Here is a 126,725-nt window from a genome sequence, read left to right as displayed (position 1 = left end):
AATTTAGGGCCCTGATTTTCAAATGAAAAGCAAAACTGACTATTATCTGAAAAGAGGAACGGTCCAGAACTTTGTCCAGAAAGTGAGAAGAATAAAGCTTAATTCAAACTTTGACACAGTTGCAGATTACACAGCATACATCTCTTTGAGATGGCTCTTGAAGGAGTGAATTAGTTTTTTCTGGTGGTGCAATCATTACAAGTTTTGAGAAGAAAGACATGAAGTTCTGCTCTCAAAACAAAAATCTAAGCAAAAGTATTAAAAGTTTTGAGGACAAAAGACATGAAATCCTCTTTTCAGACTGAACATGTGTGCTCTTGGCTAATGGCAGAAAAATTCCACCACGGTTTTTCCTTCCACTGAACTTTCCACTACTATGCATTCAGTGAAGAGCCTGCTGCTTTCACAGTGACTCTTTGTGGCTTCCCCTCTGTTGTGTTATTGACTGTTTTCTGGGTAGCTGTTTTGTCAGCAGTCTTCTCAAGCTGTTTTTATCGGCCACTGGTCAATTCTCTGACACACTGAATTTCAGATGTTCGTTAATTTACATGAAACCCGTTCAAACAGTTACAGATGAAACATAAGCAAGAAATTAGCCGACGTTGTCCCTTCAATGTGGAGGTTCAGGAAAGACGAGAACTGAGTCGACTGCCAATGAGCCCAGAGCCCCTCTGCGGGTTTTTGTTTTGTTTTTTTTTGTTTTGTTTTTTCCTCTTTCACACAGGCAAAATTTATGAGGCCATTACGAGTGTGGATGCAGTGTCAACATTACCCCGCTAATATCTTTATCCAGCTTGGTGAGGACGAGGAGGAGGGGGAAGAGGCGGTGGCTGTGAGACGACACACACATGCTGCCTGGAAGACAAACTGTCCCATAGTACGACACACACACACACACACCCCAACACACACACACACACACACACACACACACACCACACACACACACACACACACACACACACACACACACACACACACACTTAAATCAGCCTCAGCATCCCAAACGCATTAGCTCTTCACGTTGAGGCTGCAAGCCAGGTAATTAAGGTCAAACTATTATTTTTCACTTAAAAACATGTTTAAGGCAGAGGGGAGCTGGTGAGATTCCAAGAGAATGAAAATCAATACAGAGCTGCTCGTGGCAAAACAAATCCCCAAATAAATTCAGCCATCTGAGGCACAGCGCTTATTACGCTGCTGGTGCAATGGCTGCATTCAGAAAAATAAGTCTGGTATTACTGAACTTAATCTCTTATTGTCGGCAAATCCCACAAAACATGAGAGAGAGCGCAGGTTTTAATCCTCGCTCTCTCTTCTAATGATTTCTCTATAAATGTCACAGAATATGTTCAAATACAGATGTACTCTATTACTGCACACCTAGTAAATGAAAGATCAATTCTCAGATTTGAGTCAGTATTTTTAAGTGTAGATTAAAATTGTGATACTCATGAGAACACATCTTTTAAATCTTTATGATTAGTATTTTTTCTGCCAGTTTCTGAATCCAGTCTCTTCTTTTGCAGCCCGAATCACTTTAGCGCATCCCTTTGCTGATTATTTGGTCATTTTCTTTATCGCTCCTCCTTTGCATATTTTTTGTATCGATCCGATACAAAGTAAATACAAAATCAGAAGGCCCGATACCAATGCGGATACTTTGTTACACCTGAATTTCCAATCTGTGGGACAACAAAAGATATTTCAATTTCTATTTCTAATTTTACTTTTAGAGTTTCTATAGGGGTTTCGGGACATCTCTGATGCCACAGGGGCCAAAAATGGGACTCCATGTAACTCCAGCTTCACAGTATAATTTTGAAAGCAGTTCGTTCTACATACATAAATAAATCAGGATTTTCACCTGGAGAACTTCTGTAATTACTTCATTTATGTGCAAACCTGAAATCCAACCTTGCAGTTTAAGCACCGGGCCGAAAAGCTGTTAGATTTCACCACCACTAGTAGTTCATGGTCAAAATAAAGACAAAGAATTATCCCCAACATTAACTCAGCTGCCCTGACTTGTGATTGGATCCATTACGAACTCCACAGGCTCCTGTCCTCCTCCTTGTGATCCATCTGCTTCAGAGCCCAAACCGCACCAGGCCTGTGCTATCAGGCTCACTGCCACCAGCCTGGTTAAAACAGCAACGCAGCAGGGGGGCAACAGCACGGCCTCGTGGCGAGAGGGGTTCAATGGTCGCGATGACATTAGCTCTCATTAAGCTCAGCAACTCATTACGGCGCACCGTGGGGTGATGCTGACCGAAGGACCTGTGGCTCCTGCTGTAGCGTGTCCTCTCACAGAGTGGAGGTGCTGATGCATGCCACTGCTTGTTTATCCACTGATGAGCCACTAGAGGAACCTGCAGCAGCAAAACAAGGGCATGTGTTAAGCAGATGAGGGAGATAAAGGCAGTAATGTTGTTTAGCCTGCAGACATGATTCCTGGTTGGGTAATGAAGGCCCAGGAGTTGAAGATAAATATTCACATCCTTCATATGCTTTTCAAATGTTGCCACATTACAACCATAAACATATTTCATGTGAGAATCACTTTTTGCTGCTGATCTCTTCCAACTTTGCACATCCAGAGGCTGAAACTTTTGCCCTTTTATTTTTACTTCATTTATTTGTTTATTTCCTTAAATAGTGTCAGGCTGGATGAAAAACATTGGTGAAATTTTTCAGCTGATTCTAAGATGGACTCAACTGAATCCAAGTTCATTTAATCAAGGACAGCACAGTAAACAATGTTAGACAAACAAAGCAAACTTTTTATGAAGGCTTTGCAGCCAGAGACTGATTTGCAAATCCAGTCGGGACTATATAAGAGTCATAATGTCATTTTACAGCACAATCAAGTAACTATGTTACCTTCAGGTTATTATAAAATGCTGTATATGTCAACTATGACTTAAAAGATGTCTTGAAATTGGCCTCTGTCTCTTTGAAGCTCCTGCTCTTTTCAGCGCTCCACCTTCAGCGCATCATCACAACATTTCTCTGTTAAGCCGTTTACGGCCACATTTAGGAGCATTGGACCACGAAGTCGCTCCTTGATCTGCTCAAGCTGATGCGCACAGATAGTTTTCCTCCACACATATTCATTTAAACCAGCCAGAATGTAAAAGAATAGTTTCAACTGACTGGAACAGTTTCCAGTTTGAGTTTTGGGAGGTTTGCAGCTGAACTGTTTCCATTCTCAGAAGATGGATTGAGCAGATTTCTCTGAAATGTTTAAAAACAGGACATCCTTTAGCCTGCTATGTCCACTGCGATTACATTACACACAAGTGAACTGGTATTTACTACTTAGGTGACCTCTGAAGGGAGTGAGCCTTCAGAAGGAGTAAAAGGGAGTGAATACAAATGCATGCATAAATAGAAAATAATTTATAGTTTCTCTTCCTTTTCACTGTTCTGTGATACTTTTTGTTGGTCGAACACATTAAATTCCAAGAAAATACCTTGAAGCTTGATGTAAGGCGAGAAATTGTGAAACGTTCACAAGGTATGGATATCTTCATTCATTCTAATATAATAATTTTGCAAAAATAATTATGTATTCAACATACAAAAGTTTGATTCAGTCAGTGAATATTGTTATATATCACTGAAACTCAGCATAAGATGGAGATGAGATGACGAATTCAGAAAGTAAACAAGAGTGCAGCGATCTGTTTTAGACTGACTTGTTAGAAATTAATTTCTCCAGATATTAAAATCTTTCCCTTGGATTTCATCTGTTGCTGCCTAAAAACATGAAACTGCTGTATGTATTCTTGAGTTTACAGATGCAATTTGAAGTTACACTGTTCATTTATGGTGAGCTTTCAAAAGCTTTATTTTAGTGAACCTATGTCTGTCTCATCTACCCCAGAGTTGGAAATTTATGAGTTTGATTCACTTTCCCGGTTCACAGATTCAGTCCCCAGTTGTGTCATTGAAAGTCTGCATCATAAAACTGCCTCAAGGATTAAAAGCCTCTCATAGAGGAGCAGGTTAGGGGAACTGTGCGAGCTTGTTGTAAAAAAAAAGCAAGTGTGTTGGCTGAGGAGAGTTTAATCCGTGTGCGCTGAAAGTTGTTCATGTTTTCATGTAAATAAGTGGATTTCAGCGAAATGGTCAACATTTGCATGGGCAAAATAAAATTAGGATTAGCAGAAAACCAATTCAGGGCAGATTCAGGCAAAAACTAATAAAGTATACAAAGGACTTTTTGCACAAAGTGACCTTCAGATGGATTCTTTGACTCCCTCAATACATCCCACTGGGAGGGAAAGCAGTTTATCCAATCATGTATATATATATATATATATATATATATATATATATATATATATATATATATATATATATATATATATATATATATATATATATATATACACACACACACACACACACACACACACACACACACACACACACACACACACAAGATATCCATCACAGCTTGTTGGATCGTCTGTTCCCTGTTTACCTTTTATCTCTGTATAACTGCGTTAACACGGGACCAGACCTGGCCTGTCCCAGCCAGGAACCATCAAAGAAGGAGAAGACGCAGCTTCATGGAGAGACGGGCAAAACGTTCAGCTCAGGCTTTAAGCTAGAAAACAAAAGAAGCTTTAGAGATAAGAGGACACAATCATAGAAATAAAGCTAAATCAGGTCTGAAACATTCTCTAAATGCATTTTCTCTTCTGAAAGTATCAGGTTACAAATGTTTTTGACTACAGCAGACTTACAGTGCCGGTTTTCCTGTGGTGAACTTCAGCCAGGCTGCCTTGTGCTCAGCCTAGAGGTTCTGACAGTGTGGCTCAAAACCATGAAGGTCGAAAATCGGTTTCTGAGAATTTGACTACGACACAAGCCCAATAAAAAGGACAACCACGGGGAGAGAAAAACACAACTGGTCATTGTTAAAAATGATGCTGGCTGTCCACTGTGTCCAAACACATTCATGGAAAATTGAGTGGTAGAAAAAAGCATCAGGAAAAATGTGCTAAAGCAACAGCTGCCTATTTAAGGCCTCCTCGACTTCAATTCAATTCACATCTAGCTCTCCACTAAAAACGAGTTTTGATCCAGGCAGTTCACTGGCTGAGTGAAATGTCATTAAATGGGAAAAAAAGAAAAATATTTTTCTTTCCTTTTATTTCAATTTTAAAACATCTTTTACAGAAAAGCAGACCTGAAACCTGGTTAAACACAGGCCTTTTTTTTTACTTGCTTCTGAGGTCAGATGAGAGAAATATCCAACATCTATAGAAGCAAAGGTTTTCTCTAAATAATTATGCAAGATTATTTTATTTCTCACTAAAATAGGCCATGTGCAGCTTGTTACAAACCAGCTTAAAAAAAATTCAGACGAGTAACCAGACCCAGCAAGCAAAATGATGTTTCCTGAACATCACCATGCCGCATTGACGCAATAATTCATGATAAATGAGTCCCAATTACTTAGTAAATTTACTGCATAGAAAATGAAGATTTCTGTAATAGAATGTCTTGTACTACTCTTAGTATTCAGCTCTTTATGCGAAAAGTGCAATTGTGTTGGTTGCTGTTCTCAGCCAACACACTGCACTCACTTACACACTGTGTGATATAATGTGTCGCCGTTTTGTTATTCCAAGAACAATTATTCAAAATATTACATTTAACTGCACTTATGATACATTTCAGTCGCTATTGCTCTAGAAATGTACTTCTTTTAATTTCACATGCAAGTATAGCGCCATCTGGTGGTTATTTTAAAACTGTAACACGCAGAAAGACAATGACAATCTTCCACATTTCAGAAAGATCCAAACCACTTTGGATATTGTTTCATGAAGAATTTTACTTGAAATAGCATGAAAGACAAAACATTTTTGAATACAAGAAAAACCCCCACAAAACTAAAAGCAACAGTTTTCAACAAAAACTTGTTTATTAAATACTTTTAATTGTTAGTGAGATTCAGTTTCTATTGCCTCAGTTAAAGTATTTATGTTCATGGAGGAAGCCCTCAGCTGGAGTTCCTGTAGAAGGACAACATGGCGTCTAAACTCTGAGGCGCGCCTCCAGAAACCGGCTGAGTCTGGCTCTCTTCTCCCGGAGGCGGCGGCTCCTGGGAAGCGTACTGGGTCGGGTACTGGTACGGCGGGGGGAACGGAGGAAAGGCATGAGGCGGTCCTGCAAACGTAAAAGGAGGCGGCGGAGGAAACGGGGGATAAAAAGGAGGAGGTGGCGGATACTGAGGAATAAAAGGTGAAGCTGAAGGTAAGGAGCTGCCTGGAGGTGTGGGTTGTGGAGACAGAGAGGATGCTGGGGGATTTTCCTTCTGAGGCTCAAGTGGTGACGACACAGCAGGAGGTTCTGGTTTGGTCTCACTCTCAGAAACTTCTTCTGGAAATGTTGTTGACTTAAAGAACATGTTTGATTTATTCTGCTGAATTTTAGCCTTTCCTGGTTTTGGTCTTTTGTCATCAGCGAAGTACGCAGAGGGAGGGGCAAACTCAGAGTCTCGCTCGTCTCTAAGTCGAGTTTTCCATTCGCTAAACATGAATTCTGGGGGGAAAAAAATACAAAAGAAGCAAACAAGAAGTGTAAACTTCAGGAAATTCAGAGATCTTGAACTTTACAGCAGCACTAACATAAAAAATTAAGTTGAAGAATTTGTGAATGTCCTAAATTTTTTTAGAAATTATTTATTAATGAAGATGCCTTCTGAAGCTACTTAGTTTTTTAACCCAATTTACCCACAGAAATGTTAAATTCACATAAAAACATTTTAAGTTGTGGCCTTTTACTTAATGCACAGCTTGACATTGTTAGCTAAAAAAGGTTCAGTGCTGTTTCAGCTCCTGCTTTTCCATCGCATCACATTATTGGACAATTCTGGGTAAATATACTTTTATTAATATATTCATTATTAATAATGTAAGTGTTTTCTTACAAACATTTAAATGACGAGGTTTACCTTTGCCTCTGTCCCATTCTCTGACATGAGGGACTCCAGGTTTGGTGTCCCTCCTCTCCTGGATCTCCACCTCCACCCTCTTCAGAGTGCTGACCTCTGGCGGCACGTCCGGCTGAGGGATCGGTCCGACTGGCTCATCCTCCTCTTCCTCCGCTAGAACAAGTGATTGACAACAATCCTTCACTAACATGGTTGTGACTATTAGATATTTTACTTCCCTGTAAAATATCTAATAATTCAGTGAGTAACATATGCCAACCTTGATTTTGTTCCTCTTTCTCCTCTTCCTCGGTGCCATCCAGCTTTGCCTTCTTCATCTTCCTCTGCCTCACCTTGGCCAGTCGAGCCTGCAGGACAGCCTGCCTCTTCTCTTTGAGTCGTTCTCTTTTCGTCCTCTGATCTGTCGTCTAAAGGAGAGAACGGATGGAGCAGGAAACATTTCACATTCAACATGGAGCAGGTTAGTTGACAGGTCTGCAGAATAATCAGATAAAATAACTTCATATTCCAGTCAATTAGTGTTGATCCCGTCATGAGGCTTCAGTCCTTCCTCATTGGACAATATATTTATGCTGCTTCTTGTTTGTTTGTGTGTTTTGTTATTGTTTCCATATTGCTGTTTCTCAATGAACCTACCTGGTCTCTGAGCATGTCCAAAGTTTCTCTTTGCTTCCTGCGCTGCTCTTGGTCCTGAGAGAAAGCGAAGTAGCCCACACCAAGCTCTCGGGCCTCTGAGATGGTTGGAAAAAGCAACAAGAAAAAAACACTTTAGAGAACCCACACAATGACCATCAATAGCCATATAATTTATGGCTGATGCGTGTTTATGTTACGCCAGTTCATTTAAATGAATATGACAATAACAGCCCAGATCTTTGCGTAAAGTGTGATTCTAAAGGGACTCTAATGCACTGCATGTGGGAATGCAGATGAATCAATGCGTTTTGGACACAGGTGAAAAATATAGTTTAAAAAATTCTCTCAAAGCAAATCTCACCGGATCCCAAATTGTTCCTGTTAGCTTTATACCCTGAGAAGCATAACTTTAGTAAATCAGAATGTACTTTTTAGATGTAAGCTCATGATCTGCAAAAAAAAAAAAAAAGATTGCTTAGCTTGGAAAAATGTCAACAGCTCTAGTGCCACGCAGTAGTTAAAGCAGATGTCGTCTAAATTGAAAGAATAACGTATATAAGGAAATCCAGACAATATCTTTATGAGAGGACTTGGGGTCCTTTCATTAATGTTATGAAGGACTTGAACTCGTCAGATGGTTTGTTTGAGTTTTGATGCAGTGTGCCATGCTGAAGAGACGCGTACAATTACATCTAACCAGGTTGTAATTTGCTTGAATACGCCTGTTTTTGAGAAGCTGTTTATTCTTTCAATGTCTGTCTTTTTTTTCCCTTTCTTTGTTTTTCATTTTTCTGATATGAGAAAAAAAAATCACTATAATAACTACAAAAAAAACTTATTCAAAGAGTTACATGATTGTATTTCCAAAGTGGAAAATCCCAATAAAAATATTTTGGCACCAAAAAATAATAATTATAATAATAATTTAGCACCATTTCACATAAAATGGAACTTCAAATGTCTTATCATCTCAAACGGAAAACTAATTTGCTGCGTATCAGATGCAAAGTGCATTAATGCAGGAAACAGCTTCCAGGTGGAAGACTCTGCATGCAGGACCCGAACCACTGCAGTGTTGGCAGATTTCTGCTCACCTTGTGCTCTAATGTCCTCGTAGTGGATCGGTCCAACCGGCCTCTTCATGGCCTCCTCTTCCTCCCTCTCCCACTCCTGCCGCTGCAGCTCTCGACGCATGTCCTCTGAGAGTAAGCTCTTGTCGCTTGGGATTATCCTATAAAGAGCAGCAACAAGGTATCGTAAACACATTACATGCAACAATACATAAAATACAGAAAGACGATGCCATAAAAAGCTGAACTTGATATGATGGCACCTTATTGAAAACTAAAAAATGAACTTCTTACTTTAATAAACATGTGTAACCCTAGAATGTCCAATATAGCACTTTGTATAAACTATTTGATCTTTTTTATTTTTAACAGAAAACTAAGAGTAGTTTCATGCAGTTTTATATGACTGATGTTCGTCCGTCTCTCATTAGGAGTAGACAAAAACATGACCAGCCTCCTCCTCTTCTTCTGTCTTTATGTGCTGCCTGATCTCACTACATTCATAAAACTTCTCTTTAGTCTTCCTCTTTTCATCCTCAGTGTTCCTCATTGTTGGTCCAGTACACTCATCATCCCTCCTCTGCACAGATCCAAACCTTCTCAGCTGCTCAAACTGATCAGAGGAAAAATACCAAAAGCTTGTTAAAATATTCACCCTTTTCCGTTAAGATCCTGGTCCATTTTCACAAAGTTTGGCAGATCTTTCTTCATGCATCTTCTAGACCGTCCCAAAGCATCCACATAATCCACCCTGAAAAGATAAACATACCATTTACCATTATTTTATTTGATTTGAAAATCCATGTTTGACTTGAAATTGTTAAAGATTTAACAAACATAAGTCAGTAATGCTTTTCTCAGCTTGATTTTTTTTAACATATAAAACATGTATGTTAAACATGATGTAAAGAGCTTTATCTTTACATCATACAGAATGTAAAGATAAAGCTTTCTTCACCCATTATCAAAAATCAGACTTTACCATTCTTCATCTGGATTCTGGGGAGGAGGGATGGGTGACAACCTGGCTTTATCCTCATCCTCATTCTGCGCCTCTTTCTGTGCAAGACTTTCTCTGTTCTTGTTGATTATCTTCTGGGTGAAGTCAACGAGGTATAATGCCTCTGTCTCTTCATCTGGCAATTAATAGGAGATGTTCAGGCCAAAGCCACTGCAACCTTTCATTACATGAACACTAATACAGGTTATCACACATTTAGTGTAAGAACGGCCCAGTCAAAGTCCAGATCTAAATCCAGTTGAGAATCAGCGGCGAGACTTGAAAGCTTACAGAAATTCTCCATTTAACCCAACAGTTCAGGTTTTCATCTGTAAATATATTTTTCAAACTGTGTATCATCTGTACAATTACGCACTACTTTGTGTTGATCTGTCATAAAATCCCAATAAACACAATGAGGTTTCGATATCCAGAGTCTGTAAAGAATCAACCTGGAAAGTCTCCCTTTGTCATCTGGTCATAGAGTCTGGCCTTCTCCTCCAGTTTACGCCTGTGATGGATCAGAAACCAAAGATTAACAGTCTTGTCTGACTGAAAGCATTTCACCTTTCTGTGAAGTGGAAGAATAACTCACCTGGCTGCATCCAGGGTGACCTGCTCCTCTGCCAGCTGCTCTGCGTCCTTAGCAGCTCTGGCTGCCACGCCAGCGTTTTGTTTAATCCAGATGTTAGGTTTCTGAGCAAGCAAAATAAAGAGAAGGATTCAAGTACGTCAGCATCGCCAGATGATTCTTTTAATAATATTTAAGGGAATAAATGCATTTTTACTTTAGAGGTGACTTTCGTCTTGAGTCCAGCTTCAGCATTTTCCTGCCCGAGTTTCTCCCGTTTAAATTGTTCCTGCTTTCTGTAAAGCTCCGCTCTGAGGTCCACCAGCTGCAGAAACGTTGAACCGATTTATGAACACTTTCTTAAAAAGTGCGCACGTATCACTCCATACTTGGCGTTAGCAGGGCCCTAGCTACTGTAAGTTGCTTTTATCGTTCACAAAACGCCAAGCTTCAAAACAAAGGCGTGAATTATTTAATATAGACATCGATTAACTTACCGACGAAGCTGCCACTTCAAGAGTTTTCTTCTTTTTATCCATATTAACTCTATAATGCACCATATAATCTACTGCTGAGCTGCCATTAGCTTAGCCATGGTCTAACTCCTTCTTCTTTGCTAATATTCTTGATCACTAGGTGCCTGTCGCTTGTGCGCCATCTAGTGGACACTTTCTACAATTACTTGGAGGACATTTAAACAGCATAAAACGTTTATTTCCAATCAGAAGTAAATCGGGATTATTCTGAAAGAAAGCATAATTATTAAACATTATACGGTGTATATATAGGCATAGAATAGTTCATGCAATGAAAATATATTTTAAAGAATATAAAATTGTCAAAATGTTTGAGTGTTTTGCCCAGAGTTAAGTATTGTTTTCTTCCCAAAATAAATGTGTCCTTTTCCTCACAAGATCAGAGGGGAAAAAAAGCCTTGTAATAAATTAAGTTTATATCCAGAATATTTGAAAACCTGGACCAAGCCTCGAGTCACTCTGTTCCCTTGTTAAAACAAGGTAATGGTGTTACGTTTTATTTCAGCAGCTCAGAAGAACATTTTAAATCCTGTGTAAACAGCTCAATGTTTGGTTTGCAATCTCTCCTGTCTGAGGACTCAGTGATGCTGCTGCAGCCTTGCAGATAAGGCTGATGTATCCGTCTCTCTCTCTGCTGCAGCATTACCTTCCTCTCTGAAGCGATAGGATCTGAAGACAGGTCACCATGTCAGACAGATCGTTTATGTTTGCATCTGATAAAACATTCAGTCTACTGCTGCCAAGGTATAAACTTGGACTAAATGCTTTTGTGAGCCATGACAGAGGAAGACACATTACATAAAGGTACAAAGCAACTTTTAAAAGTTGGTTTTATGTTCAAGCAAAAGAAGCCTAACATTTCTGACCACATCAAGATTTTGAATGTCCTCAAAGGAACGCATGTGGCAAATTCCCTTTTAAACTCTTAAAATATTATAAACTCGTCTGAAACAAATATTTAGCAATTAAGTAATTTGGTGCAACACAAATGAAACCGACTTGATAGTTATATTTAGGCACTCGCATGACATCTTGAGGTTTTATTTTTGTGGCCCTTTTCTCTTCTTTCCACTCCCCAAATATCTACTGTGTTCATTTATCACATAAAAACTTAAATTATGTTAACGTTTGGGAGAGTAATCCAAAAATGTGGAAGCAAAAGGTCTGTGAATATTTTGGCCAAGCACTGTAGCTTTTTAGGCTGAGAATTTTTTTTTGAAAATCTTGTGTACAGCCGTATGTCTATTCCAGGATGATGTAGCTGAATGAATATGTAGCGTTAATTTGATTCAGGGAAGCTCTAGTTTTATTGATTCAGTCAAATAAATTTGAATAGCTTCCAGGATTTCATTCTGCACTTCATCTTGAAAGTTTAGTGCTGCTATTCACTGTTTTTTTTTCTTACATAAAAAGTCAGACAAAACCACCAGTCAACATGAATTTCTCTTACGCATCCAACATTGGTAGAAGAATCAGACATGACTAATCGTGTTCAAAACAAAAAGCACTTAGGACCAACTGTGTGGGATGAAGAGGAGGAGGTTTTAAAAGCAGACTAATGGATGTCCATACAGGCGCCTCCATCTTCGCTCATGCTTAACTCCGAACGTTCTTGCTTCATCACACGCTCGCTCATGACTAAGTCAAGAGAAAACACGCCTGAGAACTGAATCACTCTTAAAGGCTTTTAATGCATCTCTACCACATTAAACCAAACTACACTGCACAGCAAGCGGACGACATGAACATGCAGACACATTAGAACAAATAATATTCGGCTCCATAGAAAAAAATAAAACTTGAAACTGCTTTTCAATTAATTCGTGCAAACAATGACATAAAATGCAACCAGGTGAGGCACATTCAGTGTCTCATGCGTTTCTCTTTTTTCTTAAAACATTTATCATTCACAAGATCCAAAAGTGAGTATTTCACTTTAAAAAAAATTATAATAATAATGAAAAATTGCTTCTTCAAACTCAAACATGTGAGCTTGTTGGATTGATAACTTTAAAACAAAAATCAGTGCAGGGTGTTTCATTGAGGATTGACCATACCGTTTTTTTCTTGGTTTTTTAAAGTGTTGACCTGTGGAAGAGTCAAATGCCGTAAAGCAGAGCAGTGTTGTTTCGGATGGTGCTGAGCACTGTGGCCTCATCTTCCCCCTTGAGCCAGCTCAGCTCATGTAGCGTATGGATACCCATTCCTGGGTGAGAAAACCGGCACACATCTTTGCTAACCTGTGGGAACGAAGAACCAAGCAGATGGAAACGGTAACAGTGAAATCAAGAGCGACTGGTGCAGGAGAACCTCTGCATTGTGGGGGGATAGTGTGTAAATCCATCACAGCACATCAACAAAACTCGCTGTGGTGCCCTGTATAGCCTGCCTGCATGGTAAGGAGCCAATTTAGCCATTTGTTTCAGGTGTGTGACTTAAAAATGTCAGAAATTTGTTAGCTTGAGGCTGTGCAGTGAGGACAGAACAGCTGTAAGAAGCTTTCCTTGTAGAGATACAAAGATAAAACCGGATCATTTAGCATTTTGTGCCTGTTGCTTTGCTCTCCAAGGAGGAGACGCCGCCACATTTGAGTTTTTAATAATTTGGATAGCTCATATCGTTTTAGTTTTCTTTAAATACGATGTTACAAAATCATTAGAAATGTTACAATTACCATTCTAACCTGCATTTTTCATCGCTATATACAGGTTTGCATGAATTTCTGTCTGAATTTCTGTCTGACATCTCACGCAGACGTGGTTCAGGAAGACCCGGCTCTATCAGTTTACATTAAAGGTAGCTTAACTTTGCTATACTTAACATTTTCTTCCAACCTTAAAGTTTTTCATCCAGCATTTCTTCACTTAACAGCTGTGTACCTTCTCTCCTCATAAGGAACAGCAGAAAAAAAAAAGAACTCATGTGATGCTAAATCTGCAAATGAAAAGCTAAACCCAAATTGAGAGCCAGAGAGTCAATCCTCAACACAAAGCGCTGAAATTAGCAACAGAAATGTCTGAAAGTACGGATCGTAAATGTTCCTTTTTATTTTTCAGACTCCTTAATTCTCAGCGTAGACATACCTGTCTTGGCAGAAAATACGGTGCATCCGTCTCCAGGACGATACGGTCCAGAGGGACCTGGCGAACTGCGTCTCGGGCTTCCCGGGCCCTTGTGTAGGTGATCAGAGCTGTGAAGCCCACATACAGGTTGGGGAACTCTGTCAGGAAAGGCTCGATCACAGAATAACTGTTTGTGAAACAGTGTCTGGAAAACACAAGCGTGTTTAAGAGATTTCTCATGTCAAATGCACATGGAGACACATTCAAATTCAGAGCAGTTCTTCAGATTTTACAGCTGAAATGTGCAAACTTTTAATATTTTAAGGAATACTAGATTAAAGGAATTTAGCGAAATCATTACAAGAAATGTCAAGTCTTGAACATTTATAATCAGACCAACAGGTTGTAAGAACAGTTTGGACAACCTAGCTCTACCATTTAAAAGTCCAGAAACGTCCGTTGTTCACTTCATGCAGGAAATCAGTAAATACTCGCTACTATACTCACTAGAGATGAACAGAATCACAACTCTTCCCACTTTCTAGTAGTACTTCTCCAGTTAGATGGACTTTCACTGTCTCTTATCTCCACACCTGATATAGGTTGACATGACTGAAAGGTGGAGACAATGTCTCTGATCCTGTTTTTTTTTTTTTTTAAGTTTTTTTTTTTTTAAGAAACTAGATTAAACTGCTATGGCTTACGCCTTCTTATCTTAGAACTTCTTTGCTAAAATTCACTCTAGCAAAATTAGTGAAATAAAAGTGGAAAGGAAATAAATGGTAATTGACGAACAGATTCAGAAACAAAATAATATCTAAAATATAGAGTGAATTTAAGGAGGCTTCCTCACCTGTGAATCTTGTAATCTCTCGGCACACACTTCTTCATGATCTCCAGCAGGTCGTCATCTGCGTCCCGGCAGTGGATTACCAGAGGTTTCTGCATGGCCACGGCCAAACGCAGCTGACGCTCAAACACCTTTCCAGAGAAGAGTCGTTCTGCACATTAGAGAAGCTGATCTACACGATTTAACACAAGTTTGGGGAAACAACTGTTTTGCTGCGGAGAACGTAACTTAGAGCTTACTTGTTTTTGCCTTGAAGAGTCAGTAGAGTTTTTGTGGGAATAATCCAGGCCCATTTCACCAAACGCCACTGCTTTTGGATGCCTCATTGCCATTAGTATGTTGTTTTCCTGAGTGTTTGAGTAGCCTTTGGCGAAATGCGGGTGGCAGCCAAATGCCCCCCACACCATGTCCTCAGAAAGCAAACCTTCCCACAGGGCCTCCTTCACCATGATGTGCGGGTTGCAGAAGTCTGTAATGCAGCCTTGAAACTCGGGACTGAAGCTGCTGCTGTAGGTCCGCCTGAAGCGACCAAACGTCCCTCTGAAGCCCAGCTTTCCGTAGAGCATGTCCAGATGACAATGTGTGTCGATGAAGCCAGCCTGGACGTTGCGGTCAGGGTAGTTGGTCCACAGAGGGTCAGCCCCCAAGGATAACCTTCTGACGGATGTGGAGCTGTCCGATTTGGATAATGGAGGGAAACGCATAGAAGAGAAACAGTCACTTTGTCTCCGTGGTGCTGCAGAGGTCACGGAGAGGTTAGATACTCTTTCAGTAGAACATAGCGGCAAAGAAAATGGATCTGATGAATTGACAGATGATGGGCAATTCTGGAGTTCAGCTCTGAAAGGATTTAGAGGCTCCAAGTCAGGTTGTTCTGGCTGCTTGAAAGAAATATAAACTGTCCTCTTCTCTGGCAATAAACATGACTGTGTGTCGTCTGCAGCTGTCTGCACACTTCCAGTGTTTTCGACAGACAGTGAAGAAGAAGCCAAAGACGTTGAAGTTAAAGCGATCCAATTCTGCAGGCTGTTCTGTTGCGTGGGAAAACCAGAGTCTGAAATAAACTCCAACTGAGGGACTGGCGGTCTGCTGTCTTCAACTTCAGCCTCATCTTCAGAAACAAAGAATTTCCCCGGGGGGGTGGTCTCCAGAACAAACAGTTGCTGGATCAAATAAAACACTGGTGTCACTTCTTCATGAAACTCTCACAAATTAGATCAAATCTATCACATTTTGAATTGACGAGTTCTTGAGTTTTCACATTTAGTCAAGTTACAGCCACAAACCTTCATTTATTTTATTTGGATTGTAAGTGTTGGAACAACTCGTTGGGGACGACACTGGAGCAGCTGCACAGCTCAGGTGAGAAAATATATTTCAATATCAGCCTGGATCCCATAAACCTGGGCTTTGTGAAAGATTTTATGGAGTTTGACCCAGGTGAAGCCAAATCTAAGGATTTGATGAGTTTTGAGTAGAACATATATATGTTTTAATTGCTGCTCTCGGTTTGTTGTTCTTTCAATAAATTGCCTTTTTTAAGTCGGTGTGTTCCAGTTAAAAATTAATCAAGTTTTAAATTAGGTGACGATTGTTGTAGGACCTGACTAATCACAGTTCATCTGATTAACCCTTCAGCCCTAGCTGTAAATAATTTGACAATGTGATGTTATTCAACTACAAAGTAAAAAACTGAGCTAATACACCACTGCATAGTTATTTGTTATTCAAAAAGATAAGACAGGTTTCTTGGAAACAGCAGACTTACCCTTGAATACGTTTTTGACTCTGGGCTGTAACTTTGCGATGGTGTGTCCTCAAACACCCGACAAGGAGTGGTGTGATCCTCATCGAGGGACCCGACATCCCCGTACTCGCCGGGACTCCTCACAAAGCCGATTCTATCCACATAGCTGCCAGAAGGCTCAGCACTTTGCCCTGCAGTCTGTGCAGGAACAGATTCCAGGGGTAAAGAGTCACTCTCGGCAGTGGGGCTGGGGACTCTGGTTGAGCTAAGACTGGTTCTCGTCTTGCCAATAGCTGCTATCAACGCCATCCGGCAGATAGCCTTTGACCCCTCCTCCGGTGTCCTCTCTTTCTTCTTCAAGATGAAAGAATGATGTGAAGTTGGCAAAACATGTTGACTTGCTGGAGATTCATCTTGCTGGTGTATTTTTCCTGAAGGTGGACTCTGAGCAAAATAAAAATAAAACGAGTTTGTTTTGTCTTTGTAGTCAGGCTTAAATCAATCTCATCTTCTTTATTAGAAACGCAAACCCAAACATCCAAAACCAAACGATCACAATTAAAAGTCAAGTACAACACAGCAGTGAATAATTACCTTAATAGTTTTAAAAGTCTCTGAATTTTTCCTGGAGCGTTTTCTCAGCTTGGCTTTGCCTGCAGATGGCGCACTTTCACAGAGCGCCTCTGCTTTTCTCTTGGGTGTGTCCAGACTCAGAGCTCCAAGGCGCTCTGACCCTGGAGAGTCACTGAGGGGGAAAGCACCTGACTCTCCATGGCCTGGCTTACTACGGTCAGAAGGAGTATTAGAGGTGGAGTTGCTCTGACCGGCTTCTCTGGGTAGCGTGGCAGATGTCTGTATCCACTGGAAGGACACCTTCTTTCTGGAGCTGTCCATGTCATACAGCAGATCCTAAACAAAGAGGAACAGAGCTTTGAACTTCACGTTCAAAAAGACTTTTTAAAATATTCAGGAACCCTTAGCAATCTCAAATGAATTGGAGGCACATTGGAAGAACTTTTGATTCCATTAAAAAAAATTTTAAAAAAAGAGTAACCACATATTTTAAGATTAAAGATGGCTCAGATAACCTGAGTGAAGTTCAGTTCAGTTCTTGAAATCAGACAAAATTGGTGACAAGCGTTTGTGCAGCAAAATTTTTTCGTTTGAGCCGCTATAATTTTAAAGATATTAAGAAATGTTTCTAGAGGTCATTGAAGGTCAACCAGCCCCCAAACCTCTTCAAATCAGACACAATAGGTGTCAATCAACTCAGCTATGTTTGTGCTGATACATAGCGCAAATGTAAACATAGCACAAATATTTGACACCAATTTAGTTTGATTTGATAAAAGTGGGGGGGCTGGTTGACCTTTTGACCTTTAACATTTCATTAATATCTTCAAAGCCAAAGCAGCACAAACAAAAAAATTTTGCTGCACATAGTGGAGTTGATTGACACCCATGCTCTTTTTCACACATGTGCGTCTTTAATCTGATCTACAATAGTTAAGCTTAAAATCGCACAATATTATTCTACAGCATTAGATGAATATCTAAAACCCGGTTTGTAACTTGTGAAACTTTTATTTGATCTGAGAAAGACTAACAAATGGACTTTTTTTTTTGCTTTTTTTTCAGGATCTGGAGCATATTAGACCTGGTCCAGCTCAGAAACAACTATACTTTGAAAATAAGACTGTTCGGGTAGCTTTTAAACTGAAGCAAATCAAGTAGGTTCTGAATAGATACATGAAAAATGAGGATAAACCGCCCTTTAGCAGTTTCCCCGAATCAAAACCTAGAATCCGAAGCCAAATTAAAGTTGCATGTTGAAGCCTCGGAGCAATGAAAACGGGATTTCGATGGCGAATTGGCGCCTTCATTTTGAGCAAACTTCCTCAACCGCTTCAGGGTTCGAGCTAAAAAAAAACGACCGGAATTTCCCCATTACTACTGCAGGTTAAGACTCAATTATCACGCACTCTCAAATGAAGCGATAAAGACACACTTTGTGAATTTGGCTCCATTTGGAAACGATGAGTTTCATTACCTCTTCGAAGCGACAGAAATGATTTGAACTGGGCGGGAGGTCAACGAACGTTGGCGGATTTCCTACCGGTTCGCTGCCATCTAGACTACACAATTAGAGCAAAATGAAAACTTCGTAAAAGGAAGAGAAACTTTAGATGTCGTATTTACTCGAAAAACTTATTTAAAACGAACCCCTACACGGAGACAATTTTTAACAAAAAGGCCTCGTTTGAACCCGCATACGTAATCAAGTAATCAAATCTCGCGAGAACACGTGCATCCATGAGACTTTGTTCATTCTTTTTTTCTGTTTTCTTCAATCTATAAAATGGCAGTTTATATTTAATTAAGACATAATACAATCGGTATGGTACTTTAAAAGTAAAATTTATTGTTCACTTCAGATGAAATTTTTCAAGTATGAAAACAGATATTTTATTATTTTTAAGCAAAACAAAGTAAGATCATAACCAGTTAAGTCAGTCAGGAATTGTTTTTTTTTTTTACTCTTCTGTAAATGCAAGATTTGTTAAGTGACAACTTAACATTGTTACTTTGACAGAATTTCCTACCTGAACAGTGAATATGAACCTTCTCCTTAGTTACCACAGACCTGTTCCTTCTCTTGTCAATGTTCCCCGAACATTGACAAGATTGAACATTTCTGAAATTAAATAAACGGGCATGTTTTGTTAGATTTCCACTTTCAGATGATGGACTGAACAGCTCCCTGTGACATACTGTTTTAAGCTAACATTACTATAAACCTTTCCACTACTTCTGGTAGCTGTTCAGCTTTCACAGAACAGCTGCATTTTTACAGATTGATTGCAGATCATTTCATTAAATAACTTTCTTTCTCCATTTAGTGCCTAATCTACATCTCCCATATGAGTTTATGCATGTGTACTGTTGTTTGTTCCAAGGTTTACTTCACGGACCTGCAAGCAGATGTGAGACAAGAAATTGATGTATCTATCACGCATTATAAACATTTTTTATTATTAACAACATTATTATATAAAAATATATTTAAAAGAATAAAGACTTTGCAACACATGCGAAAAGAAAAGTACACATTTTATTTCTTTTAGAAGGTGGTAAGAAGTGGGTAAAAACTGACTTTTTAGTCTTTGTCACAACTGAAGCTGACAGACATGTTTTATTCATCTGGTCTAGTTCAAAATGAGGAGCATTGGCCTTTATTGAAATAAAACAAATGGAAGGAGGACTAAAGTGTATGTCAGGGTGCGCTTTTCCTTTATTTTATTTATTTTAATTTTTTACATTTCAGGTATTTTCCAGGGGTGTTTGTATGAAGCCATTTGCCTAGATAAGGGAATAAAAAAAACATGTTTAAAATTATTATTTTTTTGTTTTATGTCTAAAATTTTTAATTTGCAATCACTCACTCACTCAAGATAATGGATCTTTGATGATTGACAGATTTAATGCATAAAATCTAAGCAGAACAAATATCTCAGGGTAAACCTTTTCTTAAATATTAATTATTTTTGAGATCAAACTTCAGACTTCCAAAAAATTACACAAAAGTTTATTTGAGAAACAGGAGCGGCTGTGAAAAGAGATTTAGTGTCTCGATCTCACTGCTGCCATTCAGAGGGTTGCACCAAGCTGCTAGATATTCTTCTTGTCTTTCAGTCAAAGCCTGAATCCAGTTTTACATGTTGAGATTTTCTCCTCTTTAACAAGCCAGTAGTAGAGGTTTCTCCTGGCTCGACCGTTGAAAACAGTCCTGTCCTGAGGCATGTTTTGGGGTGAAATGATGGACCTTCGTTTATCTAATGAAAAAGACACGGGCTCAGCAGTGGTGGGGAAAACATTCACCACAGTAGGAATGCGACACCAGCTTTGATGTAATACCTACTGTGTCCTCGCTTTGTGGAGGAAACAATATGTGTATCTGCAGACTAAGAGGAGGCAGCATGCTGACTGTCTTGTTCACATTTGGCTGGAGTTCCTGCTTTTTATCACTTCTGTCTTCTGGTAAACAAAACACAGTATCGTAAAAGGACTCCTTAAATTTTTACGCATTTTTCTCCATGTGAGAATGTGACCAGGTGCCTCCTGGGCCCTAAATGTCTTGCTGATGATGAAAAAAGGAACACACTCTCGTCAGCAACAGCAGACTCACGGTTCTCGCCTGAAACGACTCAAGTCCCATGTTTTTTTTCTTTTCTCCTCCTTCTGAATGCATGATCCCCACAATTCCTTGCACCTGGCTTGCACACTCAGGCCTGTGTTGTGTTACCACACTGCTTAGCAACAAGCCTGCCTGTGGTGCCTCTGATGAGAAAGCTGGAGCCAACCTCACCGATTGGGACGTTGTTGGCCAGTCTAACCATCATCTTGTAAAAAGTCTGGTCAGAGGTTTACTTATACTCATTTTTGCTCTGAATGTTATATTCATTTGAACAATTTTTATAACTTGAAGAGTTAAAAAAAAAACTATCAAATTTGAACTGATCATGAATTTTCTCACTGGATACATATTATTGGGAGTTGAGAAAAGTTCTTTTATTTCCTGAAACCAATTGCATAATTACCGAGGGATGTTTGAACATTTTTACCAGAAATGCTAACGTCTCATTTGAAACAGACTGCTAGTTTTATCACAGTGCATGGAGTTTTTAATAGGATTCACCATTAGCTTGATTTATCCACTATAAAAGCAGTTTCTAAATTTCCCTAAATTGGTGATTTAAAGGCTGAGCAAAATGGAATGCAGCTGCACTGCATTTCAAAAATAATTTCAAGCAGGAACAAATATATATTATATTTATTAATTCTCAAAACAAGTAGTTCAGGTAAAGTGGCTACAGGTAAATTCAGAACAAGGCAACAGATTGCTGGGTGGGAAGGCAAAGAAAAGTTCATGTTGCAACATTTAATTAAAGACTTGATGAATTCATCTTTGTTTTCTCTGATGTTAAGTTAGCAGCGAGAAAAGGTCTAACAAAAATCCTCAGATTTTGTTGTTAATCTGAAAGGTAAGAATTCACAAAAGTTGAATATAGTTTTTTAAAATTCATTTATACTCAATTCAAGCCCATATGTTGGTCCTAATACAGCTTTTCACATTCATAACAAAACCCTCTAATTGAAGGCTACATTTATTTTTATCTCCTGAAGGAGACATTTTGGCTAAATCTGCTGGGTAAATATGACAAATGAGACATAACGTCAAAGTGAGTCTCCTTTACAGCAAATCAACAGCGAGGACTCCTCTGGCAGTCTTTAGTGTCTTTGAGAGAGCACCGCTTTACTGAGGCCCCTCAGTTTTCTCCCCCCAGTAGATGCTGCTCTACCCGCCGATTAATATTCTGGAGATCTTTCTGATGGTTGGGTGGATTTTCCAGATCCTCGTGAAGGCATCGTGCGATTTCCAGCTTCCTGTAGTCCTCTGGTCGCACCAGACGTCGCACAGCACAAAGAGCTCGATCCTTCAGACTGTCAACTGGTGAGAAACAGACAATAAGAGAAGTGTTGCTTTTATCACATTAATGCCTTTTACTACAGATTTATTTATACAGTATCATCAGGTGCATAGATCAGTAAGACAGAAATGGTTAAGAATGAACACCATATGCAGTCTATAATGCATGAATTAAAAATATGCACTTTGTTGTACTTTTAAGCATTTTACAAATCATAGAAATATTAGGGATATACAGTTAGGGCCAGAAATATTTGGACAGTAACACAATTTTTGTGAGTTGGGCTCTGCATGCCACCGCATTGGATTTGAAATGAAACCTCTACAACAGAATTCAAGTGCAGATTGTAACGTTTAATTTAAAGGGTTGAACAAAAATATGTGATAGAAAATGTAGGAATTGTACACATTGTTTACAAACACTCCACATTTTAGGAGCTCAAAAGTAATTGGACATATAAACATAACCCAAACAAAAAAGTTTTTGTCAATATTTTGTTGCGAATCCTTTGGAGGCAATCACTGCCTTAAGTCTGGAACCCATGGACATCACCAAACGCTGGGTTTCCTCCTTCTTAATGCTTTGCCAGGCCTTTACAGCCGCAGCCTTCAGGTCTTGCTTGTTAGTGGGTCTTTCCGTCTGAAGTCTGGATTTGAGCAAGTGAAATGCATGCTCAATTGGGTTAAGATCTGGTGATTGACTTGGCCATTGCAGAATATTCCACCTTTTTGCTCTCATGAACTCTGGGTAGCTTTGGCTGTATGCTTGGGGTCATTATCCATCTGTACTGTGAAGCGCCGTCCGATCAACTTTGCAGCATTTGGCTGAATCTGGGCTGACAGTATATCCCGGTACACTTCAGAATTCATCCGGCTACTTGTCTGCTGTTATGTCATCAATAAACACAAGTGACCCAGTGCCATTGAAAGCCATGCATGCCCATGCCATCACGTTGCCTCCACCATGTTTTACAGAGGATGTGGTGTGCCTTGGATCATGTGCCGTTCCCTTTCTTCTCCAAACTTTTTTCTTCCCATCATTCTGGTACAGGTTGATCTTTGTCTCATCTGTCCATAGAATACTTTTCCAGAACTGGGCTGGCTTCTTGAGGTGTTTTTGGGAAAATTTAACTCTGGCCTGTCTATTTTTGGAATTGATGAATGGTTTGCATCTACATGTGAACCCTTTGTATTTGCTTTCATGAGTCTTCTCTTTACTGTTGACTTAGAGACAGATACACCTACTTCCTGAGAGTGTTCTGGACCTCAGTTGATGTTGTGAACGGGTCTTCTTCACCAAAGGAAGTATGCGGTAATAATCCACCACCGTTGTCTTCCGTGGACGCCCAGGCCTTTTTGAGTTCCCAAGCTCACCAGTCAATTCCTTTTTCCTCAGAATGTACCAGACTGTTGATTTTGCTACTCCAAGCATGTCTCTCTCTGATGGATTTTTTCCTTTTTTTAAGCCTCAGGATGTTCTGCTTCACGTCAATTGAGAGCTCCTTTGACCGCATGTTGTCTGGTCACAGCAACAGCTTCCAAATGCAAAACCACACACCTGGAAACAACCCCAGACCTTTTAGCTACTTACTTGATTACAGGTTAACGAGGGAAAGGCCTTTTGAGTTACTTGCAGCCTTTAGAGTCCATTGTCCAATTACTTTTGGTCCCTTGAAAAAGAGGAGGCTCTGCATTACAGAGCTATGATTCCTAAACCCTTTCTCCGATTTGGATGTGGAAACTCTCATATTGCAGCTGGGAGTGTGCACTTTCAGCCCATACTATATATAAATTGTATTTCTGAACATATTTTTGTCAACAGCTAAAATAACAAAACCTGTGTCACTGTCCAAATATTTCTGGCCCTAACTGTACACTTTAGTGCATAAATACTAACCTAGTAATTATTTGTTTGATTAGAAATCTTGGTAAATGGGAAGATTTTACATGGGACATATTAAATTAAACCATATTAAATCCTCCCATTGGTCCCATGTTAAATCCATCCATTTCTTTTAAGAACTTGAACGATGATTTCCAGGAAGTTTAAAACAAACTGGGCTGGCCACAGTGTTGATGCTGAAAAGAAATCTAATTTAACGTTTTATGCACAACTAATTTAATAAAAAACATCATTAGAGCCCCAGGAAAAATATAACTAAACTTATTCCTCTATAAATTTGACAATAAATGTTGCAGTATATAGGTATCTTAAATATCTTTAAGAGTCTTACCTGATAAAGTGATGTTAACATGAATTACCTCATCACCGGATGGTTTGGGAACAAACATCTCTTTGCAGTTGACTTTTAAAGCTTCATCAGAGGCTGCATCTCTGAAGATCCAAGGGTGCCCTTAAAAAAACAAATACAGCATAATAACACATTATTTCACAATAACATTTATGACAAAAAAATTTTGACCATCCACCTGGAGCGTCACTACAAGACTTTTCCTCTCTGCCAGTTATCTGAGTTTTATGAATCTCTTTAGGTCTGAAACATCTTGCTGCAGCAGTGGCTTCCTCCCACTGCAACAACAGAGATCTGGGTGTTGAAACCTTTTTCCTGACTCGTGTGCATCATGTTTACAGATCTGCTCACATGATCACAGCCTCAGAAGGAGAGAGATTTTCTGGCACAGATGATAACATCTCAGCCCGCTGCTCCAAGACCAGCAGGAACTCATGTTCAGCAAAGCAAATTACAGCTAAGGCTAAATCGGGCCATCTCAGCCACGTTCTTCTGTAGGAATGATTAAGGTTTTCTGTGAAGATACACTCAAAGAGATTTTTTTTTAACAAAAACTGTCTGAATTCTTCGACTCATTTGATACATCGCCACATGCTTAGTTTGCTCACACAAGGTCAATAATCCATCACAAACCAGATGTAACTTAAATTAATTATTTAACTTTAAATTTATCCTTGCAAAAGAAAGTAAACTAAATGTCTGTTTCAAAGGACAATATTTCCTGTCACTACTTTTAAATTGAAAACGTATTCTATTGTAACAAACTTGACTTTCAAGATATATGAAAGGACAACTATAAATAAAAGCAACATTTATTTAAGATTCATTGATGAATATTTCCATGTTTACCTGTTATTCTTGATGACTTCACACACTTTTTCTCTAGATGTCTTGTATTCTTTTCCTTTTTAGCAGATTACAGCAATTTTGTTTGACATTTTGTCAACTTCATATTGTCCTTCCTACACATACTGGTGTGATTTCTTAACTCTACATGGTGGGGCACTTAACTTTTACCACACAAAGTCAGTTTAAGCTGAATCACTTTTTGCCTTAAAGAAAGCAATTTGAAAACAATCTGAGCTTTTTAAGCACAACAAATGAATTAATATGCAAGAATAAGACGAGGTTGTACAGAAATTTAAGTCAATGCCAGACATGAAGTGAAATGAGATGCAGCCTTGGCCCAGCTGTATGCTATTTTTGCACTGTAAATAAATGCGATTCACTTCAAATCGAGAAACAACAGAGAGAGGAAAAACAGCTGTTATTGCTAAAAGAAATATTCCTCATTTCAGAACATATTCCTTTTCTGATTAATTGATTAAGTGATAGATTTCAGTTCGCTCATTCACTCACCGACATAGGTTGTCATTCTCCGTCCCGAGAATGGCTGCATGTCGGCGTAACTCGTTGGTTTGCCTTCGTAGTTTATCCACAGCGGCCGGACAACACGGCTGGTGCGATTACAGAAGACAACATTAACAGGAATCCCGCTGCTCAGAGAGCGAACCGGGGGAAGAGATTCCTCTCCCTCCTGAGGCATTAGTCCTGAGCACCGACTCCAAAATGCAGCGAGATTAGCTGAGCGGCTAACAAGAGACGAGCTAACTCAAACAGGCCCCTTTCTTTCGATGTAACATCAACAATTAAGCAACAACTGCTCTTTTTCCAGTTCAGTTTGCTAGTTAAACTTAAGACGCAACTAAGTTCAGATAAATTGTGAAGAAAACCTGCACCTAGCTCCTTTAGCTCCGCTGCGCTGTTTATTTTTCCTTTTCCGGAAGAGACGCAATACAACACAGTGTTCTGATTGGTTAGAAAGCCACGGACGTCCCAAAACGTGTCTCTCGTACGTGCAGTGCGTCGTGCAGAGAAAGAACCACAACAATGCTATGGCTGTCCGCTTCTGAAGCTTCGACACAATGTTTCGAACCCCAAACAGCGGCCCTGACACCTAATCTCAGCTGGAAACGATTCATATTTTGTAGGCATATTTTTTGTGCACTTTTGCTGTTGAGTGAGAACATGGAGTCATCCAGGAAGAGAGGTCGTTCTGACATGTGGGCACACTTTAAACTGATCGCTCCTGATAAGGTAGGTGTGCTTTCCTCTTTTATTGGTAATATAGCAATAGGAACAGCTTCCCATTGAGAAAACCATTAAAGGGTGATTCCACCTCATGTTTCACGACCTTGAGCATCTTTGAACTGCTTTAGTTAGTAACTAAAACATTTAAGACATTTTAAACCCGGTTTAAATCATTCTGCATTGATTACAGAATGTCTGAAACCATGTATGTGATTTGTGAAACTTCAATAAAGGGTGATTTCAGATGCTGTGGGCATCTGTCCCACAGTGGAACTGCTCCTGCTCCATAACGACAGCTAAACCCCTCAAACTTCAACCGGCTAATTCTGAACTAAAAGCAGAATATGTAAAACTGAACATGTGATTTGTGAAATCTTTATTTATGGAACTTCGACAAAGAGCCATATAACTCTTCTTCTTCTTGTATTATAATAATAATAATGATAATAATAATAATAATTATTATTATTATTTTGCACTACAACAGCTGTTGCTGAACTGGAGATCTCCTTCAGTGACAGATGTGTGTCATCACACATCTGCTTTTTTGCTCTGATGTAGTGTATTTTAAACAGTCTCTCTTTTTTAATGCAAATTAAACAACATATTTTATGTTTTAAAAATAGTCACCTTACTTATTTGCACACCTCTTGGATTGTGAGTACAATATTTCTACTTCTGATAACTACACTGTATATTTTTGTTGTTATACTGACCAGTAGCATGTATTTATATTGTTTTCAATCTCATATCTTTCATATGTACATATACATACAATAGTTTTGGATGTTTTACGTAAATCTACATGTCTTGACTCTGCTGGTGCAATTGAATTTACCCACTGTGGGACAATAAAAGGTATTTCTACTCTATTCTACTGATTATGTGCAGAAAAGTGAGACATACTCTAGTGACAGAGTTGCCTTTGCGCATCACAGTAACTATGCTGGTTAAAACGGGTGCAGCAATTACCATGCCTATCTGATTGCTGGCAAATTAAAATCCGAACCTTTTTTATTGGTCACTGTGGTGACTTGTAGAGTGGCTGGGCTCAGCACATTTAATAGGGTGCTGGTTTGATAGGTCTCAAAGCTCCTGTTCTCAGATAAATGCCTCCTCACTGAATAAATCAGAGCATAAATCATGACTTTGTCCATTTAGCCGCAGTATTATGCACAGGCACCCAGGTAACACATTCGAAATGCATCTGCATCTTGTTTACCTTATTTTTGAGTCGTGCTCTCCTCTAATTTATCTCTGTGTTGACTGTGGTTTGCAGAAATTAACTTAAGTTAACTTAAGTATAGTAAGCTACAAGCCTATTATTGATGTATTAGACTAGTATCACCATTACAGTACAACCTTTTAGACTCAAAAAATTTGATTTACAAATTGTGTCTCTACAGGTCCAGTGCTCGTTGTGCTTAGGTGAGTTGAAGTATCACGGGAATACTTCATCCATGATTAGGCACTTCTCTACCCTGCATGGAGCCACAGTTAACCACGGCCACACAAACCAAGGTAGAGGGAATCTTTTAATGATTGTTGATAAACCACAGACCCGTTTTACATTTTCCTTTTATTCATTATCTTTTTATTTGTGCATGTCTTTATTTATCGAAGGCGATCAGAAGCCAGATGTAGACAAGGCTCTTGTGAAGATGCTGGTGAAAGACTCGCAACCTTCTTCCATTGTGGACTCATTACCGTTGCTTGACAGTGGGGGTCAACCCAGGAAGAAAGGTCGCTCTGATATGTGGGAATACTTTAAGCTGGTCAAGCCTGACAAGGTAGGTGTGCTGGCTCTTTGATAGTTAACAGGCAGAGTTGGGAAGTAACTAATTACATTTACTCAGTTACATTTACTTGAGTAACTTTTTGGGACAAATATATTTAGCAGTATTTCTAATATGCTGTAGTTTTACTTTTACTTGAGTAAAATGTCTGAGTTCTTTACTGAGTAACTTCATTGAATACAAAAACAAGTTTGTTTTAACCAAAAAATTACCAGATATATACACATCTGCAGATTTAGTTAAAGTTTTATAGGTTTGAAGAAATTGATTTGGAAAAATATTTCTTCTTATTTTCTTATTTTGTAATTATGTAATTTATATAAATTATTTCCATTTTGGTCTATGAAATACAAAAAATAACATAACTTTATATTTTGGTCTGTCTGAGTTACTGGGTTTGTTAATTTTTTAATATATTGTTATATTTAGAGACATAAAACCCATAAAATACCAAAAGTACAAAATATAACTCATAACCAGTCTTTCGATTGTTTTGGAAAGGACCTATTTCAAATAATTTCTGACAAATAACTTTTAATACATACATAAATGGAGTACCATAATTAAAATATGATTTGTGCTTCATTATGAAAACCACAAAGGGAGTAGTGTAAATAAAATATGATTTGTCCTTATCATTTGTGCTTGTAAATAGCTTTTAACTGGAACATGACAAGTAAATATGTTGTTAGTTATTGAGTAAGCAGAGAAAGGATGAACTTTGATGTTTTGCAATAAAAATTACCAATGCAAATAACGTGTGAGCTCTGAGGAGCTCCAAAAACAGTTACTGGTGGTCGCACTATCTGCCCCAACATTACAGCAGTTATAAAATGGCTGTAATGTTGCAGTTGGGAAACTAGCCACAAATGTGCTTGAGTTGTCATTAGGTCAGTTCTGGTCCTCAGGGACCACTGCCATGCATATTTTAAATGTGTTTCTGTTCCAGACCACCTAATTCAAACGATTGCATGGCCTCCTCTGCATGCCATCAAGAGCTGCAGAAGCCTGTTAATCACCCACTTATGCAAGCAACTCGCTAACTGTTTATGCTGTGACACAAATCAACAAGAAATCATGAGAAATTTGAACTGCATACTTTTCTATTACTACTTCTGTCTTGTGGAGTGATTGAGTCATGCATTGATACCCAGGTTTGGCTTATGAACCCATCAGGTTATAACTTTTTAGATTTAAGGTGCCTTTTTACATGCAGGTCCAATGTTTGGTGTGTTCAGCTGAGTTGAAATATCACGGAAGTACTTCCTCCATGATTAGGCATTACACTGCGAAGCATGGAACTGTGGTTAACCACGGGAAGGCAAATAAAGGTAGCATAAATCTCTCATACTTTTAACATCGTTGACAAAAAAAAACAGATACACAATATGCTTCTGCTTCACAATGTTATGGCTTTTCTTTTTTATCTGCTTGTCTTCTTTTTTGTCTCTTAGGGGACCGGAAGCGAGAGCTAGACGAGGCTCTTGTGAACATGCTAGTGAAGGATTCGCAGCCTTTTTCCATTGTTGATGACTGTGGCTTCAAGGAGTTTGTGGCGTTGCTTGATCCCACATACACTCTTCCATCCAAACAGACTCTGAAGGACATGGTGATACAGAGATACGAGGGCCAGATGTCCAAGATCAAGGCTCACATAGAAGATGGAGACTCTGACCTTGACTGCTGATACATGAACTGCCGTCAACATGTTTCCTGACGTTATGTGGATGACACTGCCAAGCGTCCCACAATGCTGTTGGGAGTGGCGTATTTGCCTGAAGCACTTACTGGTGGTAGGATCGCTGCTAACACAAGATCTCTCATGAAAGAATGAGGTAGTGAAGGAAAGGTGACCTTATGAATATGGTTGTCTGTTAGAAGTTTAAATCTGAGATGTACACTTAGCTTTGTCCTTTCGTTAGTTTTAGTGGTGAGGAGCTCTCTGGATGCACCTGATCCGGGGGGCTTCGCAAAGGAGCACAAAAGCCAGTCACATTCTTATATAATAAGCTCAAAGAAGTGTGGGAGTTGATCAATTATGAGGCGATCAAGGTTATTTCAGAGGCCAAACAGGCTTGGACCGAAAATATGAACCTGGTTCATATCTTCAGAGAGAGGCAGCCGGTGGGGAACGGCTATCATTGAGCTGAAAACAGACTCTGGACAGTAGCCGTCCAAAGTGAAGAAGTTTTCATGGCTAAAGAAACGACCAAAATGTTGTATGTGATACTTGCAGGTAGCACTTGGGAAAAAAAATTACAATGCAGCTGAACTTTAGAAATGATTGTTTTCTACAATGTGTTTGTGTGTTTTGTGATTTTATTTTTCTGAAACATTTAACCTAACCTCACATAACCTCATGCTAACCTCCAAGATGAGTAGAATATGTTTATTTTGGAGATTACCAAAATAACAGAATTTATTGTCTGTTTTACAGAATTTCTACTCAGTCTCAAAAATTCTGGGGAAGTATTAAATTGGCTTCTGTCATTTTCCACATTTGGAAAAGTATGGTAATTCTTTATTGAGAAACTGTATTAAGTTTTCAGATTTTTTTGGTCCTTATTCCCATCTTGAACTGACAAAGTCTAATAATCCTTTTCAAATATTATTGTTGTCACATCAGTTTATGAATTACATATGCTTTATAGTTTGCTAACTCTCACATTAGGTTGAACATTTTACCCATCAATATTTGATATTTGACTTACTGGTTGTATATAACACCTTAAAGCAGGTGTGTCAAACTCATTTTCGTTTTGGGCCAAATCAAGATCATGAAGGCTCTTAAAGGGCCGGTTGTGCCAGAATATGTTGATAAAACCTGTTCACAAACGGTTAGTATGTCAATGAGTTCTTAAAATTACATAATATTATTGAAGATCTTTTCAGTCCCTTCAGGAACTAATAATAAAATGTGACTGTTTATTTACTCGCTGTATAAATCATGGACTATAATTATACATCAACTAAATTCTCAAGAAACTGGAGGGATTTATTGATATAAATTGGCAGTAAACAAACAAAAACTGCATTGATATGATTGATAATATAATATTTAATCACACTTAGTGTTTAGTCTAATCTGTGGAGGGCCACATAAAAAGCTTTGGCGGGCCGGATTTGGCCCCCGGGTCTTGAGTTTGACACATGTGCCTTAAAGCTAGGTTGAACTGTCCCATTTGATCAAAAATCCAAAGCAAGCACTGGAAATGATATACTTAGCTTCCTCATTGTGGCATTTGGCCAAATCTACATGCTGAGTTTGTTTTCATGGAAACGGTTCCATATGTATCAGTCTGTAATCTGTCTATCTTATCGATCATCTGCTGACCTAATAACCAAACCCTCAGCAATGTTTGTGAGCTCCACCCAGTTTGATCTCCAGTATAAAAACAGGGGGCGCAGCACTAGAGACTGAAACAAGACTTCAACTTCTGCAGCGATTGCAAACTTTACATGCGTGTTTTTTTTTCTTCTTTCTTTTAATTAAGCAGATTTTATATATAAACACACTATTTCAATTCCAGACGCTCTGTGTCCGAGTTTAAAGTTAAAATGCGTCCGCTAAATGAGAGCGACTTCGTGGATGCGCACGACCTCCCGCGGGACGAGAGTCTGGCCCGCGTGGAGATCGCGCTGCTCGGTGCGATCTTCGTGACCGCCGCCTTCTTCAACACCGCCCTGCTGCTGCTCCTCTGGCGGCAGCGCAAGCAGATGTCCAGGATGCGCGTCTTCGTCTTCCACCTGTGCCTGGCGGACCTGGTGGTCGCGTTTTTCCAGGTGTGCCCGCAGCTCATGTGGGACATCACGGACCGGTTCGTGGGACCCGACCTGGTGTGCCGCCTGGTGAAGTACCTGCAGGTGCTGGGCATGTTTTCCTCCACCTACATGATCGTGGTGATGACGGTGGACAGATACCAGGCCATCTGCAACCCGATGGTGAAGTTTCAGCGGGCGCGCTCAAGACTGAACGTCCCCGTGTGCGTGGCGTGGGGGGTTTCTGTCGTGGGCAGCTTGCCGCAAGTTTTCATCTTCTCCCAAGTGGAGGTCGCGCCCGGTGTGTTCGACTGCTGGGCGGAGTTCATCCAGCCCTGGGGGCTGCAGACCTACATCACCTGGACAACTCTGGTCATTTTCATCCTGCCGGTTTCCACGGTTGTCGTTTGCCAGGTGCGCATCTGCAGAGCCATTCAGACCAACCTGTCCAGAAAGACCCACAGGCAGGGAGTGAGCGTCGGGGCGCCGCTGCCGGCGAGAGCCAGCGGCGCGGCCGGCATGTCCAAAGCCCGGGTGAAGACGCTGAAGATGACCGTGGTCATTGTGTTGGTGTACATCTTCTGCTGGGCTCCCTTCTTCACCGTCCAGCTGTGGTCCGCCTGGGACGCAGACGCGCCTAAAGAGAGTAAGTTACTGCAGAAATACCAAAGAACACATGCAGATTTCATCATTAAAATAACTTTAATTTAATGCAGTGATTGTTAAATGAAAAAGAGATCTAAAGTTTATATGCATATAATGCACCATATCAAACAAAAATGATTAAAAAAAAGTCAAATACATAAACAATGACATAGGACAATTATTTGATTTCATTGTGTGTTAAAAGAATTATTATTTCATTATATTTACTGAAATAGTTAACCTCTAATTGGTTAACCTGCTTGACTGGAGATCAATCTTCTCCATTGTTAGCCCCACCCAGTAACTCTGACATGACAAAACTGACCAAGTTAATATTTTTAGCACATTTACAACAACCTCAGCTGATCAAAGTGCTTCATAACAAACACAACGCCACAGGTAGAAACAGAAAATAAAATTAAGTTTAAAAAAATAAAAAAACAAAACAATTATACAATTGACAGAAAATGTCTAAAATTAATAATATGAATAAAACCAAAACCGTACTTATTTTCAGCTGCAGTGAAATAAGCTTTTCTCTTTAATCGGAGTTAAATGTCAGGGACAACAAATCCGTTTTCAGCTTAACAAATGAATCATCTTTTGTTGCAACAAAGAACTATAGAACAATAAATTAGATTCTTAAGTAAACACATATGGTTTTAATGACGAACAACAATTTATACACTCCTTTTTATGTTAAATTATTCTGTTACTTATGTTTTTTAACTTATTGTGGAATTGCAACAATTTTAACTGGTCATAAAACTTACATTCTCATTATTTGTAAGAGAATAAAGTCCAGAGTCCTGTATTTCAATGAAGACTTAATAGAGCAGGGAATTTTATATATTGTTTAGTTTGCAGCTACATTATTGATAATCCATCTAGAAAACAAACAAAAAGAATAAACAGATCTGAGGAACATATTTATGCAACAATATTAACTGGACAAGATAGTTCACATTTTCCAGTAAAGGTTACGTGCTCCTGTAACCTTTTTACATGCAGACATAAATCATTACTTTTGAAAAACACAATTTTATCAGCTGGAACTGATTTCACTTGTATATTTTAAGAAATATTGCTCAGCTGTAAGTGTGATATATTCTGCTTTTGTACTTAATTTATCCAATTGCTTCGCTGTTGATAAAATGGAAGGATAAATGATTTTACCTGTACAATCATTAGTTGTTGTTTTTTGATTGAACATGAGATACCGTTACAAATTTTTAATCATTATAAATTCTTTACATTTTTCTTTAAATTTAATTATGGATGTAAAGTTTTGGCATCTCCTTTCAGTGTCAGAGGTCATGCATCCTCTGCGGAGCGGCAGGCCTGCAAACTTTAAGCCGCACATTAATTTTCTCCTGAGCAAATTAATACAGGAAGCTACAACGCTTGTACATTTTCATGAGATTTCAGTGCAAACGCATTAAATGTTTTTAGTTCTGCTCCTGCAGATGCGATTTTCACCATCCTGATGCTAATGGCCAGCCTGAACAGCTGCGCCAATCCCTGCATCTACCTCCTGTTCTGCGGGGAGTTCCCCAAGAGGCTGGTGAAACTCCTGCGTCCGCCGCCGCTCTCTGTCGGTAAGGATCCGATGCATGAGGAAGTGAAGCTTGTCAGCGCTTTGTATACGAGCTTTAGAACTGGCTCAGAGTCAAAGGGATTGTAACGGCGTGTCATAAAGAGAGGCGGGAGGGGGGAACGTGGAGACCTGCGTGTTGAGAAGAGCTTACTCTGAGCTCTCTTTGTGTTTGACAGAGAGATGAAGACAAAATATGATTTATCTGTTGATGTTTCTAACGTTATTGCTTGTCTATGAAGCAATCATCAGGAGAGCAAATCAGGGATGGATGGCCGTGAATGAGATGTGGACAGAGTCTCCGTCAGATGTTGGCCTGAAAGGTGATTTTACTTAAACGGAGCATTTTCAACTGGATATTTCTAAAGCCTGGAAGAGAGGGGACTTTTGTGGGCTCTTATTTTTATTTTCAGTAGCACAATGTTTTATTTTGTTTCATATATACAAAGGTTTGTGGAAAGAAATATTACAGACACAACAAATTGTACCACAGATTGATACTCATTTGTTGGATCTGGGTTTCATTCTTCGATAACAAGCTGCTGGAAAAGCCAAAGAACAAAAGTCTTTGTATAAATAGTTTGATGTTTTTGTTCTGAAAAAAGTGTCCATGTTTGTTGTGATGAAGGTGAATTTTCTGACAAGGGAAGAATAAATCTATAAAGGCACCATTTATGTTTCTTTCTAAGGTCATATGAAATGATGATATTATAGGCATAAACTTGAAATGAATCGTGTGTCACTTTGTATTCCCAACGAACAATCCCAACTTATGTTACAACCATAAACTTCAATGTATTTCGTTGGGATATGTGACAGACCATAATAAATTATTATATAATTGTGAAATAGAATTTGAATAAATTGTTTTCAAAATGTTTTATTAAATAAACTGAATGGAAACTGAGGTGGCTGCATCATGGCTTTTCTTCAGCGGGAATCGGGAAGCTAGCCAGATTTGAACATTCTGTTTAAATTAAATGTTTAAAGGATCACACTAGCCACAGTTGGACTTTGTAGTTGTCTTTGTCAAACATCTGGAATCAGGGTATTATCTTCAGGCCTGCAGACTGATGAGGAATTTGAACAGGAGTAGCGCGGCTCGCCAGCAGCAAGATGAGAAATGTTTGACTTGCACCTTATATACATGCAAAGCGCATGTTGATTTATTTTCACTGCTCCAGCTGAAAACAAGTTACGTTTCAATAATGTGTCTTTTTCTCTGCATGTGATAACAAAGGAATCTGAATGTAATTTTTCAAGGTTCATTTTAAAGTAAGGACACAGAAAGTTGATCATTCTTCCTGACCAAGCTGCTTATTCACATAAGGCGTTTCAGGTTTAAGAAATAATAGTGTCAGTATTAGCAGTTAGTATTCACTTGGAGATGTTTTTTTTTTTCTCAAAACCCTGAGAAAAAGGGAAACACAATTAAAGAGTTAATATTAATAGGAGGAAAGATTCAAACATTTCCCATTTTAGAAGAGGAGAATGAGAAGCGATGTCCGTTTATTTAAGGAAAAGAGACCCAACAGTCGTGTGTCCTTACTCACTTATTTATTTACCTTTTGAGAGAGGTAAATAAAAGAAAAGTACAAGTTCAATTATTTTTAAGAACATGAGTTAGGTGCACATGTTTGATTATTGTACATTTGCAGATTATCTGCAATTTGCAAAAGATTTAACTTGTACATACAGGATCCCATATCCATCCAAGTCTCTGAATGTTCTAGGATGTCTTCTAACTGGACAGGACCAATGCCTGCTAAGGTCTGGTAAGTGGTTTTGGCTGACTGCGTCTGGTACTTTTTTCTTTAACAACATGAAAAGGGTTTGTTTGACAGAACTAGTAGGGTTGGCCAGTACTCTGAACCAGCAGTAATTCATACTGCTGGTCTTCTGACAGCGGTCCAACAAACTGAGTGAAGACCAGCGGAGAGTTGCAGATATACACATTGGGAGAGGGTTGTTTTTTTAGTTTTGTTTTTTTTAGCAATCTCTAAACAGTTTTAGATTCCATAATTATGGGTTCATAGCTGACCCAAACAGTCACCTCCAGGAGAATGCAAACTGGTTTGGATGTTCAAGAGATACCCAGCAACTTTGAAAGCTCAAACAGCTCATGTCCAGAATTATAAGAATGTATCTTATCATGGTCCAGTAAAAGTTCAGACTTAAATCCAGCTGAGAATCTGAGTCACAGATGCTCTCCATCCAGACTGACCCACCAGCGGGTAACTACAGAGCTACAGTCACAGAGAAAGGCTTTTTTAAGTATTGAAGAATAGAGGGTTGAATAGAAAAGCACGCAACACTTCTCAGATTTTCCTTTGTTTAAAAAAAAGAAACGCAAACCATTTTTTTTCTGCTTCCATGATGTTTGACGTTCGTCCTCCTGACCGCTGGTTGGCGACAAAGCGCTGCGTCTGATCTGCCAGAGAAGAAGCGATGAAGTCATTTCCAACAGGAATTCGACATGTTTTTGTTTTTTTCCTGCTTTCTAAAACAACAGCTGCCCATGTGTGCTTCACAGCTCCCTTTTCACACACTAGTTCCCCCATAAAAGCGCCCCGCTTCTCTACTATGCCTGCTTATCGTTTGCACTTTCCTTTTTGTGGGTCCGTGGTGTTTTAGCGCCTCTCGAATGGGGCAGAAACCGCGGCCCGTTTGGACCACGAACCGGGCCCGTTCCTGTTAAGAGGAGGTGAGACTTTCAGCTCTATGGGCAAAGTGAGCATAGAGACCCGGCTGCAGGTGGTGAGCCTCAGCCAGCAGGGCCTGTCTCAGGCGAAGATCGCCCGGCAGACGGGCGTCTCCAAGAGCGCCATCCAGGCTCTGCTGCAGAAGCACCGGAGGACGGGCACCGTGGAGGACCGGCGGCGCAGCGGCCGGCCGCGCAAGCTGAGCGGAGCCGACGAGCGGCACATCCGGCTCATCTGCCTGCAGAACGAGAAGATGTCCAGCAGCGACATCACCTCCGAGCTGGCGGTGACGAGCGGGACCCTGGTGGACCCGTCCACCGTCAGGAGGAGCCTGGCCAGGAACGGCCTGAGCAGGAGGCGAGGAGACAGAAGCAAAACCTGCCTGAGTGACGGCAGAGAGGAGGAGGAGGAGGAGGAAGAGGAGGAGGACCACAGAGAGGACGGTGACAGCCTGGAGAAGGAGCTTTCTGCTAAGGATTCAGAAGCAGAAATAACAGACTCTGATAAGAGCATCAAGAAGGAGAATCCGGACGCGTCGAGCTCCAGTGAATAAGCGTAGCAGCCATTTTTGTAGGCTTTCTCAGGCAATATTTGCTAAATAAAACAATTGTCAGCTGGTTGATGCAGCGGATGATGCACGGCGGCGTCATCCGCAAGTCACTTTCCGCCAAGAAACTCTGAAATGTTGAGACTAAACTCAAGAGAGTTGCTCGCAGGAAACTTGTTTGAGATTTTGAGTACAATCTCAAATCTTGAAATTAATCTCAGAAATTTTTTTTGCGGGGGAATGATGGACTTGTTTGAAAAGAATTAGACTTTTGAAAGATTGTTTTTTTTTCTCTATAAAATTTCTTAGAGTAATCTAAAAATTTGCTCCATTTTTCCTTCTAGCAATTTGCTGAGATTAACCTCTAAATTTCTGAGCTTACAATTGTTTTTTATGTACAATGGGCCTGTTATGCCGTCATAGATGATGGGACCAGTCTGGACTTAAAGGCTCACAAAATGATAAACTGTTGGAAGAGAAACCTAAACATGGTTCATATATGTAATATAAGCTAATATTTATAGACAGGATGTCAGTTTTTATGCCAAACAGTGTCAATCACACAACTACATGCACTAAACAAACAAACAAACTGTGAAGACAAAAAAAAAAAAACGAGTGCCTGGGGAAACCTGCTCAGAGATTTTTTCTTTGTCGACCCAAAACAGGGACGAATATTTCAGCAGGCTGAAGTGACCAAAAATAAAGTGAAACCAAAACATGCTTACACAGTTGCTGTTTGAACATGTCACTTATTCAGTGTTCTTGTTTGTCCAGAATAATTCATACTGCTGGTAGATTCAGATTTCATGTCGTCTTGTAATTTAAGGGCAGGTTTCTTCTGACTGGACGGAGGAATATTAATATTTGGCGTTCTGTCTCGAATCTGTGGAGATGAGAGATGATGTGCCATTATTTATGAAATTTCAAATAAGGATTGTGATTTACCAACAATTCCCTCACTGTTCTCTAATCTTGCTGACCCATCTTGTTCTCTTGTGTCTATATCAGGTGTAGAGGATATAAAATAGAGTGAAAGTCCATCCAACTCTTCACAAATAATATCAAACAGATTCTGCCAGCTGAAATGTGCTGGTCAACTGAATGCTGAGTCCAAGCAATCTTTTGCAATTTTGCGCATGTGGAAATTACCATTAAATCTGCGGTTTGATACGTTTTGCAGCTCCACCAGGAGTCTCGTAAGCTGCAAAGACTCGGAGCTCTTTACAAATATGGAAGTGGAAACATGCAAAAAGCTGGTCAGTATTTGAAAGAATCTTCTTGTTGCCACAAAGCCAATAGAGGTCTTTCCACTGACTCTTAAGAGAGTGCTATAAATCATTTAATATGCGATATATGTGTTCAAATGTAAATAAACATGAATTATTTTTTCCAAAAATTACACCCTTTGCACATTCTTTTTATTATTTTATGTGCTGCTAGACTAACTTGAAGCTGTGCACAATTATAGTGTAAGCAAACTGATTCAGGACTCAAAAATATTTTCCAAATAAAAATCTGAATAGTGTGGTGTGCATTTTGTTTGATCACTCCTCTGAGTCAACACTTTGAAGATCCGCGTTTTGCTGAGGTTACAGCTGCAAGTCGTTTAGAGTACGTCTCTATCCGTTTTGGACGTTGAACTTTTTGCCCAATCAGCTCAGCCACAGTTGATCTTGCAACATATTATCCTTTGGATTCATGTCTGAACTTTGACTAGGCTATTTTAACCCAGGATGGAAGATTAACCTCTGACCTAGCCCCAAGTTTTTTGGAGCATCTGACTGGTTTTCTTCCAAATTCCATTGTATCCATTTGTCTTCACTGTAAGCTTAGACCAGATTCCCTCCCTCGTTCAAGGAAAACTCTCCCCACAGCCTGATGCTGCCACTGCAGTTTCACAGTGAGGATGGTGTGTTCAGGGTGATGTCCAGGACTAGTTTTCCTCTGCAAACAGCTGAAAAGTTTACTTTTGATTTTATTTGACCAGAGAACATTCTTTGTTTGCTGCATTGTCTAAATTGGAACTGGGTGTCTTATCAGCTCTAACTCGGGTTTCTTTTTGCTTCTCTTTCACAAAGGAACAGATTTATGGACTGCATAAAGAAGAGTTATCCAATCGACATACTTTCCACCTGAGCTGTGATCTGTGGAGGACCTCCAGGCTTTTTATTTTCCACTTCGTCTTCTCCTGCTGCTTCTCTGATTTGTGATCTCGTTATCCAGCCAGGTTAAGTGGACGGCTGTGTATCGGTGTTGTCCGTGCTCTGTACATTTTCAAATGAGGGACTCTACAGTTTTCTGAGCTGTCCGACACTTGGAATATTTACTTATAAGACGTCCCCCCTTTAAACTTTCCCACAACTTTCTCCTGGCCTCTCTACTAATTGGGTGGCCTCTGGAGGCAGTCAATGGATGTATCCGAGTGACAAATGATGAAATCAAAAGTATGAATCCCTTCTAAACATCCCAAAACGAAGGCGGTATTTGTCGCTGTGAAGTGACAAATATTGAAAAGATCAAGAGGCATGAACATTCCTGAAAGGCACTGTGCTGTAGACTTAGCGAGCTTTTGTTTTTTGTTTTTTTGGGGTAATGTCTTTCATCAAACTTTGGCAGCACAAAGCAGCACCGTGAAGTGCAAAAATATCTCAGTAGTGTGAAGTTTCCCTGCTTAACCTCTAGGAGGTTTTGGTCGTCGATCAGCAGCACCTTCTGTAGAACCAGACGATGTCCTGCTGTGATCATCTTTGCTGCAGGCACATTGTAATTGATAGTAATGAAGCCTAATAAGAAGAAGCATCACTTAAGCGTGCAAACATGTCATGCTTACAAGGAGCAGCCCCATGTGCCGTAACATGCCCAGCTGACATCCATGATTAATGAGTGTAGCGTGCATATGGCTGCCACAGCTGTTGTCCACACTCACTGTCTTGCTTAGTGTACATCACAGCCCTGATCTGCTTTGTTCTTTCACTGCCTGGTCAGAATAAAAGCCACCACCGAACAAAAAAAGGTCACACACGCTAATATTTTGTTAGACTGGCACACATTCGCTTCTGCAACGTCTCAAGATGAATTTCCGTCCAGCCTTGTTGTGAAAGAACAACTCTTTCAACGTTTTATCCTGACGAATCTTGACATTGTTGCAATCTGCCTGTGCCAGCAAGGAAGAAAACATCCACTGATCTAATGACCTGGTAATCCAGTTTATTCAGCTGGACACAATCTTTTGGCAGGCATCAAGATGAACAGAAATGAGGGTTTAAAATATAAAACTATCTGCGTAGTGAAGGTAAATAACACCTGAATTTCATTTTTGGCATTGATTTCCTGTCAGAAATTAATTCCTCAATGATATCCTAACTACTTAATATATGTGTGGTTGTATAACTGTAGACATTACCATCAGAAACCTGACAAAAAGACATCAAATTCTAGCTGAGATAAAAAGCAATAATTCAGGAGGTGCTGTTCCTCCTGGACATGAAGAGAAGACTCAGCATCTGCTGCAGACAAAGCAAAAGAAAAAAAAATAACCAAGTTGTGTTGATGAAATGTTATATAATGCATCTCTCAAAGCGGTACAAGAAATGTTTTTCTCCAAGGGTTGTCACATTAAAATCCTCAGAGAGGCTCCACATCTCTTCTCCCTCACACAGAGACTCAGTAGATGGCGTTGAACGAGCCTGCGAATAATTTGCGTCCACATCAGACATAAAATGCAAAAGTCACGTAATGTGTAGACATGATGGCTCAGAAGTGGCAACTTCTCTTTAGATTTGTTAAAATTAGAAAGGCGCTTCCAGCTTCTTTGAAAACACTACCCCTCTACTGTGTCCCACATTTATAACACCACAGAGATACAGACCTGATGGTTCTGTAACTGTGGGGTGAGCCTGAATACTCTGGACAAACACATTAAAAGCAGCGCAAGGTCTCCGTTTGTGTCCATTTTTAGCCACTGGTGCAATAAATGATCTGGAAAAACAAGCAAAGGCCTTCTCTGGCAACTGATCTCTGCTTTTAGATTAACATAGGAGTGAAAATTAGACCAATGACTGGATGCAAAGTCTGCAAAGTAACAGGATTTAGCACCTTGCAAAAGTCTGAAATCCAAATTTTAAAGTGTTTTGTTGGGATTTTGCTTGATGGACAAACAGTGGTGCGTAATTGTGAATTGGGTTTCAAGTTTATGACTTTAAATAATCCGAATAATCCAGGTGCAGAAGCAACAGGTGTAACTTCAACCTTGAGAAGATTGTTTTCTTTTTTTTTGAAGACTTCTTTTAGCATCTTGTGGTCTGCTTTCAGCACAAGCTTCATTTGAACGTCTCCCTCTTGTAAACCATTTTCTATAGAGTTAAATGATTAATTTAAACATTTTTTTTCGAAACATGTTTAAATTCATTACCAGACTTATAAGGTATTTTAAATCTGAGTTAGGAGAACAACGAACAAACATTGTTAAAATGTCGTTATAACATTGTCTGCATGTACTCCTTACATGACATTGAGTGATTTTAGCCAGGTTAAGAGGAAATGATTGTTTTACAAGTGTGAATCAAAGGTCGAGTCAAGAGTTTTTAATATATGGTAGCCTGAAAAAGTATATTGGTCAGTCGTTCCACTAAATTTTAAGGGACATGCTTTACAAATCAAGAATTTTCAGCTGCAAATTTGTTTTTTTTGTCTTACCTGGTTTCTTACAATGAAATAAAACCACTTTACTGAAGACCCTACGTAAAGTAGTCCTGCCATATTTCTAAGTGCAGTACAAACTTTGGCTCAGTTTAGTTTTAATGCTGAAAACAAGAGGAAAGAGAGCCAACTTGGACTAAAGCTAAACCAAACATCCAGCTGATCTAAAACTTACTAAAAAGTAAAAATGAAATGTTGAAACTTTTCAAAACCTCAGTGTCCAGCAAATATCCTCACACAAGCTGTGGGCTTCTCGCTTTATTGTTCCGGTCAGATGACAAAACATGCAAACTAATTTTGAATTGTTTGTAGCTGAATGATTATGACTAAACCAGTGCTGCAAATAATCTTCTTCCTCAGCAAATTAGTGAAGGAATAAAAAAAGAAGCTTTCATTGAAAAAAGTCAACCATAAGCAAAGAAAAAAAAAAACATGTTTGTAGATGAACATTCTTAAGTTTCTATATGATCTCTCACTCTGCTCAACTGCTTTGTTTTAGTAGTGAAATGATAAAATTCCAACAATTTTCAAAAACACAAAAAGAGGATCGGGAAATAAAGGATAATCTGCAAATCAGTAGAATAACAGTCATATAATACAGCTAACGTGTTTATACAGAGAAGGACCAGGGAGTTTGCTGCAAAAACTGACGGAAAACAAACGTGAGAGAATCCAGAAACTATGAAACAATAAGCCGTGGATCTTATCGCCGGGTTGCTGTTCGTGAGCTCGTGTTCAGGACCGGCTCACAGATTTTCCAAAGCAACAAAACGAACGTCGAGCTGTTAGAATAGGCACCGAATTTTTAACATGCCGCACGTCGTGAACAAAATGAATGGATGAGGGCGAACGCTCCGTCTTAATTAGGCTCTGACCTTTATGAACAGTCCGCCCTGAGGCACTGATACATATCTGACGTTCACTTGTGCACCAGAGATAACGGCCGCCTCCTGAAGCGCAACCACCAGACGAGACAAACAGCCTCTGCTGAATGCAAATCCAGCAGATTTGATCAAGTATGAAAAGGAATAAATCATCATCATCATCTCTAATATTACCCTTTGGTTTTTGTTTGGATAAACAATAAAACATGGCTGTGATAATTACCTGCACGGTTCCTCCACACATCAGCAAGAATGTTAAAATTAATCCTGAAAAAACAAAACAAAACAAAACAACTCTTGCATACAAAAATACATCAGATTTAACGTTTCAAAAATAGTCTGTTACCACAGATCTTTACGTACATGAATGCATCTTAATGTAGTTTATTTCATAGAATTGAATTCAGAAGGTGAAACTCCTTTTCTTTGCACTAATATATTTAAAGTGTTTATTTCTTTTCATTTTGATGGTTGTGACTTTCAGTTTAAGAAAATAATAATCAGAAAACGTAAATATTACATACAGTCAAGGAAAAAAAAAAGAAAACAGATATCTTATGGTCACTACATAGATTTCCACAATCATAGAGAATAAAAAAACAGTGTCTGACTGATCATATCGCAATGTATCCAAGCCTCTCAATGGAAAGTTAGGTGGAAGGAAGAACTGTGAAAAAGTGCACAAATCAACTGGAATTTACTCTTTGTACTGAACCATAGGCAACATCAGAAATGTCTTATCTGCTCAAAAAAAAGGATATGTGTAACCGAGTCATTACTTCTCCCCCAGCCAACCCGAGCCTCCAGCAGATCCAGGACCTCCGCATTATGGTGCACTAATTCAGTAATTCATACAAAAGGAGCCCTGACTTTTCACTGCAGTGACATTTCTGCATTAAAAATCAATTTCCACCACACTTTAATTTTCTGAAGAACTTAGTGTTGTAATAGCTGCTAATTAAATCCATCAACATTTACAGAAATAAACACTTGAAATATAACGCAGTGTGTAATGAATAATAAGTGAATGACTGAAACAGATTCACTGTTCAAATATATTGTAATTCACTGAGCCGAACCTCGCTGCTCTATGACAGATAAAACATCTCAGACGCACAGCTGAAATTACGACAAGTTCACTAAACAAAGTGGCTGCTATCGCGGTGCCAGCTGCATGGAGACGAGACTCTGCAATGCAGGAAGGGAACAGCAGAGATCGTAAAGCATGAAGCGACCGTTTTGTGTTTATTTGTGTGTGTGGGTGAGTGAACCTTCAGCCATATTGCTTCGTACAGAGAGAAAACAGCTTGATGTGCAGCTGCTGCATGCAGGGATGTTGAACAAGTTCCCAGTCTGTTCAGGCAGTCGCTCTTCGTCTCCCTCTCATGACTCCATCCAGCCTCCTGAAATCGACCCTGAAAAGTGCCGTTCAACGACCCCCCCCTTCTACTGCGATGGGTTTTCTGCTGTTACGATGCACTGACGACTATTAAGTTACAAAGTATTTGCAGTTTGACACTGACAGGAGAGCGGAGCGAAGGGAGGCGATTTTTGAAGAGGAGGAGGAACGGATGGTCTGAAGTCACAAGGAGAAGAGGCGAGACCCTTTGTCGTCGTCCTCGTCCTGCCCCTCCGGGATGCGGGGCAGCATGGCCGAGCGGGTCAAACCCCAAAAGCGAGGTGGAGACAAGTCCTTCTTGGTGGCTGTGAACTTCCAGCCCATGTGAGAGCCGCAGGTCCGGCACTGAGCGATGGTCCAGGCGTACCTGAGAGGAAAGAGAAGTTAAACAATAAATGGTCATTTGTGTGTTGTGTAATGTTCCTAGAAATCTTTTTCATTTTAAAAATATATCCTTTTCCAAAGTGATTTCAGTTGTAAATATTCTCATATATGTACAAAAACTCACAAGACAATTGAATGAGAAATAAAATTTGAAAATACATGTTTGTTATTGTTCTTCCATCTTTATCCAGTCCTGGAATCAGAATTAAACATGAAGCATCAGATTATCTTAGTGGTCAAAAGGAAAACACACCTGAGAAGCTAAAAGTCGATCAAAAAAATTTTTTTAAAGATATTCTGCATAAAAAGCAGGTGGCTCAGTCCAGATCTGAGGTCCTTACACTAAGAAGCTTCCAGTACGTTGCATTAACGCTCCCAACAAGACTAAAACTATTTTTATTTGATGTCGCATACGCTTCACCTTGTTGTTTTTTTTTTGTTTTTTACTTTATTTTAAAATCTGTGTAATCTAAATATGTTTCAGTTTGTTTTATCTTAATGTATGTTGCTGTTAACTTCAACAGATAAGCACTTTTAGTTGCTTTTGCTCATAAGGTGCAAAGGAAATAAGGTTAAAATACCATAATAAGAACATAATTTCACAAGAAAGCTTGTCTTTACTCTAATCCCACTGACTCAAATCGCCTCAAGAGCCTGTGTCCATTTTTAGAAATCTTCACTGAGTTTCTGTTTGGTCATGTACACCTTTCTTTTAGTTTTACACACCACTAAAGGAGAGGGAGTGTTATTTTGACTCCTCAAAGTCTCAGTCAGGATGTTTTGGTTCTAAGCTCATTACAAAAGATATGTGCAGCTCTGTGTGAATAAATCCCAGTCCAAAATCTAAATCATTGGGTCTAACTCATTTAACTTTTAAAAGTACACTCAGCAGAGTTCATCTAGAGTGAAAATGAATTATTCAATAATTCAATCACACTAGCAAAGGACAAACTCAATGTCTCCATGTCTTTTAATTCCCAAACTCCCTACTGAGACCTGCTCAAAAAATGCACTTAATTCTGAGCAGACCAACAAATGCAGATCATCTCGAAGAAATGGTGAAGAAAAAGAGAGCAAGAGTGACTCTGCTCTGCTGCCTTTACACAGACAAGGCAGGGTTGTTATATTTTTAAAGTAAATCAAAAACATTTTGCTCCTCTGCAGCAGCACATTTGATCCATTTACAACTCCGTGAAGGTTTTACAGTTTATGCAGCGCCTCCACCTCCCCAAGAGCTGAAGCTCCATCTTTGTGTTTGTCGCAGAAGAAGAAGCTACTGAACACAGTGAGATTTACCCTGGAAACCAGCTGTGCAGAGTGGAGGGCCTGCCGACCAGGTTCAGGTTGCTGGCTTTGTAGACAGTCAGCGTCTCATGAACGTAGCCGTGAGGGTTGACGTATGCCGCCATGGGGCCGTACAACGACAAGCTGGTGGAGGAGAAGCAGGCAACAAGTCATTGGCTGAGAAACTCACTGAAGACTTGAAAAATAATGAAACTGAAATATAAGCGTTAATTCTGCTGTGTCTGAGTGCAGCAGACTGCATGGCTGCTTTCAGTCACATGTTGTAAACTATCATGCATTCAAACTTAAACTGGGCTTTCCTTTTTAAGTCCAGTTATGATTAAGTAACAGGCTTTAAAGGTCAAAAGCATTATATAATGCCTATGATTTTGTTAACATATTTTGTTAACAAAATCCTAATTTGTTGTGTTAATTCAAAAATAAGACAATAAAACTAGAAACATTTTCAGTGCTGCAAATATATAATTTCAGATACTTTGATGCGACTTTTTGGATCAAATATGAGACGTTCAAGCTTTTTCTTTTCCTCTTTTTTTTCAGAAACATCACTGCTGTCAAGATTTTCCAAGAAAACATAATTACGTCATATGTAATTATGTTTTTCTTAGAGTCCTAATTGAAAAGGCATCAGCAGGATACAGTTATTATTTCTGAATGCATCACAGATCTCGCAGCACACATAATCGCTGGTTAACTCTGATAATCTTGGTAACTAAACCACACTTTTGTCTGGAAAAATATCCATCGTGGCTCTGGACAATTTCCCGCGTCTTCAGCGTCTTTGTGTTTTGCTGCTGAACAAAGAGGCGACCCAAAACACATCACAGGCGGCTGGAAAATGACATTAAATAACAGAGACTGTCGGTGTGGAGGCGCCATGTTTACTCATGAATCTATACAACTTCCAGGCAGACGAGCCTCAACCACAATGTGTTTGTAATGGCAGTAATTACAGAGGACAAAAGGTTTGCTTTATTCTGCTTTTTTTTATACTTTTTGTGTGAATAAATGTACAAATCGAAGTACATTTGCACTTTTTAAGAGCCTTGTAAGATCATCTAGACCTCAAACTTTTGCACATTTTGTAAAACAACAAAACATAGAAGAATTTTAAGTGATATATTGATAACGGCTTAATAATACAAAGTTACTGTTAGCTGCTCTTCACATCCAAAGCCTCTTCGTCTGGCCGGTCAGCTTGACTGGATGAACATTTTTTGGTAAATCTGCCTTTGTTCTGGACTTTTTAGTGTCTGAGATTTTCAAAGGAAAACTTCTGATTTCAAAGACATTATTGTGACACTGAGAAATAGAAATCATTGTCAAACTGACCTAAGACAAGAAAAGTTTAGTCTGATTTTAACTTCAGACAACAAGAATTAAAGGCGTATGTGTCTTTTTATTCAGTGTGTGTAAACCTCTGGTTTCAACTGTATTCATTTCATTCAAAGCACTAGAACTGTTTTATTTAACATCTTATTTCAGTCTCTTGACTCCTTTATGGAGATGGGGTTGCATTTCGGGCCTTATTTTTATGGATTTCTCTTATAATTTTGATATTTAAATTGAAAGAAGTCACAGCAAAATAAATCCTCACCTGAAGATCTCGTTCTTTGTTGTAATTTCTGTGTCTTGACACTGCTTACAGCACAACGACGTACACTGAAGAGGAGACATAATACCAAGTTAACAGGCAATACGCGTCAAACGTTACCTCTGATGAAGATTGATCGATGGCCGATGAACAAAGCTGTAAAATTCATCTTAAACCTCCAGCCTTCAAGAAGAGAAACTCAGGTGAAAGCAAGTTTTTACATAAACCTGAACACATCCACCTTACAATTAAACAGAGTTGCCCTCTATTTAGAATATGTTGAAAGTGTTACTTTACCTTTTTTATGTTTCAAAAAGAGGATATGACCCTATTGGTGTTGTATCAAGTCAATGATAAACCTTTGCTATGACAGGCCATAATAACCTTAGCCGCCATTAGCGAATAATATCTACTTAGAATCATCACTTGATCAGGACAGGAATGTGTAAATGTGGAGGCGACTGAATTGATGAGAAGTAACTTTGCTACAAAATGTTCTGCAGAGCTGATAAATTACTGAAGTGAATCATGCAGAACATTTGAATGTTTGTACCAACATGGAGGAACCAATAGACATTCCTGTCCTAACTCGCTCTGACACGAATACGGGGCTTAAACATACAGAATAACCAGGATGACAAAGACCAGACTGCATTGTAATGTGTAACGTAATCACGTGAAGAAAGGCTGGGGTGACTTACTCAGAAACAAGCAGTGTGTTCACCTTTCACCCCAAACACAAAAAGCATCCCTCTGCCATATTTTCCAGCTGTTAAAATCAACTCAAGCAACATTTACTTTTCTTTCATAGTAGATCAACTCTGGAATGAATTTTTGTAGCAACAAAATGTCTGCCGGCTGAATCCGCCCCTGGAACTGGATCCCATCATGAGGAAAATGATGTCGCAGCAGAGGGACATCATTTGCTTACCCGGTCCATGATGTCCAGCTCGCAGCGGAGTCTCTGGATGGCGCTGCCGATCTTGAGCAGCTGGAGTCGCAGAGCGTCGTCTATGGGGAGACAGGCCGCCACCCTGTAGGAGAAGTCTGACACAAACCAGACAGAAGCAGAGGAGATGGATGAAATAAACAGGAGAGAGCCAAGCGAGCACCAACAGGAGCCAAACACGCACGGACGTGCATGATCGATGAGCGGCGAACCGGAGAGTGGCTGACCTACGGCGTTTGTTGGGAGCGAGTCATCCTTCAGGTTCTCGTCCCATTCGTGGAGCTGCTTCTTCACTCTGTTCATGAGCGACTCCTGCGAGGTTGAGACACGGGAACAAAGGCTCACATTCAGTCCTGTGAGATGTTCTGTAGTGAATAATGGGCTAAAGTGTTGTACAAGTGGACTGCAGCACTCACAGAGTCGTAGAGAGAGTAGACCCAGGGAGGCCATGGAGTCAGGCTGGCACAGTGAAACTTCCTCTGTAAACACAATATTTCGCAACACTGTTGAACAGATGTTTAAAATTTCTTTTACATGTAAAAAAAAAAAAAAAAATCTGAAAAGTGTCGTTTGCTTTTAGGGCTGGACAATAAGCAAATAACAATACGACATGTTAACAACAGACATGTTATCATTGACAAAAGATAATACGTCCGATAGGATGCTCAGTAATTTCACCGAGCTCTGAGCCAGAACCGCACAGCATTCTGGGGAATGTAGGCAGAGGGGAGACTTTAGCTGCTCAGCTTCTCACGGCTGGTTTGACAAAGTTAGTGGCATCTTCTCACTGACTCACTCATTGTTTGGTTACCTAGCAACAACCTGCCCAGTAACTCGTGGTTACCTAGCAACTACCTGCCCAGTCACTCGTGGTTGCCTAGCAACAACTTGTTGAGTACACAGCAGCAGTTTAAGGTTTTACCATCGTGCCTCATAACTGCTTAAAAAAAACAAAAAAAACAATGTGGAGTAAAAACTGTGGCGAAAACAGGAGAGTTCACATCACTTCTTCTGAAATATGAAATATCTGAAGTCGCCAGTATTTCAGATATTAAAAAAAAAAAAACTAATCAATAGTTATTGATATCAACTTATATTGTGACATGTTTTTCAGCCACATCATCCACTTCAAAGTGTTTTTCTGTTTAGTCGCCCTTTACTCTGCATTAACACAGGTATATACTGGAACTGGTGTATTACTGTATACTGTGCTCCCTCAACTCCAGTTATTCTGTTATCCAAACTATGACTCTTTCAGTCTGAGAGTTAAATTTAACTCTCCTGGCTGTGGTACGAAGTGAGGCGTACATATTTATCTGTTCGTGGAGAAGAGTCTGACCTGCTGGCTCAACCAGCGCTGGGCCTGTTTACAGCTCTGAGCTCTGAGTTTGGAGGAGGGGGACGTGTGGAGCCTTGAAAGGGGCGACAGCTGCACAGCAGAGAGCGGGTCTGGAAGGATCCGTTCGGGCAGGATCTGCACTTTGGCCTGTCTGATTCTGAGAGACACAGAAGGGAGGTGATGAATCGCAGCACAAACATATGATGTCTTGAGTAAATGTTAGGAAGTGTATGACAGGAAGTATGTAAAAAGTGAAAGCTTCTGCAAGAAGGAAGCCAGCAAAGAGCAATAAAACTTACATAACTGTTGCAAAATAAATTTAATACAGATTAAACAAATGTTTCTTCTCAGGAGGAGAACTTAAAGCACAAGATAAAAAGGTTAATTAAAGTGAGCAATAGTTTAAGTGCCCTAATTTCTGGAGATATCGCTACAATAGGATCTCATAATAAGATTATGGCCAACAATTGATATGTATTATATAATCGTAAGTAAAAAGATGGAGATGTGCCTTAATAAGAGCTTGCTTATATGGAAAGAAAATCTCAATGATTTCCTGGGCAGAGGAGGATGGTAGTTAAAATGATGTATTTCATGGGTCCAGCAGTGACGTAAAAAGCCTTAATTCAGAAACACTTCCTTCATTCATAAACAAACAGCCCTTCATTACAAACTGGGACAACAGAAAATATGTTAATGACATAAAAAGTACAATATATTCATGTTTTATCAACCAACTATGTGTTTATTTACCCAAGTTAAAAGGATTAAAGATAAAGCCTTGAAAAAGGAAAATATGTTATTAACGCAAGACATATTGTATCTTCTTCAAGATCTCCATTATGTCGTTCAAAGCAAACTAATAAATTACTGAAAAAAACACAAAACTTTTCACAAAATTTTGTCCAACTACAATCAACAGGAACAGCAAATAATTTGGTTAAAGCTTGACCAAATTGATCAAGTCACATAAAAAGAGAGTAAATAAGCTAGTCAGCCTTAACTTCAGGAAGCTGCTCTCCATTACATAAAATTTAAAAAAATCAGCAGAAGAAAGACATGAGTTTATTGAAGGCACCATGGTGTGTGTGTGTGTGTGTGTGTGTGTGTGTAGGTGTGTGTGTGCGTGCGTGTGTGTGTAGGTGTGTGTGTGTCAAAAAATGAGAAAGAAATTTTTCTCATGTCCAAGTCAGAATTTAAGCCTCTTAATTACAGTCCAAGTCAAATTTTTTGAAGAACAAAAGAGGCAGTGCTTTTATTTTGATAAGCCAAAAGTGTTTTTGTCACACAGTTAGCTGAACAGCAAGCTAATGAGATGCTGGAAGCCATTTAAGTTTATGTTGTCCAGAAATTTCGCAGTTATTAAAATACTGTGTTCAGATGGAGAGATATCTGTGTGCTCAAAGAAACCTTCAACAACCCACAATCCATGAACAATAAGGGAAGTAAATTATCTGCCTCTTTTACTGCAAAACATGCATTAAAGCATATATTTATTAAAGTGTGTGCAAGTCTGTTTTGAGAGCAGTAAAACATTACTGCTCTATCTGCACTCCTACAGAATTTCCTCATGTTGGATTTAATATGTTGGGGTTAGATTGCCCTCTAGCTGTGAACTTCTAGAGTCAAATAAATCAAGATTCAGAAAAGTTAAAACCTATATTGTTTTCTTATTGAGGTAATAGCTTTAAGGTGATTAATATTAAGTTTCATGCTGGATTTAGGGTTTCAGTGTCTACTCAGGGACTTCTTAGCCTTCTTAATCTCAGTAATCTGATAACTCCTGGATGAACATTTACAACCTGTCCATGAATACACAAAGTAGATTCTGTTGTCTCTACTGAGGTGAGAAGTGAAAAGAAGTATTCAGTCCCAGACCTTTGCTTTCTCACTTCCTGGGACCAAATAAACGTACCCGTCTGCTTGAGTTCTGATCTCATGGACCTTAAATCTCTGCCTGCCAACAGCTTTCACTTTCACAGTTTCGATGCCGTACTCCTGCTCCTCTCGGTATGCATATATTTCAGCCGTTGTTCCAAACTCCGCCGCCGGCTCGCTCGCATCACTGCAAACACATGCAGAAGCTCTGAAGCACTGGTGGCATAGAACAACTTAAAAGATTACAGCAACATCTACAAAGACACAGCTCCTCTGACAAAGACAAAACATGGGTGTCAGGAATGTTGTATTTTTGTGTTGTACCTGTGCGCCAGCACGGCAAAGGTTCTGTCTTTCTGGATGACGCTGCGCATCATGCTGACCTCCTGCGGCCTGAAGAGCTGCAGGGGCAGCGTCTGACCCGGTACCAGCATCACGGTTGTGTGAGGGAGCACAGGGATGGTCTGGCAGCTGTCATCATCATGCACCGTGCGGCCGTGAAACTCCTCCATGTCTGAACCCAGGTACTGTAATCAAAACAACAAAGGTATTGTTAAAAAAAAAACAAGACAACAGATGAATGAATACAATGTAGGTGGAAAAGCAAAAACTAGCCAGATTAAGCAGATTAATATTGTGAAATGTTGGTTGTAGAAAGAAAGAAAGTCCATCGTGGACAAATATAATGATTCCTCAACCATAAAACTTTCCTCAGATTTTCAGATATCTTAAGCTGAAAAGCTTAAGGTATCTGATAACAGGGTTGCTATTTTGGATATTTAAGATCTCAATTCAGGGAAGCATTAATGCTGATTTGTTACTACTGATATAAATACAGTCATTGTAGGAAAGACCAGCGATTTGTTCACATTTTATAAAACGTTGTCATAACAGATTGCTCACAGCATGAGACGTGGGAAGACTGGGGTCAAAGGTGATGGTGCTGGGTTTTTCCGCCTCGTCACTGTCTCGGTCCTCAGTCTCCATATCATTTTCCTCTTCTTCCTCATTGTCTGTCGCGGCACAAGTCAGTGAAGACACAGAGAGACGGGTTAGTGCTCCTTCCGCATCCCAACACCACAGCGGCTCAAAACTCTAGCTGGACCCAAACGGGCTGCTTTACAAATGTCAACAGAGACAGAAAGCGAAAGCTAAAATGGACCAGAGCGGCCTTTGTTGCGGCTATCTGCGCGGCTTGTCAGGAGGAGGACACGGACTGTCCCCTGCTGACCCCGTGAGACATGTCTCTGCCGCTGCCTGTTACCTGGTAACAGCTGCAGATGGTTCCCCATGTTGTTGTTAACGTTGTCTCCTCCGCCTCCCTCGTCAGCCATATCTCTGTGTTTACAAAGCCAGTTCTTCTTCTATGGCGTCTTCTATGTGCTGGGCCCAGGTGAAGGCAAGAGCGCCATCTGGTGACCAGGCGGTTTGAACATTTTTTTTCTTTTAAATTAAAAAAATATATATATTTTTTTATCTTTGGGTTACAAAAGTCAAAAAATACATTTAAAAAAAATCAGAAACAATAGGACATTTTTAAGTTAGAAATTTGCTGTAGTGTACTTGAGAAAACACTTCTGACCCACACCTACAGGTAATGTCATCCCAAAACTGACTGGAAAATTCAGTGGACCTCAAGCAGTATGGACTCTGTACCTCTCTGGGACCTTCCTTTGTAAATGAAATACAAATAGGACCCTGGAGAGTCAACATTGTCCCTCAGCGCATTTTTAACCCTATGGAGGATTTCTCAATGCATAGCAGCTCTTGATACATTGACTTCAACTTATAAAACAGGTTCCAATTGAATGGCTTTTGCTTGAAAATATTGTCAAGGTTTGCTGAACCTTTATGAACTCAAGTGCCTCTGATAAACTTCTAGCCATAAATGATTGTCCTGATCCAACCAGACCAGTTTAGAGGCCCAGGAAACCGAAGACTGGTGAAATGGTTGGGGTCAACACCCTCCGACTTAACTATATCGTTTTTACAATAAAACTGCCTTATTTCATTTTGTAATAAATGTTTTTACTTCCTAGTTCAATTTGTTGATGCACCTTCACTATTTTGACAATTCCAGTTTCATCAAGCTTTCACTCCCCCTCAAGAGGGCTAACTTAAGTGGAATAATTTAATTTCTTTGAGGCCAAATATTGACAGAAGAGGCTGAACTGTTTGGAAACTTAACAGTGTTCATTTATTGTTCAATACACCACATGACAGTTTGGAAAACAAGTTGTATTATGGTCCATGAACAACGCAGCTGCACTTCTGATATCCTTCCAGTATCTTTGCCTTCCTCCAGTTACGCATCCACAGCTTGGCCAGGTGTAAGTCGTCCTCTGATGGAAAAATCAGGACTTGGCCACAATTTCAGTAGATGCTCCAAGCAATCCACTCTTTGGAGGAATGGGGTTGTAGATCTGGAGAAACTCAGATGGATCACAGCTGGCAGGGATGAGGGCTTACTTTGACCTCTGCCTCATCTTTCTCCTTTTACGCTTCAGCCTGTTGGAAATAAAACGGCAGCTTTGAGAAAAACGTCCAGCTAACTCAAAATAAACCCATTGACTCAAAGTGCTGCTTCCTCTGAATCTCAACTAGCTCTAGTAGATCTTTGGTGAAATTATTTATCTACTTAGCTACTGTAAGGAAAAGCCTCACTACTGAACTCATTTTCTGCAAGGCTCAAGTTCAGGGATCACCAATTGCCAAAATTTACCAATAGAAATTGTCAAGCAAGTAAAAATCTCAGTGGAAATGGGATTCAGTATCAAACCAATGTGACAAGAAACAAAACAGCAACATGTGAATGGGATGGGGGTGTATGAAAGTCAATTTCCAAAAACAAAAAACTGTCCCATTAATCTGTTCTGAATTAGTCATTGTGAAAACTCAAATCACTGAAGTTAAATTTGTATTTAAACTACCAAATTGTCTGAGCACATCAACATTTTTAACTTCCTAAAAATAATCTTAAATGAGCCACTGATACTCTAATTTGTGTTCAGTCAAGTACACAAAGTCCTAGCTGGGCTTTAAAACTGACTAGATTTAAGCTCAAATGCTAATTATTTGCATTAGAGCTCCCAAATGCTTAGACTTCATTCAGTAAAATGTACCTACAGTTCACTTGGATAAAACATTGATGCATAAAGAGCTTTTCATGCTACAATAATCTCAACTGCTGTTTTTTTGTTATCCAAAAGCATAGCCTGAATGTTAGGCTGAATAAAAGATCTAAGCAATTAGCATCAACTCCAACCTTACAGTTTCATATAAATCATTGAAAAGTTGTAGAAATTATTCCATGGTGTGATCAATAGTGCTTTAGTCCATTTTCAATGTGCTTTGATGCATCTTGAGCAACTTTAAAATTCACCGACTTGGTTAATTTGTAACCTACATGTGTTAATTTTATTTAGATTTTTTTTAAAGTAAATGCATATAAAGTAGACTGCACGTGCTTAGCTTTAGCTACCACAGTAAGCTAACCCATAAAAAACCCTATGACGATATACATTTTTAAAAATTGTAAAATAATTTAATAAATCACTGTAGGTGGCCTGCAGTGGGTGCTTACCTGCGCATACGCTTCTTCCTCCACTAGAAGAGAAAAATAAAGTTTAAATCTTAAACATTTGTTACTTAAACATCAGCTTGGAAATGAAGACAGAGTGCTTCTAATGACATATTACAGGCTCAACTTAAAAGTCTCACTATTGCAACACAAAAAAACAAAAACACATGGCATCAATGGAGGCACTGGTTTGCTTTCGCTAACGGTAGCACGCAAAGCAGCGCAGCAGGCCTTCTTTCAAATAAATATCCGTGGGGTGGAATTACTTCACTTTGAACCATTACAGGTAAATAACCATCACACATTCAGCATAAGTTAAGGTTAAATTATCCTGCTCGTCAATAGGGTATGAATAAGAAGCGAGGGCGCACGAGCTAAGATACAAGCTAGCAGCCTAGCAACGCGAGCGGAAAACAAACGCCTAAAATACAGAAACTGAATTCCTTATCTTACCTTGGCTCTCATCGTGTGGAGACTTTTCTGTAAAAATGACACAAATAACTGGTTAGCAACTGCAGATGGTTTGTAAATGTCAAAGATTAACTTGGATTTCGATCGCGGTGAGATGTGCCGCCGTACCTCAAAGCGAGAAGAGCAACGGAAAGAGGATGTGACGACGAAGGGCCGCGACTTTTATAAACTTATGACGTCACTTCAGACTGGCGCAGGGCGCATCGGGAAATGTAGGGTGTGTCCAACAAAGTTCTGTGCCTACATCCTTTGGAGGTCGCATTTGAAGTGTGATTAGTCAAAACGATACAACGAAGGCTCCTTTAAAAGTTCGTCGTTCTTTCCCCCAGCTTTGAAGGTCGAAGGGTGAATCCTTCGCTGGCCATCGTATCCCAGGATTCATTGCGGGACAAACGGGAGATTTTTTTTGGCGGATGAAGTACGAGCGGGAAAGGAGAGAGAGAACGATAGTTTTAGTATTAAGTATCTGTTATCAATGATGATAGGACTGTCTTTGATAACAAATTACTAACTGTACAGACAAAAAAAAGTAGTAATAACTTAATAAGAAACATTAAACTTTTCCATTATTAACCATGAGAAGAAAACATTTATTTGTAAGTCCTATCTAAAGAAAAAATAATGACCTAATATCTTTCTTTTTCATTCTCTCTAAAAGTAAAACAAATTAATTACAAAATTGCTGAATGACTTTCTCTTGAATTTTTTATTTTTTTTATTTTCAAACAAATTTCAGCATTAGCAACAATTCACGACTCAATTACTGTGACAATATTCACTGTAGTGCTATAAAGACCATTTGGAATGATCTACAAAACTGGATCTGGTATAAACAACCTATTTCATGTAACTTCTGATATGTTAAAATGTACTTTGCAATAGGCAACGAAGAATCAAATTATGGTATTATAAATTTAATTCTCCTGGTCACTTCAAGTATTGATTTTTAAAGATCTCTCCTGTTTTCAGCCTTTTGCTCAGTGAAATAATTTGCTTCAAAAATGTTAACTTGTAAAGATTTATCTTTACTTTGTATTTTGAATATTTTTCTAATTTTCTCTTCAGTTATACAAGTTGAATTGTTCTTTGTTGTAAAGTGTGCCTTCTTCTGTTTTGAGTCTTTAAATGTTTACAGGTTGAGATATGCTATATATTTGAGAGAATCACATGCAGGGAGCGATTTTGTTTCTTTTACAAGCTTTTAGGAATTACCGGTACCTGTTAACTTTAGCAAGTTTCACTTTAGATCATTTCTGCAAGCAAATAACTGGTGGTGAAGTTTATACATTTTTTAGAGTGTAACTGGTATAATACATAGAAATCTTTTATATTAAAATGTATTTTTTCTCATTAATATTACAAACTTTGTGTACAGACTCAAAGGGGTAAAAAAATCACCTATTATCCAAACATTTCATGTTGCAGTGTTAAGCAGTCTTCGGTATCATTTAATCTGTGTAAAACTATTTATTATATAACCTGAGGGTGAACAAAACAAAAACAAAACAAAGAAAACCAGATGTGTATGAAAACATTTTATTCCATCTCCATAGGTGTAAAGTTTCTTGCCCAGTGGTTGAGCTTGAAAAAGCAGCATTGTGCTTTTCTCCCAACGTTTTTCATTGTGGACAAATACCGACCAACACTTCTCTCAGACCTCAAAAATGGAAACTGACATGAAATGATCGTTCAGCTGTCTCGACTGAAGACTCGTCTTCAGACAAGTTTTCCAAAACTTTAAACAGCTTTAGTCTCCATGATTCATAAGACTAAAGTGTGTTACAGGTGTAAATGGTAGAAAAGTTTTCAGTTTTTAAACTAGATCACAAAGTATAGATGTTTATTTTCACCATAAAAAGGGGAATGGCAGTAAATGTAGCAGATTGTTCCCTAAAGTCATGTTTGTTTCCACCTCCTTTTCTTGTATACCCAAAATATTCTCTGTTCAACTTTTTAAAATCTAGGGATTAAAACATCAAAGAAAAATATGGCCATAATAAAAATATAAATGTTTATTTTAGTATTTAATCCTTTACTGCATAATATTGGCAAGGAAAATAATTCAGGTTGACTCCAGTTTTTGATGTTTTAAATGTGTTTGTAAACTAGAAACAAGAGGAGATGCATTAAAATTACTTTGCTGCAAAAACAACCAACATGAGCTTATTTTCTAACTAATAAATCAAAAAGAAATTCTCAAAAACTTAAGTATTAAACATGTTTAAAACTCAGTCTGGTGATTTTCATACAAAAACAAAAAGGCAAAACTGCATGAAAAAAACAAACAAAAAAAAAACAAAAAGAAAAACACGTATGATGCACATTTTGAGAAAAAAAAAATTCATGCTTTTTTTTCCCTCCATTCCTCGACCAAATTAGGGAAGAATAGGAAACATTTCTCCAGTGATTTTATCAATTAATAAAGCAAAGGGTTAAGCCAAATATTCATCAAATGTAGGTATTTCTAAATAAACCTATCAGTTTAATTTGCTTGATTGGCAGAGAGCTCCGGAAAACTTGTCGTGTTTTGTCTCCCTTGTCTTTGGGGTCTTGCATGTGTGGAAAGGCAGTTTTGTTTATTCTGGTGCTTCTGTGTCCTCAGTCGGCTGTCCAGTTGCGTTTTCTGCCGTCTTTGACGCCTGGAAGACATGAAAAGGTTAAAGTTATATGGAAACTGTCCATATAACTAGTTAACTGTCCTGTTCAGCTGAAAGTGGCAAAAAGCAACACGGTGCCAGAATTTACTGCGCATCACAGCACAAGTTACCTTCTTTTTCTTCTTCTTTTGTGTTTTACGGCTTGCAGAGCTCTGTAGTAAAGCCTTGAGAAGGGAGAAGAGACTCAGGATGCATGATGTTGATTTTTGAGAAGTTAAAACATTCATAACTTAGTTCAGACTCACCTTGAGCTCTGGATCCTGAACTTCGTGCTCCGACTTGTAGAGCTCCGGATCGAAGGGTCCATTTGTGATTCTATGAGGCCCGTTGGCCATCAGCAGCACTGTGAACTTGAACTGGGCAACAAACTCTCCTGGAGGGAAAAAAAAAAAAGTAGAGGTAGTAAAGATGTGTCTTAAAATTCAAATATTGTTAAAATTGGAATTTATTTAAGTGATTTATGTCAGGAGGAAAAACATGTATAGATTCTTTATACACTAAGTGATTCATCTCAGACATTTACTTGTATTAATATTGATTATAGCTTAAAAGTTGAAGCAAAACCTCAACTTTAATTTCTCTGGAAATATGGACTTCAATCATGATCAATAAGTCAATAAGAACTACACAATCATGGAGGAGACTGGCTGCTCATATTAATGAAAAGTTGAGTGGAGGGAAAAACAATCTGGTAGAATAAGGCGCTGAAGCAACAGAGATAACTTAAGAAAATCAGACACACCAAACCAACAATGAAGACAACTTGAAGGCTGCTATTGAAACAGCCACAAGCCGATTAGTCTCCAAGCTGTGATCAAGTATCTCAAGCACTGAGTATTACTTTAGTCATTCATTGGCTAACATTTCTGTACTGAAAGTTTTATTTTCATTGGTCTCATGTATTTGTCTGATTTTCTGAGAAACAATGATGGGTTTTTATTAGCTGTAAGATATAACAATTAAAAATAAACACTTAAAATAGCGTTTGATTCTGTGTGCTATTGATCGATGTAACTGATTTGTGATTTTGTAATTTTCTGGGATGCAGCTCTACACCTAACAGAAGGTAAGATACTCACCTTCCTTCTCATGCAGAACACTGAAGGGCTGCAGCAGCTCATGCTTGGCACACTCGACCACCCCAAGACGAGCTTTAGCCTCATCCTCAAAAGCCCTGGTTAAAGAATCGATGGCGTTTATTAACCTGCTGCACACGTAGCACTTCAGACAGGTGGCGGCGGTAAAGGGGACATAGTGCTTCCTAACCTTAATGTGAAGGGCATGGCGTCAAAGCGTCGCTCCACTTCGCTGAAGAACGTACGAGAAGTCTTCATTTTCAAGCCGTACTGTTTGTTGGGGTCCCGCTTATAGATGGTGGTCCTCAGACCTGAGTCTCTGGCCTGGAGATAAACCAGACATGGAGTTCAACTTTCCCTATCGGTTTCAATGAGAATTAGATAAAGTGGTAAACTAATAAGAATACTGGGTAAGAATGGCTCCAGATGGAAAACGTCAATGCTGAAAGTTTTTTTATTGTCTTTCTAGGGATTAGACTGAAAGTAGCTTTGGCTAAATCTGATGTAAAACATCTCTTGTTGTGAAAAAAACGTGTTTACATCTTGTCTCTGTGATATAATAAGTATTAAAAAATTGTGACAGTGAGTAGGCCTGTCACAATAATCAACGAATCAAGTAATCGCAAAACAAATTAAAACAAACTCAATAATTTCTAATATTCTTATTTATTGTTTTTTTCTTTCTACCAAAAACTGGATGGGAAAAGTCTTCAGTTTGGATTTTTGGTCTCAACTGCATCACTTTTTGAAGAATAATTTTGTTTAATGAGACTTTGTAATTCATTTTATTAGTTTTTTCTGTTGTTTTGTTGATTTATTTTGGATATTTAAAATATCTTCCAGTTCCAGTGTTAAATGTTCATTGGAATTTAAATCTTATTGCTCTTTGAGAATCTATTCTTGCATTATTACCTCTATATTACTGACAAATTGTCTCAAAACAACAATATTATCGTTTATCGTGATAACTGCTGGGATGATTTAATCGTCCAGACACATTAGTTAGTTATTGTGAAAGGCCTGAAAGTGAGGAGCAGACGACTTACCTTCCCTTCTCCAGTGCTGACCAAAACATCGACAGCGTAAACTTCATGTACCTCAAACTCTGCCTTCTCGTGGTCCTTTCTGGAGAATATAATCAGAAAAGAAGAAATATTTGAAGATCTTATCCGTTGCTATAATAATCTTTGTGATCGTTTTCAGAATGGACGACGACAGTACCTTTGCTGGTCTGACGGGTTCTGAATGATTGTTTTCTCTCCGTCTATCACATGCTGCTTTAACTGATGAGACAGCATACCTTAAAACCACAAAATCAAAAGCAGTGAATAATGCTGAACATTGTGGAATGAAACACAGTGCCATGGAAACATCATCTGACAGGTTATGAATGCATAACCGTTTTCCCATTACATGATGACGCAGACACCCACCCTCAATAGGAGAGCATTTAAACGAATGTGCGATCTTGTTCCAGGCTTCTGTCACTTGAGTGTTCTGAGAGAGAAAAACAAAATCAAATATTTTCTAACAAAATATGCATTTTATCTCTAAGATCAGTCTCTGATCTACTCCATTAATTAATCAGCTCTGAATTGATGAAAAAGCAAAGAGAAAGGCAGCAGAAAACCTGAGGTTAGGATTAAGAGGAACATAAACCTTATGTTTCACAGAACTAATCTTTTTAGCCACACGACTGTTTCACCTGGTTGCCGGGTTTAACGAGGCGTAGCGCCGCTTCTGCGCACAGATGAGCCGCTTTGATGACGTCAGCTTTTCGGCCTGTGATGGGGTTCTCCTGCAGCAACAGAACCGGTCCGCGACGGTGAACCAGAGGATGTAGAAACGAGACTAAAAACAGGATTTTGTCTTTAAAAAGCTCTCACCTTACTGGCTCCAACAACAAAGCTATGAGCCACGTTTGCGATGAAGCCGTCAACGTGAACCCCAAGATCTCTAAAGAAAAAACAGAAAGGAGTGCAAACATTTAGAGCTGCCACTTTTATTTCACTATGAATTCCCTTTTTGGAAGTGACAGACATGATTCTGGAAAAGACAAGGGGGTATATTTAGTAACCATCATACAGTACAAAACTTCTTAAAACAATTCCTTATGAATGCTAGAGACATGATTAGAAACCAAAATGCAACAATTGACCTGTGATCTACAGGCCAAATATTGAAAAATATGTGATTTCTGTATCTACTAAATGCATAAAAATGAAGTTTGGCCTTTAAAAGAACCAACAATATTTGATTTGATGCACTTTCTTGAGATAAATTACTAGACAGAAATTAAGAGCATTTAACACATAAATGGTGAGTCAGTACAACTACAGCCTGGTGTTGCTAAAATGTCTTAACTAATTTGAAAATATTGCCAACTTTTAATGGGACATATTGTCTAAAAGTCAAATAAACTGTTACAGGCCAAGTGAACACCTGGTTGAGCCACTATTTAGATTAATCTCAGTGTTTTTGCTTCTCAAGTTCACTGGTTGCAAATTACAGTGAATCAGCTTAACCAGAGATAAAGCTCCTGGTTGTCTACTAATCCTTAAGCTAAAAGCCAAAGAGCAAGGAGCAAAAACAATCTGACTGTACAAATATTCCAGTCAGGAGAAGCAGACAGAACAATAGCAGCATTTTATACCACTGGCTTAGTGAAGACAGTCACAAATAATATACCAGGTAAGGTTACTAAAACTGGAGTTTTTTTCCAAAATGAGTGAAAAAACGAGATTAACTCATGTCAGCAAGAAACTGGATGGTTTTATGGCTGGCACTAGAGGTTTTCAATCAGTCCTCCATATTTCGGACAAAGAGTATGATTCACAATTATTTTCTTCCAAATAATACATTTGGGGTTTGGTAAAAACACTCGAAACCCAGTGGGAGAATTAGATTATGATCAAAGCAAACTTTAACTTTAAGGCACAATAGCAAAAATAGTTTTATCACAGAAACACCACTGTGCAATAGTCCACAATATTCACAGAAAAACAAAGTGTTGGAAGTATCATGCCCTGTGCTTGTTTTTTGTTTTCCAGACGAAACTTGATTATGTGTTAAAGTGGATGAAATAAGGAAATGTTCTAAATACAGTCAGCTATAAAGACACATTTTTAACATAAAGAAGGAAAACACACGGGAAGCAGCAACATCACTGCAGTGTGGCACCTACATTTTGACCAGATCTCCATCTTTGAGTGTGTAGTCGGGGTCACTCTTCAGGGGAGAGAAGTGGCAAACACAGTTGTTGACTGAGACGCTGGTAGGGAAGGCAATGCCTAGAAGAGAGAGGAGTCTTTACTTAGAAATGACCCACAAGTTGATCTCAATCAATAGTCCTCAAAACAGCTGATCAACTTAATCCAGATTAAGTTGATTTCAAGACGCAAGCGACCCCATCTTCTCCTCACCTTTCTTCATTTCCTTCTCCTTCTTGAAGACCTTCCCCGTCTCGGTCACGATGTAGGCGTCGCCCACCTCACACAGGCTGAGCACAGAGATCCCGGCTTTAGCCGCCTCCACAACCTTACGAAGAGCCTCTGTGTGGAAACAAACCGCACAAGTCAGGACAGCCTAGTCGCTGGTCTGCTGGTGTGACTCTGATACTGTTAAACTGAGGGACGTCAGGAGTTCTGTGACAACAGCTTCGCTAGTGTACTACCATGGGAAGTTATGGTATTTCAAAATACTCAATGGGTGTAATGGAACTGCAGTGGAGGCAGAGATCTGTGATCCATCCACCCAAAGCTTTGTGTTACTGCTCAACAGTCTGTGTTGCAATGCCCAAAGGACGGCTTTATACCCGTAATTACCCACAGCTACAATACAGGCAGGTAATACAAGCCCTGATGTGAAACACAGTCTACGAGATTCTGTGTGACCATTTTTTTTTTTTTTTTTTACCAGAACACATTCTGTGCAGGTTTGAGTACAAAGTGCACAAATAAAGATGGAGAGGGAAAAAATAAGTATTTTTCTGTTCATACTTGCCAATTAGAATAGTGTATATTTTTCATCCATATAATCATAATTGTATGGTTGATTTTGTACCTGCACTGAAATTAACAATATGCCAACAGGGTTATAATATGTCACATTTCTATTAATGACTATTTGGTTCAATAATTCCCAAACATATTTAACCACACAGAAAAATAAATGGACACAGAATGTTTTACCTACATGGGTGGAAAATAATGTGTATTTTTGAGAGTCAAACTAACCGGCATCACTAGAATTTCAACAGACTGAAAGTGAATAAAAGATGAATAGCAAGAGCTCTGACAAGCCTTCCCAATAAAATGTTATTTTTATCAAAGGAAATTATGTTTTTAAACCAACTTGTAAGTAAATGTCAAAAAAAGAGAGAAAAAAAAAGAAAAAGACAATTTATATTAAAATGTATCAATATTTAAATTTAGGAAAGCCCATGTCAGGCTCTGGGTTACAAGCTTAAAGTTGTTCACCTTTTCACTTGATTTCATGATCATTTCATATGATGTGAGAAGTTACTTAAACTGTGCTTCTTATTTTACTATTAATAAAGGAAAAAAAAAACTTCTCCCAAGTACTTTTAGCACATCAAGTCCTAATGTAGCTCCTGAACTAAATAATTTCATCAAAATAATTCCTCCATATGTTAAAGTTAGCCTGTTAAGAGCCATTCAACGAGGTGCATAAGTGATTCTAAAGTTAAAATAAAAAGTGAGCAGAAATGGTTTTTAATACGTATTTGTCAGGTTACTCAATGATAAAGATAGCAATGACTCGGGAAGGTGCTACAACGACTGACTCAGAAGAACGAAGCTCGGTTCCGTTCTTATCTTTCGGCTCGTCGGCGTTCAGTTTAACAGACAACCATGCACCAAGCTGAGCTAGCTTGTTTGTTAGCATCTCACAATGTTTTAAAGGTTCACCCCCATTTAAAACCCTAACATCAACCTTGAACTACGCCAGCTAGCTCCGGCTAACTTGGCTGTATAAAATTGTAGGCGCTGCACCTGTTCGCCTGCGGGTTATGATAGCGTACGTGCTCCGTGAATGTAAAAGCACATGGCTGAAGCTGCAGCAGCTGCTGCTGCTGCTGCCGCTGCGTGGAGAACGTCGTTAGCTGGCAGCGCGACAGGCCGTTAAGGGCAGGTCGTTCCAGTCACAAACGGCTCTTAATTTTTTCATCAACTTACGGGTGGCGATGTCACCCCCCATCTTATACTTGGTGACCACAAGGTCTTCGGCTATGGTCTGCTCTTGCTCCTCGTCGGACATGTTGGCAGTGAAGTTCCCGTCGCTCCTGGGCCCAATGAAGCGACAGCTCCCCGAAGATCAACGCGGCTCAGACCGCTACGCAGCTGCTCGCTGTACGCGCGCAAGCCTCCGGATGTCCCGCAAGCTCCTCCCACTTTACGGCGTGACGTAGCCACAACCCAGCCCGCCAAAAACCCGGGATTGTTATGGCAAGCTAATTTATCATTTAACAGTTTTGCAAAGCGGTTCTCCAGTCAAATTATTACATTATTACTAGTTATTTACCATTAATAATTTGTAGTGCTTCCAATATTATCCATGCTTTTTATTTCTCATAGCCATTATGAGAAAAATAGCAATATTATTTAATATATAGTAATATTTATTGATTATTTTGTCATATGTTAATCTATATCCTAGACCTGCACAGCAAAAATGGAAAACATTACATTGTATTGTTATTTCTGAATACTGTGACAATGATTCAAGTTATGATCCACCCATAAGGGTCATTTTCAGGGAGTTCAGGGACTCTGAAGGGGCCGACCAGCTCCCTCTCCATGATTTCGGCCCAAAAACATGACTCCACCTCTTCCTTGCTGACGTCATCAGTCGTGTTGTGGGACGTGGTGGCCATGCACCACCTGTCCACTACTGCGTCCATCTGGACCATCCAGGTTTGCACAGCAGTCGTCAGTGAACAAGTCTGCAGACCTCAAAAAGTGTTTGTAATTATTTTTATTGCTTACAAAATGCATGTCATTTGTAATCACTCACAGAGGTCTAAAAACATACATTGACGTGCATTGTTCTCAAAAAACATTTGACTTACTGAAAATGTAAACAGTAGTTGTAGCTTGTAATCTGTTTAGTGTCAGTGCTTTAAACACTCAGAGCTTTTAACACCTGAAATGCCCAAAATCAAAGGCCATAAACATAATGACAAAAAATGTACAGAAGCCCATTTTTGACAATGATGGAGAAATAAGACAGATCTACTGGTGTTATTACGATCAGTGAGAAACGTTCCCATAATTTTTTATTACAAAACTGAAAATGTCTTGCATAGTTGACATAAATGTACAATCCCTGCTATCATGGAGGTAGGGAGGCATGATGAAGGTCTAATGAAGCACATGTGGATATTAGCATCTTACAAATGAATAAAGTCAGCATTATAAAGGTTTACTTCTACTTGTATAATCATTTTCAGTTATTATAAGGCCAGCCTTTATTCTAATAAAGTTCTTCAATATTCTGAGGTTTTTCATCATCAGATACACTTCCAGTAGTTTTCCCCCCTCAAAATGATATGGGCATCTATGCTAAATATATACATAAAATTCTTATTAAAACAAACAAACAAAAAAAAAGCATGAAAACAAACATGTGTAATATAGGTTCATTGAAAAAAGTACAAAGTCTTCACACCTTATTAAATGTTCTGTAAGGTTTTAATTCCAGTCTTTATGATTTCTGTTTCATTGAGATTGGCTACATTGTGTGGCTTGTTGATTCTTTTCCTTGTTCAGGTCCTTCATGATTCTCTTCCAAGACTGAATGAACGTGTTCTTCAAGTCGGCATTGCATTGGACTTCAGGAACATCCTGCTGTGCCAGTATCCTGGATTGTCGAAGGATCTTTCAGAGGATGTAGGTTCCCCGATCCCGACTCCAGCTCCTACCCTGACATGGGGATCAAAGCCAGACGAGTGCATCTCTGTGCAGTCCGCTGCTACCTCGCCCTCCCTCCGCATGTTCTGGTAAACGACTGTATCAACAGCGGGCAGCGGAGCTGCAAAGCAGTCCATGTCCTCGTATTCGTCCGCCTTACTGTTGTCACTGCTGGGCTCCTTATTGTCAGCAACAGGTTGCTGCTGCGCTGTTTGTCTGTTCGTGTACTGATAGTCGTCAGTCTCCACGTATTGGTTCTCCGGTCTCTCCGTAGCGTCTCCTCTCGTCCTCGGCAGAATCGGAGGTGGAGGGAGGGTGTGCTCTGGTGGGAGTTCCACTTTCTCGTTACATCTGATGTCCATGTATTCATACTGCACCTCCTTGGAACCCTGCTGGGCTGAATGGGGATTTTTCTGACTCGCCTTTTGCCCTCCCCCGACCTCCAAGCTCAGCGTTGTGTCACAGTAGGCTGTTGCTTGCGACGATAGGGAATAAGTTCGTCTCTTGTTCGACCTCAGCCAGTGGGGGTTGTGCCTCAGAGAAACAGCTGTTTGCTTGTTCATGTACTCATACTCCTCATCATCTGGGCTATCCAAGAGGCCTAATGAGTAAGACTTTCCCATTCTGCCTGCAGTGGCTCGAGATGAGTACATTAGGGTATCTGAAACCGTAAAAAGAAAAAATGTGGGTAATTTTAAATATGACACATTGTTTAAAATAAAGTTTTATCCCAAAAGGCGGTACCTATGATGCTCATTTTGTTTCATGCACGTAACAAAAGTTTGTTTTTCAAAATTTTGGAACATTTCTGTTAAAAAACCCCAACAAAAATCATTTTTAAAAAAAGCCTAAATATAATTTTTACTATCATATAAAAAGTGTAAAACTATTGGAATCTTCAAAAAGCACACTATTCTCTTAACTTTGCGACAAATAGGGTTTGGAAACGTTTAACAGATGAAAGTGTCCACAAAATGGTAAAGCTAAACAAAATCTGAACCAAAGCAAAGGAAAGATTTTGAAGCTTAAAGAAGTTTCACACAGAGGAAAAAACTGTCTCTGCACATTTTCAAAAAAATGTTTAAGAATATGTTTTACTGTCACACACTAAACATGTCTGAAGGTTTTCAGATTTCTTTTAGGGATGTAATTTGTTTTAAATGTTAATTTAGAAATATCTCTCTGAACTTATTTCTGACTGAACTTGTGAGATGAGGGGACATTGGCTTGTCCTCAACCAGCCGAGCTACCAGTGTAATTCATGCATGTTACATTTTGAGCACACCTGGGCTAGCACAAAATATTAAAATATGTAGATTGATTAATCTGCACTATGAAATATTAATACGTTAATTGTACGCGTAAGTGCGTGTACAGTCCCGATTTAAACAAATGTTCGACAAAAAAGTTCAGTACGTCTCAAAACCAAGACTAGTCACCAGTTTTCTTATTCCAGTTCAACATGAACTTTGTCACACATTCCATTTATTTATTTATTTTTTTAAATTATTAATTCACTTTGGTCTAGTGTGCTTGAAGAGTTTTACATCAAACCCTTGACCCACTACAGCAAGTTTACTGAAGCCTCTCAACCTCATGTCAAAGCTTTTTAAACCCTCAGAGCATTGTTACCTCTTTCTGGGCTTCCTCCAGGAAGGACATATCCGTTCTGATCTTCCTCCTCTGTGTCAGGGGACGGCGTCTCCGGCGGCCCACCAGACATGCTGTCCCTCTGTGATACGTAAGCGCTGTCCTCACGTTGCCTTCTTCTTTTCAGACTTCCGGGCAAAGAAAAGTCCTCGCTCATCTCTATGTCCACCGCAGTGCCGCAGCCCTCTGAGCTCTCAGACATGGTGCGCGCAGAGTTCAATCGAGAACGGGACTGTCACACAACACAGATAATTTGAGATGAACCATTTAAGTAGTTTGAATATGACGTGGGCTGATAAAAAAAAGCTTTTTAATGCATGTACCTGTCCTCCAAAGCCTGGGGTCATGGGCAGGTATCCAGCCACGGTTGATGGATTGAGCACCACCTTTAGCACAAAAATCAATGAATGTTATGTGGATAACAGATGAGCAGACAGTTCAACTACAGGCATAAAATGCAGGGGATGTCAACAGAATATCGTCCCCTACTCTGTTGGTGTCGGTCCTGGAGATCCGGCTCAAACTCCTGGACAGGAGGTGTGGTCCCGGAGTCCCGCACTCTGCCGAGGTGTGCCCTCCAATGTCCTCCAGATCAAACGCTAACTCATCGAGCTCATCCAGGTCTGCACTCCGCTGGGCAACTTCATCAGGATGTGAATCGTGTTGATTGCAGTCTTCCTGCCGAGACCAGAAAAATTATAAATGCGCATGCTGCGTTGACACCAACAGCTAAAAAACACAGTGCTAAGCCGAGCAGGTCTTACTCTGATGACCAGGTAGCGAGGCGGGTCTCTGGCCATTTTGGTGAATTCTCCAGCCAGTTCCTTAAATGTTGGACGGACATTCTCATCGATCATCCAACCTGGATAAGCAAGAAATAAAGTTATTAATAGTTTTCTGTGGGACTGCAACCAGCAAAAAAACAGCTTTCACCTGTAAAATTTAAATGACTTACACTTGACCATCACCATATAGACGTCAATGGTACATATCTGAGGTTGAGACAGACGCTCGCCCTTTTCCAACAGATCAGGAACCTCCTGTGGACGCATTGTGGAGTATGGCTCTGTCCCGTGAGACATCATCTCCCAAACAGTCACACCTAAGATTCAGAGAATGTTGAAGCAGTCTGAGCAAAACAGTCTTTAAGTTTGTAACAGTGACCTATTACGCTTCCTTGAACAGGATGAGACAGATCTATGGGCAATACAAAACATGTTCATGACTATTTTTACACAAAACCATGCAAACAGATGCACAACTATACAACAGTACAACTTTGAAAAGCAGAATTAGAGCCTCCTGCAAAGCCAGCAAAAATTCAGCAAGTGGTTTCCAGATGGTAAGTCAATAACAATGCCCTTGTCTTTTCCAGCAGCCATTGTACAGCACATACAGCGGTAAAACCAGCTGACTGACTGTGCGGGAGCTCTGCTTGGGTTGCAGTGGTAACGGTGGATCAATTTGGAGGTTTTTGAAACTGTAAATCTTGTCATTTCTTGCTTAAGAACAGCTGTTTTTTTAATAGTTTTTTTTTTTAATGTTTGGGCTTTTTTAGACTTAATTGAGACCCAAATAGAAGTACAAAAACTTAAAAATGTGAACTTTAGATAATAGGTCCAAGTTACATAAAGTCGGTATTTAGAGCCTACCATAACTCCACACGTCACTCTGATGAGTGTATTTGCGAAACAAGATGCTCTCCAAGGCCATCCACTTGATGATTGTTGTCTGCACATGTAAACAAAAAGATGTTTATTGGTAATCATTAAAAAAAAAAACAGAAACAGTGGAGATTAAAAATAATGGGTGTTAAAAGACATAAAATAATATTCCTAAATGTCTGTTTTCCTGTTTCTGTGTCCTACAACAGGTTAAAAAAATCATGCCATTGAACTTCTTCACATTTTCATTTGTTAACTTCAATGTATATTTTTCAGATTTTAAATGACATCAACAGAAAACAAAACATAATTGAAAATTAGTAGAAAATGTATGATTTAAAGAAAAATCTTTACAAAAACAACGGAGTAAATCTAACGAGGATGGGTGGCAGTTAAAGCTGTCAGTCTCCTGGTTTTAACATAAACTCCTCCCTATCATTGCACAATACTGCCACCACCGTGTTTCACCATAATTCCTCTGACTAAATTACTTTTTTTAAAATGTTTAATGTTTCTCTTGTGTGGCTGGTGGGAAACTATAACTAGGATACGTCATAACTTTCAACAATAGATTTCTTCTTGCAAATCTTCCATAACGGCTGAATCTGTAAAGTTGAAGACAAACAAGTGCCCCACCAAACTTCTTCCACTTGAGCTATGGTTTTCTGCAGCTCCCTTAAAGTTACTGCATTGGCCTTTTGGCTGCTCTCTAAGTAGTTCTGTGTTATTCTGTCACATAAAATCCCAATAAAATACATAGAAGATTATAGTTGTATTGCAAAAAAAAAGAAAAAAGGAGGAAAAGTTCAAGGCGTTTTGATACTCTTGATTAGCAGTGTACATGACTCTTCCTATGAGACTCACCTTGCCCTCATTAAAAAAGTTTTTCTTGTCATCAGGATAGAGCAGGTCCGCCACTCCGTAATCTGAAATCTGAGCTGTGAAGTTGTCATTGAGGAGAACATTTCTGGCAGCCAGGTTTCTGTGGACAATCCTGTTTTCCTCCAGGTAATTCATTCCCTGATGGTGAAGAAGAAGAACAAGGTGACTTGTCTTTGAAATGTGTGTAGAGCTAAAAAACAGAGGCTGCATTGGTCCGTTACCTTTGCTATCTGGACACACCAGTTGAGCAGCCTCTGTGGGCTCAGCTTGCTCTTGTTCCTCCTGACATGCTCCAGCATGGAGCCCTGACTGCCGAGTGGGGTGACGAGTTGGAGGCTGTCGCCTGGACAGAAACCCAACGTCCTCACAACGTTGATGTGGTTCATGCTTCCAATCGCAGTCATGTGCTGTGGAAATCATGTCCGTTACATATTAAGACTTTAATATCTGAGTTTTCAATCACATTTCGTTCAACAAAACCTAATTCCTTTCCATACAAGTTCACGCTCTTTTCAAGCATTATTTGACTTACGTCTGTCACTTTGTAGAAATTTTGTCGACCTGTGCGATCATGAATCGTCCTTATAGCAACAGGCAGCTTCACTGTGTCTCCCTCAGGAATCCAAACGCCCTACGATATAAAGAGAGCGCAGCTTGAGACACTGATCAATAGGAATCAGACGTGGAAAACGAGTGCTGCAATGTGTACCTTGTGGACGGTTCCAAATGCTCCATTACCCAAAAATTTGATCTTACGCAGCTCCGAGGGTTTGAAGATCCGAGCGTGGACTTTCTCTTTCTCCTCCAAAGGTTCGAAACTCTGAAGACACAAAGCATGAATTTATATTTTCCTCTTTAAATTCAAACAGGAGTGGGAAACCTGAGACAGACATGCCGACTTACTTCACCACTCTCCATGTATCTCCTCATGGCTCGCTTACGACGGATGACGATGCTTCGGCGCCACAGAGTCGTCAGCACAAAGATGGAGAATGAAATGAAGAGTGTGGCGAGCACTCCCAATATGATGCCGGTGGTTGCTTGTCTAATCACAAGAGTTTAAAGGATGATACGCAATCAGAACCTGCTGATTTCTGATAATACCCAAATCAAAACGATAAAAGACGTGTCTAAATAAGACATATATTACCCAGACAGGGCTCGAGGAGCAATTCCCACACAGTCCCCGATTCCAGGGCCAGTACATCTGAAGGCCAAATGCATGAAGAGTCGGTTTAAAGAAGGAAGATTCACATAGAGGGGTACAGATTTGTAATCATCACTCACCCTTGGGTGCAGTTCACGTGGCATGTCTCACAACGGCCTTGTTTGCTGGCATATTTAAAGATGACTTCCTCCCCGCCCATCACACCATCGGGACACGAGGAGACGCAGTGTGGACCGTCCTGCAGGCTGGAACATTCTACACACTGATTTGCTCCCTGGAGGTAGACAAAAGACACAGAGCGGAGACAATATTTGAGCCACTAGGGGGCAGCAGTGGCTCTTTGCCCAAACATTACTCTTCTACTTTGACCAATTAGAGAACATAAGCCACCAGGCGTAAGAAAACAGCAAATGGATCATACCGGCCCCGTGCAAGTCTTTATCCCTTCCTGGACTTTACATTCAGGATGACACGGCAAACACTCGCCTGACTGTGTGGCAAACTCCCTCTTATTTCTGCATGGAGAGCATTAAGGAATCTGTAAAGCACCCAGCTGAAACTTGCATCATTTATCCTAAATGAGATTTTTCTTTGAAGACCTACCCAGTGAGGAACATGCAGTCTGGTACACACTCTCCTCCACGGCTGTACTTGTTGCAGGAAACACACTGATCGGGCCCCGGGCCCCAGCAGCCATCAGAAGAGCACAGGGGGTCACACACATGGCCCTCCTCAACTGTACGGCAGAAGAAAGACAAATCATTGTGGTGAAGTAGCCTCAGCGTCGCTGGGATGAGGTGGAATGAAGAAACATTGGTAGGTGTGAACACAGAACTAAAAATACATTTTGCAACACAACTCAAGGTGTACAAACTCCTGGCTGAAAGATCACTTGCTATAGAAATTAAGCAACTATTTTAATCCATAGATTCTAGTTGCTGTACAACTTCAACATGACATTTTGTTCCAGTTAAAAGAATATACAGAAAGTTTAATTTCAAGTGGTTTATGTTGCTTTTGTTAAACATTATTTATAAAGATATGCAATTTGTAAGCTACACATATTTTTTTAAAGTAAAAGAAAAAAACTAAACCGTGTCAATTGAACAATTTCAAAAATTTTTCCAGAACAAAACATCAGGAATCAAAAGAAAATATGCCATGTTGCCAAAGTATCACCTCATCTTCCTTTGTCACAGATTTTTACTTGTATTATTTATCTCAAATATGTAAATTATACCACTTTTTACAAAACAAACATTTCACAATATTAAGTAAAATTTAATTATAGGACACTAAAGAAAATAGCTGGCATATTCAAAGAATATCAACTTTAAAAAAAGGATCAACTTAAATGACATCTTACTGCTGATATTCAGGGTGATTATTGTACTCCAGATATAATAGCTTCAGATCTTCAGGGAAGGTTTTCTAAAAGATTTATGAGCTTTAGAAAACATACCAGGAAGCACTCCACTTACTATCACAGAGTAGATCTTAAGATCACATAAAATCTGAAGGTCTGTAAATAATTGATGTGGTTTACAATTTTGTTGGTGCTGCAGGTTATTTCAAAAAAGATGTGAAATTGTTTCCCCTACTGAACAAAAGCGCTTAATTTAAGGGTTGAGTAATCCAAAAACATTCAATCTGAGATTATGCCCCTTTAATGAAAGTGTTAAAAGTAAATCTTACACTTGTCCACCACAGGAGTCTTTATAAGTCAAGGGTGCTGTATATTTCGATTGGTGAAATGGTAAAAATGTCAAAAATGTTAAAAAAGTTTTATTTGACAGACTTATATTAATTCAGAGCATGTTCTTTTTGAAAGTAAAATCTATGCATTGACTCCATTAGCTCATTAGCAGGAAGCTTCTGTGTCAAAAATTAGATCTCTATCTGTATTTTGATACAATTTTCCATTCACAAAACCACAGTTTACCGGTTTATTAAATCCATTATGACACCACTCACCGCACCGATCCGGTCGCCGGTTTTCCTTGAAGTTATTCTGCTGTTTCTGGGCACTGGAAATGATGTGTGTCCAGTTCACAGTGTTGTAGTAGCACAGCTTCTTGTTTTTGTTGATGTAGACGCCGCCGTCATTTAACTTCTGCAGGGAGCGCAACCCGAGGGAGGTGAGAGACTGGATATTCATCACGAGTAAAGAGTAGCCCCTGAAACAGCAGGTGATAATGTGAATCCTTATTTTTGCATGAAAGAAAATCTGAATTGGACAAACGGCTTACTTTAAAAAGACCTGATCTGGATTATGCGGGTTCACTATTTTTAGGTTTTGCCATTTCAGTATAAAATATAAATACAGAGGAGTCTCTAAGTTTTGAGTTCCTTCCCTGAACTTTGACAAAACAAAAACTGATTCCGATTACTTCTAAAGGTTTCCTGCATCCCTGTTTTAATTTTTGTTTCTTCAAAAGAAATGATACATTTCATTTGAAAAGGCAAAACTTAAATTTGGGGTATCTTGAAAGGAAGTAGACAGTGGAACAAAACAGAAGTTAATCTTATTTAAAAACATAAATGATTAACAGAACAGATCGGTATTCATCTCCCAATATGAACAATCAAGTGAGAAATTGGCATTTTATTTTTCCTTCGTAAAATTGGATACCACTCTCACAATACAACAGATTTTGCCCAGGTACCAGAAGAAAAAACAAACAAACGTTTAAACAGAAGTGTCCACCACCAGTTGAATCTCAAAATACTAGTATGGGATAAACACACACCAACACCAAAAGGAGGATGCAATTTGAGATGTTTAACATACCTTTTGTTACGGCTCCCTCCATTACTGAACGTAAAGATATCCCACGACAAAGAAATAAAAAAGAAAACCAGTTCAAGGTTTGTTGCGTATGCAATTAATAACAGAACACAATAATTTATGGGTCAGCGAAACAATAAGGGAAAGAAAGAAAAACATGAGCTGCTCACGTGTAAAGTTTTCTCCCTTGTATTGTTTGAAGGTTGGAAAAGACTGACAGGTTCGACAGGCTTTCAGGCCACGATTGGATGTTGAGGTAGTCTGAAAACCAATTTGTATTGCAGAGACTCTAAAAACATGCAAACAATATCACAGCAGCTTAAAAATACTCCTGTTGTTTAGAAACTCACCTGTAATCTCCTCCACAGTGTTAAAAACTTTCAGTTTTTCTGGATCGAGGGGTGGAATATTTTTGTAAGAATCACTGAGCAAAAAAGAAGAAAGATGAAAAAAGATTATTTCATGCAAAATTCCCAGTTGGGAAACTGGTACTGAGAATGAACCCATTTGTCGTGTCTATAAATTTAGTTCTGAATGTTTGGCTTGTAACATTAAATAATTCTGACATTTCATTTGTTCTTACCCTTTTATGCCAAGGACCGTGAAGTCAAGACCGCCCTTGATTACAGTGCAGTTTAAAAAACTGTCAATGTTAGTGACATCAACGGTATCGCTGTTCTGTTTTTCACAAACTGTAAAAAAAAAAAAAAAAAAATGGGAAAAAAAAATATTTAAAGAAATAAAAACGACAAGAAACACAATACTATGTTGGCATAATTAAAACAAAGAATTAATTTTACACTTTCAACCACAAGTATAAATACTCCATTGACTTATTATTAGGTTTCAGACACATCAGGGATCAGCAGGTTTTGTCATTTGCACTTTCAAAATAAGTTTACAGATGCTCTTTAAAATAAAGGCCTCACTTTTCCTAACAGAAATAACTTAGCTATAGAAAATGTATTATTGCTGTTTTAAAGGAAAACTCACAGAAACGTTATATCAGTGGAAAGTTCTGATGTAATTAGAGTTAGCTGGTACATTCTTGTTAGCTAAGATGCTAATATTAAAAACTAGCATTTTAGCTAACAGTGCCTAAATAATAAAGCACTAACAAGAAAGGTTTAGTTTTTCTTTCAGATTAGGAACTGTTAGCATTTTAGCTAAGCACAGTATACAAGTTTGATAATACAGATTAGCGACATGTTAGCTAATGCTAGCTTATTATTGAATGCTAGGAGATTGTAGTGTAACAGATTATGTGCATTATCGATAACTAACATGCTAATGCTGGTATGGCACCTACTATTCAAATTTAAACTTCTTAATTATTTTAACATTGTAAGCATTAGCATTAGCATTGTAAATATTAACTACTGTTAGCAACACTGCTGTTACTAGCTTGTTCTCCTTTACTAGAATGTTACTATGCACATTAAACCATAATTTGGTGTAACAGATATTTCTTGTTATTAAAAGCAACATGCTAATATTGCTACTTGTACCTTTGGGGCAGAGTCCTCTACAAGGCTCGCATTGCTTTGCTCCATTTTTGTCCACCTCCTTTTTATCTGCAGGGCAGTTCCTTACACATGAGCTGCCATCCACCAGAAAGTTGGCTGTTCAAAAACAGAAAATGACATTAATGGAAACTATGCACTGTGTCCATTATGTTAGCTGCTATAAGCTAACACTTATAGCAGCTGAATGAGCGGAGCATTATGACCATCATAACTATTTAAATAAGTTTATATACTGTCAGTGTTTTTTGTAAGTGTGTGAGTATAAGACAGCATGTGTGGGGACTCACGGGGGCACTGGGCCACACAGATAGAGCCATACTGGTATTTGGCATTGGGATTGTCCTCCATTTTGAATGTATGCTTGTTGTAGATCAGAGTCTGGGGACACTGGAGCACACATGATCCTGAGTTGTTGAAGTTCTTGCAAGCCTGTAAGATGCAACATAAAATAACAATTAGGTGCAAAGGTTGTGCATTTGTATGCATGTTTTCATTCTTTTGCTACTGAAGTGGTTAATTGTTATTTATGACTGCTCTAAACATTTATTCAGAAACTTCTCTTAGACTTTTTAAAAATGATTTTGAAGATCATTACGCAGCTCCTAATAAATGCTTCTAACTGTCAAAGATCAGAGCAGGTGGAGATGTTTAGCATAGTGTCATCTGCATAAATTGCACCATTAAAAGACTTATGTGAAAATAAGACATTCAACTTCTGCGTGGGCCTTCTATATTTACATTTGTACAGAAACACTTAAATTTCCTCACTTACAGCCTTTTTATATTAGTTGGAGAAACGGTGCAATACTTCGACCAAAGACTTGATCAAAAAGTTGATTTTATTATTTGATATAAGCTGGTTCCTGTCTAAAATCTGTTTACTGTAAGTTTTAGACTCACAAAGCAGTCTGTATCCAGGGGCCCGTTGCAGCCACCAGCACATTCAATGTGGCAACACTCGCTCGGGTTTCTTCCGAAGCATCGGCTGTTGCACTGAGGCGCACACACAGTCTTTGTCACTGAAACAGAGAAGGAAGTTTGTTGAGCTTCCAGTGAAGTGAGAGTAAAATGTGGCACACAAAAGTCAATGAAATGTGAATTAGCGCAGAAGTTTGAATCAGCATACAGTGAAAGAGTTAACTCATCAAGCTACAAAGAGTTGTCTTTTTGGCATTTTTATAATGAGAGTTGAGTAGCAAAATTAACGGATAAGAGATAAAGGCTTATTTTCTGTCACTCACAGGTCTGGCAAGAGTTGCTTCCTGGTCCCCAACAAGGCCCATTCCCGCAGGCCTCATCACAAGGTTCTGGAAAATATTTCTACTGTTAGTAGATGTAGTTTTACAAAGCAAGTGAAAACAAATCAAAGCGAAATCAGGTTTAAATGCTTACATCATACATGCAAACTGATTTACTTGCAATTGTGTTTTCTGTTTGTACATAGCCGTCTTTAAAAATTAGATTATAAAAATATTAATTTATTTTGGTTATTGAGTTCAATAAGTTAAAGTCACAAACATCATGGAGTCATTATGTGCAGAGGAATATTTTAAACCCTTTTTTATTTACATATTTTTTTAAAGTGTCACTGTGTTGTGACAGTAAGAGACAGATAATTGATCAAAAGTCGAGCTCCTCTGCCGTCTCACGGCGCTAACTAGAAACATTGAATCAGAGCCAAGAGGAGGGTCTAAGCACTGTCAATCATCCCCGTGTGCGCGCCACTCACCCTTTCCTTTGTTCTCTGCTTTGAAAGAGCTTCTCCCCATCAACAGAGCCTGTCATGAGTGCTAGAGCTAGTTAGTATGGTCACTGATGATGGGGGATAAACAGCTTTCCTGTAATCCTCTGCCATTAGCACATTTACAAGGGCGTTCATGGGGATGCCTGACAGCGCTAAGACATGCCTCCTGGCTCTGACTGGTTTTATTTGTTGCTTTTGACTGGGAGTGTTGCATTTCTTCCTAAAATAATAGCGGCACAGGGAGGATGTGGAGGAGCTCGATCTTTTCACAAAGTGTCTGTCTCACGACATGATGACAGTTTTAACAAAACATACATTTTCTAACCGCTTTTGCACATCAATTCAGACTCACTTTCAGGACCGTTCTTTTGGATCATAATCTCAGCTGATGCATCCTTCACTATGTCGAGCCAGTTCACCTGTGGAGCGTAACTCAGGTACTTGTTGTCAAATATCTGGACGCCTCCTTCTAGTATCTCTGTGGGCGGCACAAATGCAAATGTGTGGAAAAGAATGAGAATTATCAGAGCAAGCCCAGACAGGCCCATGACTCATCCTATCAGACGTTGGCTCTCACTATTTACTACGGCACGTATAAAAGCAGTTCAGTGGTACAGAGCTCGGTACGTTGACAGTTGGGCGGTTGTACACGACACATTCCAGCTACCTCACCAACAGACTGCATTCTGGAGGGTGCGGCTTCGCTGAGAGCGTGTGAGAGCTCCAACAGTAACTGAGGACCATATCCAGCTCTTATCTGCTCTGCCTCAGCCTCCCACACTTTAAACATACAGCGTACCTGTGAGGTTTGTCAAGCCGAGCTCCCGAAGGCCGTGTTGGCCGTCTTTCTTGTAGTTGAGCATCACGGCCAAGGCGTAGCGGTCCTCATAAAGATTGTTTCCCCTTATCACGCGCAGGTTATCGAGAGGGAGACGGCTGAACTCATTCATAGCGAGCACAACGTGGCCTGTCACTTCCTTTATAGACTGCAAGGTTCAGTCACAGAAAACACACGTTAGACAACAGGGCATCACATAAATGCGTTTCAGCCACAAATAATGATCTCATGGTGACATCATCTCCACTGATTTGGTTCCCAACTTCTCAGGGAACCTCAGCGTAGGAATGTTTCTGGCACCGGTTGATTCTACATCCATGTCTGGACTGGTTAGTGACATTCTTCTAGTGACACATCTGTGAAAGGATTACTAATAATCTGCTCTGTGCAGAGGCCGATGTTCCCAGGCTCACCTGCAAGAAGCTGAAGTCGCGGGTGTGCTGCATCATGATGATCTCAAGGTTTCCCATCACGATGTTGCAGCCGGTGTATCGCTCCTTCATCAGTTTGTAATGGTTCTCTGGGTCTCCTGTGGTGCTCAGGCCGTTTTGAGTGCCAGAGCAAACAGCCACTGGAGAAATAACGAAAGAGACTCTCATTGTTTCAAATATTTCTTTTACTTTCTATTGCACATTTAAAAGAAATGCTCTATAGGTCTTTTGCAGACACAAAACCTGTGTTTTAGACAGGAACCAACTTCAACCATGCAATGATTACATCAGCAAAACCAAGATTCAGAATGTAAATGAAAAGAAGCCACATACAAAGGTAATGGCAATGAAAACTACCACTGGGAGCACGTTCGCTTCATTCAACCGACCCCAGGATACTTCCATCAACAACAAATATGGACATAATTTGCTCTCTTGTAAATGGTGCCAGTTCCTTACATTTGAAAAATTTCAAAACCATAAATCTTTAGAATGCACTAACACTGTGTCACAGCAAAGGTCAGAGACCAGTGACATCATATAGTCAAACTTGTATAAATGTATTCTCTTCAAAACTAGTTTTGAACTTTAGTTTTAAAGATAATGCTGCAAATGTCACTAAAAATTAAATAAAACCAAATAAACGGAATAAAACAATAAAAGTCATCACCTCTTGATCAGCTGAGATGAAGTATTTAACAACTATTGTCAGATCCAGATTATGTCACTTCATTTAAATAATTATGTGTAAAAAATCTTCTTTATGAAATATTTTTTAAAATAGTTTGTAAAAATAAAATAAAAAAATCCCTGCTCCTTAAGATCTTCATTGAGGATACGTGAGGGGAGAACTAACACAAAATGCACAAAGAGTTTCACGTTTTTATTTTGAAATAAGTTTGGAAAACAGTTATAATTTCCCCCCTAATACCCAATCATTCACTGCTTTGCATCAGTCAGATAAAATCCTAAAAAATAAACTGAATTTTATGGGATAAAATATGAAAACATTAAAAGGGTGTGGATACTTTTGCAAATTATTGTATTTCTCTCTTCATATTGAGAATCAGCAGAGTATTTTCTTACGTAAAATGTGTTCAGATGTATTTGTATATGGAATAAATGCAACTTCTTTGTCTTGCAAGGGGGAAATTCATATCTAGTTGTTTAGAAGAGAAACAGCACAACAAATAACTCAATGACAGACACTTTATGGATGTCTTAATGAGGGATTCATGAGCAAACAGCGTGCTTTTTTCACAAAGACCGTTTTATGCCATTTTCCTACAAGAGGCTGTGTCCGTGTTGGTGAAAATGAATGGATGTACTGTAAGAGTGTGAAACAAGTTGAGAATTGTGTTCACATCCTTCTGCCAAACAAACACCCAGAGCCTTGTTGATGGTCTGTGGGAGTTCACCCAGTCAGCATCACCATGAGGCTGCTTTGCCAGTCAAATAGCAGGGAAACACGGGAGACGATGCAGAGAGGAAAACGAGGACAACAAACTCAACATGACCAAGTGTCACACAGAAGCACGCAAACACAAAAACACATTTAATGACACAAAGAAATGACCTTAAAAACACCTTTTATTAAAGCAGCTTCATCTCAAACCTAAGAACTGTAGCAAAACCTGCCCTTACATTTGATGATTATATTTAGAAAACTCTTATTTACAGACATTTTTGTTTTTAATAAAATCACCAGTGACGATACAGAAGAAGGATCTTAGACCACTTCTCTTTCTACAGTCTTTCTACGTTGAACAGTCTCGACTCCATTATGTTCTCCTTTGTTCTGAGATTGACCAGGTGACCAAAGCCCAGTTTTAGTTAAAACTCATGTGGTTTAGTGAAATATTCAAATAAGATATTGATAAAAATATTGCTATGTCATTTATTTTGAAGGGTACTTGAAGTACATGTACAGTGAGTTTTGGGTGTTGTGTTAGTAAGTTATAAATATATAAGAAAAACGAGCTGAATTTTTAAAACGTGTACTTTTGTGATTTCTAATCTGATTTATGGTGAAAAGAGAAAGACTAGCAAAACATGATGCATCTTATTGCTAAAACATAAGAAGAACTTTGTACAGTTAAAAAACACAAAGAGATCTGAAATTGTGTTTTTAAGAAACTAAACCTTTAGCATGCATTCATTTCTGATTCTATTGAATAAAATAACTTTGAGCTGCACAGCTGTTTTTAATATTTATTTCAACAAATTCCCCACAATTTGAATACCATTTATAAAACAAGAAACGGGACTCTCAAAAACCTGTGAGAGTCAAAACAGCAGGCAGCCAACAGCAGGATCAACAAGGACATAAAAGACTAATGATTATTAACTCTAGAGCACACCCAGGTCAAAGCTCACTGTAAGTGTCCTTCTTTTATGAATTAATGAAAAACATTGCGGAGGTTTTGTTTCACAGGAATAACTGCGCAAGGTATTATTTGAAGCATTACATTCTGGCCGAGTCTCCTGGAAATGAAACTATGTTAATGCGAAGTCCCCTGAAGGAATGGAAAAACCACTCTGTGTGTTCAAGTGCGACAACGAGCTTATCAGTGATTATAAAGTCATTCTGAGGGTTGTTTAAGAGTTTCTGGGAACACTGGGTTCACTGGCTCTGACTTGGTAACAGGAACATTAAAAAGTTCAGTAAATAAAACAAAAGAATCTCTTTTGATCTTTTTCTCAGTCAGATGATTCTTCAGTTTCGATCCGTCGCCTTTCTGATGTAACGAGTTTGTTTGTTTACTCTGCTGAAAGATTGTTTTTCAGCAGCGGCGTTGTAAGCTCTCACGAACAAGAGCTTATGTTACGCTTGCCCAACCTTTTCAGATGGAACATAGTCATCAACATCCAGTTAATTTAATAATCTCAATCTAAACACGGAAACAGGTTTATTGGGGATGAACATCACAAACTGAGTTTTTCATTTGTTGAGTTTTGCATTTAGGTGAACTGAAAATCAGGATGATCAAACCCGAACTTTTCAGAGACAATATTTGAGTCATTTAGTCAAATAGTGCGGGAATTCATAAGTGAGGGACTGTTAAAAAGGTAACATATTGATTGCCGTTAATAATTTTCTTATTTGTTATCAGTCCAGATTGGTGGGTCTGGTGGAGTGGAGACAGTCCAAGAGCGGCCAACCTAAAGCCCATTTCTCCCATCTTAAAACTTCTCCAGAATTTCACAGTAGTTTTAGGATCTTGTGCTCATTTACTTTTTTCTATCTCTTCTCTATCTTGTAATTTCTCTAATTGGAAAAGCTTGACATGTTCATTTCTTATTTGGTGTTTGACGGATAAGATGATTGTTTGCACACCATCATCTGATTTGAGTTCCCATGCAAAAATACAGCAGCTTCTGTGCAAACAATGGACGAAAGCAAAGGTAAACTATGGTGTAATTGCTCATGAAATAGCCTTTGCATAAACCACAATGACGTTTTTGAAACTGGAGATCTTTTTAAAACGTCAGAAGTCTAATGTGGTCTTGGTTCCTTAGAGGATCACTGGCTTCATCCTCCAGGACCAGCTGTGACTCTTGAAGTGACTCCAAGAGTCACTTCAAAGATCTTTCTTTTGTATAAATCCAATCTAGTTAGATCCAGAAGATTAATCTACTAGATATACTTCTACAGACTTCTGCCACCTTGGAAAAACCCCATCTAAAAATAACTTCATAGCAATTCATACAAACTCTGTTTTTTTACCTTTAAGGTATTTTTCCATTTTTCTACAGAAGATAATATTTTTTTACACTGGAAATAGATGCTGGATGTGGTGCACCACCAATGAGCTCCTTCTGAGATTTAACATGTTGAAATGTTGAACTCAGAGTAACTACTATTAGAAAAGCAAAAAACTCAATGAGACTGTAGTTGTTTTAAGACAAAAGAGTCCACTTTGGACATGGCATCTCCCAGGTAACTTTACCCACAAACCAACTAATCTAGATTTACACTAAACCACTGCAGGTCATTTATAAAGAGCTCATAAGCTTTTACCAGAATCTCAATTCAAAAGTCTTGAACTGTTCCTTTAACTCATCTTGAGGTCCCCCAGTTTCCACAGTGTGAGATTAATTTCTGCAATGAAATATTATACAACTGCTGTCTAAGAGGAAGTGTTGGATTTTCTTTTTTGGACCTCGACTAACTCCAAGTCAGAACAACAAGTTATGATTTCTCAGAGTTTAGGATTTCACGTTAGATAAGGTGAGATGAAAAACTAAAAGAACTACGAAGAAATTCAGACGCCAAAGCTTCAAGCTAGAACTTTGTGACCCATTTCACGTGTGACTGATCTGCATCGGTCATTCAGGAGGGATGACAGGCAACATCAGCGGCCTCTTTCAAGGAAGAGCAAAAAAACAACACTTTACAGGAGACATTGTTTGAAGTTCCACCAACAAAAATTGTTTTATTAGATTTTTGCACTTACTACATACCTCAAAAGTGCATTTGCGTGCAAACACAAGGAAGAGTCCTGTTATATAAACTTGTCACACGTCCCTGGAGTTACTGGATTCTGCTAGTTGTTTTTGCCAAGAAAGAAAAATGTGCAACTTTTGGTTGTTTCTTTTCATTTAGCATATTTGTTTAACTTTAATCCATCTGTGTTGATTTGTGCATCACAATGTATTTATTTTTGTCAGATTTTCAGGTTGCTACGCCCAGAAACCACTTTATTCCTAACATGGTTTCTGACATTTCTAGTCATTCTCTTTTAGTGTCACAATTCATGCCTGTGCTCACATTATCAGACTAACCCGATTCTTGAACCAGTAATCACCTTTCTCTGTATTTATACTCCTGGTTTGCATTCAGTTTTTTTTTTTTTTTTGTCAGACCTTCCCTTTACCTGCTTAGAGGCCTAAAGCTTTTTTTCATCTCTGGAGTTATGTAATGTTCACATTACAGGCAGGGTTTTTTGTTGTTGTTTTGTCTTTTTTCCCCATTGAAATAATATTTCCCTGTTATTGTGACTGCCTCCCATCTGCTCTTGGATCGTACAGATGCTTAAAACATAACAAAAGTTATTTTTTGAACCCTTCTCATGTTTTAAACTCTTAAACTCGCTGTACACATTTTCTATTTCTATAGCGAGCGACTACATTATTTATTTTGTAAATGCTTTCGTGGGAAGGGAGTGCCACGTTTTCAAAATGACATTAAGAAAACCCTTCTGCACCCTGTATTTGAAATTATATGACTTCATGAGCCGCTCAACCGTAATGCTGCTTATCTGTGAGCAGCTCAATGTTATCAGCTGGAGACCAAGCTGTTGACTATATGGCGCTTCAGCTGCCAGAAACACCTGTGAGTTCATTATGTTTGAGAATTTTCCACCTGGTGTAGTATGCAGAGTGTGCATGTGGAACAGGGTGACAAACCAGAGTAAAACTACACAGAACAGAATGTGACAGATATGGCATCTTCATATTTACATAACACACAGGCTGCAGATTTTTTTTTCTATCAATGGAGGACATCCTGAGTCAGCTGATGGATGATGAAGGGGAAAAAAAAAGGAGGACATGAAATGAGTCAATACAGAAGCAGGGATTAACACAAAGGCTCTCCTCTGAGTGAAAAGCAAGAGTTGATGTGTATCTGCAAACAATCAGCGTATGTTTCCCACTCTTAAAAAAAAAGAGTCTCCACCACATTGCAGCCTCACTAACTATCAAAAGCCAAATGAACTCTCTGTTGCATGGCATCACTGTCCCCTGTGCTAACTTGTAACCTGACACAATAATGAAAGCACAGCGTGGATTGGGTTTGGCTGGTTTTCTTTTCTTTTCTTTTTTTCATTCATCTATTACCAAGGCTTCAGAAGAATAGAGGGAGGAGGAGATAAACAAGTTCAATGGAAGCAGAGGAGACGCTGACTGTTGTAAACAGAAACTTGGCACAGCGCAGCAAGAGATTACTGCATACCTGGAGCGCACGCTGCAAACACTAGGAAAAATACCTGAACACACAAGCTGGTTCACTTCTACATTAACTCCCCTGTTTACAGGCAGATGTTGTGCATAAATTGAATTAAAGATACTTCTTGTGTTACCAGTGGGAGTGACTTTAATGAACTTGCAGTGAGTTACCTCACATCAATCACTCCCATCCAGCTCAATCCCATGTTTGCTTTTCGATGCATGCATCTGAAAATCCCTTTGACAAAAACTAATGAAGTTATATTTTACATCTTTGTTCAAGATATTTAACTAACCTTTGACATTTGTCAGTGAAAGCAAAAGTCATGCACTGTTCCTCATTGCACAAAGACAACATTAATACAGGAAACCAAACTGACAAACCAGCAACATGTTTTCTTACCGGATTGAGTAACATGTTATTCTGAGTTTATGCTTAAAAGGATGAGGAAAGCAATTAACTCAAGCCATTGTTTCATAAGAGAAATGTCCAGAAATACAACACACTGTTTTTATTTCCAACTCCATGTGTAAAATTCTTTGAAATGCAGGAATGTTTTATTGTTAGCACTAAAAGTTTGTTACAACTTTTCTTCAAGTGAGTGTTGGAGATTCTGTGTGTGCTGGTAAGATTCACAAAGAACATCATACAACCTTTGTCACAGTTTCAGTGGCTTTTAACCGTTTTTAATAAGTGATCAATTAAATTATTTGGTATTAATTATTAATATATTTTTTAATTCCCTCAGAGCAGATATGTGGAACTTTCCAGACAATTTTTTTGTACCCTTTTCTTGACTTATGACTCTTATTGTATCTGCTTTGTGCACATGTTCTCTTGTTCTTTCTATTTTTGACATTTAATAAGATTTAATAAGACTAACACGCTTAATTTATTTGTTTGGCAGGATTTCCATTTTAAAAGTTGGGAGAAGAAAGAGACACCCCTGTTTTGTTTATTATCTAAAAAATAAAGAGTCACAAACAAGACACTTCCTATATCTTAAGCAAAAATATATTATTTAAATGTCTCATTTACTTTATAACAGCTGTGAGAGATTTTAACAATGGTAAAAACTATTCTTGAAGTCGGTAATTACAATTCCCAAATTAAAGGTTGGATTTTGCCAAGATTTTCAGTGTAAGATTATGTGATTGTAAAATAAAGGCAGATATAGTTTAAGATTTTAGTGACAGATGCTTGACATGAGGCGTGATAAATGTGATTTAAATGTCAATTTAAACGTCAACTGCAGCTACATTCTGGCTGCTGTTCTCTACACACATTGATCTCACTTGAAAAGCACTTTATAATCTTTCCCGTTTCAAAAGCTGCCTAAAATAAATGGGCCTCCGTGTCATGTCACATTTAAACCGACTTCCAGACAAGATGTCATGATTTACTGCTTCATGGTTTACTGTTAACTTACACATGGCTGAAAGATTAAGCTAATTCAGAAAGGTGCATTTTATGGGAATTGTTAGGTATTTCAGTTGTGCGTCACTAATAATGTGTTTAAAAAAAACAAAAAGCTATTTTTTGATATTTTTTTGTTTCCATGATTGACTGAATTTACTGAAATGAAGGTTGAATTTACTGTTACTACTGAACATTTTAAGTTGCTTAGTGTGTAAAGATTGAGGTAAGAAGCTAATTTCTTGTGGCCATTCTCAAAATTAAGGAGATAAACACAGATTAGCTTCATTTGATTATTATGTTTTCTTGTCTTTTCCATTTTTAAAAGTAGCTAAACTCATTATAGTCTTCTGTGTCACAACGTGGAGAAAGGATGTGACAAATTATTAATAAAAAGTCCTTTACAGTTCAGTTTAAAAAGTATAAATAAAACAAACACTTCAGTTACATTTATGTTAGACATTATTACAGTTGTCATTATCGTTGAACTACTGATTTTATTAAAAACTAAATAATGGATATATGAATAATTATTCCTTTTTGTGGGATTTTTCTTTATGTCATTGGGGGATTTTTTCCCATCTACTCAAATTTAAAATTGCATTCAACTTTCTAAAACCAATATAGTATCATGCTACTACAAAAAACACACATCTGTATTGGGGTGGCAGTAAATGTGGCAGGTTGATGTAAAACAAAAATTAATATTGAAGTTTTGTGTTAAGATTTGTGTGAAAACAAAGGCAAAAAAAAAAAATCAATAAATCCTAAAACATTTTGGAGTTGACATTTTAAACTGAAATAATATCGCAAAACTTGTCAAATGAAAAGAGAAAATTAAATAACTAGCAAAAAAAAGAAAATCATTTGAACATTTTGTGCTTCAACGAGCGAGGAGAGCTAGCGCTTCTCCACCATAAACTTTTTTTGTTCGTTGCATAAACTTTGGGCAATTCTGGATCAATTATTTAGTGAAGTTTCACTCCCGTTGGATTAAAAAGCTTTCCGGATCAGATATTAGAAACTAATACTGTTTCTTTCATCTGTTGCTTTCATGAAATCTTTTGAGAGTTTGGCGTTTACCAGAGGCTCTGTCACCTGAGCAATCGATGAGCTCATGTTCACATTGTTGCCTTCACAGTCAGACTCTTTAGTCACTAACAACCAGGTGGCAACAAGAACACAAGGTCAAAGTTCACACACAGATTCAAATCACAACATGCCTTCGCCTATACGCTTAAGAAGCAACATATTTACTCAAGCACTGAACTCCTCTAAAGTGTGCGCTGGGACTGTTTGAACCTTTTCCTCTCAGGTAAAGCTCTGTCGTTTACCCAGAGCCGGCCTAATGTATAAGTGAACTAAGCTGCTTCTTAGGGCTCTCAACCCATTGGTGGTCCTCCCATCACTGCTTGAATTTCAACACAAACCATAAGATGACGTCATTTAGATTTGCTAGTGAAAACGAGAGTAGTTTTCAGTTTGATTCGAATGTTTCAGATTAGATGAATTAATCAATTTTAAAATGTTTAAAAGTAACATTTGAGGTATAGTTCAGCCTCCCAAGCTAATCCTGCCTAAGGCCCTGTAAAAGCTTGGACCGGCCCTGTCTTTAATCTGCTGCTGAAAACCCCAAACTTACACAATCAGTCACTCAGCATTTTACCCGGCAACAAGTGAAGCAGCATATTTGTATTTTGACGTTAATCTATGTCTATATTAAACATTTCTAAGAAGTAAAATATATCACAAGACATTTTGTATAGAAAATTACTACAATGCTAAATTTACACCATAAAATAAACAAATACATAAGTTTACTCTCAGCATAATTTGGATCCAAATGTAAAAGATAATCAAATTACAGCTTTTCTATATTGATCATTTGATTATTTTGTTTGTAGGATCTCAAAACATGGTAAACAATACACATAAAAATCTGAAAGCGAGTTTTAGATTTTGTATTTGGCGTCTTTCGATCTGACAGCTCTGAAAAAAAACAACACAGCACAGCCTACTTTCTCCAGAAGTCACTCTTGGTGAACAGAGTCGATCTACGTCTGACTTAATCTGAGAATAAATCCAGCTTTTCTGTGAAAGCCGCAGAGATTAAGTGGAAGACTTTAGTGAACAGCATCATCATAAAGACACAGAGAAGTTTAAAGAGAAGTTATGTTAAAAAAATAATAAAGTCCCAAACTTTGGATATCTTACGCCGTTTAATCTGTTGTCTGAAAATGGAAAGAGTTTGGAACCACTGGTAACTCTGGAGGAGCTACAGAGTTGCTCTGCTGAGGTGGAAATAGGTAGATAGATAGATTTTCTTTTCTTCCGACCTGCTTTTACTTAACAGCCAAATCTGAGCAGTTTCTCTACTATCGATTGAAGCAAAAACAAAGGTGTTTTCAACATTTCTCAGATAACCTTTTCACTATCCGGGGCACATAACTTCAGCCTGACTGCGGCTCCTGTGGTGGTTAAAAAGGTTGGGCTCTGTCGCAAAACCTTGAAACAATTGAGACAAACATGATAAAGCACACAGAGTCGTGGGAGAGGTGCAGGTGACTCACAGCAAACAAGTTTCACGTTTGCAGAACAGGTTTTTTTTTTTTTTTTTTTTTTTTTTTGAGAAGCTGGTGTCCTCCCACCGCGATTGAATCCCAGTCTGCTGTGGGAGTGGGGGCTATCGCAGAGTAAATGTTTTAGCTTATTAATAAGGAACATAGTGTGTGGATATGTGTGTGTGTGTGTGTGTGTGTAGGTGTGTGTGTGCCCACCTCCATCCGTGTCAGCGCAGCAGAGCTGGAGAGCGCACAGCAGCAGGACGCAGAGCACCTGCTGCACCTTCCTCATGAGAGCAGTCATCCTCATTCAAATGTCCGGGCTCATGAATTTCAAACAAACATCAAAAGATCATCTGGGATGGAAAGGGGGGGTAGAAATATTCCTCCGTCATCCAAAGCTGTCCTGCGGGATTTCAACCCGACACTGTCCATTTAGATCAATAAATTTCTCCTCGACTAATTCTGGTTTCCTCTTTCTTTTTTTTTTTTTCTTTTTCTTTTTTTAACTCCTCTTCGCTTTAAGGAAATGGTAATTGTTCAAAATCTGCCTCGAGAAGGAATCCTGAACGTGTTTTCAGCTTGGCTGCGAGCTGCGAGCTGGAAGTTTACGAGCAGTCTGCTCCGGTCCGACCTGCAGGAATCACTGCGGCTCAGTGACAGCAGCCAATCAGCGGCGGGAGCGGCGCTTTCTGCCGCACTGATTTTTATGTGGGCGGGGCTTGTGCGCCTACCTGGAACCCGGACGATGATCTCAGAACACCTGACGCTTCTTTTTAGCCACACTACATGTTTCAGATAATCAAACAATATAAATAAATAAATAAATAAATAAAAACAAAGCAGATTTCTGATGATTATCAATTAACAACTAGTTCACATCGTTTATTCTCTCTGCTGTCAGGCTACTGTTTTATTTTTATCTCATTTTCAAGAGGGACCTGGGCAGAAATCTGCAACGCACAACAACCTGGCTACAAAACGTGTACAATGTTTTTATTTTTAAGTCGTTTTGAGTGTTTGCTTTTCTTCTTCTGATCAATATGCGGTTTGTTTTGTTTTATTCTGAGACATACAGACAAATTCAACAATTTCATTAACTTAATCAGGAAGTAAAATGATGGCAGCTGTGGTTGCCAGAATTTTATTGTGTAAATCGGGTAAAATTTGTATTCATACAGTAAATTTCTTCACAAGTAATTTTTACATTTTTTCAAAAAGAAGCTGATTGCCTAAATGTGTCAGAACAAATAAAAAATAATGATAGAGTGATTGAGTTTATGAAACAGGGTTTCACCTGGCATACAGGTTGATAGGTTGCATTAGTGAAGTAGAAGCCAGTATTTAACCTTTGACCTATTGGATTCTTTGCTAGGGTGGGTCGCTTCCAGTTGCTTTACCTCCAGTAGTCCAAAGTGAACACCAGCACAAAATGACAAGTTGAATCTCATGGACTGAAGATAAAACACCGAAATGTGAAAGAGAGTGAGAGATTTGCAGAAGGGGAAACCAGTATAAAATAAAAATAAAATAAGTTAAAATAAAATAAAATAAATAGCATCAGGAGGCACTTCTGCTCAGGTAATTATAGATTTTTGAGGAGGATTGTAAAGTAAAATCCTATAATTTTGTCCTCAACTGCAAATCTAATGGATAATCCGTGACAGAAACTGAAATTTGATGCTCTCTCCCAATCAGACTGAGTTGCAGAACCGCTGGTGTCACAACCAGACTCATAATATTTTAACAAAGGGGAGAAGATGTGTTGATTTTAGCAATCAAAGGTCTTATTCATGTTTTGTACTTTAAGTTGATTGAGATAGATGGACAAAAGACAATAAATGGAATCAGTAAATCAGGAGTGCAGAGCGTCAAAGTGAGACTGTACAGGTGTTGCATGGTAAATTAGCAAAATATATTATTATATATGTCAGAATTACACATAAAAATTTTATTATTTCCGTGGAAATAGCTATGATAAAAACTGCTCATTATATATTGCTTCCAAAAGAGAAAGAGACTACATTCACACTGCAGCACGAAGTGATCTAAATCTTTTTTTTTAAATCTTTTGTCTTTATGAGGCTTGTATTTGAAACAGTATTTGTTATAGTTTCATATTTTTTCACACTAATAAAACAATAATTCTGACTATGAAACTGAGCTGAAAAATCAAAACTAAAATCCTTGCTCCTTGTAAAGTGTCAGTCAAAGTTGTTGTGATCTCTTGTTTTTCTTCTTGTTCCTTCATGTAAAATGAGTTTTATCATCTCAATCAGACAGGGTGAGTCAGCGGCTCACTCGTCACCTAAAGACATTCGTCCTGTCCACTGCAACAAATAACAACAGCAGCGACGAAGATCACTTTTAATGCTCCTCTTTATCTGTTACTCATTGTTTGCTGGCACGAATCTCCTCTTTGGCCTCCCACAGAGACTTTGACCCCTGCCACTCCTTTCTGCTGAAGTTCTTGAGGTGTAAGATCACGTCACTGCTGCATCACAGCATTGCTGCTGCCCCGATTCACTACTGGACTTAGGACCATGGTTTGTGCAAAACAACAGCAGCAGATTGTTTAATTTGCTTGTAAGAAACATCACTTCCTGGTTGAGATAAGCTATCTTGCTTTGGTTGAAAAACAAAAGAACCTTAGTAAAAAAAACAACAACAACAACCCAAGGAGTGGACAAGCGGGCCAAACCGCTCTGCGGTAACTGGTTCTGCTTGCACCGCCAGTCTCTCTCAGGAACACAAACATCTTGAGTTGCTCCATCCAACAACATCGAAAATGTAGAGGGAAAAAAACAAACCTTTGTATTACTTTCCTGTAAGGAGGTAAAACGGTTGTACAAGACAAAAGTTAATATTTCACTAGTTACAGGAAGGGATTATAAAATATAAAACTGCTTCTTATTCCTGCAGATTACTGCAAGAAAAAAAATATTTGAACACAAATCAAATCTGTCAGATACAAATTCGGCACTCTCCAAAGGTTTATAATGTGAAAAAGTCAAAGAAAGTGACCCGATACTGAAAAAGGACCTAGAGAAAATGTGTTTTAATCAAAAGAACAAATTGTTTAAGATTATTTAAAGTGCTATAAAAAGCTTGTTGTGCTGTAAGGTGTCCTCATTGTTGCTGGTTCAAAACATGTTGTGAAAGCTAATTATATTTCTGTGTTGGCTTTGTCTGAGGTAATTTCCTGTTCAAAGACGTAAAACCCCATTGACTTATTTCACCCCGTCTCACTCCGTCTGGTTTATTATGGAGTCAGTCCACACTATGCAGCTGTGTCAGGCTTTCCACAAGGTTTAGATACATGTGTTTGTAGTTTTTTTTTTCTTTCCTTTTTTTATAAGTCTGTTTGTTTAGTTGGATGAGAAAATGTTGCAGACTCTGAGTCTGCGTTCTCCTCAAAAGTGTTCGGTCAAGCTGGTCAAGTGCAAGTCAGTCAGTAAATTCGCACATCCATGTGAATAAATAGTGCTCAGATGTTTTGGAAAAGGAAGGTCACATCCCCAAACTGTTCCCACAATGTTGGGAAATTGTCCCCAAATTTACCTACTAATTATATTAAAAACTGATGGACACAAGAAGTTTGAGAATAGATGTTCAACACATTTTTCAGATTTTTTTTGTGTGAAAAAAACATCATAAACCCATAAAAAACAAGTGCAACCAGAGATCTGTAGGACTATAAATGTCTTGGGAAAAGATATGGGAATGTTCAAGGTGTGTTGAGGTAAAAACTCCAGCAGCTCTTTAACTTTATTGATGGTCCAAAGTGTTTCGACTTCTTGGCTTTATCAGGATTAATATGTTCAAGGTGTAAATATCTCTGCAAAATTCTTCGTTGGGAAATTGTCTAAAATTTCCAAACGTTGTGGGAACAAAGAAGAACTAAGAGTTCCTTTCACTGGAGCCAAGGAGACATTGTGCAACCTGGAGTTTCAGAGGATATATCTCCACAGCTCTGCAGTCCTGTGGCTGCACACTTTACTGCTGCATCTGATTCTTTGCATTGCACGAGGTGATGTAAGGATTGGATGCAGCTGGTCAGTCACGGAAACCCATAAAGTTCTTTGCAACTTGTTCCTGAAAAAACAAGTTGCAAACCCCATGAAGGCCACATGGGGTTTGGAGGTCTGCTGAAAATGTGTGAGCTCTTCACAGTACTAATCTGTTTTCACTGCAATCACTTCCACTTCATCTAAAACTGCTAACAGCTGACTGAAGGATATTTAGTTTTTACACCTGTTTCACCTGCAGCCACAGCAGCAAGTGAAACAAATTGACCCAAAGACCTGGAGGGGTCAGCAAATATATTTTGGCAGTTATAGTTCATTTGATCAACATGACACAGATTTGCAATTAGAAACACTATGATACTCAGTAATTTAGTCCAAACTTGTTTTTCTTCAGTTTTTTTTTTAATCTCTTATAGTGACAATAGATTTGAAATGTTCTCTTTACTACATGTAATCAGGGCAACGTGATCTGATGCAAACAAACTCGTTAATAATGCAGAGGCTGATATTTATAGTGTTCTGAAATAAAAAACAAACAAAAATGTACTCTATTTTATTTGTAGCACTAAAGGAAACTGATAAGATGTGATAAAACGGTGCGACTGTAATTTAGAAATCGATTTTGCGGTTTACCTTAATGCGTTCGAGTTGTTTATGATGATGTCAATGTTTTTTTAATCCTTAAAATCCAGAGACATTGAAGCACGTAGTGCAGGACATCCTTCAGGCGGAATATTGTCGCCCCCTTCTGGTCAAACATTGCAGCAGCTCATCATTTACAAGTGAACGTGCGATCATGTCCCAGAGGCTTTAAACTATATTCTTTAAAAATGTGACTGCTGCAGGGTGGTTCAATTATTTTGGCAGTAGTTCCTCAATAACAAACATAGCTGCAAAGGAGAAGCAAGTCTAGTTTATGAAAAGACACAGACAGGTTTAACGTGGGATTAAGGGAGGAGTCCTTGGCATGGAACCGTCATGTTTGTGTTTTAATCCCTGAGTCACTCAACCTTTGACCAGGTTCCTCATCATCCTCTATGTAAAAGTGTTGTTCATCACCAAATTAATCCTTGGTTTTGACAAAGTTGTTTTTGGAGCAGGATTTTTCCACTCTTTGGCAATGTTTTGGTGCAAACCTGTGACCAAAACTGTACCTCCTTGGACAAAAGGCAGAAAACGTGAATGGCCTCAGGATGTCTGCACAGCACAGGACTCGTGTTCCCAGATGTTCCTGACTCTATGAAGTGGAGAAAATGATTTGATCCAGCATGGCTGCAAAGTTCAATTGATTTCAAAATGTTCCTAACTTTTAAGATCCACACGAAAAAAGAAACAAGTAATTTAAAACAAGACATCAACTGCAGGAGCAGATTTCACTCTGGGCTGTTTGATGCCATGCATCATTGCTGTTTGTGCTTTATTACAGTGTGACAGCAAAATTCACATTAAAGTTGTAACTAAGTGAAAATTATGATGTAACAAACACTCCTGACATTTTAAGGCCCAAAACTTTGATCAAATTAAAACTTTTGAAGATGCAGCAGAATCCCTAAATGGGGCATTTTTTAATCTAAAAGTTCATGCCACTTGTTAAAAATATAAGTAGAAACAACAAATTAAATCATGTTCATTTGAAATCTTTTCGTTAACTGAATGTTTTATTTCAAAGTGCAGTAACAAACCAACACATTAAGGTAGTCTATTGTTTTTTCTGCTTGTTTCTGTAGGAATTATAAAAAAAATATTTGAATTGCCTTGTATTTATTTTACTTGTTCACCACATTTTGATTTATAAACAAAAGATAGTGACAATAATGCATGAAAAAATATCAATAGGCTCAATTGGGCTTTCAATTTAGATATAAAGTCAACTTGAACAGAAATGAGTCAATGGAACAAAGTTTAATTATTTATTTTTACTTAAAATTCCCCAAAACTTGTGCTGCCCTTAAAACAATTGAAGTATTACTTTTAAAAAAAACTATTTCGAGTTTAATTAAATGATAGAAATACAAGTTATTTCAATGTATTTCTGATATTAAGATGTACTGTCAAGTTTTGTTTTTTTTTGTTACAGTGCTTCAGGAACAACCACACTAAGCAGAGGAGACGGGGTGTACAATAAATGAGTTTATTTTTTTAATACAGCAGGATCTTGTCTTACATCACATACAGATGTCTCCATGCATTCAGCACTGGAACAATTTTTTGAAATCTACTTGTGCAACTATAATGGTAAAGAATGAATGAAGGGAAATATTCTTTTCCACACTAATTACCATTGTTTTACAGACACCGTCTACGTGAAAGTTTATTTAAACTCCAAAGAAAGCCAAAGAAGAAGTCCAACCACCGAACATGAATCCAGTAAAACAAAGAGAACGCCTTGTGAGGAAATGTTTGCCTTGTCAATGTGAAGAGCAGTGCAAAATCTGGCTTTTGAGGGCGCTGATTCATAAACTGCAGGTTGCTTGTCTTGAAATAGATAAATATGTGCAAGTCAAATTAAAAATGTAACTATAAGGCCACATGAACCCCCAAAATGAATCGATCCATTACCGTATAACACGTTCCATAGGAGAAAAGTACTGAAAAGATGCCAGAGGATGTACAGTAGGTGACACTGCTGATAGTATGTGATTGAGTATGGCACAGGGGAAACATCTTATTGACATTTAGCACCTTGCAAAAGTAATCATCCGGCTTTCAACGTTAACTGTTGGTGTTTGGTCATTTTGACAATCAGAAACTTCAATGCATTTTGTCAGGATATGGTGAGATAGAGCAACGCAAAGAGATGCATCACAGCGAATTGGAAGGAAATTTGTCTTCAAAGTCTGATCCTATCAGATGAGCTTAAAACTTAACAAGCAAAACACTAAATGTGTCAGAAAACAAATACTGCACACAACAACTCCCTCTTTGAAACATGGTAGTGGCAGCATCATGCTGTGGGCCATATTATTTCATAAAAGACAAGCCAACTTGTCAAAGTTGTTAAAATAATGGAATGGAGTACAAGGTAATAATTTAAACCACGTCACACCTATACAATTCCTTTTGTGTTGATCACCTAAAAGTCCAGTTACAAACATTAAAGTATATTTGTTGCAATGTGGCAGAATGCAGAGGTGAATACTTTTGCAAGACATTAAAAATCTGTGGATTCTGCTGGTTTCAGCCGTGACGTCATCAGTCAGAGACAAAGGTGGAGACGTGTTGTCTCTCCTTTCAATAGATATGCAAATAGAACATTAACTACCTATAATTACAGCCGGGTGAAGATACCTTCACAATATTCACATTCAGCAGTTGAGCCATAAGTGACAGAATCAACGGGGAAAACAAAAACAGAAAACACAAGATGGTCCTATTTGAGAGCTGATTTAGACGCATTAGGAGGACAAGCAGCTGTGTCTCACTTTAAAGGGGTGATAGTGTGACATTTTTTAACTTCATGATATATTATAATGTCATTCCCTCATCAAAAACATACCTAGAGAGTTGATTTGATTCTTTCATGCACGTTCGAGAAATTCTTTAAACTTCTGTAGCAACCATTCAGCTGTGCAAAACACTGGTTCTCACAGAACGTCATCTTTCCCACAAAGCTTGTCCTTGGAGCCAAGCTCCGACCTCACACAGCAGCCCTCCTCTACAACTCCCCCATTGAGCTCCTGCAGACTAGCGGCAGCAACATTTAGCAAACACCTGGTGGAACTGCGTGTCTGCTGAGTTCACTGTGTGATCTACTTTTCAGTCTAGCGCTCCTAAGAATGATTTTAGACAGCATGATGAAGGAGCTTTGTGGTGATAACTAATTAGTGTTGGAAACCTTCTTAAAGACACAGTTGCCCAATTTCAAGGTGCCAAATTGAAAATTGGGTTTACTTTAAGTCATGTTTGATATATAAAGCATTTTTGTAACAACTGAAGGTAACATAATTGTTTGATTGTACTATAAAATGATTCTATATGTCCTAAAAATACATAAGCTTATGCTGGCACTTCATGTTGATAGCAGAGCTTTAGTCAATTTTTGTGGTGACAAAACCTACAAGTAACCTCCTCATCTATGGATTTCTGAATGGAGAAGGGCTGCTGATAAGGCTGCATCCATGTCAGGTAACTGAGAGCGTATAGCACAGGTTTAAATATTTAAAATGTCCAGTTTCAGTGCTTCAGGTTGCCACAAGCAACTACTACGACAGTATGGCTCTCAAAAGATGTCCATATTGGGGCAGTAAGAGGATGTGTCTTTAGCATGAAGGGAGAGATGTTCATTGGGTTATTATTTCTGCTCCCTGCAAGGAAACCATCAGAGCCAGCTATGATGGTATGAATCTGCAGAATGCTATTACAACGTAAAGCCAGGTTCTGCAGTTCAGAACAGCGGAAACAGAAAGTAAAACTGACACAGAGCTGCTGCTGTTTTGAACTCTACATCATCTGATCTTTATAAAAGAGTGGCAAGAAGAAAGAAAACCATCTCCTCTTTTATGTTTTGCATATAGAGGACTGTAAGTGGGCATTTATCAAATCATTCATGATAAAATTTAAATACAAATTTTGATTTTTTTTGTCCTCCCGATAAGTTTCAATTAATGTTCTTAAAAACCCCACAAAGCTGACAGAATAATCATTTCCACAATTTTCTCCATTGTTTGTTTCGGGAATCAATAAATATCAGTAACTTTGAAAATATGATTAAATGCAGCTGCTCTGTGCAGTTTGGTGATGTAAAAACCACAGTTCTTCAAATCAGTGGCATCCCGAAGAAGACTAATTCAAATGGGAAGGTTTTTCCAAGAACAATATTTGTATTTGTGATTCCATAAAAGATGTGACATGTAGTCACAGCCATAATTACAAAAAAAAACAAGTCCTAATTTTTTTTTCTCACCGTTACTGTCATAATAGTAACATAAAACAGTGCAATAAATTTCTAATCCCATGTCCCCCACCTCTATAGGAGACACAGCAAACTTGAGGAAGAAGCCGTTCTGCATCTAGCCAACATGCAGGTGTGGATAGATGCAGACGAAAACTAACTCCACACACGGCGCTTAACATCTCCACCATGAAACATGGAGGTGGTAGCATCATGCTGTGGGGAGGCTTTTCTTCAGCAGGGACTTTGGGAAGCTGGTTAAAGTTAATTGGAGATCAATAGAGTTAAATACAGGATATCATAATATTCCCAAAATACAGCAGTAAGATTTTGTTTGTTTAACATGTGGAGGGAGCTGACAGTCCCTCCATGATACATGGTGGTGGCAGCATCATGCTGTGGAGAAGCTTTTTTTTTCCAGAAGGGACAGAGAGCTTGACCTGACTATATGGGATTATGTTTGAAGCCAAATACAGGGTAAGAAATGTTTCTTTAGTGTTTGTGATGAAAAATCCCTCTGCATCGAGACTAAGTGTTCAGCACTGCTTACAAAACGGAGAGCAAACCATCAGAATCCGCAAAGATAACGTGGCTGTGTAACACATCTCTGTGACCCTGCAGGACGGGACAACGATTAATGACTCACAGCTGGAAAACCAAAACTGGACACGGCACCTACAGACTAACACAAAGCACACCGAACCAAAGAACGAGAGGTGGACGGAGCAAAAGCAAGTGTCTGCTGTGACTGCTTACGTTTAGTGTGAATCAGTGTATGTGATTAGATATGAACCTTTTTTTCTTTAAATAACCACTGAGCACGGAGCAAAAATGAAGTCTCCCTCAAAACCAGGGTCTTGTTTTGCGCCTGCCAGTCAAAACCCTCGCACCAAAACCTCACCCTCCATCCCCAGAGGAAAGAAAACACTGGATCGGGTGGCTTGCCGGTTGTGTTTTCCAGGTTTGCCCCCTCTTACTTTTTGTTCTTGAGCTGATTGGCCAGCCAGTCAAGGCCCTCATAGAGGCCGTCGCCACTGGTGGCGCATGTGGCCTGGATGTACCAGTTGCGGTGACGGAGGGAGTGTAAGCCCAGCTTGTCTGTGATCTCCGCGGCGTTCATGGCGTTTGGTAAATCCTGTCAATACAAAGTGGGGAAGGTTAGCATGTAACAATCTTTTAAAAATCTAAATTTAATAAAAAAAAGAATGCAATCTGATGTATCGCAATTGTTGACACACAGCATGGTAATCAGCTTTATAACCCATGATTTACAATATGGCATCAATAAATCTTGTCTGGCAACATTTCACAAAGGTTAGAGCAAACAGTGAATTAGCGGAGAGCGCTCTAGAAGCAAAAAAAGAGGAAATCCTACAGTCACTAAAATCTGATGCCACACCATTGTTGTTTACATTTCATGAAGAAGGAAGCTGCACTCGTGTCGTTTCCTTCAGTGGTTCTTGGTGCAGCGCCACCACAGGTGAGGAGGGGAACAGGTTTTTCAATTGGTTTGGTTCATTTGACGCAGTGCAGTGTGAAAGTGAATCACATCAGTTCAAAATGTAGCAAATGTTGCAAATTTGGTCCCCAATCAAACCGATTATCAGATTATCAGGTATTAAAGTACCCTAAAGGTACTGGTATTTCAAATGTTTTGCACTCTAATAAGGTTTTTATTCTCTTTGGAAGAGTCACAGCCCACATCATCACAGATCCTTTTCTGTGCTTATCAGTAGGGATTATGTGCATTTCCAAATATTTATCCTTTTTTCACACCAAACCCATCTGGAGTGAAAAACTAACTAAAAGTGTTAGTTTTAGTCTCATTTGACCAACAAACATGTTTTCTAGTCAAAGTTCAAGTAGAGCTGACAACTGTGGTCAGAAAAGGCTTTTGTCTGGCATGTTGACAGACTCTATTGATTGCTATGGAGACCAGGTGAGTGTGCAAAACCATTTTTTACTTTGTTTTTTAAAGAAACATCAACCCTTATAAACTTTGTCAATAAGAAAGCAGGACTGAATATTACAGCTTTTTATTTCCTGAGGATAAGTCCCACACATCGCTCCCTGCAGAGCTTCTAATTAAGGCATGTAATAATGATTTCATGCGTCTGAAGCTGTGAAATGTGTATAATTATTCTTTCTATATGACTGGCAGGACTGTTCGGTTTATTTTTAAACATGCATCTTGCATTTTAATATCCATCTCAGACATTTTTGCTTGCTCATGGAGGTTGGTACAGTGTCCTGAACGCTCTTTTACTCTAATAGTTTAAACCAGGGGTGCTCGATACGTCGATCACGATCTACCGGTCGATCGCGGGCAGGTTTTGAGTCGATCTCTGCAGCAGGTGACAAACTGAAGACCTCCAGGACGCTGAGAGCGGCACTTCCTCTTCTGACAGGCTTATCAAAAATATTCACAAAGATCCAAAACGTTTGTAGCTTCATTAAAAAATAATAAAGCCTGGAAACCTGATATCGTAACGGACTGAACGTTTTTAACGTAATCTTTGCTCGGCTTGCGGGGCGCAGGCGGTTGCCACGGCAACAGGTGTGCTTAACGATAAAGCACACCCAACAAAAAGGTGCGAGTGGTTCTGAGTTGATCACCTGTTCGGGTTATTTTATTTTACCTTTGTTTTCCTTCGCTGTGGTTCATCACAACCGCTGGAGTTTCTGAACGTTCAATAAACGACAAACTTGGACTGATGACCTCATTCGTTTGCAGTAAACGTCACAACCAACATCAAATAGGACACATATATTTGATTAAGTTTTAACAAACAAATGACTTCTACCTCAATAATTATGTCAAATTACATTAATTATATCCCAAATTCAGAAGATTTGCCTTTACCTCTGCAGAGCTCTTTGGTTCCTCCTATCAGTCTGCAGTTTCGCATGGTGACGTCATCAAATCAAATTTCGGATATACCATAACTGACTGACACCTGCTGGTCTCAGGTTTACAACCAGCTTCTGACTGAGAAACCAGTAACCTGCTCCCAGTGTCAGAATCTCACTGAGGAAGAAACTGCATTAGGTTTTCTATCACTTTATCATTTCTGATATAACTGCATATTTGCATAGAAAATTAGTCAATAGAGTTTCATTTATAATTTGTATGTCTTCATGCCATGAGGTAGATCTCAGCCGGCTGGTGAGAGAAAAAGTAGATCTTGGTCTCAAAAAGTTTGAGCACCCCTGGTTTAAACCAACTGCGACTTGTGAAAATAAATACGTGGAGCACCATGAAACAGACGATAATCTTATATCCATTGAAAACTAAAGGCTTCTTGCCTGCTTATTTGCAAACACAAGGAGAACTGCATCTCTCAGCTCGTCCTCTGCCAGCATCCTCATCAGCTCCTCTCGAGCTTCGTTCACACGTTCTCTGTCGTTACTGTCCACCACAAAGATCAGACCTGAAACGGTACCAATAAATCAAACTGAACTCACCGTTTTCTGAAAACAAGCAGACATTTGCTGCGGCTGGCTGATTAGCTCTGCTCACCCTGAGTGTTTTGGAAGTAGTGCCTCCAGAGGGGCCGGATCTTATCCTGTCCGCCCACGTCCCACACAGTGAAGCTGATGTTCTTGTACTCCACCGTCTCCACATTGAATCCTGAGGAAAGGGGAGACGTCATGCTTCGTGTAAAGTGAACACAGTGAAGAACTGTGATGGTTGCAATTAATGTGATTATCTCAGCTCACCGATTGTAGGGATGGTGGTGACTATTTCCCCCAGTTTCAGTTTGTAAAGGATTGTCGTTTTCCCAGCAGCATCCAGCCCCACCATTAAGATCCTCATCTCCTTCTTTCCTATGAGGCTCTTCAGCAAATTCCCAAAAATATTCCCCATGACTTCAGAACAGGTCCTGGTGCTTCAGTCGAGGTGCTGGAGGCAATTTGTTGTCGTCCTGCGGGGACCGACAATTAAGAAGGACTGAAAAGAAACAAAACAAAAGACTTATAGTGAACAAAATCTCTGAAAGCATTTTTTCCCCAAAAATGCTTTCAATGAGGGTATAACCTCACGGGTCTATAATAGATCATCTGTGGTTTAGTTTGTGTATTAATGACTTTCTTGAACATTTTCAAACGATCAAAAGAAGCTACAAAAGAGTTGCCAACTATAAAGATCAATAGCAATGTTGGTGTACCATAAGTTTCTACGTTGGCTCCTCTAAATTATTTTTACACATTATGTAATGGGTTGTATGATGGGTTAAACATACGCAAGAAGGGTTTGAAAATATTGGCTATGAAAGTCAAAGCCATTCCTTGACTGCATGTTTTTAAGTATACATTCATTTATATCTTAGTAAAAATGGATAAAATATGCTGATATCATATCTGCATATGATATCTGCATTTATCATATATATGCATCCTACAAATCCTACAAATTGTAGGACAATCGGGTAAGGATAAGTTCCTTTGGCAGTCAGAATCTCTTATAGGACAGTTCATACATGGAGCAACACGTAAAGAACTTCACATCCTAAATCTATGAAACAGTTGTTAGAGATTTTTTGATATTATCATTTTGTTAAAGTGTTCTCTTCCTTATGTGTGTATGGGCTGACCTGGAGGTTACGACTGTCTTCATGCGAGATAGTAAACTTTATGGTTCTCAGACCTAAAGTTTTCTCTGGTGTTTATCTACCCAGTCTTAGGTGACAGTTTGACCCAGAGCTGAACTGGGCTCAGATTGTAAATTAGATATCACACCTGGAACTGAGTTGTTGGTCTGTTTGTGTTAAATGTTTTACGACCTCTGTTGTTTGATGTTCTTTGACAATAAAGAGGGAGCTCACGTGAAAGCAGATCAGAACTCTCTTTTGACCAGCCCGGAGGAGCTGTTGATCGGGATTTCTCCTTCTGCAGAAGCCTGACCATATTTAATTCATATACGTTGTCTGTGGTTATTTTATTTTAGGTTCGAGGAAAATACCTAACAACAGTGTTTGTAGATGAATGAGTATGTTATTAATTTTAACTTGTTTATTACATGTTCATCAAGTGTAAGTTAGCAAATCATGTTATTTAATATATTAATCTTTTTTTTTGTTTAGTTAACCTCCTGGTTTCTGCAAATGGAGATGACACTCACACACATTTACAGGTTCAACTCTGCCGATTATTGATTGATGTCTCTTTTAAATAAGTGAATAAAGTGAACAGTGAAGTAAACTACGACCCTGCACTGAACAGGTGCGGCGCGCTGTTGCGCGGCGACAGTCGGCATCAGAAGGTGACAGAGATGCATGTCTGCGCCATGACTCCAGGCAGCAGCACAATCTGTTCAGACTCCTTCCACAGCCTTTCCTTCTCCTTCACATGTAAGCCTGCAACCACGCCAACCCCTCAGAGCACATGCAGCATGTCCTACATTATCAGGCCTCACTAGGACGCGTTTAAAACATGAGCCAGGCACCATGTCACCAGATCCTGCCGTAGCTAAAGGCCTGAAGACACACAATAAAACTCGCGAAGCCCCGTGGCTGGGTCCTGGAGCAGTCATTCGTCCAGCGGCCTGACGTGCTTTTAAATAAAAAAAAAAAACGTTTAAAGTTGACATGGAAAATTGAAAATACCACTGATAATTATGTGTTGTTGAAATATTGGAAGATTAACACTTGAACACCAACTATAAAGCCTTAAAAAACGCAAACATTTTAAAAAGACTTAAATAAATAAGCAATGCTTAGCCTGGTGAGGGCACAAGTAAAGCCTGGTGGCCTGCCAGGCTTAGAATACACTGGGGGAAACCCTAGTGAACAAAAGTTCATAATTAATTTATGTCAGATTTTATTAGAATGCATAGATGGATTTCTGAATGGATGGATGTTTTAGACAAAAAAAATGAAAGAAGTACCTATTTTCCACACTATTTTTTTTCTTATAGTTAAGCATATTTGGAAGATATTAAATTATCTTAAATTATTAATATCGAGTTAGATTTTAAAAAACTACATAACGAGCAGCAGAAGCAACTTTTATCTGAAGGATTTCACACAAATTGAATGTTGTAAAGAAGATTGTTCTTTCTGAACTAAATTCATCGATGACGTACATGATAATAATTGCATCTGTGTGGCAATGGCTAGAGTTGCTCACAATTTGATCAAACAGATGCTACTAGAAGCAGATACTGCTGCTGCTCAGTTTGCTGAGATAATAGCAACAGGAAACATTCTGCAGCCCTGTCCATGGTGCTAAAGAGGAGACAGAGCACCTGATCACAGCCTGACTCCAGCTCCCCTCTCAGCTTTTATCCCCGCATGGAGGGAGGTAAGTCAGGGCAGCAGGCAGGGCCTGACGATGCCCCTTCCCCACCCCCAGCTCCGGTGTGTCAGGTTAGCCCGGGATGCTACGTTAGGTAACGTCACAGCCGTCCTGTCTGCGCCCGTTAGCAGCCTCAGAACCGTTACATTTCCCCACACATGGCTCCCGAACGCTGTGAGCTAAATCACACTAAATCATATCAATTTTATAAACTTTTTTTAACAGACACGTTTGGATGCGGCGGTTGCTAGCGTCTGAGCCGTCTCGATCCTCCCCATTCATCCGTTTATCCATCCCTCCCCACCTCCCGCCGCTCATCACCTCGGAGGGCATCCCGCCTCAGCGAGCCGCCCGCTGATGCCCTGAGACCGGGCGGCTCCGAGGCAGCGCGGCCGCCGCCGGAGCGACACATTCCCCCGTGTAACTCGGTCACCTGTCGGAACCTACGTGATACGTGCCGTGTTGATGGTGCGGTCGGTGTCCTCGCTTACCTTAGCCTTGCAGTCCACTACTGGAAGGTCTCACGAGATCTCACGGAGAACAACTCGGCAACGCACGAAAACTCGCGATATTTAAACTTAAGCGGCGCTAGTGGGATTTTTTTTTCAAGGGATGAACTATAAATTATGTTTATATGTTCGTTTATTAGAAACATTAGCATTATAATTGAGTAAGTTTGCTTTTTTTGTGATAATGTCCACAGATGGATAGTAACTATTTACTTGGTTACATTTACTTAGACAACATTTTGAAAAAAGAAAAAGAATTGAACTATAATACACCTTATATTTGACTTTTACTGGAGTAATTGTTATAGATGTACTTCTGGGGTTATTGCTACAAAATGTAGCAACAACCAGGAGAATTACTCTGTCCTTAAAGCCATTTAAATTATTGCTGTAGAATTGTGAAATATGACAATGAGAAACTGCATGAAGGAGGGTTTGAACAGTTTAAAATAGACAAAGCTGCAGGTCACATAATCTGCATAATCTGTGGCATAATATATTTCCTATTGTTAACTGATGCACATGTAAATGTAGCAATTGAATCAGATCATAGATCTAAAATATAAACAAGTAGCTCTACCTGCATACTTCTGAGTAGGACTGTGGTTTGATGGGGGAAGTGGGTTTTATCTGTCTGGCACGTGGATGAGTCATGAGTTTGTATCTTGCAGCACACTGTTTTCAGATTGTCTGGTTAGTCAGACATGTTTAAATAAGAGTAAGTCTCTGTTTGTTTGGAAGGAAATCCCTCTTGCACATTTCTTTTGTTAAATTGTTTCATGGAAGCACAACCTTTAATGTTTAGGTTCATTTTGGTACTTAAATGCAACAGGAAAAATTTAATGATTCTTTTTTTTCAAACTGCTGGCACAGACTCAAAAGTTTTTGCCTTTTACGATTTATCAGAAAAAACAGTTCCAGAGACAAATGTTGTATGTTCTAGGGTCTTTTTGATTAGATGTGCTAAAAGTAAAACTGACTCAGGTTTGAAGGTCCAGTATTCTATAAGATGTCAAATATGATATTAAGCTAAAATGTATGAACGTGTAGGAACTCCATAATAACCACATGAGCGATGGAGAACCTAACATATGTGGGATTAGTCGGGATTTCTTTCAGAAGAACATTCATACTATTGCAGTTCATAAATGGATCTGCAAGCATTGAAGGGACTTCAAGTTAAATTGTAATTCATGTTTTTTTATGTGTTACTTGTTGACATTTGGCTACCTGGTAACAAGTGCTCCCTGGCAGGAAGGTGCAGATACTTGATATGTGAGTCATAGGTGAAGAAAACTCGTCATCATTAGCAGTTTCCAGAATGTCCCTAGTCTGTGAGAACAGTCCATGCTTAATGTTTAATAAAATTTTTTGATTCTTAAAAAGTTTAATGTTGAAAAGATGCAAAAGTGTCATTTTTCCCCCCAAGAATTTACTAAGAAGTCTTGTTACATCTTTTTCAGTAAGCATAATTTCTTATTAAGACGGTGAAACATTTGCAAACGAATGACTTGCAGAGTCTGTGCCAGAAGAGCTGTAGAATGGCTGTGTTTACAACAATAACTTTTGCATGTTGCATTCTGCTAGCAAAAAATATTTCTCTCTGTACAAAATCCAACTAGTTCCTGTGATTAAGTTCTAAGTTAGGTAGACTTTACAGGCAAATAATCATTTTTTAAGTAACTATGATGAAACATTGACTTTCATAAAACTCAGTTTCTCATTTTTGTTTTGAATCTAGTGATGCAATTAATTTTCAGAAGTGTCTTTAAAGATCAGTTTGTAAGTATTGCTCTATATTCTCAGTTGGATTGATATCTGGACTTTGACTAGGCAAAAATTATTGATACCCCCAGCAGGTTTAGGTTTAAAGTAGTCCTTTTTTATTTTATTAATGTGTTTTTCTTGTCTGTAGGTTCTGTTATCATTTTGAAGTGGTCCAGCTAGTCTCAACTTGAATCTGTGAAGGGAACAAAACATTAAGGTAATGACAAATAGTCCTGCCAACCTCCAAAATTTGGAGGTCGTTATCAAAGATACATCATCAAAATACCCGTAGAACCATGCAAAAATCTGGGCAGCAGTTATAGGTATCATTTGACTGAATGCATTGGCTACTGGGAAGAATATAAATGATTTTCAATATTCTATTTGTTTAAAATACAAGTTATTTTTCTTAAACTTTTACATTATCTTTTGAGAGATGCCAGTCTCATTTTTAATCAGAAATGTATATATTTAAAACAGAACTCGGATCCTCCCCTGACTGCGGTCCAATTTGAGAGGACTGCGGATGTCAAAACAGGGAAGCTCGAACCAGTCAAACAACAGAACCAGAACTGCTGGTTCTGTTCATGACCGTAACTGTGGTTTCCAACATTTTCTTGGTGGTCTTAACCCATTCACTAATACTTGCTGGAGCCTGCTCATGACGTGTTCATTTCAATCAGGTGTGTGAAACAGACAGGAGTCTCCGAAAGGTCACGCTCTTTCTTCTGAACTCAGCCAAGTGGTGTGAATCCCAAGAAGGTTTCGGAATTCCCACCAGTCGAAGTGAGACCAGCACTGAAGCAGAGCGCCGCTGCCCCCTAGCGGCTGCGCGGAGTAATTCTTCCGCTTCCCTCCCACTGCAGGCGGATGGGATGCTGCTGGAGGAATTTTCAAGGCGGGCTCTTCGTGGAGAGACCCAGGTGTTGGGACAACGTCCACGGGTGGCTAATCACCACAGTGTTACAACACCTCAGCACTACCTGCCGCCGAGCTATTTTGGACGCACTTATCGTCCAAACAGGTGGTGCAGCTCGATATTCTCTCTCTCTCTCCCTCTCTCTTTCTCTCTCTCTCTCTGTCCGCTCTGCTGGGTGCAGAAGAAGCCAGACGGAAGTTAGTGGATGGCAGCGGCTCTTCTCCACAAGTTCACAATGAAGGCACGGGTTTTTGTCCTGCTGCTCGCTGTTTTCTCCTGTGCACTCGCACAGGTTGACGAAAGCGAAACGGAGGAGCTGCAGGTCGAGACGCTGGTGAGTATCACAGTGCAGCGGCAGGAAATGCTCCAACGCTACAGCCTGGAACAAAAAAAAAATAATAAAGAGTTTCTGAACTCTTCTCGCTGTAGGTGAAACCAGAAACTTGTTCAGTGCTCTCCACGATGGGAGACACGCTGCAAGTCCACTACACAGTAAGTCAATCCCTCAGTTCTTATTTACCCCATAAAGCAGCGAGCTCGTCTGTATTTGGGCAAGGAACCTATTTTATTACATTTTTTTTTTACAAACAACGGCAGAGACGAGCCCAGCTGATGACGAGGGCAGATGTTGTCTATGTGGCACCGTCCGCCTGAACCATGTGGATCCCGCTGCATTTCCACACAAACTGAGCGATCATTAAAAAAAAAAAAGCCTCAGGCTCTGATGGGATTTAGAGGCCATCAGACTCGCACTTTGGACACGATGCGGTTTTACGCGTCCGCGTTTCACGCGGCTTTACACGGGAACCGATTCGACTCCTTGGATTGTTACTACGAGGCACACAGGGGCGGTGCAACACGTCAGCATAACACCAGCCCGGCTGGACGTCGCGCCCGTTTTTATTATAGCAGGAATATGAAAATGATGGCGGCGATTTATAATGTTCAGTGGCTCTGAACCGTCGCTTTAAAGCAACATTTTGTTTTCCGTTAGTTTCTCAGGTTAATTGTTCATAAAACCGTTCAGAATCTGAACGGTTCTTTTTCCTGGCATTTAAAACCCGAATGGATTTTAGAGCATAAAAATCTGGTAATAAATAACTTCCATTTACATCTAAGATATTGGCATATGAGGTAGGCCCTATGTGTATTTTTTCCCACCACAAAAAAACAAACTTAAATGAAAGATTTCAATAAAATATAGTTTCGAGCCTACCATGGTGGCGCTGTCATGGGTGAGACGTTAGTGGAAATTAGCACGTTGGTGAAAAATACTCCATATGGTTCTGTGCTATTTAATATTATGCATTTATTTTCCCTTAATAATGCAGATGACATAGATTATTATAAAATTGAGAAAAAAGGAAACTAAAGAAGTCAATCAAATCTCCCCCAAAATTTAGACGATACTAATTTACTTTCTTTTTTTAATTATTAAATTGTGAGCTGGAGGTTGGAATTTCCATTAATGTTCATAAGTTGAATTTTAATTTTAGTACATATCTATTGCTGCAATAGCTGCAATTATTATTATTATTGTTATTTTTTTTAACGTCTAATAGTAATAATATTTTATTATTATTATTATTAATAGGCATAATAGTTGTGATAACAATGATTGTTGTCATCAACAATAATTATTAGTATTACCATAAATACTGAATAAGGTATGAATAATGTGATTTTTGCTAAAAACCTTTAAGATAACCACACATCGGGTCTAAAGCTCACTGATGTCTCTTTTTAATCTCACATATGTTAGTAAGAAAAATGCCAAATGATCTCTTATTATCAAAAGTAATTGGACCAAAAAATCTGCTTCGCATGTCATTTTTGTTTTACATTTAGGGTTATTCATATATTCTGTTACAATTAATTGCAACACCTTAACTGATTACATATGTTGGTGCGAGGTAAAAAAGCAACAGCCATCAACTGTGAAATCTTAGTTTTCCTCTTTCTCACTCTTGCTCCTGTTTCTCTGGTTGCTCAGGGAAAGCTGATGGATGGGCAGCTGATTGACTCCTCGCTGTCCAAAGATCCTCTTGTTCTCGTGTTGGGGAAAAGGACAGTTATTGCTGGTAAATGAACAAATAATGAGAATATTATTAATGCAACTTTCCTGAAGCATCAGGGACACTTTATTGAGATCTTTTATTTCCTTATAGTCCGTGTCGTGTGACTTTCCTTACAGGTCTGGAGCAAAGCTTGATTGGTGTTTGTGAAGGGTAAATCCCACAGGCGATTTTGTCAAAAACAGAAGAAAACACTTCATAAATGTGTCAAATGATTTTTCAGAAACAAATTTGTTTTCCCGTCTTCAGGCAAAAAATAAAAGCCACCATTCCTTCTCGCCTTGCATATGGAAAAAAAGGATACCCTCCTACAATTCCAGGTACCCAGACCAAACAATGGCAAATAAAAAGTATTTTATTAAGTCACTTCTCTGGACATACATGGTGAATGACAGCAAAATACTGCATCTGTCGCAGGTGACGCTACGCTTGAGTTCGAGGTGGAGGTGATTTCTCTGACACCGCAGGAGCCGTGGCAGAAAATCATCAACGACGTTTTCCCACTGGTGTGTTTTGCCCTGGTGCCCACGCTGCTCGGCCTGGTGGGGCTTTACCTCTACAAGAAGGCCAACGCCCAGAAGGCCAGCAAAAAGAAGTCCAAAGATAAGAAGAGCAAAAAGAAATGAGGTCCTGGCAGAGAATTTAATTTAAATAAACTTTTTCAAGGACTTTGTTGTTTTTTGCTTATTTCATACAGAACACAGTTTTGTAAGCACTTTGTGGAAAAAAACAATATCCTTTAAAAACTATGTCAAAAATGTTTTCCCAAGATATTATGGGAAACAGTCTGTTGTCTGACAAAAAGAAGGTGGAAACCTCATCCCTTTACTTCTGCTGTAAAACTAACCATTTTATAAAAGAATGTCATTCTACAGTCAAACACAGCTGTGGCAGAATGGTGATCAGGGACTGCTTTGGTTCCTGTTGGAACCATGAACTCTGTTCTTCCTTATCAACACCTGATGGTGAATGTGCAGCCATCAGTTTGTGACTTTAACCTCAACCTGGTTTTGAGGCAAAAATGCAGCAAAACGATGATCAAAAGTACAACAGAAAGTTCATCACAAACTTAATGGTTTTGGAGTGGTCTAGTCAAAGTTAGCATTGTTCCTTAAATTGTTTTTTTTTTTTTTGCAGCCTGATATTAAAATCAGTTTGATTATCATAAAAAAGAAATACAAACAGAACAAAAATAATTTAAAAAAATTCTGAACAGAAGCAATACTTTGTCACAGCACTATGTTCTGTAAAAAGAAAACCCTTAACCACAAAATCTTTAAGAAAAATCACTTTCAAAGTGAATAAAAAGCTGCAACAACCTGGTTGCCTCATGGTTCACACCCTGTCTGAGAAGGATTTTCTGACATTTGGAGCATTTAGCTAAAGCCAGAGTTCACAAAGAGGTTTAAAAGGATCAAAATAATCTGTTTGGACAAAAGGTGATGAGTCAGGATAAGAATATACCCTTGTTCACAGAAGTATAATATGTAATGCTTGGATAAATGGTCGTCTTCAAGAAAATGCCAGGCTAGGGTTGAAGGAAGAATTGCAAAACAAGATCCTCGTCTTGCAGAGAAATCTAGAGCTGGGTAAGTTTTATTTATTTATTATTTATGTTGATATCAAATTGGACGTTTTGGGCCTGAAACTAGTCAGAAATAAACAAACAAAAAAAACAAAAACAAAAACAAAAAAAAAAACACAAAGTGTCAGCAAAAGAATATCACATCCACATTACAGTACCATTCTCTGGGATTACTGCTTTTCAAAGGGAGAGGGGAGTTTTGTTAAAATCTTTAGAAGTCCACTAGAAAACTCAGATTAAGAAGCATTTTATGTTTTCAGATTTTCAGAGTGTCTCACCCTCTTAAGGTGAGGTGAGAAGACCCCAACGGTTGTCCCACATTCTATTTTTGGTTTTTATTGGAAGACATTAACAATAAAACAGGACTCAAATAATTTTTTTTTTTTTGTCTTTTTCTCCTGACTTCGACATTGGTTCTTAATCTTGCAAAACAAGATTAAGAACAGCCTAAGAATTAATCTTACATATAGACATAAATACACGTAATCATGAGATGATATGTGAGATATTTTTATTTTAAACATCTTCTGCAGGCGGCAGGTTTGACTCCAGGGTTAAATCAGTCAGAGGGCGGAGCGCGAGCGTTCTTGTGTCGCCGTGCAGCCTCTTCCGGTCCTCTTTCCAGCTTCCCGTGCAACATGGTGAGTGTGTGCTACCGACGGCGGCTTCCCACAAACACAATAAACTCGTATTTTAATCGGTCTCTGTGGCGCTCCGAACACATTTAAGCATTTTCAAACACATAACGAATATGCGACACGTTGAACAGGCGGTTAATATCTATCAGAACGTGTGATAAAAGAGTCGGGGCCTAATGCTAACCGTTAGCAGGCTAGCCGTTTGGTGCATGTGTTCGTTGGGCTGGCTAACGCAGCCGCTAACGTAAACTGAGACGAGCTGCAGCGACATAAATATGGCTCAAAAAATTTGATTCTCAAGAGCATTTGTTCATTAAAACGCTACATTTACAAAACATGGATGTAAAAATGTCTCTTTTGGCAGCTAGAGGTTCAAAGCCCCGAAGCTAACCCGGCCGGCTAACCTACCGCATCCTTGATAAAACGTTTTAGCCCTAATAATCTGTTTTAATTCAACACAGCTCTCTGTTTTTGGAGGTTCACAATGACCTCGTTTGCCTTCCCTAGTGTTGTACTACACATTTATATCTCAAGGTTTCAAACACAATGTAAGTTTGAAGCCGTCAAAGAGAGATGTGCTATTGTCTGTGCAGGGAGGTAACCTTAAGCATTTAGTTTATTTGCAATAGATACGCAGTAGTTATTTATGATTGTACGTAGGAACAAAAACTTAAAAAAATATTTGATATGAAGATTTCTGTTTGGAGTCTTATAAAGACGGCTACAGAGCTTTGAAAGCGGATATTCTGGGGTAATATGCTCCTTGAAACTTGTGATAAAATACCAAAACAGGCTGAATTTCAAAACCTTTAGATGTTATGAAATGTTACAATTTTGGATTATCCTGCCCTTTCAGATATTGTCAGTAAATTGAGTTGTAGCAGTCCTCTTAACTAACATTACTACCAAGAATGTATGTACAAACTCATATTTCACAACACATCATTGAATGAAGAGATGGCATGTGAAAGTGTTATTGAATAATCTATATTATTAGATTACTCTAATAATAATAGAATATTAGAATAATCTTCTAATATTATTAGAAGATTATAATATCTTCTAACATATTATTGTCTACTAATAAGAAGATAATATCTCATTATTCTCCACATTTCTTCTCCAGACGAAGAAATGTGGACATTGTTCATATTGGTGTGTTATGTACAGAAACTAGAAAATTTCAGTTTATTATTTTGCTTTATTGTCAAATGTGTGTGTTGTTGTTTTTTTAACTCTGGCTCTGTGTGATACAGACCAAGAAGAGGAGAAACAACGGTCGTGCCAAGAAGGGCCGTGGACACGTGCAGCCCATCCGCTGCACAAACTGCGCCCGCTGCGTCCCCAAGGACAAGGCCATTAAAAAGTTTGTCATCAGGAACATTGTGGAGGCAGCGGCTGTGAGAGACATCTCAGACGCCAGCGTCTTCGACTGTAAGTGTCCTCTCAAACAAAACACCTAAAATTTCAGCAATGGATTAAGAGTACGGAATTGGCTTTAAAAAAAAAAAGGGGGGGGGAGGAGTTTACATGGGTCATATTAGACAGAAAATAGGTATTAAAATGTTTGATAAAAGCTACACTTGAGGTTTTAAAATGTTAAGTTGAAAGATCAGATTTCTTGATTTGTGTACTAATGAGTGACATTTAACAGCCATAACCTGACAGCTACAAAAAATTTATAAAAATATATTTTTTTTGTATTTTTATACTGATGTCATTCTTCACTTTGCAGCTTATGTTCTGCCGAAGCTCTACGTGAAGCTGCACTACTGTGTCAGCTGTGCCATCCACAGCAAAGTGGTGAGGAACCGCTCCTGTGAGGCCAGGAAGGACCGAACCCCACCACCAAGATTCAGGCCCGCTGTGAGTTTTTTGCCAGACTTTATAAATCTGACTGGCTCTGGAATAAGCTGGCTTCCAGATTTAGACTGAAGTAACTGTTGAGATGAGCTCACAAGATGTTTGTAGCAGGTCCTTGTGTTAACATTTCTGGTTTTGTTTTTCTTTACAGGCTGGTGCACCAAGAGCTCCTCCAAAACCAATGTAAAGTGAAATCTGAAGATGCTGTGTTCCTGAAAAAGAAAATTAAAACATCTTTACAAAACTTGAATCAGTGAAACTCAGTCTTTTGTTTTTCTAGGAAACACAAATTAGATTTTATTTAGGGTAGATGCTTACAGTACAAAACTTACAGCAAGTTCAGATTGAGTAAAGCAAATGCAAAAGTACATAATGATACATTTAAAAAGCTGTAGTTATTTAAAGCAATATTGAGAGGAAAAAGATTAAGTTAAACATTAAAGAAGCGTCACAAATATCACTGTAGTTTAGTAAATATAATAACTTGGATTGGTGTGTTTATTAGTGATTTATCTAGAACGTTTTTGGGTTTGCTCAGGAACAAATAGCTTTGGTATGATGTGAGGGATCAAACTTGCGCCTTTAGTGGGTCAATATGACGCATTGTAAATTTGAGAGCCAAGACGATTCTTTTGGTTTTTTTTATGGGATCAAAAAATATAAATAAGAGGCAATGAAGCAATAAATAAGCCAGTAGTTTAGAAACTGGATCTGATCAGTTTGGGATAATTAATCTGGACCAAAATGACACTTTGCGTATAAAAGACAGCGGTTAGAAAAATAAGACTTCCAACTAAAGGCACAACATTTATTAAGTTTTACACGGGGGGCTGAAATGAAAACGCAAAGGGAGACCTCGGGATTAAATGCTTTTGCTGTATAAATATTTAAGATGAACGCTTTAAAGTCAACATTCTTAATGAGGTCACTAGGTGTCTAAATAAACTGCAGGAATCTATAAATTTCAGAAAACCTCTTCTGCACACAACACTATCCTCAGGAAGGCAGGATATTGTTCACTGCTGAAGACTGGGAATTGTTTTTCCTGTCAAAAAGAAAAATTAATGTGAATTTAGACTTTGAAATATTAAAGTGCAATGTGACTCAAGTCTGTTTTAGCAGATATGTGCTCAGTTAAAACTTTCCTTCCAGATTAAATGAGGTATTTGTTTACGTCACAAAGTTTGAAAGAGCTTCCACAAAATAAAGTGGAGATGAGGATTATAATGTCCAAAAGCCTTTAATAACAGCAATAAACAGCCTTTTCCCAAATGTACAAATGTCTGAATTTTCCTCTCGCTGCTATAACCAAGGAAAAGTGCTTTACAGTAGCAAACAAGTGGTTCTTTGGCCCAGCTATGGGGAAATTATTTGGTGCTGTACTGAACCACACTAATACCAAACAAACACGTTGCCTTAAACCGTTATTTTTCAAACATTTTATATTTCAGAACGTCTGCATATCTAAACAACTGTTAAAACTGCAAGAATCAATGAACTGGGATCAGTAAGACAAAACAGGAACTTCACAACACTGGCACAACCACTAATATTCATAGAGCATAAAGTGGCTGAGTGGGCTCAATTTAATTCATTTTAGAAAAGCAACATTGTTTGAACCTGGACATAACAAAACTAATGAATGAAAAACTGACAAGGGAAAAGACTTGAACCATGATCACAAGGTTGAGGCCTGAGTCAGTCTTGAATTTTAAGAACATTTTTCAAAACTCTTTGTTGTAAGTGATGTCAATCATTCCTGTTAACTCTGGATTCAAACTGCCTTCTGGACAGAAGATTGTGCTTTAACCACTAAAAGGTCCAACAACCCTAACCTGAAATCTTCCAACTTTCATAACAGGATATCTGGTTAAGTTTTGCTAAACAGGGTAAACATTTGCTGAAAAAGCCACAGAGAATCTACAATGCATGAAATATGAACAAAAATCAGAACGCAAGTGTTTAAATCATTCTGTAACTTGAGTCTGGCGTTTCCAGCCTGGGGAACAAGTCAAAAGGCACAATACAATGACAGAACATCAAACTCATCTTAAATACATCATAAATAGATTTGTTATATATTAGTGTTGGATCAGGTCTTAATTTATGTTTCAAAGGGAAGTTCTGAACTCAAACTCTGGCAGTGATAACTCAACCCCTTTCAGCCTTTCAGACGCTTTTTCCTCACATTATTTTTCAGAGAGGTGCAGAACATGAATATATTTCTATAAAATAATTTAATATCATCAGATTTCTGGCAGGTATCAGTGCAAACAAAACAGTCAAGAGAAGAAAACAGATTCATACATTATTCCTCAAGGCATCAACAAACAAAAAACAAAACAAAACAAGGGCCTTCGTTATTCACTTTTAAAACAAAACTGAGGGCCGTTCAGGGTCGTTCTCTCACACACACCAATACATACAAACACAAATCTCTTCACTTCACCTCTTGTAAAAACCAAAGTGCATTTCTAACATAATATAAAGGACAACCCCTTCCAATGTTTTTCGTTAGCCAACATGGACGTGGTTTGGAGAAAATAAAGTGACTGCACAGGATTCCTCCAGTATTAAAGAAACGTTAAAGAAAAAGCATCAACTTGGAATGAAGAATTCATTTCTTTAAAGATTTCACCATAGCCTTTCCCGGGTTAATTCTGATGAGGATTTGTCTACCATAATTTGTGCATGCAGTTTGAATCCTGAAATTTGGTGCAAGGCACGTCTGTGGATAAAAGAATGCATTTCTTCCTTCTGCACTTTGGAACACCTTTAATGAAAATGTACTTTAAATACTTAAATGACTCATAAAATAACTAGAAACCCTACTACAATTTCATTTTGTGCCGGGATCTGAAACATTCAGGAGCGGCTTCTCGGCGTCGGTGACCCCTTCAAGCTCATGTGCAGATCAAACCAAGCCAGGTCCTCGTCTGAGTGGGGGGGGGAGGGAAAGCTCTGTGTGAACAGAAGGGCGGTCGGGGTTAAACCTCAGTCTGTAATGTGCTCGCCGCGAACAATGTGTGAAGAAAATTCGTATCTATCCTTGCTGCGGTAGCCACAGATGTTGCACTCGAAAGGCTGTCGGAAACCGTGGCAGCCCATGTGGATGGTAAACATGACGTGGTCCAAGAAAAGCACGCGGCAGTGCTCGCAGCGGAACGACCGCACGGCCCGCCCTTCTGCATCTACGACCCGGAAAGTCTCCCTGGAGGTAGAGGAAGGTGCCGTAGGTGAGCTGGAAGTCGGAGCCGGGGCGGGAGGCGGAAACGCCGGGTGTCCTCCATCTTCTCTTTCCAGCTCCCGATCTTTGGCTCGGCTGGGGCTGCGTCTCTCCCGGCTCCTGTGGCGTGAGGCGGGAGGAGGTCTGGCAATGTGGTTGCTGGAGTGAAGGAGCTGATGCCCGTTGTTACTGGGCAACGTCGGGACAGGGGCCGTGCTGTTGCAGGGCTCGTCCGGCATGCTTTCCGTGTCTGTGGAGTCCTGGAAACCATTGCTAGGTGACGGAGCGTGACTTCGGCCAGCAGGAAGGTCTTCGTGGCCCTCCGCTGCCTCCCTCCCCCCAACAACAACCGCTCCAAGCCCAACTCCGGCACCAGTGCAATCCAACCTCGGGCCCAGAGCAACGGAGGTGTGAGAAGAGCTGAGGCTCGGCCGGAGTTCTTTAAAAAAGGATGGATGAGTGGGAGGAAGGTGGAGAGGCCTAATGGCATCTGATAATCCTCCTCCATTACCTGCTGTGTACTCTGCAAGGCTGGCGAAGTGAGGGGCTTCCAGGTCCCCGGCTTGCACGTCCTCGCCTTTATCCAAGCCAGCTGTCAGGTCGTAAGGTGCATCCCCAATGTTGAGGTGCATGTGCTTCTGTCCTGCAACATAAAGACACACAATCTCTTGATATAATATGCAGTTCTATCAAATAAGTTATTACCGAAACTTTCAGTGCATTCTATGCAATGCTTTACAAAAGCATTTAGTTTCCTGAGAAACTTTTGTTCCTAATTGTTTCTTATTACAGCCTTAAGGATGACTTTGCCTGGCTGGATGATGTGATGGACCAAAACAAGCAAAGGCATATTTGTGCAGGGGAAAAAGAATACACAAGGTTTTTATCTTTTTTTTCAAACAAAAATCAGAAAAGTGCGGCGTGCATTGGTATTAACCCCACCTCAGACCATGCTTTATGTAAACACCTCTTGCTGCGCTGATAGATGCCAGTGACTTTCTTCCAATTAGCACAGCCAAAGACTGAAATTCTTGCCAATTCCTCTTTACAAAACAACTCGAGGCCAGCCAGACTGGATAGAGAAGGCCTATGAACATCAACTGTAAAGTCTGCTACATATTTTCAATTGTATTTAAGTGCAAACTTTGACTAGACTACTCTTCAACCATTCCATTGTCAATCAGTTGTACTTTAAATCCTTAAATGACTCATCCCTTCACAATGTTTTGCAATTTTGTGTTGATCCATCATAAAATCTCAGGTTGTTGGTTTTAAAGTGGAGCTGCACAATATATTAAATTGAAATCATCATTACAATATCAACTACGTGGATGCGATATACATGTGAATAAATAAAGAAATATAAATTTGTTTTGCTTTAGTTAAATCACTAAAGTCCTTCCTAGAGCACATACGTTTGACTACCAGAAACAGAATTTGGAAGCTACTTCAACCCCCTGGAGAATAAATACAGAGGACTGGCAATCCCATCAAAAAGGCAAATTTGACTACCTGGATTTACACTTGCAGCGAATATTGCTTTGTTAAATCCCTAAAACCGTCCACACTGAGACTAATTGCTCACCTACAAATTTTTGTGGTGTGGATCTTTTGCGTTTAGTGACGCTGTTGGCGAGCCGATCGATAAAAGCCATCTTGTCTGAGGACGGCTGCAGAAGAGAGTCTGGTACAAACTCTAGCTCTCTCATCTCCTCTCCTGGACAGAGTACAAACACACTGTTACGTTATTTTAAAGTTTCCTCATAACTCAGACAGCGTTTCTTGTGAGTCCTAGTTTGCTGTGGAATCTAAAACCACATTTTGGGGTTTCAGGCAATTATGGAAGGAGGATTGTGTCATCAGCTTGTGAAGGAGTTTCTACGGTCACCATTCTGTAAGAGGAGTGAATGCCAGTACTATACCTAGATTTTGAGCACTGTTTGTTGGTTGGGACTCCAGACTTTGTAGGTAACCATGACAGCGCTCTTGGTGTTCCTCCAGGGTGCTTTGCTGCTTATAACTACGGCCGCAAAAGCTGCATTTATATGGCTTCCCTATGGTTGGAGAGGACACTAGAGGCAGAGGAGGAAAACAGTTATAACGCAGACTGATTGAAAGAAAGAAAACAACAACGCACACTTATCAGGTATTAAAGTCTTCTACCTGCATGAGTGCGTAAGTGTCCAGTAAGGGCATCTCTTCTTCGACAAGCATAGCTGCAAAAGGGACATTTAAACGGCTTCTCTCCTGAGTGCAGCTTGATGTGGCGGAGCAGGTTACCTTTTTGGGTGAATGAGGCGCCACACTGGTTGCACTGAAATGGTCTTTCCCCTGTCAATTGTAAAATAAGTTAGCACACGTTGAAACTTGAAAAGCCGAATAGAGAAGGCTAAATTTTTCACTAATGCAGCAAATCGAAATTGAAAGACATTAATTCAATATGGCTTCAATGAAAAAACCACTTCCATTTTGGAAAATTTGATTTTTTTTTCTCTTAGAAAATAGAACAAGTAATCATGTTTAGAAACTCCAAACTTTTTTACATTCCTACCCACACTTTAAAAAGAAAAAAATATAATAAAACAACGACTCCATACTTTTAAAAACGGTATAAATCCAGCAAATATCTTAAATTGTTTACACATGATGTGCTTTTTTGAAATTCTTACTTAAATGTTTATGGTTTAAACACATTAGTCACCTGTATGGCTGCGTTTGTGCACCATGAGAACATTAGGCCCGATGCAGATCATTCCACAAATGTCACACTTCAGCTTTCCGTTCGGCAGTCTGGTGGCTCCAGGCGGCATGGTTTCAGAGTTCATGACTTCTCTGTAGCCTCCGCCAGACTCTGATCCCTGTCCTGAACCTCCATCATCTATCCGCTCAATTCTTTCGTCTTCATTACCACGTCCTACGTCTTCGTCACTGTACAACTCCACTTTAATAGAGTTGGCTGCAGAGGCACGTGAAAAATCAGACAGAGGAAACGTGACATTAGGTAATCAATCTTGTTTATTGAAATGCTCATGTAAACGAGAATAGTTTAACTTCTCACTCACCACTTAGAGACCGTCTAGGAGAGTTGTCCTTGCTATTTGGGGTGCTTACATTTGGACCTCCAAGGGCCCCAGAAAACTCTCTTTCCAGTGATGATTCCCCACTACCTAAAACCACAAGCATAATAACTGTGGAGTCCCACATTTAACAAGCATGCCAGTGTTAAATAACATGGCAGCTTCTACTAAATAAACCTTTACCTGAAATATAGGATCTGCCATTACAGTCATCAACATCCATACTAGTTCAAGCTGAATCCTGAAATTATATTTTGTTAAGGTGAGTTTTTTTTTTCCTCAAACATAATTAATCACTGAACATCATTGCATGTCAAACACTACTTAAGCATTAGGGAAACAGATACGTTTTACAATTGACAGGCGCGGATCAGCGAGTTAAAGAAACACAGAGGACAGATCTAATCTGGCTTTTCTAGCACTTAACTACAACACTCCTAAAGCACACAGTTTCTGTGCGACGATTGACGGATGCACTTTCAAATCAATCATGTTTGTAGATTAGTTTATGTGGATCAATTAATCGCATTAAAGTAGATTACTGGCAGCTAGGTGAGGTCCACTTCTAACTTCACCAAAGCAGACAATTCAGCAAATGACAACTTCAAAAAAACGTAATGAGCTCAAAGTTAAGACAGTCTATATCAGAATTTGTTTGCGTCTAACTAATCCGATCACGGACCAGAAAGTCAGCGTTTACATAACGGTGAGGATGAGGTAACCTAAGTTTATGGCCTTGGCAGCTAACGTTAGCTTACTGCATGGGATGGAAATTACCGTTTGCCAAGTTAGCTGAACTCAACAGCAAGACGTCTGTTGGACAGTCTGACATCATCGGCAGCCTGATAAAACTCAAAAGAACAATGATGCTAGTAAGAAATAGAAGTAACGGCGCCAGAACGCGGCATTGCGTTATGATACTAACTGGGTAGATGTCGCTAAACTGAACACACTACTCGGCTCGACGTCATGTTTGAGGCTAACACAACAAACAACCGTTAGCCTGTCAGTGTTTCTTCAGCGGTTGCTATGGCAGCCGCAGCCGCAGCCACACCAACAGCTGCAGCGAGTCGGTTGGCGGTTTGACTGTTTCGACACGGCGAAGACTGACGACTATAAATGCCTCTCAAAGGTTGTCCGATTCTTAAAGACTTGGTATATTACCTGTCTCTGTCAAGGCCGTTTCATTGAGGTAAATCGGATTTTTTATCTGCCTGTTTATGACGGCAATATTCACCGGAAGAGTAGTTATCTAGGTTGAGATAACTTCCGGATCACGTTGGGCATGTCGCTTCAGAGCAAGGCTGTCATCATTGACTTTGTACACTTTTTAAATATACATTTCATAGTTTCTCTACTATCACGATCAGTTTTGAAAAAGATTTTTTTTCTTTGTAATTTACATTTTAATTTTAGATAGAAATGACATTTCAAATACCAATGGAATTATTTTTGATTGTATGTATCAGTGTTTGTGGCAGCAAAAAATGTTTTGCCATAAATTCAGAATGCTTTCAACTGCTCACTGTAATCTTGAGCTTCCTCTACATTTTTTCCCCTTTGGTCACATTTAATTGTTTCTAGCCAGTTTTAAAGTCAGACAAAAATAACTATTGTACCTTCAATACAAAGTTTCATTTTCAAATGATGATTTCATTTATTAAGGGAAAACATTGTTCAAACTAGCCCTGTTCGAAAAATGAGAAGTCAGGTATTGACAGTTACCTCCATTTTTTAATGCATATAAGATGATTGATGAGACAGTGAAGACCAAAACTTAAATCACATATTACACACTTGCTTTTAGAAATTAAAATTGAGAAATAAGGTTCAGTAAAAATGTTTACAGTCTTATGATCGTTATTAGTTTTTTATATGTAAAGTTTCAGATTAGACAACCATTAAAAGCGAAGCTCCAGGTCTGTTTAGTTCAAAAAAGTGTATTTTTTTGGTGGTTTTTTGGGAGCATCCTTTAAAGAATTTGTCTGAAATGTTGCTTGCTACTGGTGTAAATAGGATTGTTAAATATCAAACGTATCGTGTTTGATATTTGGTGGTTCAAATGTTTCGTGGGCCACTATTTCATCCGCATTATGTATGATGGGAATGTGGTCACAAAAGTTTGAGTAGATATGGTGGAATGGCAGATTTAGATTGAACTTAATTTTGTCCTGACTGATGATGTCCAGGATGTCTCAGTTTCTCTGGAGACAGACGCCATTGCCATGTGACCCAATAGTGATATGCAGATATTGACATTTGGATGGAAATTTATGTTAGAAAATACTAATAGAAAATTACACAGATCGCTTCCAAATCTAAATTACAATACAATGCTTTTTTACTTAAATTTTTATGTTACTGTATGTATACAGTTCTTATTGTTGCAATCAATCACTTTATGCATGTTTCCAATGGTATTGTTCACTCTTCCAATAATCAGTGGATCAATTAGTCAATGGTCCTGTCATTAGAAACATACTGGTGAAACTATACACATTTATCTGTGCTTTTAGCAAATAGCAACATCTGGCACAGAAATAGATTTTCAATTCAAATAAAATCTTCCCTTCATACTATAAGAAAAAGGAAAATAAATAAATAAAATTGATTTTTTTTCCTCCAGATTAATGTGTAGTCTTCTAACTTATCTTTCCAAACACTCCATTATCATGGAGGCCAACTGAGTAAACACGTGTTCATGTTTGTGTTCTATAGTATGAGTTTAGTTGAGTTCAATATTTGTAATCTAAAAAAAAAGGAGTTCTTTGATGTTGTTTGGCGTCTGTCTGGAACAGTCTGAAAAAGGATAGTTGTCAGGAACTTGCTGGGACGTCCAAAGAGTGACATCTACTGTACAAACAAGCCTGAAAGCCCGTTCATGTCATTTCTCTGACTCATCGGCTGGTTTTACGACGGTGCGCTTACACAATGGCAATTTCCGTCAGTTTGACTTGCAGCTCGCGACCGCGTTGAACTCGCCTTTTGTGTTTACGGTTGTGTTTCGAACGACCTCGTTTCCCGCTACAAATCTCGTGTATGTGTTCACGTCCGAGTCGGATACAGAACCTGGGAGCTCTTCGAGTTCGGCGCAGGGTGTTTTTGGTTCGGTGAAAGTGCGAAAAACCCAGCTTGAGGCCCAGCTCGGAGAGCTCGAGCGGGGCAGAGCTCCGAAAAGTTTGTTGTTGTCACGTGACGCGGGACGAATGTGGCGATAAAAGTTTGTCCAGATCGCGAAACTTGTCGGCGCATTACCCTTTTCAGAACCCGTGCAGCAGATTTTTTTTTTACCACGATGCCTCAACCAAAATACAGAAAGATCGCGGTCATAGGTTACCGGTCCGTAGGTGAGTACAGCTGATGTCAGTGAGCTAGCAGGCTAACATGCTAATATCCTGGCTTTGTTTTCTTTTTGAGTGTATCTACCTGTCTGCACTAAAGTCTTGCCTACAAGCTTATATATGCTTTCTGTATTCATATTCCTAATATTAAAGCTAAAATCTATTAGCTCTGTATTTTCTGCCATATGCTACCTTGTGTGACACTAAATGTTAGCTCAGCAGGTGTTATTCGGCTACCAAGAAGCTTGTCGTTAAGAATTTCAACCATAGCATCCAATTCACGTATCTACCCTTCGAACACTGTTCGTATCTTATCCCAACTGTTTCTGTTTACTGATATCTCGATGTTTGTCCTTTTGTTGCATCACTGTTTCGGGCTTAACTCGGAAAATGTTTGTTTACTGTTTAAATAGGCACAAGGTTGCAACGCACTATCTTTTAACACCCCACTCAAGTCTAAAACGGAACAACAAACCATTGTGTCCCCCGCCAGTGTTAAACGTTTTCAAAAGCCGTGAATTTTGAACGAGTTTTTATACACGTGTGTTTCATTGATCAAATAAGGATTGTCATCACTCCAGTAGCTTTCATTCAGCCTCATCTTTAAAATGGCTTTCTGTTTGCATGTCAAAATAAACAATTAGACTAAAAGAGCATATGTTTTTTTTAAAGTGATGGTTAAGATAGTTTCAGTGTTTAGTTTAGTCTCAAAGATATAATTCAGGGTTAAAATAAAAAAAGTAAAACATTAAAGGCCGAAATTACACCAATTTTTTAATTTTCAGATGTAGTGGTTCAGTTAATTTGTTAAAGTGCTTGTATTGTTTTGATTTTCGTCAATAAAAACTATAACTTAGAAAACATTCTCCATTTCTTTTACAATAACATTGATAAATCTTGACGTTAGAAGTTTCTTCCAATTCTTTGTGAAATTTGGGACTTGTGTGGGATAAATAATATCAACAGGCCTGTCACTATGGTATGATAAATTGTCCCAGAACCTATTGAGATAAATGATAACGTTGATTTGAGAACATTTTTTGTGTCATTATTACAGTAGTAATAATGACACAAAAATTGAAGAACACATTCTCAAAAATCAATAAACTTGAAATTCTAATCAACATTTAAACAGTAGAACTGGAGTACATTTGGAATATCCAAGAAAAATAAAGAAAACAACAGCAACAACAAATAAAACAAATCATGAAGTCTTTGTAAATCATAAAATCGGAAATCCTGAAAACTGGGTCTCTGAATAGAAAATACAGGAGAGTATCAAAGCCAAAAGCATCTAATAGATGTGCAAATTAAAAGAGGTCAGTGTTTAGTATTACTATTTTATTTTTAAAACGCTGAACCACTGTTCAGACTCAGGGAAACTGTTGGTTCACAAAAAGTGATAGTTCCAACTAAAACACCAGACTGAAGACTTTTACCATTCAGTTTTTGGTAAAATTAGAAAAAAATTGATAAATCAAGCAAATGAATATTATTGAGTTTCTTTAAATTTATCATGCCATTAATTGATCTATTATTTATTATGACAGGCTGAAGCATCAAAGTTCTCAACGCTACATTTCACATGGTCACCCAGTTCGCCCTGGAAGTATTCATTCAGCCGCTGGATTCTGATGGCACCTTTTGTTCTGTTGTTAGTGACAGTTTTATATTTTCTATCAAGTCTGGCATAAATGTACTTGTGGACACAATATCAAAGTAGTTGAACATAATTAAATTCTCTCAAGATACCACACAGTAATTTTTGACTGACTGAACTCTGAGCTCACTTTTGGGAATCAGTACAGCGTTTTGGTCATGTCTATTTTACAGATCACATTGATTCAATTTAGCCACAAGACGAGAGGATATGTCCTTCAAGTAAGGCAGATGCGTGTTGATCTTTATAAATTGGCTAATGGCAACAAAAATGAATCCTCTGTAAGAATCAGAAGATTTAAAACAAGTGGATGTGTGAAAAACAGAGTTTTTATGATCTGAGCTCATCTTGCCTCCAGATATGGTGAGTCGATTAGTGAGAGGTAAAAATATTTCAAATCTCAGTGCTTCTCAGTGTTTCAGCTCTTTTCTATTTGAAGCTAGACTTGTGTTTGACACACCGGCAATTTTCTGAGTAAATCGTCTCATCGACAAAGAGCCAAAACCGGCTCTTCTGGCTATTGAGACATTTTTCACTGACAACATTCCTGACTGTAATCCATGTCACTGTAGAGAAAATGACAAAATCTACTGCTAAAATTTCCACCAGAAAAATAGACAACTCCAAAATACTCCTCAGTTCAACTTCTAAAGCTTTTGCAACATTTTTGCACTATTTTCTGTAAAGACAGGCCGACTGCCCTTGTTCTCTTTAATTCTAATTAACGCTGCGCTTTTTGCAACAAGTTGAAAGAACACTAAATTAGATATTGACATTTAATTTTTAAAAACCTTGGATGCTTATAAGGACATACATTTCAATCAAATACTTAGTTTTAAGTCTCGCTTTCGTAAAGATCCAGCCTACTTTGTTTGGTGGAAAAAAACCCTAAAAATTGGCAGCTAGTTGCCAATTCTTTCTTTTCTGTCATTAGGTTATTTTTTTGTATTTTGCATTTAAATGCTGATTATCAATCATGAATGAACATCAATTATCATTCAATCGTTTTGTTTTTTAAAAGTCTGCTGTGCTCTTCATGCAGGGAAGTCGTCTCTTACGATACAGTTTGTTGAAGGACAGTTTGTCGACTCCTATGACCCAACCATTGAAAACAGTGAGTGATTTTTATATTTGCTCAGTTGCAAGAGTTCTTTATGGTTTAATGTGAAAATTGTAAAAACTGCTCTTCTTTTTCTTAAGCGTTTAACAAAATGGTGAACGTGAAAGGTCAGGACTTCAATTTGCAGCTAGTCGACACGGCTGGACAAGTAAGTTGCTTAGTTGTTGCCATAACTGACCTGAGTGATTTAAACTGAATATTTCTGACTCATAGGCCTACTTGTCTTTTGTTTGCAGTGTTGTTTTTGAAATCTTCAAGACTTTTATTTATAAATGTAATGGAAATCCCTATTCTCCCTCTGTAGGATGAGTACTCAATTTTTCCACAATCCCACTCAATGGACATCCATGGTTATGTTCTGGTCTATTCAGTGACTTCCATGAAAAGGTCAGTGGATGGCTTTGACAGTTACTTTTATTTCAGTAATAAACTTTGCATTAAGAAGACTTAGATCTGTTTCAAGACAGAAATTATTTGGGTTTCATCCAGTGTTTACTGTTGAATCACATCAATAACGAGTAAAGTTTAAATTTTAGTTCATCTCAGATTGGAGTTTTGTTGTTTAGCTATTTATAAGCTGTCCATCGAGAAGACAAAATAGTATTTTAAAAAATATTTATTTATATATATAAAAAATAAATAT

The 126,725-nt window shown here is 38.9% G+C and overlaps 13 protein-coding genes and 1 long non-coding RNA gene across 25 annotated transcripts in view; 5 read left to right on the top strand and 9 right to left on the bottom strand.

The window, feature by feature from the left end:
• Positions 1 to 5,834: 5,834 nt before the first annotated feature.
• On the bottom strand, positions 5,835 to 10,866 carry ccdc174 (coiled-coil domain containing 174). Its single transcript, XM_055027024.1, has 11 exons — positions 10,751 to 10,866; positions 10,471 to 10,578; positions 10,278 to 10,378; positions 10,135 to 10,193; positions 9,665 to 9,818; positions 9,338 to 9,433; positions 8,707 to 8,843; positions 7,613 to 7,707; positions 7,236 to 7,383; positions 6,977 to 7,129; positions 5,835 to 6,564 (listed from the first exon to the last, which is right to left on the bottom strand). The coding sequence occupies exons 1-11, from the start codon at positions 10,811 to 10,813 to the stop codon at positions 6,023 to 6,025; spliced, it is 1,656 nt and encodes a 551-aa protein (XP_054882999.1). The 5' UTR covers positions 10,814 to 10,866; the 3' UTR covers positions 5,835 to 6,022.
• Positions 10,867 to 12,471: 1,605 nt separating this feature from the next.
• tatdn2 (TatD DNase domain containing 2) lies at positions 12,472 to 18,712 on the bottom strand. The gene is made up of 8 exons (XM_055022076.1): positions 18,672 to 18,712; positions 18,499 to 18,583; positions 17,043 to 17,357; positions 16,470 to 16,892; positions 14,941 to 15,864; positions 14,705 to 14,832; positions 13,873 to 14,056; positions 12,472 to 13,029 (listed from the first exon to the last, which is right to left on the bottom strand). Exons 3-8 carry the CDS (start codon positions 17,340 to 17,342, stop codon positions 12,889 to 12,891), a joined length of 2,100 nt encoding a protein of 699 aa, XP_054878051.1. The 5' UTR covers positions 17,343 to 17,357; positions 18,499 to 18,583; positions 18,672 to 18,712; the 3' UTR covers positions 12,472 to 12,888.
• Positions 18,713 to 21,264: 2,552 nt separating this feature from the next.
• Positions 21,265 to 25,976, bottom strand: vhl (von Hippel-Lindau tumor suppressor). The gene is made up of 3 exons (XM_055027398.1): positions 25,548 to 25,976; positions 24,171 to 24,290; positions 21,265 to 21,957 (listed from the first exon to the last, which is right to left on the bottom strand). The coding sequence occupies exons 1-3, from the start codon at positions 25,732 to 25,734 to the stop codon at positions 21,776 to 21,778; spliced, it is 489 nt and encodes a 162-aa protein (XP_054883373.1). The 5' UTR covers positions 25,735 to 25,976; the 3' UTR covers positions 21,265 to 21,775.
• Positions 25,977 to 26,077: 101 nt separating this feature from the next.
• LOC129358385 (uncharacterized) lies at positions 26,078 to 31,575 on the top strand. The gene is made up of 5 exons (XM_055027397.1): positions 26,078 to 26,285; positions 27,686 to 27,800; positions 27,903 to 28,069; positions 29,292 to 29,406; positions 29,530 to 31,575. Exons 1-5 carry the CDS (start codon positions 26,079 to 26,081, stop codon positions 29,760 to 29,762), a joined length of 837 nt encoding a protein of 278 aa, XP_054883372.1. The 5' UTR covers position 26,078; the 3' UTR covers positions 29,763 to 31,575.
• A 58-nt stretch (positions 31,576 to 31,633) lies between these two features.
• LOC129358384 (vasopressin V1b receptor-like) lies at positions 31,634 to 34,980 on the top strand. 2 transcript variants are annotated; one of them, XM_055027395.1, is made up of 3 exons: positions 31,634 to 32,480; positions 33,946 to 34,077; positions 34,316 to 34,980. In XM_055027395.1, exons 1-3 carry the CDS (start codon positions 31,634 to 31,636, stop codon positions 34,408 to 34,410), a joined length of 1,074 nt encoding a protein of 357 aa, XP_054883370.1. In that variant the 3' UTR covers positions 34,411 to 34,980. The 2 variants fall into 2 exon arrangements, with proteins under 2 accessions (XP_054883370.1, XP_054883371.1); XM_055027396.1 differs by lacking the exon at positions 34,316 to 34,980 and having other exon boundaries at positions 33,932 to 34,068.
• An 8,362-nt stretch (positions 34,981 to 43,342) lies between these two features.
• On the bottom strand, positions 43,343 to 53,112 carry crbn (cereblon). The gene is made up of 11 exons (XM_055027393.1): positions 53,020 to 53,112; positions 52,659 to 52,768; positions 52,080 to 52,282; positions 51,793 to 51,942; positions 49,878 to 50,034; positions 48,955 to 49,017; positions 48,766 to 48,850; positions 48,521 to 48,636; positions 47,593 to 47,657; positions 45,987 to 46,118; positions 43,343 to 44,673 (listed from the first exon to the last, which is right to left on the bottom strand). Exons 1-11 carry the CDS (start codon positions 53,087 to 53,089, stop codon positions 44,490 to 44,492), a joined length of 1,335 nt encoding a protein of 444 aa, XP_054883368.1. The 5' UTR covers positions 53,090 to 53,112; the 3' UTR covers positions 43,343 to 44,489.
• An 815-nt stretch (positions 53,113 to 53,927) lies between these two features.
• Positions 53,928 to 55,993, bottom strand: LOC129358388 (uncharacterized). The gene is made up of 4 exons (XR_008605801.1): positions 55,915 to 55,993; positions 55,789 to 55,815; positions 55,339 to 55,361; positions 53,928 to 54,263 (listed from the first exon to the last, which is right to left on the bottom strand). It is a non-coding gene; the product is annotated as an uncharacterized LOC129358388 (long non-coding RNA).
• Positions 55,994 to 57,328: 1,335 nt separating this feature from the next.
• pa2g4a (proliferation-associated 2G4, a) lies at positions 57,329 to 64,923 on the bottom strand. Its single transcript, XM_055027394.1, has 13 exons — positions 64,735 to 64,923; positions 62,962 to 63,090; positions 62,724 to 62,829; positions 61,426 to 61,495; positions 61,245 to 61,337; positions 60,973 to 61,036; positions 60,761 to 60,839; positions 60,586 to 60,664; positions 59,730 to 59,863; positions 59,543 to 59,637; positions 58,709 to 58,836; positions 58,574 to 58,627; positions 57,329 to 58,445 (listed from the first exon to the last, which is right to left on the bottom strand). Exons 1-13 carry the CDS (start codon positions 64,814 to 64,816, stop codon positions 58,383 to 58,385), a joined length of 1,176 nt encoding a protein of 391 aa, XP_054883369.1. The 5' UTR covers positions 64,817 to 64,923; the 3' UTR covers positions 57,329 to 58,382.
• A 595-nt stretch (positions 64,924 to 65,518) lies between these two features.
• erbb3a (erb-b2 receptor tyrosine kinase 3a) lies at positions 65,519 to 89,761 on the bottom strand. Of its 3 annotated transcripts, none has more exons than XM_055027392.1 (29): positions 89,303 to 89,761; positions 79,142 to 79,299; positions 78,690 to 78,876; positions 78,243 to 78,368; positions 77,388 to 77,453; positions 77,047 to 77,165; positions 76,434 to 76,575; positions 76,129 to 76,242; positions 75,204 to 75,312; positions 74,971 to 75,044; positions 74,791 to 74,881; positions 74,624 to 74,647; positions 73,807 to 74,009; positions 72,436 to 72,568; positions 72,254 to 72,347; positions 71,952 to 72,106; positions 71,815 to 71,871; positions 71,568 to 71,709; positions 71,374 to 71,484; positions 71,197 to 71,295; positions 70,886 to 71,071; positions 70,647 to 70,802; positions 69,771 to 69,849; positions 69,074 to 69,220; positions 68,883 to 68,980; positions 68,608 to 68,796; positions 68,442 to 68,504; positions 68,101 to 68,350; positions 65,519 to 67,129 (listed from the first exon to the last, which is right to left on the bottom strand). In XM_055027392.1, the coding sequence occupies exons 1-29, from the start codon at positions 89,394 to 89,396 to the stop codon at positions 66,369 to 66,371; spliced, it is 4,227 nt and encodes a 1,408-aa protein (XP_054883367.1). In that variant the 5' UTR covers positions 89,397 to 89,761; the 3' UTR covers positions 65,519 to 66,368. The 3 variants fall into 3 exon arrangements, with proteins under 3 accessions (XP_054883367.1, XP_054883365.1, XP_054883366.1); XM_055027390.1 differs by having other exon boundaries at positions 78,690 to 78,883; positions 79,149 to 79,299; XM_055027391.1 differs by having other exon boundaries at positions 74,624 to 74,644; positions 78,690 to 78,883; positions 79,149 to 79,299.
• Positions 89,762 to 95,231: 5,470 nt separating this feature from the next.
• On the bottom strand, positions 95,232 to 104,850 carry arf3b (ADP-ribosylation factor 3b). Of its 4 annotated transcripts, none has more exons than XM_055027077.1 (5): positions 104,794 to 104,850; positions 101,726 to 101,957; positions 101,526 to 101,636; positions 101,312 to 101,436; positions 95,232 to 99,140 (listed from the first exon to the last, which is right to left on the bottom strand). In XM_055027077.1, the coding sequence occupies exons 2-5, from the start codon at positions 101,871 to 101,873 to the stop codon at positions 98,979 to 98,981; spliced, it is 546 nt and encodes a 181-aa protein (XP_054883052.1). In that variant the 5' UTR covers positions 101,874 to 101,957; positions 104,794 to 104,850; the 3' UTR covers positions 95,232 to 98,978. The 4 variants fall into 4 exon arrangements, with proteins under 4 accessions (XP_054883052.1, XP_054883054.1, XP_054883053.1 ...); XM_055027079.1 differs by having other exon boundaries at positions 101,726 to 101,931; positions 104,794 to 104,830; XM_055027078.1 differs by lacking the exon at positions 104,794 to 104,850 and adding an exon at positions 104,750 to 104,788.
• A 2,404-nt stretch (positions 104,851 to 107,254) lies between these two features.
• On the top strand, positions 107,255 to 110,240 carry fkbp11 (FKBP prolyl isomerase 11). 2 transcript variants are annotated; one of them, XM_055027082.1, is made up of 7 exons: positions 107,255 to 107,364; positions 107,445 to 107,831; positions 107,927 to 107,989; positions 109,491 to 109,578; positions 109,692 to 109,725; positions 109,822 to 109,892; positions 109,990 to 110,240. In XM_055027082.1, the coding sequence occupies exons 2-7, from the start codon at positions 107,703 to 107,705 to the stop codon at positions 110,196 to 110,198; spliced, it is 594 nt and encodes a 197-aa protein (XP_054883057.1). In that variant the 5' UTR covers positions 107,255 to 107,364; positions 107,445 to 107,702; the 3' UTR covers positions 110,199 to 110,240. The 2 variants fall into 2 exon arrangements, with proteins under 2 accessions (XP_054883057.1, XP_054883056.1); XM_055027081.1 differs by lacking the exon at positions 107,255 to 107,364 and having other exon boundaries at positions 107,431 to 107,831.
• Positions 110,241 to 111,703: 1,463 nt separating this feature from the next.
• On the top strand, positions 111,704 to 113,908 carry LOC129356595 (40S ribosomal protein S26). The gene is made up of 4 exons (XM_055026171.1): positions 111,704 to 111,798; positions 113,052 to 113,229; positions 113,531 to 113,661; positions 113,810 to 113,908. The coding sequence occupies exons 1-4, from the start codon at positions 111,796 to 111,798 to the stop codon at positions 113,843 to 113,845; spliced, it is 348 nt and encodes a 115-aa protein (XP_054882146.1). The 5' UTR covers positions 111,704 to 111,795; the 3' UTR covers positions 113,846 to 113,908.
• A 971-nt stretch (positions 113,909 to 114,879) lies between these two features.
• LOC129356549 (zinc finger protein Eos-like) lies at positions 114,880 to 121,211 on the bottom strand. 4 transcript variants are annotated; one of them, XM_055026148.1, is made up of 9 exons: positions 120,739 to 120,964; positions 120,145 to 120,202; positions 119,947 to 120,051; positions 119,586 to 119,840; positions 119,048 to 119,215; positions 118,807 to 118,956; positions 118,470 to 118,601; positions 117,396 to 117,527; positions 114,880 to 117,323 (listed from the first exon to the last, which is right to left on the bottom strand). In XM_055026148.1, exons 2-9 carry the CDS (start codon positions 120,182 to 120,184, stop codon positions 116,653 to 116,655), a joined length of 1,653 nt encoding a protein of 550 aa, XP_054882123.1. In that variant the 5' UTR covers positions 120,185 to 120,202; positions 120,739 to 120,964; the 3' UTR covers positions 114,880 to 116,652. The 4 variants fall into 4 exon arrangements, with proteins under 4 accessions (XP_054882123.1, XP_054882117.1, XP_054882110.1 ...); XM_055026142.1 differs by lacking the exon at positions 120,739 to 120,964 and adding an exon at positions 121,126 to 121,211 and having other exon boundaries at positions 114,880 to 117,527; XM_055026135.1 differs by having other exon boundaries at positions 114,880 to 117,527; positions 120,739 to 120,965.
• rhebl1 (Ras homolog, mTORC1 binding like 1) overlaps positions 121,002 to 126,725 on the top strand; it is an 8,910-nt gene continuing 3,186 nt past the window's right edge. Inside the window, exons 1-4 of one of the 2 annotated variants that reach the window (XM_055026166.1) lie at positions 121,002 to 121,093; positions 126,005 to 126,076; positions 126,163 to 126,230; positions 126,387 to 126,469. In XM_055026166.1, coding sequence (XP_054882141.1) covers positions 121,081 to 121,093; positions 126,005 to 126,076; positions 126,163 to 126,230; positions 126,387 to 126,469 — 236 coding nt within the window. In that variant the 5' untranslated portion in view covers positions 121,002 to 121,080. Of the gene's footprint in view, positions 121,094 to 122,865; positions 123,309 to 126,004; positions 126,077 to 126,162; positions 126,231 to 126,386; positions 126,470 to 126,725 lie in introns of those variants that run through there. The other variant, XM_055026162.1, reaches the window with a different exon arrangement.

Source organism: Poeciliopsis prolifica, unplaced genomic scaffold, assembly GCF_027474105.1.
Source record: "Poeciliopsis prolifica strain line A6 unplaced genomic scaffold, Auburn_PproV2 SCAFFOLD003, whole genome shotgun sequence".
Lineage (NCBI taxonomy): Eukaryota > Metazoa > Chordata > Actinopteri > Cyprinodontiformes > Poeciliidae > Poeciliopsis > Poeciliopsis prolifica.
Note: the sequence above shows the minus strand (reverse complement) of the source record. Positions and strands in the feature narration are given on the sequence as shown.

Bases quoted from the DNA above. Each gene is read 5' to 3' on its own strand.
- crbn (XM_055027393.1), bottom strand. From the start codon at position 53,089: ATGGCTGACGAGGGAGGCGGAGGAGACAACGTTAACAACAACATGGGG. The intron at 51,943-52,079 runs GTACAACACAAA...ATGTGTTTGCAG, and splicing joins TTTGCCGTGCTGGCGCACAG to TGATGCGAGCGAGCCGGCGG. The intron at 44,674-45,986 runs GTAAATCTCACT...CTTTCCTCTCAG, and splicing joins CTGCACAGCTGGTTTCCAGG to GTACGCCTGGACCATCGCTC.
- LOC129356595 (XM_055026171.1), top strand. The intron at 113,230-113,530 runs GTAAGTGTCCTC...TTCACTTTGCAG, and splicing joins AGACGCCAGCGTCTTCGACT to CTTATGTTCTGCCGAAGCTC. The intron at 113,662-113,809 runs GTGAGTTTTTTG...TTTTCTTTACAG, and splicing joins CACCAAGATTCAGGCCCGCT to GCTGGTGCACCAAGAGCTCC.
- fkbp11 (XM_055027082.1), top strand. From the start codon at position 107,703: ATGGCAGCGGCTCTTCTCCACAAGTTCACAATGAAGGCACGGGTTTTT. The intron at 109,726-109,821 runs GTAAATCCCACA...TCCCGTCTTCAG, and splicing joins TTGATTGGTGTTTGTGAAGG to GCAAAAAATAAAAGCCACCA. The intron at 109,893-109,989 runs GTACCCAGACCA...CATCTGTCGCAG, and splicing joins ATACCCTCCTACAATTCCAG to GTGACGCTACGCTTGAGTTC.
- LOC129356549 (XM_055026142.1), bottom strand. From the start codon at position 120,184: ATGGATGTTGATGACTGTAATGGCAGATCCTATATTTCAG. The intron at 119,841-119,946 runs GTGAGTGAGAAG...GTGCCTCTGCAG, and splicing joins TCCTAGACGGTCTCTAAGTG to CCAACTCTATTAAAGTGGAG. The intron at 118,602-118,806 runs GTATAGTACTGG...TACTCTGTCCAG, and splicing joins AAACAGTGCTCAAAATCTAG to GAGAGGAGATGAGAGAGCTA.
- arf3b (XM_055027077.1), bottom strand. From the start codon at position 101,873: ATGGGGAATATTTTTGGGAATTTGCTGAAGAGCCTCATAGGAAAGAAG. The intron at 101,637-101,725 runs GTGAGCTGAGAT...CCCTTTCCTCAG, and splicing joins CACCACCATCCCTACAATCG to GATTCAATGTGGAGACGGTG. The intron at 99,141-101,311 runs GCAAGAAGCCTT...TTGTATTGACAG, and splicing joins TTGTGTTTGCAAATAAGCAG to GATTTACCAAACGCCATGAA.
- ccdc174 (XM_055027024.1), bottom strand. From the start codon at position 10,813: ATGGTGCATTATAGAGTTAATATGGATAAAAAGAAGAAAACTCTTGAA. The intron at 10,379-10,470 runs GTAAAAATGCAT...TTGCTTGCTCAG, and splicing joins AGACGAAAGTCACCTCTAAA to AAACCTAACATCTGGATTAA. The intron at 7,384-7,612 runs GTAGGTTCATTG...TCTCTCCTTTAG, and splicing joins TGGACATGCTCAGAGACCAG to ACGACAGATCAGAGGACGAA.
- erbb3a (XM_055027392.1), bottom strand. From the start codon at position 89,396: ATGAGGATGACTGCTCTCATGAGGAAGGTGCAGCAGGTGCTCTGCGTC. The intron at 71,710-71,814 runs GTAATATATGTC...TCTTGTGATTAG, and splicing joins GCTCCTCGAGCCCTGTCTGG to ACAAGCAACCACCGGCATCA. The intron at 69,221-69,770 runs GTAGGCTCTAAA...TCTGAATCTTAG, and splicing joins GAGTGACGTGTGGAGTTATG to GTGTGACTGTTTGGGAGATG.
- LOC129358384 (XM_055027395.1), top strand. From the start codon at position 31,634: ATGCGTCCGCTAAATGAGAGCGACTTCGTGGATGCGCACGACCTCCCG. The intron at 32,481-33,945 runs GTAAGTTACTGC...CTGCTCCTGCAG, and splicing joins CGCAGACGCGCCTAAAGAGA to ATGCGATTTTCACCATCCTG. The intron at 34,078-34,315 runs GTAAGGATCCGA...TTGTCTATGAAG, and splicing joins TCCGCCGCCGCTCTCTGTCG to CAATCATCAGGAGAGCAAAT.
- pa2g4a (XM_055027394.1), bottom strand. From the start codon at position 64,816: ATGTCCGACGAGGAGCAAGAGCAGACCATAGCCGAAGACCTTGTGGTC. The intron at 61,496-62,723 runs GTAGGTGCCACA...TTTTTTCTTTAG, and splicing joins GATGGAGATCTGGTCAAAAT to AGATCTTGGGGTTCACGTTG. The intron at 60,840-60,972 runs GTGGGTGTCTGC...TGTGGTTTTAAG, and splicing joins TAAATGCTCTCCTATTGAGG to GTATGCTGTCTCATCAGTTA.
- LOC129358385 (XM_055027397.1), top strand. From the start codon at position 26,079: ATGCTATGGCTGTCCGCTTCTGAAGCTTCGACACAATGTTTCGAACCC. The intron at 26,286-27,685 runs GTAGGTGTGCTT...GTGTCTCTACAG, and splicing joins AACTGATCGCTCCTGATAAG to GTCCAGTGCTCGTTGTGCTT. The intron at 27,801-27,902 runs GTAGAGGGAATC...TATTTATCGAAG, and splicing joins CCACGGCCACACAAACCAAG to GCGATCAGAAGCCAGATGTA.
- vhl (XM_055027398.1), bottom strand. From the start codon at position 25,734: ATGCCTCAGGAGGGAGAGGAATCTCTTCCCCCGGTTCGCTCTCTGAGC. The intron at 24,291-25,547 runs GTGAGTGAATGA...TGTTTTTTTAAG, and splicing joins GAGAATGACAACCTATGTCG to GGCACCCTTGGATCTTCAGA. The intron at 21,958-24,170 runs GTAAGACTCTTA...GTTTCTCACCAG, and splicing joins TGTTAACATCACTTTATCAG to TTGACAGTCTGAAGGATCGA.
- tatdn2 (XM_055022076.1), bottom strand. From the start codon at position 17,342: ATGGACAGCTCCAGAAAGAAGGTGTCCTTCCAGTGGATACAGACATCT. The intron at 16,893-17,042 runs GTAATTATTCAC...TATTTTGCTCAG, and splicing joins AGACTTTTAAAACTATTAAG to AGTCCACCTTCAGGAAAAAT. The intron at 14,057-14,704 runs GTGAGGAAGCCT...TGTGTTTTCCAG, and splicing joins AGAGATTACAAGATTCACAG to ACACTGTTTCACAAACAGTT.